The sequence below is a fragment of the Mustela lutreola genome, chromosome 1 (assembly GCF_030435805.1).
Source record: "Mustela lutreola isolate mMusLut2 chromosome 1, mMusLut2.pri, whole genome shotgun sequence".
Classification (NCBI taxonomy): Eukaryota; Metazoa; Chordata; class Mammalia; order Carnivora; family Mustelidae; genus Mustela; species Mustela lutreola.
This window is the reverse complement of record NC_081290.1, coordinates 48,247,201-48,375,964: the sequence shown is the minus strand read 5'-3', so window position 1 is coordinate 48,375,964 and position 128,764 is coordinate 48,247,201. Positions and strand designations below refer to the sequence as shown.

General features: G+C 41.4%; 2 protein-coding genes and 1 long non-coding RNA gene across 10 annotated transcripts; 2 read left to right on the top strand and 1 right to left on the bottom strand.

Moving 5' to 3' along the window:
* The first annotated feature begins 15,676 nt into the window (after positions 1-15,676).
* ZCCHC4 (zinc finger CCHC-type containing 4) lies at positions 15,677-60,936 on the top strand. 6 transcript variants are annotated; one of them, XM_059164401.1, is made up of 14 exons: positions 15,677-15,825; positions 16,623-16,741; positions 17,529-17,611; positions 29,812-30,087; positions 30,578-30,658; positions 38,460-38,532; positions 42,577-42,727; positions 44,382-44,482; positions 49,156-49,215; positions 52,005-52,126; positions 52,356-52,431; positions 54,374-54,425; positions 54,932-55,076; positions 58,726-60,936. In XM_059164401.1, the coding sequence occupies exons 1-14, from the start codon at positions 15,699-15,701 to the stop codon at positions 58,859-58,861; spliced, it is 1,602 nt and encodes a 533-aa protein (XP_059020384.1). In that variant the 5' UTR covers positions 15,677-15,698; the 3' UTR covers positions 58,862-60,936. The 6 variants fall into 6 exon arrangements, 5 of the variants coding, with proteins under 5 accessions (XP_059020384.1, XP_059020376.1, XP_059020393.1 ...); XM_059164393.1 differs by having other exon boundaries at positions 58,711-60,936; XM_059164410.1 differs by lacking the exon at positions 58,726-60,936 and adding an exon at positions 58,104-58,692.
* Positions 60,937-63,002: 2,066 nt separating this feature from the next.
* Positions 63,003-67,172, bottom strand: LOC131825240 (uncharacterized). 2 transcript variants are annotated; one of them, XR_009351167.1, is made up of 3 exons: positions 66,866-67,172; positions 65,422-65,587; positions 63,003-63,355 (listed from the first exon to the last, which is right to left on the bottom strand). It is a non-coding gene; the product is annotated as an uncharacterized LOC131825240 (long non-coding RNA). The 2 variants fall into 2 exon arrangements; XR_009351168.1 differs by having other exon boundaries at positions 65,422-65,562.
* Positions 67,173-67,546: 374 nt separating this feature from the next.
* ANAPC4 (anaphase promoting complex subunit 4) lies at positions 67,547-104,013 on the top strand. 2 transcript variants are annotated; one of them, XM_059164372.1, is made up of 28 exons: positions 67,547-67,678; positions 70,548-70,653; positions 72,345-72,477; positions 74,705-74,779; positions 75,118-75,144; positions 75,237-75,281; positions 75,935-76,019; positions 76,691-76,795; positions 78,902-78,985; positions 80,062-80,148; positions 80,581-80,645; positions 81,366-81,408; positions 81,530-81,606; positions 83,246-83,346; positions 83,427-83,478; positions 89,571-89,626; positions 92,083-92,129; positions 93,371-93,427; positions 93,777-93,833; positions 95,814-95,907; positions 99,329-99,426; positions 100,047-100,108; positions 100,187-100,225; positions 100,325-100,426; positions 101,213-101,287; positions 102,168-102,341; positions 103,029-103,152; positions 103,663-104,013. In XM_059164372.1, the coding sequence occupies exons 1-28, from the start codon at positions 67,550-67,552 to the stop codon at positions 103,885-103,887; spliced, it is 2,424 nt and encodes an 807-aa protein (XP_059020355.1). In that variant the 5' UTR covers positions 67,547-67,549; the 3' UTR covers positions 103,888-104,013. The 2 variants fall into 2 exon arrangements, with proteins under 2 accessions (XP_059020355.1, XP_059020362.1); XM_059164379.1 differs by lacking the exon at positions 103,663-104,013 and having other exon boundaries at positions 102,982-103,113.
* Positions 104,014-128,764: the final 24,751 nt, after the last annotated feature.

Sequence of the window (128,764 nt, the reverse complement as noted above, 5' to 3'; positions counted from 1 at the left end):
TCATACTGTTGAAAAGTCTCAGAGATCTGTATTAGTTTCCTATTGCTGCTGTAATAAATTACCATGAACTTTAGTGACTCAAAACCAATACAGATCAGTTCTGCAGGTTCGAAATCTGATATGTTTCACTGGGCTAGGGCTAAAATCACGGTGTGAGCAGGACTGCGTTCCTTTCTGGAACGCAGGGGAGAATCTGTTTTCCTACCATGGCCAGTTTCTTGAGGCCTCACACATTCTTTGGCTTGTAGCCCTCTTCCTCCCATCCACAAAGGCAGCAACAAGAGGTTGAATTCTTTTCTCATCACATAGCTCTGACACTGAATTCTGCACACCCCCCCTTGCATTTTTAAGGACCCTTGTGATTACATTGGATCCATGCGGATGATCTAGGTTTTTTCCCTATTTTAAGGCCTGCTGATAGACAACCTTAATTCCATCTGCAGCTTTAACTCCCCTCGGCCATATAACGTGTTCACAAGTTCTGAAGAGCAGGACATGGGCATTTTGGGGGAGCTATTCTGCCTTCTATACTTTCCCTCAGAAATCGGTTACGTGACCAGGATGTGACACACACACACACACACACACACATACACACACACACACACACACACACACACACACACACACAGCAAACCTTCACCTTCTCCCCATATATAGACCTAAAAACAAGAGCTGAAACTTGTAGGAGAAAACCTTAGTGACCTTGCATTAATAGAAGACTTCTCAGAGCAGAAATGGCACAAACCATAAAAGAAAAAATTTGAGAAATTGGTCTTCATCAGAAACTTGTACACTTTAACACATACTTAAGAAAATGAAATTTCCGGCCACAAACTGGGAGAAAATACTTGGCAAACATATCCAATAAAAAAGCTGTATCCAGAAATCCAGAATACATAAAGAGATTATACTACTCAAGAAGTAAAATTACCCAATTAAGAAATGAACAAATGATTTAAGCAGACCCTTCACCAAAGAAGGTATATGTCAATGGCCAATGAGCACCTGAAAAGGGGCTCAGGATTGTCATCAGAGAAATGCAAATAAAAACCATGGGTGTAGTTAAACATCTACCTATCGTGCCACCCAGGCTTTATCCTTACTGCACAAACAAAAACAGACAGCCACATAGAAATATTCAGAGCAGCCTTTTTTGTAATACCCCAAACTGGAAATAAAAATTCACCAAAAGGTGATATGCCCAAAAAAAAAAAAAAAAATGTCCATAAAACAAAAGGGAACGGTCTATTGGTACACACAGCACCTTGGATGAATTTCAGAATCATTATGCTAACTGAAAGAAGCTGGAAACAGAGCATACTGTAAGATTCCATTTATATAAAACTTTTCTAAAATGAAAATCAGTCTTGTTAAAACAGAATGGTCTTTCTAACTTCAGAAGAGTTGTGAGGGCTAGGAGAGTCTGGAAGCAGATCTAAAGGGCACCAAACACACGTGAAGTATAAAATTTATTTCTAAATGATCTGAAGCAAATACAGACTGTCCACCTTTGTTAAAATCTGAGTTGTAGGGAATTTTTTTTAATATTCTCTGTTACTTTCCATATGCTTCAATTATTTCATTTTTTTATAAAATAAGCTTTCATATGGGAGCATATTGATCTGAATGCTGTGTTTGCCAGCCTTTATTAATGTGCTCCAGCTACCATGACAAGACTGAGTGGCTTAACCAGTGGAAATTTATTTTCTCATAGTTCTGGAGGCTGGGAGGCCAAGATAAAGGTGCTGGCAGGATTGGAGTCTGGTGAGGCATGCCTCTGGTTATGGAAAGCCTTATGTCCTCACATGGCCTTTTCTCTGTGCACTCATCCTGGGGTTTCTTCTTTATTGATTTATTTGTGAGACAGCACTCACTAACAGGGGTGAGGGGACAGGGGATGAGCAAAGGGAGAGGGAGGAGTAGACTCCCTCCTGAGAGGACCTTGAACCCAGGACTCATAACCTGAGCTGAAGGCAGACACTTAACCCAAATGAGCCACCCAGGTGCTTCTCTTCTTCTTCTTATAAGGACACCAGCCCTGTTGGATTAGGTCCACTCATATGGCCTCCTTTAACCTTAATTACTTCTTTAAAGGCTCTATCTCCAAATATATAGTCATATGCCTAATGGAAGAGGAAGATCATCATAAGATCTTCTGAAGTAAGGTTTGAAAGGCTTTTTTCTTAACATGCGAAACTTTGCAACTGGATTTATAATAATTATTTTGACTACTGAAATACCTTCTTGCTTATTGCTGGGTTCATGGTGAACAATGAGTTGTGAACCAGGACGGCTCACTTCTCAACATTGGCAGATACATGAATTTGCTCTGGCTCTTTTTCATTTCCTAAAACCCCAGCTCCTGGCTGGATAATAGTGTGTATAATAAATATAAATCACTCATTGAATTCAACAAACATTTGTCAGGTACTCTGTATGTGAAATTCTCTAAAAGCTAGTAGGACTACAAAAATCAGTAAAATATATTTTCAACTCTTGGATTCTCACTACAAGGACTGCTCAAAGAGAAAAGAAAAACCCGAAAATGATAATAAGACTAAAATCAAATATTTTCTAGAGAATAACGTTCTAATCTTTGTGTGTCTTACACTTGCACTTTCCTACCTTTGCCTCTTAGCTTGTAAATTCCTTGCATACAAGGGAGAGAGAGTAAATGCTTTGCAAATTAAATGCTTAACTGCCTTTGGCTTGAGCTCTCAACATATTATTTCTAATAGAAGCAAATGTCTAGATTTCTCTTGGACTGTGGAGGTGTGGCTTTTGTTTCCAGCACTTGATGTATTTTTTGGAGGTGGAGAGTAGACTGTCTCCAAAGATGGTTGCCATTAGTTCCTTACCACTTTGTAAGCATGCGCTAGTCCACCCATCAGGAAGTGCTGTTCGCCTCTCCTTTTCAGTCTGAGCTGGCCTTGCAACTGCTTTGAACATCAAAATGGAGTGAAAGTAAAGCTCTACCAGTATGGGGCTTGGCCTCCACCCTCATCCTGGGAAGTCACCCATGTAAGATATCCAACTCCCCAGAGTCCACCACGTTAATTACGTGGAGAGACCATACTGAAGGAGAAAGAGAGTAAAGCCATACTATTTACCACAACACCATCTCTCTGAAGAAAATCAACAAGTGGCTGTTGTCTCTTATACCAACAACATTCAAATATCTTCAATTATTGGCCAAATACAAAATTCTCCAGCTAAATTTCCTTGAGTTGGGATCCAGTCAAGTTTTATTCATTGTCTTTGTTTGTCCCATCTTCTAATACAGAACAGTTCCTTCACTTTCCCCACAACAGTAACTTTTGGAATATCCTCCCTTCTGAATTTATCTCATTATTTCCTCCTACTGTTTGGCTTGATCTCTCCTCTGTATTTTCTATAACCTGAAGGTGAGATCTGAAAGCTTGACTAGGTTCAGGTTAAACATTTTTGACAAGAATATTTCATAGATGACTCTGCACATTTCATATTGCATTTACATCAAGGGTTAGATAAAAGAGATTTCATTTTTATTGAAGAATTCATCATGGTGGGAGAGGAAGTCCCAAAGGATCCGGAGAGCTGTGGCAGCAGGAACTCAGTTCACAAATGAAAAAATATTCTTGTCTATGCAGACGGTGGTTAGATACCCCCCATTTCTTTGAAAACTTAATTTTTGTCCCATCTTCTTTATCAAAGACTTTTTCGAAGTTAGCTCTCCTTTTCAATGATGATGATGATAAAGGATGGATGATAATGATGAGTTGGTTTTCATTAGGCAAATGTACTAATCTATCACAATATCAAAAGAATATTGTCATGAATGATATTCATTAAGCCTAAAATCTCAAGAATAAAATTCTTAGCTTACAACAAAGCTGTATTTCACTTTTGTGAGCTGTCATTCTTTGCTGTGAGCTATTTTGCTATTATTCAGTGCTTTTCATAGGAAGATCCCTAAATATTAAGTGGGCTCATGGATTGAACAGTGAAAGTATATAACAAAAATGAATTTATCTAAGCAAACTGCATTATTAATCAGAATCATTTTATTCAGTAAGTTTTTAGCCTGTTTCAAAATCCATGTAAAGAGTTCTTTGAAAAAGTAAATCCTTAAGCTTTAGAGTTTTTATTCTACCACCAAGTAATGCAATAGATTTGACTTTTGTCATTTCAAAATACTCTAAACTTACTTATGTTCTAATATCGCTTATCTTCAATAAATGGAAAGCATGCCACAATTCTCTTTTGACTAAGAATTTTAAATTGGAATAGACCTGTATCTAAGTCCTGGTTCTTCCCCTTATTATCTCTGTGTCCTTGGATAGAACTTGAAATCTCCCCAAAACAGCCTTCTGGCCACATGTGAAATATATCAGCTAATGGTGACTTCAGAGGTTTGTAACAAGGACATTTAAGATATATTTTGTGTGTGTGTGTGAAAGGTGTGGTACAAATTCTGGTAGTTAGGGGTGCCTGGGTGGTTCAGTCCTTTAAGCATCTGCGTCCAGCTCAGGTCATGATCTCTGGGTCCTGGGATGGAGCCCCACATCAGGCTCCTGGCTCAGCTGGGAGGCTGCTTCTCCCTCTCCTGCTCTTCCTGCTTGCGCGCTCTCTCTGTCAAATAAATACATAAAATATTGAAAAATAAATTCTGGTAGTTATAAATTGGGTTTCTATCCAAGCATCTGTCTGTGTATATTAACAGTATTTCTGGATTTTCTGCTTTAGATGAAATAAAACTATGTCTGTGTTTATGGGTTTGGACTATTGCATAAAGAGAGTATGTGCACATGCAAATATATGGATTTGAAAACATCTTTCTGAGGGCATCAGCCACAGATTTGGAATCAAAAGACTATCTTAAAGCTTTTCATGGTGTGTGACATGGGCTTGACTTGGGGTTGAGAGGAAAACGCACCTGAGGTCACTGGATAGAAGAGATTTATCCAAAACTGATCCTCTGATAAATGAAATGACATCTCAAAAGGTATTTGTTTCTGGGGCGCCTGAATGGCTCAGTGGGTTAAAGCCTTTGCCTTTGGCTCAGGTCATGATCTCAAGGTCCTGGGATTGAGACCCACATCGTGCTCTCGGCTTGGCGGGGAGCCTGCTTCCCGCCCCCCCTCCCGCTTGCCTCTCTGCCTACTTGTGATTTTGTCAAATAAATAAACAAAATCTAAAAAAAAAGGTATTTGTTTCCAATCCTGACGCCAGGTTCCAGCCCGTGAAATGCAAACATGGCCGTCCATAGCTGCTGCTTCATTCAGCCTGTGGGTTTTTTAGCCCTAAAAATTGAAAGCATGTGAAATCAAAAAGCAGCAGCAAGGCTACTTTGTATACAAAGAGATGTGTTCATTTTTCCTTTGACTCCACGAAGCCTGTCTGCGCCTCAGCTCCATTACACAATTCCCACCTGACAGTTCAGGCTTCTGAAACTACAGAGGCTTGAGGGAAGAGCGGAAAAAGCAGGGTAACCCTGCTTCTCCCCGTTGTATAAACATTCAGGGCTGATGCCTTGGCTGCCAGGGAACTGGTTTAACCAGATTCAAAGATGCTTATGCCTGAATGCCTGTCAGGACAAATAAGACTGCCTTTTATCTCGGTGTGGCTTTGGGACCCAACCAGAAAGCTATTCTATCCTTCAAGTGTTTGTTTTAAATTGCACTACTCAAAGGTAATCAGGAACTGTATTTAAACCAAGGTACTGGTTTAAACCAAGGTCACTACCGCCCTTAGAATAGTTTCTTTCCTTTTCCTTTTATATTTTTTTAAAGATTGTATTTATTTATTTGACAGAGAGAGAGAGCAGAAGTAGGGAGAGCAGCAGGCAGTGGGAGAGGGAGAAGCAGACTCCTTGCTGATCAGGGAGCCTGAATGCAGGGCTCAATCCCGGTACCCAGGGATCATGACCTGAGCTGAAGGCGGATGCTTAAAGGACTGAGCCACCCAGGTGCCCCCCGCCCCCTAGCATAGTTTCTAAGCGAGTTAACATCTCTGTGCACAGTTATTATCCGTGCTGCATGTGAGGAGTTGGAAATGCATAGTTCCTGGAATCTCTAGCTAACAGGATGCTTGTTTTTTCTGGACAGCAGACCCCTTGATATGTTTCAAGGACGGATATTATCTTTAAGTTTCAAACGCTGGTGGCTCAGAGAGTTCAAGTTGTCATTGTTGATGCAGAAATTTGGCACAATCTGTAGAAGAATGCATAAAAAAGAAAAAAAAGCCTTTGACTGGGACTTGAAGAGGTTGAAAGGTAGCAGAATAGGCCATTTCCAAATGTGGAGCTTTGGCATAAGGCTGATTTTGAGCTGAAGGCAATGAAAGAATGCAGATTTAAGAAGAGCCCTCTGCATTCCCCCTATATTTGCCTAAAAACAGGACATAATATGTAAAGATGCCACCCCCTCCCCCAACCCACACCTACAAGGAGGGAAGCTAATCACTGCAGACAATTCTAGACCCTTCCTTACCATTAGGTTTCCCATGTACCTTGCCTTTTCCCAGTTTAAGAAGCTCAAAGTCCTTTTCCTTTGTCTTGTCATGTCCTAAAAATACACCGTTCCTTTGTGAAGTTGCCATCTAAGCCCCATTTCCAACCAGCCCTTTGAGATACTTATCTCTGAGCTCCCCAGCCTAAGCTAAACACACCTGCTAATGGACTTCTGCTGGTTTTTTCTCTTGCTAGTGTGCTAGGGTCTTTTGTTAGTCTGATATATGGGACGTGAGCGGGAGCATCCACGATGGTAGAATAAAAAGAGTTTTTTCCCTCCCCTCCAAGATCAGGTAGCTTCAGGTGGAGATTCTATTCATAACTTTGGGAGGTATTTGTGTTTCTCATGCATGTATGTGTGTACGTGTGAGTGTCCCTCTAACAGTACTACCACTTATAAAGTCCTTGTAGTCCACCTACAAAGCTTGCCAGGGGCTGTGTTGAGTGTTTTTCATGCTGGGCATCTTCTCATTGCCCATCCAGGTCTGATTTCCACATTTCCGCTCCAGCGCTACACTCTGGCAGGCCGACTTCCATGGATGCCGTCAACAGGCACCCCGATATCTCAACTCCGGTGGTTTTTGCCAGTAGGAGCCACTGAGAGATGAAAGCTCTAGGGCCCAAAGAAGGAGGGTGAGGTTGGAGTATTTACCCCCCAGCTTCTTCCCTGCAGGCTAGTCATGGTTGACTGAGGTCTTGCGCTGAAGGTCATGGCTCTTGTAAAGCTGCCCCTTACATGTCTCCCCTCTGCCCTAGAGACCTGGGGCAGGAACAGCTCCCTGCTGCTAATAGCTCTAAGAGAATGCACAGTCCCTGGGGAGAGGAAGGGAACTCGGCCCCCAAGCTGGTGAACAGACCCCTTATAAAACTCCCCTCCACCTCCACCTCCCTCCTGGAGTATGTCCTCTGTTTCCCGCCAGGATCCTGACTGTCCCATGCATGATCTCATCCCATTCTTTCTGCAAGCTGGAAGACTTGTATTATTATCCCCATAGTACATCTGAGAAAGCCTCAGAAATGTTAAACAGCCTGCTTGAGCTTATATAATTCATTTGTAGATCATCTGGCAGGATTCGAAGGAAGGTCTTTGTGACTCAGCTGGAGTGTCTGCCCTTCACCCGCCTGGACAATATTGCATCACCTCTGTGGTCCCAACCTTTTCCCTTTGTCCTCTCTCTGTAAGGAAGGCTTCATAGATGTCCCTGGTTCTTGTGAAACAAAATTCATACATAATATAATCTACCTAAGGGCCCACTTTTAAATAAAATATAAATTTTTTTCTTTCTTTTTTTATTTTAAGTAGGCTTCATACCCACTGCAGAGCCCAACATGGAACTTGAACTCACGACCTTGAGATCAAGACCTGAGCTGAGATCAAGAGTCAGACACCTGGGATGCCTGGGTGGCTCAGTCAGTTAAGCATCTGCCTTCAGCTTGGGTTGTGCTCCCCCGGGTCCTGGGATTGAGTCCCAAGTCAAGCTCCTTGCTCAGTGGGGAGCCTGCCTCTCCCCTAGCTTGTGTTCTTTCTCTCTCTGACAAATAAATAAAAATCTTAAAAAGAAAAAAAGAGTCAGACACCTAACTGAATGAGCCACTGAGGCACCTCTGTAAAATATTTTAAAATAAGAGGGGAGTTACTTACAATAAAGCATGTGTTTCCTATGTAAATACTTAGCATGAGTTCCTTGTTACAATATAACAAAGTAGTCAGAGGCATGTGCTCTCTTATAATGAGGACACTTGGATTTAAGAAAAGTAAGGCAAAACTGAATTTTTTACTTATAAGGACATTTTTTTAAAGACTTTATGTGAGGCAGAGACCATGAGAGAGAGAGCATGCACAAGTGGGGATTGAGGGTAGGGACAGAAAGAGAGGGAGAAGCAGACTCCCCACTGAGCAGGGAGCCCAATGTGGAACTCGATCCCAGAACCCTGGGATCAGGGCCCAAGCCGAAGGCAGACACCCAACTAACTGAGCCACCCAGGTGACCCTATACAGGACATTTTAAAATCAGTGCTAAGTTAGGAGATGAGTGTAGGATCACTCCTCTAAGGTGGATTCAATTCTTTTGCCCCAAAATATTCACTCTATCCCTCCACCTCCAGGGCAGAATACTTTTATTTTCCAGCCTTTGATTTTTGGGCTTGCCAACGTGGCCTGCTTTGGCCAACTGGCATAAAAGCAGACAAGACTGAAATAAGGCTTGAAACATGTCATGCAGTGGGACTTGCCCTCTTGTACCTCTGCCCTGGTCATAAAAAGAGCTCCTCCCAGCTATCTGCTGGCCCAGCAGACCGAGTTTGAAGCAGAACCGCCCAGCTGAGCCCAGCCTAGATTGGCCAAACCCCAGCCAACCTGAGATGCATGGGGGAGAATGACTGCTGTTTTCTGCCACTTTGTTTTGGACTGGCTTGTACCCCAGAAATTGCTGGCAGATAGAATATGGTGACTGTGACAGCTATAAAGGCAAATAAAGAGGAGATTTTGGGGGGGCACTCAGATAACATGAGCCGTGTTGCTCTCATGCATTTTTTCCACAATGGTGCACGATTCTTTTTTTCTACCCAGACAAAAGCAAAGTATAATTTCTCCTTTATATGCACAGCAGTTGCATTCCTGGTGTATTCTGGTATGTTAAAATTGTACACAAATATTTTGTGTTTGTGTAAATCAAAGTTAAGAGTCTAGGTTCAAATAAGTAGAAGCAGGTTATTAACCTACATAAGTGTCTTTCCAGATCCTAAAAAAAAAAAAGAAAAAGTTGTGCAAGATTTATTGGAATTCATTCTTCCTGGAATAGGACTGTCCCAGCTGTTACAGATCATTTGGCACCTAACCCTTTCCCACAAATTCTAGTAGGGCACCCCCAAACCCTGTGATAACCAAAACACCTCTGCATATTTCCAAAATGTTCCCTGGGAGGTGGCATTGCCCTTGTTGGAATCACTAGATGAAGTGACTCAATGGTCCCTTCTGTGTCTGATTTTAGTTGTCATTTAATCAATAAATATGTATTAAATGTCTGTTATGTGTCAGCATCGTGGATAGAAGAATCATATACAACCATTGCTGTCAAAGGGCTTACAGCATGGAGGGAAACATAAGCCAGCAATTGGGTCTTACAGAGGACATCTGCTTAGTCTGAGGTTAGAAATGAATGATGGTGAGGTACAGTAGAGCTCCCCTGAAAGGCAACGCTGCAGGGCTGGTCATGCATCAGAGCTCTCTGTGCATAAGGCTGAGGATCAACTCAGACTGCAATGACATCTCTGCCTTGGCTCTACCCCTGCCCTTTCCAGCTCCCCTCACTTCTTTACAGGTTTTTTCTTCCAAAGACCACTTGCAAAAGAATCGGCAACCCAGGGTCCACATGCAGGAATTCTATGTTCCTTTTTAGCTTAAATCGGCCTTCTTATAATCTCACCTGGGTTCTGCTATGTCCAATGATCTGGAATACATAGAATTTTCTTCTTTACAGAGGCTTCCTCAAACCTTGGGGCATAGCCCTAAAGGAAGAGTGTAATAACTAATGTGTACATATCACTGGGCAGTTGACAGAGTCCTCTGTGTTCTTTTGTCATGTCCTCCAACTCGCCTAGTCCTTGATAGCAGTCACGGTTATTTTTACAGTGGAGGACATGGTTATTTTTCAGGAGGATGTTCAGGTAGTGACCTTCCCAAGGCCACTGGGAAGATAAATGGCAGAGCTGGGATTTCTGGGAGGAGGACTTAAAGCACCAGACCAGGTGTGTTAGTTTCCTAGGGCTGCCCTAAAAAAATGCCTCATACTGGGGGACTTACAACAACATGGAAATGTATTTGCTGCCGTGAGCAGCACTATGCTACTCCCAAGGCTCTGGGTTCAATCCCTTCCTGCCTCTTCCTAGATTCTAGCAACCCTAGGGTTCACCTGTCTGGTGGCTGCAGGGCTCCCATCTGTGCCTCCCTCAGTCTTCACCTGGCTTTCTCTGCATGTCTCTCTGTGTCCTCTCCACTCCTCATAAGGACACTCTTGTCAGATTTAGGGCTCCTGGAAGCCAGTAGGACCTCACCTCTGTCCTTAACCCATTACATCCGCAAAGACCCTATTTCGAGGTCACATTCCCAGGTTCTAGGTGGGTGTAAATATTTGGGGGGAGTCCTACTTAACCCACTACCCATGGAACTTTGATTTTCATAGATTTGTTTATTTTTAAGTTTCATTTCTTTCTTTCTTTTTTTTTTTTTTTAAGGGTTTTATGTATTTAAGAGAGAGAGAGGGTGAGCAAAAGAGCACAAGCAGGGGGAGCAGCAGAGGGAGAGGGAGATGCAGACTTCCAGCTGAGCAGGGAGCTGCACACAAGGCTCCATCTCAGGCAGGACCCTGAGATCATGACCTGGGCTCAAGACAGATGCTTAACCAACTGAACCACCCAGGCACACCTTAAGTTTCATTTCTCTGTGTTCCCAGCAACAGTCCCTGTCATGCATATAAACACAGATTCTCTTCTGTCCCTTGTTCTCAGCTCTCATGCTAGAGGGGCAAGCAGAGGCAGGAAGAGACGACTTGGCAAAGCCCCTTCAGAGCCCCTGGAGTGCTTCCCAGGGGCTCCTCTCTGTCTGGCCCCAGGATGCTGGCCAAGCCAGGCACCTCAGAAATGACCAGCAAGTCTCAGTAGCTTACCCAAATGTCCTTACTTTCAGTATGTTCAGTTCAGAGTGTTGCTGTTTTTCAAAGATCCGAGGAAAACCGCGCCAAGTACCTTCGGATCCAGGTCCTTCCCCAGCCAGGTTGTCAGAATGCAGGCTTCTCAGGGGGTGGGGGAGAGGATTGGTGAGCTTTCCCCTCAGAAATCAAAGCTATAGAGGGAAAGTCAAGGGTATGTATGCATGACTGTCTTGGTCAAGGGCAGCCCCAGCAATATCCCAGCTCTGTGGCATAAGTAGCAGCAAGTTATTTCTCACAGTTCTAGAGGATGAGAAGCCCAAGATAAGGTGCCAACAGATTCAGTCCCTGGTGAGAGTCTGCTTCCTGGCCAGTGGGTGATCTGTTCCTTGCTGTGTTCTCACAGGGGCAGAGAAAGAAAGAGAGAGGAGGAGAGGGAGAGAAGAAGAGGGAAGGAGAGAGGTATAGAAGGAGAGGGCGAAGAAACTCTGATGTCTCATCCTTTTCTTGTAAGGAGACCAGTCCTATCTGGGGGCTCACTCTCAGGACTTCATCTAAAACCTAATTATATTCCAAAGGTCCCATATCATAACATTGGTGGTTTAGAGTTCCAACATATCAATTTGGTGGGGGTTTGGCGGTGGGGGGAGAAGGACACAATTCAATCCATAGCACTGACCCTGTGAGCAGGGAAGTTAGGATCCATAACCAGAGAGCAGAGACAGCCAAGGTAAAGTCTGTAGATTTCCTTCATTTTTGGTGGTCTCCCCTGGCAGCTTTCCCTTTAAAAAGAAGTAGGTCCATGGGGCGCCTGGCTGGCTCTGTCGGTGGAGCATGAGACTCTTGATATCAGGGTCCTGAGTTGGTGTAGAGCTTACTTAATAATAATAATAATAACAATAATAAATCAGGCATATGTTCTTGCTTTGGGGAAGCAAGAAGAAGAACAGGTCGGGGACAGGGTTCCATGACAAAGGCTAGAAGAGATAGATAGGGAGAAGGGCAGGCAGACTGACAGGGGGAGTGGCGGGGAGAGAGGAGAGAAGGGTTTGTTGGTCTTGACTGGTAAAGGGTTTCAAGGTGTATTAATACATGATACATTCATCCCACGTTATGGCCGTAGCCATAGAGCCATGGAGTTGGCATTCTTGGGTGTGGTTGATGGAACCAACTGCATCTCAATCTGGCTTAAGGAGACAAAGGAACTTAAGACCCCTATAACTGAAAACTTCAGGCATGGCTGGATCTAGGTGCTCACATGGTATCCTCACACATTCCCATTTCCTAGTTCTGCTCTGGCTTTTCTGCCAAGGCAGGGGCTCCTTGAGTGGTGGGAAACTGCAGCAGCCATAACTACCGCAAATAGAAAAGGCCCGTGGTTGCTGCTGTGGAAAGTGCTTCAGGGATGGATTGTGCTGCCTGCTCCACTTCATCACCCCCTTCTGACCCATGCCCTTTGCGAGGTTCACCAGGCTTGGGCACATGACTCGCCTGACCCAAAAGCATATGGCGGAAGTGACAGGGGCAGCTCCAAGCCTAGGTCTCCAGATGCTTGTCCCTTTCTCTTAACTCTTGTGCTCCAGCCATTCCCATATGAAAACATGTCCAGGCTGGCCCTCTGGTTCCAGGAGGGGGATGAGAGACACATGGGGCCGAGATGAATTACCTCTGCCAAGGCAACCCTAGACAAGCCAGTCTCCTGTCCCAGACAAGGTGGGAAGGCTGAACGTGTGTGACACATGAACAGTCAACATGACAGATGCCACTAAGATGACAAAATGTAACCCTTGTAGTTTCTTTCCCAAGCTTTCCAGCAGCAGCCCCCAGTCATCTGGTCCTTTGCATTTCTCCCACTACATGGGCTAAAATTGGGAAGAGTTGGATTTTCAAAGGGAAACTGAGGGGTTGATTACAGAGAACACAGAGAAGTCACTCAGGCATTACTTAGAAAATGTTCCTCAGGCACGAACCATTTTCTCTGTAGTAGATTTGAGGGTGGAAGTCCTTCTGCCCCATTAACAAAGTAAGGAGCGTGCCTTCCTGGTCCCTGTGGGGGACCTCATCCTCATCCTTCGGTGGGGGAATTGCCGAGTCTGTGCCCATCTTAGTGATGTGGGAGAGTCGGCTGTGTATGAAGTCGTGCACCCAAGTCTGTCTCCACGCTCTGGCCTCAGAGGACCCGTTTCCAGCTCTGCCCCTCGTTTCTTTTGAGCATCCTGCTGACATCCCTCAGCTTCCTTCTGCTCAAGGATTTTCCTGCACACATAGACAATAAAAAGAAACATTCCCAACTTACTGTAGTGAGCCCCTCTCTATGCCCCTCTCAGCAAATATTCAGAGAACATGAATTTTACCATAAATGTCTGAATCTAAGGTGAGGTTTTTTCTTTTTTCCTTCCCAAAATTGAAAAGAGGGAACTGCCTTATTTTTGAAACTGTCAAATTATCTCCCACTAAGGAGTACTCTCTCATTTTCCTTCTTTGGGTCAACTCTTGCCATGCTCTTACTGTTTGGGGAAGGTGACCTGTCAAGGCTGCAATTCCATGCTGGTTTGGTCTGCCTCTCTAAGTCACCCCACAGCATCAGAGTTGTTTAAGACGGGATCAGAAAATATAGATGCAGTGACAATTTTTGGTGGTATGACTTCATGAACTCAACTGCAAATTCTGTAAAGAACTCTTTTAATGATCACAAATCTGTACCTATAAGAAAATTTTTTAAAGATTTTATTTATTTATGTGAGAGAGAGCAAGAGTGAGAAAGATCACAGAGGCAGAGGGAGAAGCAGATTCTTCACTGAGCAGGGAGCCCTATGCAGAGCATGATCTGAGTTGAAGGCACATGCTTAAGACTGAGCCACCCAAGTGCCCCAAGAAATTTTTTAAAATAGAAGTGTTAATGCTAATGAGAATGTGTAGTTAAGTCTTGAGATAAAAATTCCCAAAGTATCAACATAGCTAGATCTAGAGTTTTCTATCCAGATGACGAGCTCGTGCAGATAAGGTGCTCTGGCAACTTGTGCTGGGCAGTTTGAATAGGGCCCTTATTACATCAAAGACCAGATACTACAGGTGAAGGTGAAGGATTTAAGTGAAACTACTAGATGAAATGTGCATGGAAAAATGCAATGTTTCTACATTAAGACACCACAGAGTGTAAGTGTGTGATGTTACCATGGGTGTGTAAATCAATTCTTCAGTACTGTAAGAGACATTTGACTAGTCCATCTACAACTCTGTGTGTGTAGGTGTGTGTATACTATCATGTCTTGAAATTGGTTAGACTGATTCCTCCTACTTTAATATTTTTCAAAGTTCCTGTAGCTATTCTAGTTCCCTTGCTTTTCCTATGAATTTCAGAATATCATTTTTATCCACAAAAATCTGGCTGGGATTCTGATAGAAATTGTGTTAAACTTTTTGTTTCTGAAGATTTTACTTAATTACTTGAGAGAGAGAGAGAAAGAGAGAGAGAATTAGCTGGATGGGGGGGAGGGGCTGAGGGAGAGGAAGAAGCAGGCTTTCTGCAGAGCAGGGGGACCAACGCAGGGCTGGAGCCCAGGACCCTGGAATCAGGATCTGAGCCAAAGGCAGACGCTTAACCAACTAAGTGACCCAGGCACCCCTGAAATTGTATTAAACTTGTATACGCACTAAACCTGGGGAGAACTGATATCTTCACTATGTTGAGTTGTAGTAACGGTCTCTGTGTTTATTCAGAGCGTTGATTTTTTTCATTAGCATTTTTTTGTGTTCTGCATACAAGTCCTGTACATATTTTGTTTGATTTACACCTAAGCATTTCATTTATCTGAGCAGTTGTGTTTTATTTCTAGTTTGGGTGTTCATGGGATCATTCTTAGTACACAGAGGTATGATTGGTTTTTGTGTGTTTGTTTATCTGGTATCTTGCAACCTTGCTGAACTCAATTTCAGCTGGAATTATTTTTGCAGACCCCTTGGCATTTTCTATATAGACAATCGCGTCTTATGCAAAGAGGGACAGTCTTGTTTCTTTCTTTCTGATGTATAAATGTCGATGGATACGCAACTACAACATGCAACGGGAAGCATTGCGCAAGAGGTAGAAGAGGACAGTGTGACTCTGACTTTGGCGGGAAAAAAAAAGAAGAGGATTTTTTCCTCAAACGAGGTTGTGGCAGTCATTTCTGTTGTCAGGTGCTGGTGGTGGTGATGCTGACTTTCGGTCTGAAAACCCCACCAAATCTTTGCTCCAGTAATCTCATCTTCAGGCTGTATTCTTATGAGAGGAGGGTGCTAGAGGTGCTGAGGGTAAAGCAGAAGATAGGTGAACTTATTGCACAGGTCCAGTAAATTGCCGGCAACCCCCCAACCCCCGCCCACTTCTCCCCAAACCCCTACCCCTGCGGGTCCACCAGGGAGGGATCCCTTAGGGGAAGCGTGGGCAGAAGGGACTGCTTTTTCGGGGCTCAGTTCCTCCAAGGCGCATGGGGGCGCTGTGAGTCCTCGCGGGGCACGGCGGCACTCTTTCTCAGCCTCCTCGGTAGGACTGAGACTTTCGGGACGGTGGCGGGAAGATGGCGGCACCCAGGGAGTGGCTGGGAACAGTAGAGGCAGAGGGGATCGCGGGTCGTCAGGGAAGCTCGGGAGTGGAGGTGGTATTTCCTTCCGATCCCGCCACCCCCGCCCCGCTGTGCCCTCACGGTGGGTGTGCGTCTGGGTTCAGCCGAGCGGTCCGGCGCGAAGGGCGGAGGTTAGCCTGAAGATGCTTTGGGCTTCTCAGGGGCCCCACACTGTTTTCCCAGATTTTTACCTTCCTCTCTTTTCACCACAGGTGATGCCGAAAAATGCTCTTTCCCGGGGACGTAGTGTTTTCACTTTCCTTAAGAAACTGTCATAGAAAGTCCTCACTGTGGTGGTTTTGGCTTCGCGGCTGTTACATTTTATTTTTTCCCTCATGGGAAGAGGCGAGCTAGGCAAAGGCGATGCATGTTACTGAGTGAATCCGTTGTCAGGTATTTGGGGGATTTCATTGGTTGTTTTGCTATCCTTTTATTTTAAAAAGTTAGGAAGAAGGATAGCATGAATTGCTCAGAAACCAGACCTAGTTTTTCTGTAATTTGTGTAGAGAGGATGTGTCCAACTCCAAAAGCCCAGATTTTCACCGAAATGATAATTGGGTGGAAGTGGCAAAGTGCTCCGTTCTCTGGATCCCTTCCAGATTTTAGTCTCAATACCGGATCATTCACCACGTAGACAGCAACAACGTAGACAGCAACAACGGCGTTTTCTTTCTGCAGAGACTAGTTTTCAAGAGTTACATCTCAAGTGATCAGTGCCTAAATATAATAGGTTAAAAAAAGTAATTAAATGGAGTGGTGGGCTTAATTATGACATCTTGTGCATAAAGCCAAATCAAGTTTTATTTAAGGGTGGTGAAAACTAGGTACTTGATGTAGATGACTCTAGTTTTACATTTTTCCCCCCCATTCTGGAACTAGGACCCACTCTTCTGTTTGTAAAGGTGAACCAAGGGAAAGAAGAAACACGGAGATTCTATGCCTGCTCAGCCTGTAGAGATAGAAAAGACTGTAATTTTTTTCAGTGGGAAGATGAAAAGGTATATCAACTTCTTAAGCATATTTAAAAAAAAATTTTTGAAGTATGTGACAATTTGAGAACATTGGTCTAAACCAATAAAAACATGCAACTTGAGCATTAAATCAGGTAAATCTCTTTAGATAATTGAAGATACTATTGTTTTTGGTTTGAGAGATTGGAGTTTATGCTTACTCTAAACTTAATCTACTCTGAGTACTGATGTTGTAAACTGTCTCAAATACCATTCGTTTTTAAGACAATGAGGTATCAGTACTGGTTGGGTGATCATTTATTTACTTATTTGCAAATACAGATTTCTCCATATAGAGTTTAGGTTGTGATCATTCTAGGCAGTGTTTTAGAAAAACATTTTTTTTTTAAACATTTGCATTGAACATCCTTTATACAGCTACTGTATAACCAATGAAGGCACTTAGAGATTTGGCTGTGAGCTTGGTATCCTCTTGGACTCAGCTCTAATTAGAGTTTCGGAAAGTTTTGCCTAGAAAAATTTCAGCTGTCTTAGATTTATTGGAAAACAGTCTTGTTTACCACTTCTGCACACCTGTTAAAATCACCATGTGTGAGATAATCTCGCAGTGCTTTAATATGTTAGGTATTGCTTCATAGTACTCTAGAAATTTCCCAGTTTAATGTGTTCTGTTTTTATTTTCCCCTGAAACAGATGCTTGTTTACAACATTGAGCTGCTTTAATTGGCTTTTTAATGTTAGCATGCAAAACCAGTTTTTCTAGGATGGTAGCAAGTTTGATAGTTTATTAAATGGTGTTTTTATTCCTTTTCAGTTGTCAGGAGCCAGACTTGCTGCCCGAGAAGCTCATAACCAAAAATGCCAGCCTCCTCTCTCCCGAACGCAGTGTGTGGAAAGGTGCTGATGTGTTATCATTTTTATTTATTGTTTTTGTTTTCTTTTTCCCTGTATCTTTGCATTTACTTTCATTTAAAAAATTTATTGTGGTAAAATATATATTATGTAAAATTTGTCATTTTAATAATTTTAAGTATACAGTTCAGTGGTGTTAATTATGTCCACAATGTTGTGCAATTTTCACCATTACTTATTTCCAAAACCTTTTCATCACTCCAAACAGAAACTCTGTTATTATTAAGCATTGACTCCTCATTCCAATTCCTCCCAAACCCTGGTAACCTCTTCTATACTCTGTGGATTTGACTATTCTAGCTACCTCATGTAAGTGTAATAAAATATTTGCCCTTTTATGCCTGCCTTATTAACACGTTTTCAGGGTTCTTCCATGTTGTAATATGAGTCAGAACCTCCTCTTTTTATGGCTGAATAATATTCCATTATATACACATACACCACATCTTGTTCTGTTCATCCATCAGTGAACACTTGGGTTGTTTTTCCCCTTTTGGTGGTTGTGAATAATGCTCCAGTGAACACTGTCAGGCAAATATCTGTTTGAGTCTTTGTCTTCAGTTCTTTTGCGTACATATCTAGGAGTGTGATTATTGGATCATATTGTAATTCTGTGTGTAGTTTTTTGGGGAACCACCAAACTCTTTTCCACATTGGCTGCACCATTTTACATGTCCCACCAGCAACGTACCAGGGTTCCACTTTCTCCGTATCCTTGTCAACACTTACTATTTTCTGTTTTTTTTTAAATTATCTTAGTAGTTGTGAAGTGATATGTCATTGTGGTGTTGAATTTTGGGTCCCTGATGAGTAATGATCTTGATTATCTTTGTGTGCTTATTGGCCATTTGTGTATCTTCTTTGGAGAAATGTCTGTTCAAGTCCTTTGTTCATTTTTAATAGGATTGTCATTTTTGTTGTTGAGTCATGGAAGTTCTTTATATGTTAAGGGATTTATGCCCTTAACAGATGGAAGATTTGTAGAAGCTCTCTCCTGTTCTGTAGATTGCCTTTTCACTTTCTTGATGATGTTCTTTGATGCACCGGAGTTTTTAAATTTGATGAAGTCCCAATTTATCAGATTTTTGCTTTTGTTTTCTTTGCTTTTTGGTAATATAGCTAGGAATCCATTGTTATATCCACTGTTAGGAAGATTTACCATACTATTTCTTTTTTGAAATACTCATAAAACTAAAACATTTTTTGAATGCTGTGAACATCACTTTTTAAAAAGCTACATTGTTGAAGTGTTTTATTGGGTGGCTGGGAGTTGAATCCTAGATTTATCTCTTTGGAGACGTGTGAAAAGCCACCTCTTCCTATGTCATAGGCCTTATTTGTGTATGCTGGGAGAGGCTCCTTAAGAAGTCCCGGGTTTGGGTTGCTGGAGGTTTTTCCTCTCAAGGCAACTCCTTTGGTTACCTGGGCTGCCGTGTTCAGAAGGATTCTGAGGTCTTTTCTATGTTAAGTGGAAAGGAGAATTGGGCTCTATTAAAAATACCTTCTTGAACTTTTTACATTTTGAAGTCTTTTGATGGAGTAGGCTGTTTCTTAAGATAACTCGATCACTCCTAACCAGAGTACTTAATCAGTGATAACTACTTAATACATGGAAATCCAGTCAACAACAAAACATATTTACAAGGGAATTGTAAATTTAGCACTACTGTGAGCTGGCTAGTGTGCTGTGTTTGACATGAGAATTACTTAATCTTGCTAAGGTAGTTTACTTAGATGAGAAAATTGAGGCCTGGAGAAGTTGAGTGACTTCATTAAGCTCTTACTGCTAAAATGACTTAGCAGTGACTCCGACTTATGCCTCTGATTCTAAAATGTTATTTTTAAACATAAAAGCAGATAGTAATTAACATATGATGTGTAATGATTTAAGGAGAGTTAAGAAGTTAAAATGTGAGTTATATAGAGATATAATGAGATTATCATAATGACATAAAATGGAATATCAAAGATGCAGAAAGTAGAAAGCAGAAAAACGTCACCGGTGGTTTCTCCTTTTGAACCCATTACTTTGTTCATTTTGTAGTATTTTCTCCTGATTTTTTTTTTTTACCTGTACCAAAGTTTATTTGTTTGACAAGGTCATTGCCTTAATGCATGCATAGTCTCCTGTACTCTGTGTTATGGATTTTATCTGATAAGCCTGTTTCTATGTTATGACTTAAGGATATTGATGATTTAATTAAACTCTATAAGAAATCTAGGTGATCTTGTTTCCTTGTGTAACCAAATTTTAGTCTGGAGTTAAACCACTGTTCTGTCTTTGTAGTGCCAGGGTGTGTTTTTTTGGAATAATTTTGGAAATTCATATTTCATGTTAATTAGAAAAAAAAACTTGCTAAAATGTGAAATATTAAAGAATTTTCAAAAGTTTATTTCTTGGAGGTCATACTCTCATCTCTAATCTAGTCTTGATCTTGAGAGCATATCTTAATATTTTAAATCATCATTTTAAATCATCTGTAACCCATTAACCTTGGATTTTGTTACCCAGGCTTGCTTGCTTGCTTCCTTCCTTCCTTCCTCCCTCCCTTCCTTCCATCCATGTATTCATTCTTTGAGGACTCAAAAAGAACTTAAACTGCTAGTAGTGGACTTGAGATATGTAAAGATAATGCAGTGCTAAGAAGAATATGCTAAACATAGAAAATAGTTCTAAGAAAAACCGAGTGCTCTAGAAGGTCAGCAACGATGCTGCTACCTTGTGCCATCGCTGATCAGTACAGTTTAGCGACACGAGACTTGAACAGGTCTTGGAGGATTGGGAGAAGTTGAAGGTTTTTGACAGGTAGTATCACTGATTTTGCTGCCCCCCCCCCTTTGTGATTGATGCTGTCATGCTTGCTTAGGGGCTTTCTGTGGAGTAAAACATTTGAAATCAGTCATTCCTCTAAAAATTTAAACTTTTGGCTTTTTAACGGACTTACTCCATGTTATTAAGTTACCTAACGAACTTACTCCATGTTATTAAGTTACCTATTCTCTTAGATGAGAGAATTGAGATTAGCTGTTCATCCTTGTGTGTAAAGGAACCTAAGAATGGTGTACTGTTACTGTACTGTTTTCAAAGTTAACTTTCTACAACTCATTTATAAATTATATTATGAAATAAGTAGTCCATTTGAAAGTATTAAAATGCATTTAAACATGATTTCTCTTCTATAATGCAAGCCTTCATCTGTCACTGTGGAGTCACAATAGCTTTTCACTGATAATTTCTCTTCCAAATTGTTAGAAAGGAATTATGGTAGTGAGCAAGATTAATGGGCCCGTGTTACTTGATTTTTATGACAGAGCTGGGACTGCTCCACAGATGTCTAGGTGCTACAGAACAGGATTTGATAATTCGTTTTTTTAATCTCACTCTTTGAACCATGCTTTATATTACATGTGTTCAGTTGACAGATTTACCTTTTGTGTCTGAGATTTGACTTTCCTTATAGATGTTAGCTGCCTGTTATGCCCTGGAATGTTATTCTATTATGTAGTATGTTGGCACCTTATTGTGACCGATGAAGTCTTAGAGAAGATCTATTTTATTGCTAAAATAAGTATTAATTTATGTGCATCTATAGAGTTTTGTTTAGTTGATATTTCATTTGGTTATGTGTTTTCAGAGCTCATTTAAACTCAGATTTTCAAGGTCTGCTATTAGGGAAATGCCATAAACATAATTCGTCTACTCTAGGAAAGGCAAATGGAACATCAAATGGAGATCAATAAAAATGACATTTCAAAATGCTAGCCTGCAAATTGTGAATCATGCTGAGCCCTGCGGCAGACTGGATTTCTTCTGCCCACCCTGGGTCTGTGCAGAAAGGACAGTGAGGAGGTGACGCTGAGTAAGCCTCAGCCTTCCACTCGCATGTTCTTCCTCCCATACTTCGAAAAAGGCTTGTTTCTGAGTGCAAAATGTAAAGCAGTGTACTTGAATGATTGTGATGTGATTTTGAATAGAAGTACGCACGAGATCTCTATTTATCTTTTGTCAGGAAAAGGTTAATAAACTAGCAGGAAAGCTTTCTGAGGAACAGTTTTGACAAGGCACAAAGATATATAAGTGGAGGTTCATTTAACAGTATTTTTCCCCCTTTGTTTAAAAGCGATTAAACTTGGAGAACTAAGCGCTGTCAGACAGTCCTGCATATGAGCAAATTATACCCCGGTCCTTCATGGTTTCAAACTGTCTTTCATCTCTTCCTGAGATGAAAGCTTCTCCTGCCCTCAGTGGGTATCACGAGGTGAGGGCTAGGCAGTCCTTCTGATTGTGTTTAAGTAACAGAACCTGACACAGTTCTGTCTATGGGGATCTTCCCTCTCTTTTTTCCTGTAAAGCCCTTGATTGTTGTCATTCTTTCAAGGATGAGTATTTGCTTCCCTAATATCAAACGTACACTCTGTTGCTCAATTGTGGTTCCTGACTGCATGTATGATACCTTTGTGTTTTGGGACTGAAATTGTAGGTGATGGCAGTGACCCTCGCTTGTAGTTCCAACAGTCTGCTGTGCTGAGTTGAAGAGATGACAGCATGAAGGGCTGGGACAGGTTTGCCATTGGGGGACCATCCCACCTACCTCATGACCTCAGTCTGGCTGATGGCTTTATATATCCTATCTCTGTGTTGTGGATGCTAAAATGTGAAAACGTGGGGCGCCTGGGTGGGTCAGTGGGTTAAGCCACTGCCTTCGGCTCAGGTCATGATCTCAGGGTCCTGGGATCGAGCCCCTGCATCAGGCTCTCTGCTCAGCGGGGGGCCTGCTTCCCTCCCTTTCTCTCTGCCTGCCTTTCTGCCTACTTGTGATCTCTCTCTGTCAAATAAATAAATAAAATCTTTAAAACTTAAAATAAATAAATAAATAAATAAAATAAAATGTGAAAACGTGCGTCTTAGAAGTGATGAAATGGTATGGTTGGATTTTGCTTTGTGATCTGGTCCATCAGGGTTCCTTTTCATGGGTAGATTTAGCTCATTCATAGACTGGATATAACAGATGTGCTTGATCTTGGTTTTGTTGTATTATTTTATGCTTTCTGGTTTCCTTGCTTCTCTTTGCTCTTTCACTATGTGGTGTATGTTTTCTTTTTTTAGTATTTGTTTCTTTTTTTCTTTGTTTTTGTTTTTGTTCTTATAATTGCCTTTGTAGCTTTTTATGCTATATTTAAATGTTTTGTTTTTTAGATTGTCTTCATACATCTAAAAATGAGAAATGATAAACTTATATTTCATCTTCTGATCTCTTTCTCTACAATGACTATCCAGTTTTGGTTATTTCTTTTTAAGGATAACCTTTATGCCTTTGAATATTGCTTACAGCTTTTACTTGATTTTTCTGTTTTAAATATCTTTTGGCCTTTGACTCTGACACATGAGAAAATCAGTATACTTACAGCATCTCCCACTTTCTCCGGGACTTCCCCCACCTCTTATATTTGGATTTATATTATTTATATTTTATATTGTAACTATAATACCCATATTGTTCTGTTTTCATTCTGTGGCTAAATGGATTTGGTACTTACTGATGGCCCCATTGCTGTAGTTCCTTCATTGATCTCCTATTTGGCTAAAATTCATCCTCTAGTGGTTTTTGCTTTTTAAATAAAAGTCCTATATTAACCAAAAATTTTAAATCAAAATCCTGTGTGGCTATCATATGGTTCCACTTACATGAAATATCCAAAACAGGCAAATCTATTGAGACAGAAAATAGATTAGTGGTTGTTAGAGGCTGGGGGTCAGGGAAAGGGGAGTGACTGCTGATGGGTACAGGGTTTCTTTTTGAGGTGATGAGATTGTTCTGGAATGAGATTGTGATGATGGTTACCCAACTTCATGAACATTCTAAAAATCACTAAATTGTATACTTTAAAAGGGTGATTATATGGTTCATGAATTAAATTTCAGTAAAAAAAACCCCCGAAATCTGTATGTGGCAGTGGAATCAAATAGTTCAAAACCAAATAGAAGCTTTGCAGAGAACAATCAATACCCCTGTCTCCACCTGTGCATTTCCCCCTCCCCAGAAGCAACTATAGTCAGCTATTCTGGCTAATTAGTTTAGAATTTTACCTTCCTGTCTATGAAATACAAAACATGCTTATATTGCTACTTCTTGATTAATCAAGTTGTGAATTATCTATGTCCTGTGGAAGTTGCGGGTTTATCTTTCTTTCTCTCTTCTCCTGCCCTCTCCCCTCCACCTCCACCTCCCCATAATCCATGCCTTTTTCCTACCCCATTTGTATATGGTTATATCATAATTTTAGTTAGATTCATATTTTATTGTTTGCATTATTATAACCCTTACATGCTGCTCAGAGCTAAACTGTGTAATACATCAAAGTAAGTTTTTTTCTTTCCAACACAACTTCTTGGGTTTTTTGGAGTTAATAATAGACTGGGATTTTTTATTATTGTAGCTGCTGTTTGCTTATTTATGTACATATCACTACTTCAACTGCAAACTCAGATGTCTGAGTCCTTTAAGAACATTCAGATGAAGCATAATCCATTGGTTTCATCATCATAGAGAAATCCGTCCCAGGGCTTTCAGAAATGCTCCTGTCTGGAATGGCTCTTTTACCTGGTACCCAGCTATCCTGAAGGTTTTTCATTAAGGACCCAGATTCTATGACTACATAAACCTGAGTTCTCCCAAGTCCCCAAATATTTATTTCCTTCCTTTATTCTTGAATGACACTGATCCAGCTATAAAATTATTCAGATTACATATTTTCCTTGGAATAAATGCAGGATTGCTTCAAGGCCTCCACAGTAGTATTTCTTAAATGATCTCTGTGAAAGGATCAGTCTTTTGTTTGCTTGTATTATGGTCTTGTTTTTATTCCCTACCCATTAAGATCAGATACTTCTGTAAATATAATGAAAATAAATTACTAGGAAATTAAATGAAAGAAAAAAGAAACATACAAACTACAAGCCCACATTTTTTATTAGTTTGAATATGCATAAAAATGCTCTGATTGGTATAAAAATTTCTAAACGTAGACTCTTAATATCTGTCTTTGTCTCATCAGGAACTGGTAACAGTTAACTGCCAGCACTAGTGCATGGCCACTCTGTGAGGAACACTGTTCTAGAGTTAAATTTGGTATTGTAGAAATCTGAGGCCAAACTGATTTTTACCACCCAACAATTTTGAAATCTGTGTTTCTGAAAAAACTTCTCTTTGCTGATACTTGGTTGATCCCTGTACAGATGGATGGAATTCTGGGTTGGAAATATTTCTCCCTCAGAATTTGGAAGGCAGGGTTCCATTTACTTTTGTATTCATTGTAGCTATTGAGAAGTTTAAGTTCAGAAGGTTCATTCCTGATCTCATAAATGAGCTGTGACCTGTTTGATCCCTTTGTCTTTTTTTTTTTTTTTAAGAATCTTAACTATTCCTATGGGTCTGACATTTCATGATTACCTATCTTGATGTGAGTCTTTTAAATTCTCTTTTGCTGGGTATTGAGTAAATCCTTTCAAACTGGAAACTCATGTTCTTTAATTCTGAGAAATTTCCCAGATTATATTCCTGTTGCCAAAGAATGAAAAACCAAATTGCATGTGATTTTGGGCTGAATACAACCAATTTCTTGCTTAGTATTTTCTGGGGTCATCTTTGCTTGTTTTCTTTGAACTGAATTCTTGCCTTTTCTTTAAAGCACTTTTAAAAATCAATTATTCTGGAAAATTTCAGGCATACACAAAAGCAGAGAGAACAGTATAAAGAATCTCCTACACCCACACCCAGCTTTATCAGTCATCACTATGTGGCTAATTTTATTTCACCTATACCTTCTATCCTGACTTCCAGTATAGATATGTATAATTTTACCCATAAATGTGTTTCTATGTATCTCAAGAAATAAGGCCTTCTAAAAAAACACAATTACAATATTATTAAAAATACCTGAAAAATGAACAATTCCTTAATATATAAATGTGATTAGTATTCACATTTCTCTGATTACCCTATAAATGCCATTTTATAATTGGTTTTTCAAATCAGATCCATACAGGGTTTATGCATTGTAATCGGTTGGTATCTTTAATCATTTGTTGAAGAAGCAGAGTAATTTGTCCTATAGAATTCCTCACATTCTGGGTTTTTTGATTATATGCTGTAATGTTTAACATTTATTCCATCCCTGTATTTCTTGTAGCAGTATGATCAGACTTGTGTTCAGTTTTAGGGGAGAGTATTCTTTTATAAGTAATGGGGTATATTTCCTTTTGTATTACATAGATAATGTCTGGTTATTCATTTTGTGTGATTTTTAAGATTGATGATGTGCAAATTAGCCAGTCTCTAAGCAATACAGTTGATTTTGTATATTAATCTTTTATCTTGTAATCTTGATGAGCTTACTTTCTAGTTGTAGCAACTACTTAAAAATATTTCTTCAGGACTTCCTACATATAAGATCATGTTGTCTGTGGATAAAATTTTTTTTTAAGATTTTATTTATTTATTTGACTGAGAGAGACACAGGAAAAGAGGGAACACAAGCAGAGGGAGTGGAAGAGAGAGAAGTAGGCCTCCCACTGATCAGGAAGCCCGATGTGGGTCTTGATCCCAAGATCTTGGAGTCATGACCTGAGCTGAAGACAGATGCTTAATGACTAAGCCAGCCAGATAACCCTGTGGATAAAATTTTTATGTTTCCTTTCCAATCTGTGCCTTTTATTTCTTTTTCTTGTCTTATCAAAGTGTCTGGAATCCCCCGTCAGTGTTGAATAGAAATGGTAAAAGTAGACATCTTTGCTTGTGTCCCAGTCTTGGGAGGAATGTGTTCAGTCTTTTACCAGTATGGTGTTAAACTATAGGTTTTTCTCAGATGCTCTTTATGAGGTTGTAGAAGTTCTCTTCTGTTCCTAGTTTTCTGAGAATCTTTCTCGTGAATGAGTGATTTTTGTCAAGTTCTTTTTTTCTGCACTTGATGAGGTGATTTTTTTTTTTTTATGATTGTTAATATGGTGGCTCGTGTTGATCGAATGCAAACATTGAAGCAGCTTGGCATTCCTGGGCTAACCTACACTTGGTCATGATCTGTTACCTTCTTTATATACTGTGGTTTTGATTGTTAAAACTCTATTAGTTTCTGAGTTTGTGTTTATGAGGTTTATTCATCTTTGTTTTTCTTATAATTTTTTTTTTTTTTCTGGTTTGGTAGTGGGGTCATGCTGGCCTGATGAAAGGAATTGGGAACTGTACTTTCCTCTTTAGTGTATTGGAAGGGTTTGTGTGGAATTGGTATTGCCCCTCTGTCTTCTTTTTTGCATTGTTTCCAGTGAGAAATCTGGTATTGTTCTTAATCTTTGTTTCTGTACATATCTTTTTTTCTTCTGATTTTAAGATTTTCTCTTTTTCACTGATTTTGAACAACTTTATTATGAGGCATTTTGTAGTTTTCTTCATGTTTCTTGTGCTTGAGGTTCTCTGAGCTTCTTCAATCTTTTGATGTAATTTTTGGAAAATTTCAGCCATAATTTTTTCAAAAATTTTTCTGCCTGCCCCTCTTGGGAGTGCATTTTCATGTATTTTGGTCCCTTGGTGTTTCATTTTGGATAATTTCTAAGGCTGCGTGCCTTCATACACACTGATCTTTACTCTGTAATATCTAAGTTGCTATTAATCCCATCTAGAGTATTTTTCAGTTCAGACAATTAAAAAAAACTTTTAAGTTCGATTTGGGTCTTTTTAATATTTTCTGTGTTTTTAGTTAACAGGCTCGTCTTTTTTCTACCACTGGAACATACAGAGTATAGTTACAGTAGATGGCTCTGATGTCTCTGTCTACTGATCATAGCATCTCTGTCATTTTGGACTCAGTTTGAATTGATTGTTGGTGTTTTGCCCCTAGCCATGGGTCATGTGTTCTGTTTCTTACATACCTGATAATACTTTGATTCAGTGCTAGCAGTGTCCATTTTACCTTCTTGTATCCTGGGGAGTTTTTAATTCCTTTTCCATATTTTTGAGCTTTGTTCCTGGAATGCCGTTGTTACTTGACTGTAGTTTGATACTGTGGAGCAGGATTCAGGAAACTGCAGGGCGAGGGCCAGCTGTGGTCAGGCCTGTTCAGTAACACTGGGTTTTGTGCTACAGTCACAGAGTGGATGAGACTGAGAAACCAGATGGCCTGCCAAGCTTGAGATTTATTACCTGATCCTATACAGAAAAGGTTTGTTATTCCTTACTTTTAAAGGCTTATCTTTAAGCTTTTTGGCAAGACTGGGGCACCTTGGAGGGTAGGGCTAGTTGCTCCCCACTCTGAGGCAATTACCCTCCTTAGCACTGTACCTGATGCTTGTGTCTTAGAAGATTTCTTCATTCGGCCTTGTTAGTTGGAACCTTTCTGTGTCCTGTTGGGTATCCGGTGATTGTTCCGCCTGCTCCTTTCAGCGGTTCTCTCCCTCGCTCTGAGATCTTTCTTCACATGCACGTGCTGCTCACTGCTCAGTACTCAGCAACAGACTTGAGGGGAATCACGGCAAACCGTGGAGCTCCCTCTCAGCGGCCTGCTTTCTGGCCTGTGGACTCCAAATGTATCTTCTCCAGTACTCGGCCTTGTGGATTCCAGCTGCCTTCGCCTCCAGCACTTCTTAACTCTGCCTGGTCAAGTCATTGAGCTGTGTTTGGGTTCTCTGTGCCCGTGTCACTAGCTCTCCACAGGCAGTAAACTGGGCAGGTGTAGCAGTCCCTCATGTGTTCCCTTTTCCTCTTCACCATTGGGGCTGCTTGTCATCCATGATGTTATAACTGTACTTTCATGTATTTTGTCTGTTTAAAAAATTTTTGAGGGCCAGGATGGGTAAATCTGGTCTCTGACTCCATCATGGCTGGATGTGGAAGCCTTCAACTCTTTACCTTTAATAATGAAAGGTAGTAGTCGTAAATTCAGTGTTTCTGTTGCTGGAGAATGTGTTGGTTCTTTCTACTGCATTTCCTGTCTTAGGGACCCTTTTCTCTACTGACATTCTTACTTTGAATTACTAGAAAAGTTTCCCCTAATACCGCTCTCCTTTTTCTTTCCAGCCATAGATAAAGCTGTCAGAAGCACAGTTATCATGGAAATAGAAACATTTAAATTACTGGCACGATAAGCTTATTTCTTGCTGTAGCCATTCAGAGTATCGATTTGTCACTGCCTTGGGTGCTTTCAAGTGAAGCTGTGCTTAGATATAAAAAGTTTTAAAGCCCACTTTGATTCTATGTGAAGCTCACAGTTTTTCCAGTGCAGTTCTAGCGGTTAGTCAGTTGAAACTGTGGGCTTCTCGAACTCTAAGAACCCTTTCGTGCAGTATTCGACATGCTTAGATTTGGACATTGCCGACCTGCTGTGGGCCTTGATACTGGTGTTTGTTTTTCTTTGGTTTTCTTACTCTGATTTCATAGCTGCTACTGCATGTACAAAATCAGCAGTTTTAAAATAATGTGCTGTAATTATTTTCTCTAATTATCTCTAATAAAATGAAAGGGGGGAAAAACCCCAAAGTGGTAACTTTGAAATAAGATAGGAGGATGACTTGAAAGGGATCAAATGGGATATCAGTACGGGTTTTTTGTTTTTTGTTTTTTGTTTTTTTTTAAGGCTTTGGATATTGTCTTACATTTGGGGGGGATGAGCTTTTTCAGAATTGCTTTCCTTGGTGCTGCTAAGAATAGAGGAACTTTGTAGCAACGTTTTTTCTCCTAGGAGGTAATTTTTCTTGCTAAGTATGCCATAAAAAATTGAAGAATGATCTTAATTTCTCATTTTAAAATGACTGTCATACTGAGCCAGACTATTTAACACTTCAGAGTTAGAACACATGGATTTGTCAATAAATTTAAACGTGATGGTAGTCTCCATTACTACTAAGTTGTTTGAGTAATATATTATATTCACATTTTAAATGGATATTGATCCTCATTCAGTGACTGAATTAGAGCATCTCAATTCTTATAAAATTGCTGATTCTTTTCTACTTTGTAGGTATGCAGCTGGACATCAATTCCAGCCAACATTCCATAGATTTTTCTTACCTTTGCTTCTTTACACAGTACTCTTTAGGAGGTAATAGTACTTTGTGCCTCCCAAAAAGAGCAAACAGAAATTGTCTTTAAAACATCAAACTTAAAATCTGTGATTTTGTGTTGACTTATGTCTTGAAGGTACGTGAAGTTCATTGGGTTGCCCTTGTCTCAGAGGAAGTTTTGTCAGAGATGTCAGCAGCTGCTGTTGCCAGATGACTGGGAGAAGCATCAAGAGCACCGGGTGGTAGGTGATATTTCTATCACCCAGTTGAAAAGGCCCAGTCAGCTTCTTTATCCACTGGAAAACAAGAAGACAAATGCCCAGTATCTGTTTGCTGATCGGAGCTGTCAGTTCTTGGTAGACCTACTTTCTACCCTTGGATTCACAAGAGTCCTGTGTGTTGGAACACCGAGGTATGCTATATGATTTTTTGAAGATTTCTACTATCCCCACTATTTAAGCTGTAAGAAGAAATGATCACATAGTTATTTACTATGTTCTGGGAAATCGCATGCAGTTTCAAATAAGCAAGAGAAGTATAAAGCACAGTCCCTCTCTTGAGGAGTTTGTAATCTACATTACATTTCAGAGAAATCTTTGTAGATTTCTGATATATGACAGGAGATTCCTTCTGATTTTATTTTTTAATTGCTTATCATTTTAGATTCCTCTTTTTCAGATAAGTTCTACCTTTTAAAAAAAATGTTTGAAAAACCGAAACCTTGGTTATATCTGCCAAATTCTCTTCAGTGTTTTATTGAAATATTAGAAATACCAGGAGAACATTGGTGGGGTTGTTTTGGTTTATTTGCTTATTATCTGTGGCATTTGTGATTCCTCATTAAGGAATCACATTCCTTATGTGGAATGATTCCTCATTCATGCTTTCATGAATTGTTTTAGGTTGCATGAGCTGATCAGATTGAAAGCATCAGGTGAAAAGAAGTCTAACATTAAAAGCCTTTTATTGGATATTGATTTTAGGTAGGTTTATAAAGTCTGATATTTATTCTCGTTTACTGTCTCCTGTTTCTGTTTAATGTTTTTCTCTTATTTGTTGTTTATTACCTGTTGCAGTCCTTTACTGTTCAGAAGTAGTAATTGGTTAGAAGCCACCTTTTTAGTCATATAAACTCCCCTTGTAATCTTCCATATTTCAAACAGAAAGGCAGTGGATTTCTTTTGTTGTTGTTGGGTGTGCTTCCTAAATTTTTTCAGTGAATGTGTCTCATTGACCTGGGCTTGTATTGTAGAGGTAAATTCGTACTGACTGAAATTTCCTCTCATACACTTATTTTTCAAAAATAAATCTGAACTTCTCCCAGGATTTTGTTTCATCATGATGTTTTAATATATTTATTTAATGCATATGTATATTTATTTATTTTAATTCATTTTATTCTAATTCTTTTACTGTATTTTACTTTAACACATTTTATTCATCTGGTAAAACACATTTTACCAGATGATGTGCATATTGGCTTTTATTGGATATAGCTTTCACTGGATATAGACAGGTCTTAAAGCATAAGATTAGCAGACAGCTGGAATCTGTGGGAGAAGGTCAGAATTAAATAGCATCTGATGTGTTGGGACAAACAAAGAGGAGCACACGTGGCCCTTAGGTGATAATTTAGAAGCAGATGTGTCCACCCACAGTCTCTGGGATCCTGTAAACTTGAAGTACTTTTCCAACTTCAGTTGTTTGAAGTTTTAAATTGAGACACAGTGCACTGAAAACCCACCAAGTTAAGGTGTATGTGCCAGTGGTTTGGGGTATATTCATTATGTCTTGCAGTAATCACCCCCATCCAATTCTGGAACATTTCCATTCTTTTCCATTCCGAAAAGAAACCCTCTCCCCACTTGCTGTGATGGTCAGTGATCTGGCTTCTGTCCCTGTGGGTCTGTTGGTTCTGTGTGTGTCCTGTAAATGGCAATCCCCATATGTGACCTGGGCTTGCGGCCTCTTCCATGTGCCGCTGTGTTCATCCAGCTCACGGAATGGAACAGTACTTTACTCCTTTCGAGGCTGTATTGATGTTCCACTCCATAGATGTATCAGATTCTTGTTTTAAATACCACATTCCTTTCCTAAAGAATGACTGTTAAATTATTGTCAGTGTATTATTTTAAGGGTAGAAGTTTAACTCTGGGGTTCTTATAACAGTGCAAACAGTAGCTGGTGTTTGCATTGGGTGTTCGCACTGAGTGCTTGTCCTGGGTGAAACCCTGCTCTCCCTCAGTCAGTCCTCACAAGAGTCTCCGCTGTACAGTACGTGCTGTTATCCTCCTTGCTTTCCAGATGTGAAAAACCAAGGTACGAAGAGGTGAAATAACTTGACCTAACAGTGATGAGTGGCCAAGTCAGGATTCAAACCCAGTCATTGTGGCTCCAAAATTGATACCCTCTGGGAGTAACTTGCTTTTAAATTTGTACAGAAGCTTTTTTTATATGGCCCATTTCTCTCTTGTCCCAATGTCTCTCTCTTTCCCCATTTTCCTTCGTGCCTGTTCCACGAAGGTTCACATGAGTCAGCAGTGGGTTTACAGGTTATTCATATATTTGGAATATGGCCCTCCTTCATCAGGCACCTTTCCTTGGAGCCTGGAGATCTATTTATGTCAGACAGGACGTATTGGCTCACATGACTGGAGCCTAGGATCTAGCAGGCCTCCCTGCAGGCGAGGTCCTGGGCCTTGCCTGGTGTAGTTCGGGCTTCATCTTTCTCTTTCCGCCTCTCGTTCTTTCTTGGGATTGGCTTTTACTTCCTGCTCATTGCCAGGGATTTTGGTGACAGCAGATTTCAGCTTAACTGTCTAGGAGACAGCTCTCTTTCCTGAGAACCCTAGCAGCATAGCTCCAGGGAGGGACTGGCTTGGCTGGAACTGTATGCCTATTCCAGAACCTTCTCTGTGGCCTCGCAGGTAGAATTCCCTGGCAGCCCTGACCAAACACATTGAGTGGGTTCACCAAAGGAAACCCTCTCTGACCATAGGTGCAGGGGAGACACACACACACACACACACACACACACACACACACACACGTCACGCGTCTCGTGTCCAAAATTGAATTAGTTAACATAATGTGTATCAGTTGTCAGCAGCACTCATCTTCTCACCTTTGGGACTTTTACCTCAGTGAAAATGGTACAGGGTTGTTTTTCTAATAGTACAGTTCTTTGAAGTTACCATACAGTTTGTTTTTTATTTCATTCAAGTCAAGCTTTTTCCAAGCTAGTTGTGGTGGACTGGTTTCTACACAAACTAGAAAAAAAAATCAGTGATTCATCTTGACTTGTTCAAATTTCAAGGATCTCCAGTTTACTTTTTTTTTTTTAATAGCAGCTTTTTAAAGAGACATGGTCTTTAATTCTGTCACCTAAAACCTTATGGATTTTGGCTTTTTAGAACTTTTTTATGCATATAATCATTTTAAAAAGTAAGAATTAGTCTTTTTTCCCCCACCAAATATCAGGCATATTTTTGTCTTTTAAATTGAGATGTATTTCACATAGAGGAAAGAGGTTTTTAGTATTCTTCACAAGGTTGTGCAGCCATCACCGCTACATAATTCCAAACATTTCCATCATCTTTGATGATGTCTCCATCATGGTCCCCATGAGTGACCTTGCCTCTTTTCCCCCTCCCCCAGCCCTTGGCCATCACTAATTTACTTTCTGTCTCTAGATTTGCTTATTCTGGATATTTCATAAAAATGCATTCATACAATATGTGGCCTTTAGTATCTAGCTTCTTTCATTTAATGTTGTATTTTCAAGGTTCATCAAGTTATACCTTCTTATGGCTGAATAACAACTCCATTATAAGGATATACCAAATTGTGTTTATCCATTCATCAGTTTACGGACATTTGTGTCACTTACGCATTTGGCTCTTTTGACTAATGCTGCTGTGAACGTTTGTGTGCAAATTTTGTGTGAATATAGGTTTTATTATCTCTTGGGTATTGTGCGAATTTTTTAGGGCTGCGATAACAAAATAACCATAGATAGGGTGGCTTTAACAACAAAAATTTATTGTCTCAGTTCTGGTGGCTAGAAATTCAAGATCAAGGTATCAGTAGGTTTGGTGACTTCTGAGGTCTTTCTCCTTTGGTTGCAGGTGACCTTCTTCTCACTGTATTCTAACATGGTCTGTCCTGTGTGTGTGTACATCTCCAGTTTCTCTTTGTGGGTCCAGATTTCCTCTTTCATAAGGACTCCAGTTATCCTGCATCACAGACAACCCTAATAACCTCATTTTATTTTAATTGACTTTTTAAAAGGTCTTCAAATACAGTCATAGTCTGAGATACTGGGGATTAGGGGCTCAGTAGATTAATGTTGAAGAGTTACAGTTCAACACACAACAGGTATTTATCTTAGGAGTAGAATTGCTGGGTCACATGGTAGCTCTACTTTGAACTTCTTGAGGAACTGCTAAACTATTTTTTAAGGTGACTACCATTTTGCATTTCCACCAGCAATATATGCAGATTCCAATTTCTCCACATTCTTGTCAGCTCTTGTTATTGTCTATCTGTATTTTTAAATAAATTAATTACTTGTTTTTTTGAGAGAGATAATGGACACAGGCAGGCAGAGGGAGGGGCAGAGGGTGATGGAAAGAAAGAATCTTAAGCAGGCTCCATGCACAGCATGGAGCCCAATGCAGGGCTTGATCTCAGGGCCCTGAGATCATGACCTGAGCTGAAATCAAGCTCAGCTTGGTGAGCATAACCAGCTGAACCTCCTAGGTGCCCCTGTTGTTTGTCTTTCTAATGTGGTATCTCATTGTGATTTTGTTTTGCATTTTATTAATGGCTCATGATGCTGAACATCTTTTCATGTGCTTATAGGCCATTTGTTTATCTTTTTGGAGAAATGTCTATTCAACTGTCCAATTTTTAATTGGTTATTTGTCTTTGTTTTTGTTAAGTTGAAAAGTAAATATATTCTGGATACTAGACTATTAAAAATTAATTTTTTAAAAAAATTTCATTTTGTATTGTTCATTCCTAGCGTCCTAATTTATTTTTTAAAAAACAGTATAAAACACACATTGGTTAAAATTTACCACGTTAGTTATTTATGTGTACAGCTCAGTAGTGTTAAGTAAGTTGAATATCTTCACGTTGTTCTACAGCCAGTCACCAGAACTATCCATCATAGCTGAATTACTTTTAATTTGAAAGATTTACATGGACCCTTAACTCTTAATTTAAGCTATATGTCTTTTAGTTTTATCTTTCTTGAGCCTGTATATTAAAATTTCCTGGACAGAGTAGGGGGTTGTGGTTAAAGTTATTTTGTAACTTATTGAATATACTGATACTTTTTTCTTTTTGTATCTATAAGCTTCTGTGTATGTGTTGGAAACAAAAACTGAAGGTATTGTAATAGTTAGCTTAGCTTCTTTTATAAGGAGTCAGTTCTGTAAAAGGTTGACATTGGGTATTAAGAGAGAGCTCGTTGGGGTACATGGGTGGCTCATTTGGTTGAGTGTCTGACTCTTGGTTTCGGCTCAGGTCATAATCTCAGGGTTATGAGACTGAACCACACACTGGGCTGGTATGGAGCCTGCTTGGTATTCTCTCTCCCTCTCCCTATGTCTCCCCCCAGTAAATTAAAAAGAGAAAGAGAGAGATTTTATTTTACTGAAACATGTTAGTGGCCAGAGTGAACAGTCTGTTGCCTGTACTGACGATATTGTGGGGTATGAAGTAGCTTCAGATTTTTCACAAGGACCACAATTAAATCAGGAACAAATTCCTATGTGATATAGAGTGACAGCAAGTTGTTACTTTGGGCACTTTGACTTTAGTTTGTCGTCAGCCTACAAAAGGTCTGTCCAAGGCTTCAGAGAATTACCCCAACTCCAATGTTACATATGCTATAAATATCCTCTTCAGGGGGTCTAAGATACGAAGTTAACATTTGCTAAGATGGATTTTTATATGCTCCAATTTTAGCATGAAAGATGTGAAACTCTATTTGGCAAACTATCATCCAAATAAAGTTATATCAAAAAAATGGATTTCTTAGGTTCATTTCATGGACTAATTTTATTCAGCTCTTGATTACATTTCCTGTGTATAGAGCATGTTTCACACTTGGTAACTGACTCTCATTTAAAGAGAATGAATGGCCAAATTAAATGAATGTCCTTTTGCAGTTTTCAAGTGCATGCATTTCTGATTGGTTTTGTTTGCCTTATTCAATACAGAGAATAATTCTTCGAGGCCAATTTCATTTTAAGAGGGTAATGTTCAGTGATTTTTCATAATTTAAAATATGAAAAATTATGCTCCCTTGTTTGTATTTGATGGAAACTCGGAGCTGAAATCTTGGCTTTTTTCTCTCTCTGACTCTGCCTACTGCTGCCCAGAATGTTTTGGACAAGTGTGCTGTGCTGAATTTTATGTAAATAAAATTTTCTTTTTTAATTTTTAGAAAAAAACTATTGTATCTTTGAGAAGCAATACAAAAAATGGAGAGGGGGTAGAAATATATTTTAAAAGGAATTCTATTTTCCTTTGTTCACACTTAACAACAATGCAAGAAAGAAGAAAATCCTCAAATGATAGTCAGTCCACAATAGTACTGGTATTGAGATATACTTATATATAAAATAACTGATATATCTATATTATCCATTATTTGGAATTTAGTTAATTAGGAAGACATTTGTTTATTGATGGCAATTGACATTTTTTTTTAAAATATTTTATTTATTTATTTGACAGACAGAGATCACAAGTAGGCAGAGAGGCAGGCAGAGAGAGGAGGGAGCAGGCTCCCTGCTGAGCAGAGAGCCCAACGTGGGGCTTGATCCCAGGACCCTGGGATCATGACCTGAGCCGAAGGCAGAGGCTTTAACCCACTGAGCCACCCAGGCGCCCCGGCAATTGACATTTTCCCAGCATTTTGGAATGTTCATCAGGTTACAGTCTATTTCAAATGTTTTTTCAGTTATCCAAACCTTTTGTTTATTTCTTCAGTGCAAATTTATGTTTTATGAAATCCGCAGATGTACTGACAGTATCTCAAATGATATTAGGGGACATTGTACTTAGAATGAACAGCTGTTCTTCTGTCTCTACAGAACAAGAGAAATGGGTTTAGATTATAGGAGGAGAAATTTTGCTTGGACATAAATGTAATTCCCTAACATGAGGGGCGTTAAGACGTAAATCTTTACAGCCGGTACTTACTAAAGTAGTGATGCCTAGCATTTCAATAAATGCTATGTAGCTGCTTTGTATTAAACACTTTACATATATTTTCTCATTTATACTTACCAAGTCCAATGAAGTAAGACACTATTATTTTTTTCCATTTTGTAGATGAAGAAACTGAGGCTCTGGTAGGATAACTAACTCACTAAGTTTACATAGGTAATAGTGACACACCTAGTGTTTTGTTTTGTTTTAAGATTTTATTTGAGAGAGAGTGTGTGTGAGAGAGAATACAGGAAGGAGTAGAAGGGGAGGGAGAGGGACAAGCTGAGTGCAGATCCCTGTGTGGGGCTTAATCCCACAGCCCCAAGATCATGACCTGAGCCAAAATCAAGAGCTGAATGCCTAACTGACTGAGCCACCCAGGCCCCCCAAGACCCAGTGTTTGAAACCATACTGTCTGACTACAGAACCTGTATAACTTTTAACCATAGTGTAATATGAAAGGGATAAAGCAGGTCTGTGCATTAGACTACATGCTCATCATGGGCGGCAAGTCAGTTATGGACAGTAAGGGAGGAGTAGAAGTAGAAGCAAAGTGTCACTCTCACGATTTGGTTAAAGAAGTTGTATAAATAAGCATGTGCCCCTGGATTTTTTTCACTAGGTTATGGATTCTGTACAAGGATAGTGTGGTTTGTATGTGAATTGTTTATAGCAAAATTTTGGAGGTTCGCAATGCTATCCTGATATTATACAAAAAATTCAGAATTCAGCAAGAGCTAACAAGACCCATATATATATAAAGGGGGAAGATGCAGAGACAGACAATACAAATACAATTAAGGTGTAAAGAAAACTCAGTCTTGTAAGAAATCAAGTAAATGCAAATTTAAACCATAATATGCTATGAATTTTTAGTAAATTAGCAAAAATTTATGAAATGTTAATGCCCAAAGCTGGTACTTTCATTCATTACTGATTGCATTTTAAAGTAGTATCTTAGAAGAATAAAATTGTTCAATCAGTAAATAAATATCTCTCTTTCCTGACACTAATTCAGTAAATATGAAATGCACATGCTTATTTTTCTTATATATTGAGAAGCATATTTTACTGAGCTAATCTGCAATAGACAAGAAATGCTTTGTATTAAATATTTTTTTTTGTTAACCACAGAAGAAAATAATTAACAGCTGTTGAGCCAAAATGTTGATTCAGTGTTTTTCTTGAAATTATTAAGTATGAGAGATGCATTTTAATTGCCATCCCATCTCAAACTTAAATTATATAACAATCTATCAGTAATATCATTGTTTCTGTATAATTCTGTAGTTTGAAGGAACATGTGAATTTTGTATGTGAGTCTTCTGTAGTTTTCTCACTGGCTTATTAACTTGGGAACATAATTTAAGTTTGATATTCATTCATTGTTACTGACTCCCTGAGAGTTTGGGAAAATATTCTTTATTTCAAGAAACTAAGGAATGATGAAGTTGCTTTTATTAAGGGTATGATTTTATAGTTTTAAAACTTAGTTTGTATTTACTTACTATATAGCCATAACTAAGCAAATAACTACAGTAATAAATTATTTTACAGGTATTCACAGTTTTATATGGAAGATAGCTTTTGCCATTATAACATGTTTAACCATCACTTCTTTGATGGAAAGGTAAGAATTACAACCGTTATCCTTGTCACTGTGGAAGAACAAGTTCCAGAGTACCTCGTTTCTTATTTTTTAGAATCCCTCAAGATCAAATCGTGGCTGTTGCACCATTTATTGATTGGCTATTAACCCCCTTCATCCACTGAGTGTGTATCGAGTATCTAGAAGTGATTGTGTATTCTTCTTTTGTGACTTTTCACTGCTTTTTGGATATAGACACACTTTCTTACCATGGCCTCCAGGGCTTTGCCCGATCTGACACCTGCCACCTTCCAGTCTCTCTTCTCGTTACTGCTCTGGGGTTTGTATTTGTGTTCTGCATGTATGACTCATCTGGGACTGTCTTTTCCACCACACAGGCTTTTGCCCATGCTGTTCCCTCTGCCTTCTAGTTTTTGTTAACTTCACCTCGTCCTTCAAAGCTCTGTTCCAAGTCGCTTTCTCTAGGCTGCCCTTAAACCCAGACGAGGTCGGGCTGTCTTCTCTAGCTATATGATACTGTAATTAAATAACTGGTTAGTTGTTTGATGTCTGCCTCCCTGGTAAATTTCATGTCCCGATTAAGGGGACTCATAGTTTTATTAAACTAATTCTTAAAAATTAGACAAGTTTGAGAGTGACCCCTTATCTGTGAGCTCTGGGTGATAGTGATGGTGATAATGGCAGAGGCCCTCAATGGGTAGCAGGGGGTAGCTTCTTTCAATAATACGATGTTAGTAATGTCACTATGAATAAGCAGCATAGCAGAGCTGATACTTTTACTCCTCGATTGAGCTCTTTGTGAGTCATATTACAAGATAAAAGCTATACCCAACCAAGTAATCACAGCGGACAGGAAGTTGGCCACAACTGTTTGAAATGATCAAGACTACCTGAAGCACATATCCATATATGCATGTAAATCAATTTTTCAAAAATTGTGAACCCTGTATAAATATATATTGTTTCTTAAAATGTTAATTAATGATAGAAGAAAAACCAAGCAAAACTAAAAAAAAAAAAAACTAGTATCTAGGAAATGAAAACAAATTCTAAATTGTTGGTTGGGATTAAAAAACGAGTCTTCTGATTCAGTCTAGCCAGTCTCCTTCCATGAGACTCAGTCAGCATTGGGGTATATATATTTTTAGCTGTGATCACCATGAAAACCAAGTATTGAAATAAATAGCAGTTAGAAATAGACATAGGTCAGTTTCCCAAAGGGCTTATGTGGTCGATAATCTCTAGGATTTGAGAACTGATTAGATGAGTGTGAAGAAGAGAGAAGAATTGCAGACTCACTTGGCAACAGATGATGATGGACTTCTCAGCTAGGCCAGTGGTGGTGGGGAAAAGAGAGGTGGGTTCCGTGGGCGTTTCACAGATGGAAGCCAGAAGGCTTGGTGGTAAGTGTACTGGGGTAGAAGTCACAGGTGACTTGGTTGTCTGGCCTGACTTTGTATTTCATTCTTCAAAACAGAGGAGGGAAAGTTGGAAGTGGAAGTTGGAAATGTTGGGTTTGTGAGGCAGGTGGAATATTGCTATAGAGGTATTCAATATGACTTCTTGGAACTCTGGGACCTCAGGCTCCAGGGTGTGGTCAGGGGCATGTGTGTCAGGGCCAGCATCAGAGGAGGTGAAATAACTGAGTGTCTCTTATTGCTAGATGCTGGTTTGTGTATGTGCGTCTTGTTTTTCTTACCATGACTTTGCTTTCTATCTTGAATGGTAATGGTGAGATAAGAGTGAAATGACATTTGAATACCTAATAGTTGCCTAACCATTACTTATATTTTAAGAATAACATGTAGGGGCAGCTGGGTGGCTCAGTGTGTTGGGCATCTGCCTTCAGCTCAGGTCATGATCCCAGGTTCTGGGATTGAGCCCTGCTGAGGGAGCCTGCTTCTCCCCTGCCTGCCATTTCCCCTGCTTGTGCTTGCTCTTTTTCTCTCTCTCTCTCTCTCTGTGTCAAATAAATAAATAAAATATTTTTAAAAATGTAATATGTAATTAGCCTTTTCCTAGAAAATTCTTTTTAACTTTTATTGAAAGCTTATGGAATTATCTTTTAAGTTTCTAAAATAATGGTTGGAATAAGCTGCCAAGACTGAGCTCCACTTTATTTTTCCCAGAAGAAAACAATTGTGTAGCCCAGGCTTTCCTTTCTCTATATTTTAGGAGCAGCCTTTACATAGCACTGCAACTGTAGAGATTGATCTCCAGAAAACTATTGTCTTGGATGATTTTATGATGGGCCCTTTTTCTGCCTACTTCCTGAGTCAAGGTTTTCTGTGGAAGCTTACCATCTACTAATCAATCGCTGAGTATTTAAGTATTGGCCAGGTGCCTGTGAAGGTGTGCAGGGTGCTTTGGGGGATATAAGCCCCTTCACAGCCCACTGGATTAAAAAGCAGGAGTTACCTGTGCAGGATTTTCTCATAGAAAATCATATAGTCTTTCAGGTAATAGAAAATATCATATGCCTTAATGGGCAAGGAGTTTGAAGTATGTACAGGGGATCATTACTTAAAGTACCAAACACCTTGGGGGCACCTGGGTGGCTCAGTAGATTAAGTGTCTGCCTTTGGCTCAGGTCATGATCCCAGGGTCCTGGGATCAAGCCCTGCTTTGGACTCCCTGCTCAGCTCCCTGCTCTCTCTCCTTCTCCATCTGCCCCTCCCCCTGCTCATGTGCACACATTTGCACTCTCTCTCAAACAAGTAAGTAAATAAATCTTTAAAAAAAATAATGAAGTACCAAGCTCTTTTTTAGTGATGATTGAGATGAAAGACAGAGTTAAGACACTGTCAGCATTGGTGGTATAAGCAAGCATCTGGTTTCCACGGGTGGCCAACATTAGGACCCTCAGCAGGTCATGATGGGACATCATACCATTGATTCTTACCTGGAAACAAATGTACTCTATTGGTTTTTTAATTTGGCTAAGACTTTAGGTTTCATTTACTTGTTTATTTTCTTTTCCTACTTTTAAGTCTAAGGAACTGGAAGGTTTTTCAATAACATCATCTGTACTTTAAGTCCTTGTTCATGTAGGCAGGTTAAGGAAGTGCCAGGCAGCACTTGAAAAATGATTAACCTTCCTGACACGCCATCCCTCGCTCCAGGACTTCCAGTGGGAAGTTAATAAAGACTGTCCCCAGGAAAGGGGATTAGGATGTTGTCGTTTTTCCTCTCATCAATTGAATCTTCTAAATTGATTTAGTAGTAAAACAATATATTTTTTATTATAAAGTACATATGGGTTTATTAAAGTTTAAAATGCCATTAAACTTTAAAGTCTTAGGCTATTCTGTATACTGTTGATTTGCTTTTATAGGTGAGTGCTTGAAAATGACTGCAAAATCAGTAGACTGGGGTTAGTGTTACAGGTATATCTCTTATTATCTGTTCTCCTGAAGCAGAAAATAATAAATATGCTAGACAGTGCATAATGTTAATTTTACAGTGGCTAAAAACACTTCGTTAATAGCCTGGTTTCGTGGCTTGGCTAAGCTTTGTTGTTTGTGGACTTTCATTCATTTACTTAGTGTGTGTGTCCAAACATGTCTATCCAACACCTGCTGCCCAGCGACGTGTGCGAGGTGACTGGTAACGCGTAGCTCTTATTAAACTGAACTTGTGGTGGACAAACCAGACAGGAAAAAAATAGGTCTTATTCGTCTTTGTGTCTCCAGTGTTTAAGCTCAGTCCCCGCTTCTGTTTGTGGGATTGAATTTAGCGTTTTAGATAGTCTTCATGGGTAATGAGTTTTTCTCTCTTGGGTTACTAAATTTAGTTTTTTAATTTAACCATTTGAAATGTGTAGTCCTCTGATAGTGATGGTGCTTGAATTTGCAATTTTAAAAACCTGCTTATCAAGGAAGCCAAAAGATAAAATCTCCTGGGGGCTGAATGAGAGAGGCTTCTGGATGTCACTGAGGGACTCTGGGGTGGCAGGATGGGTGAAGTTTCAGGACAAACAGTGGGACTGAGCCTAATGCATTCTCTGAATAGGATGGAGTGCCTCCCTCTAGTCCTCATTTAGAAATGAATTTTTATTTGTTCCAGGCTGCCCTTGAAGTATGCAGAACATTTTTACAGGAAGATAAAGGTGAGGGAGTCATTATGGTGACAGATCCTCCTTTTGGTGGCTTGGTTGAACCTCTGGCTGTTACATTCAAGAAGTTAATTGCTATGTGGAAAGAAGGTCAAAGCCAAGGTGTGTAATTTATTACTTACTGCAAAATAAACATGTATCTGTGTATCTGCTCTTTCTGTCAAATATTAGCAGAGCTCAGTGAATCAGAGCTCTGATAAAATATACATGTCTTGAGTTGTGTGTGTGTGTGTGTGTGTGTGTGTGTGTGCGTTTTTTAAACAGGTTTATTTGAGAATGTGGGAGACTTCATTATCATGATACACTTCGTATTATCCTAATCACGTGTTCTCAACATGACTTGTAGGTGAACATAAGGGGACCTTATAAAGAATAGGAATAAACTGTTGTCATTTATTCAATAAATACTTACTGAGTGGCCCCTATGTACAGGTACTGTTTAGGTGCTAGAAATAGAGACTGAACCAGACAGATACATATTCCTGCCCGCATGGATCTTACATTACATGTTCCTGAAGTCTTGCCCACAGCTCTAAGAGGGGGCCCAGTCTCTGGCTCAGAGCTCTAAACTGTGCCAAGATTTGGGTAGGAAGATGGGATATGGACGAACCATACAGTGGTTATCAGTGACAAAAAGATACCCACATGGACAGATACCCACGTGGGTTAATGGCTGGGGGTTATTATTCCGTTTAAAGTGCCTTAGGCCTTCAAAATAGTTTATTTAATTAACTGTCTAATTGGTATGATCATTTTTTTAGTTTCCAGTTAGCAAATTGATAAACTGAAAGAGTGTCAGGAATTTGTGATCAGGTTTCTCCTTTAATTATGCTACATAAATAATGTGCTTTGGAGACAGAATGCAAAAGAAATCTGAAACATGACTCATAGTGTTAAGTATTCCACTTATTTTCAGTTCTTAAGTCCACTGATCAGAATGGATAAAGTAAGTCAGTGTTATTGAAGAAGCAATGAAGAGATCTTCTTTGAATTTCAATGGGCTTGAATTTTAGTTCTGCCACTTATTAGCTGCATGAACTTGAAAAAATGACGTAAATCTTATGGCTTCAGTTGCCCTTCTATGAAATGGGATTATTAATATCTAACTCCAGGGGTTACTATAAGGAGGTAATATATAGAAAATACCTGGCATTGGGCTCAGCCTGTACGAGGTGCTCTGTAAATAATAGCTATGTCCCCTGTCATTGAAGTTAATTTTAATCGTTTTTAAGAATCTCCCATGCTTCAGGAAAGATTGATTCATCCCTGAAAACAGACATAATGAGCTGTGGCAGAGCTGGGATGCTGACCTGAGGCCTTCTACCTTCTGGCCCAATGCTTCCTGCCACCATATCGCAATGATCTTGGGACTTCTTTGGGATATCTTTGCTTTGAGCTAGAATATAGAGATTGTGTGTGTAAGGACTACTCTTACATACCATTTATACCTGCATTTAATGTAAATGTAATATTTCCTTTAATGAATTTAATTAATTAATCAATTCATAAATAAATAAATAAAATGAATATTTCATTTAATATAAAATGTAATGTATGGTAAAATAATATTTCCATTGACTTTTGGGAAAGGTCAAGTTGTAAATGGCACTCTGGTAAACATTCTTTTCTTTAGTATGATTTAAGTGCATTGAACAATTGTAATTTCTCCCAATATTAGAGGTCTTTCAGTTACAGCTCTTTTTTTTTTTTTTCAATATCAGTTTCTTATTTTCTTTTCCTTTTTGTGACCTATTAGATAGCAGTCAAAAAGAACTACCCATATTCTGGATTTTCCCCTATTTTTTTGAATTCCGAATTCGTCAGTTTTTTCCAAGCTTCTGCATGCTGGATTACCAGGTATAGTAAATATTCTGTTTTCTGGCATGGTTGATAAATGGGCATTCTGCTTAAGTAAATATTCTGATGAGACAATCCATCGATTTTAGTAAAGGAAAATATCATAAGCTGTATTAAACACTAAAATTGAAACATACATCGCTTAGTCCAGAGGTTCCTAAATGTAATTCTTAGGGTGCTGAAATCTATATTAAAAATATAGATTCTTAGGTGCCAAAATACACATATGAAGTCAAAATTAGAGGGTACAGCCCCAAGAAACCACATTTTACCAAACTTCCAAGGTGCCTACAGCGCAGCCAGGTTTTAGACCAGCTGACCTCACTGGCCCCAAAGTCATTGTTATGAACAGGACTTTTGTCTGTTCAGAGGTTGTAGAGAAGTCAGTTGCTTTTTCTGGTCGGTGGAATGTCAACTACACTTTACTGTGCCACTCAGAGGATGCCAGGAGCTCTGAAGGGAGGTGTGTCTGAGGTGGCAGGTGTCAGAGAAGCAGAGAGGCTGAGGTCTGTGTGTGTGGGCGAGTGTGCTGATTTCAGGGTGGAGTTGACTGGCCCTTCTTCCCACCTCTGCCCTCAACTCTTGCTGCTTCAATGTCCACTTTCCTGTCTTCATTTCCTTGGGTTCTGAAGTTAACCCCCTTGTCACCATCATCATGTGGGGTCACCAGGTGGCCACTGCTTCTTCTTTTGTAATGAGATCTTTCTATTTGAGCTTTCTGAGCAATGGACTACCTTGATGAAGGCTTTTTCTGCCCTGGAACTAAAAATGAACATGTCTTCACTACCCATTCCAAGCTAGCACTTGGGTCTCATCTTTCTAATCTTAAAGGCATTTACTATTATGAAAATTATTTAGAAATTCTTAAAGAAACAATGTTACCAAAAATGAGAGGGCAGACCCTACCTGTGATTCCATCCCAAGTAGCAAATATAATAATTTGACACGTTTTACGGGTTTGTAATCATAGCAGATGAATCTGAATTCTGCATTCTTCACTGTGTCTTATGTAAGTATACATTTTAAAATGTAGCTCCATAGTCTTTATGCTATTAATCACTTTATTTTCTTTTAAAGATTTTATTTATTCATTTGACAGCATGCACAAGCAGGGAGGAGCAGCATGCAGAGGGAGAGGAAGAAGCAGGCTCCCCACTGAGCAGGGAGCCCAATGTGAGGCGTGATCTCAGGACCCCAAGATCATGACCTGAGCTGAAGGCAGATCTTCACCAACCGAGCCTTCCAGGCACCTGCTTTTAATCACTTTAAATTATTTCATTAGCAGGTTATATTATCAATTGTTAGCTTTTTTTTTTTTTTTTTTTTTTTTTAGACATACAGGTTGCTCTCACCTTTATGGTACCATAAATAACACTGCCTTAAACATCTCTGATGCACATAATTTTTTCCATATTTTACATAACTTCTTTAAAATTTCCAAAACTGAAATAGTGTTCCAAAAATTATGTTATCAAATTTAATGGACATTTTTATGGCTACTGAACTGTGTAACAGTTCCTTTCCAAAGTTTATAGCACAAGCTGTTTTAACCTTGATTTCTTGAGCTCTGCATTAGGCAAAGTCCACATCCTTTCTTCCCAAATCTGGTTTACTTTCCTTTTCTGGAGCACATAGTTTTGTTTCTTGTCTGAGGGGTACTTCTAGTATTGACATTTGCAGTACAGAGATAGCGGGCATATCCTAAAGACGTTAACTAAATAAACTATTTTCAGTTGTTAGGAACACCTGCTGCCTTTGACAGTGAATAATCATCTAGTACATCTAATACAATGTCTGGCACAGAGTAATTGAATTTTTGAAAAACAACGTGAACTCCAGAATTGAGAAGGACCTGAGTTTTAATCCTGGTTCTGCCACTTACTTGTGAGGCCTACACATTTTATCTTGTGACTTGTTAAATGAGCAGAGTAATAATATATCTGCCTAATAAGGTTTTAGGAATTATTTGAGATAATACATGAAGAGGCTTAGTGTTGTCCCTAACACACAGCAAATGTAGACCAATGGTTATTGCTCTCAGCATTGTCAAGACCAATCAGGTAGTCTCTGGGTGCAGGTAAAACTCTTCTTTGGGGATTTTTTTTTTTTTTTTTTTTGTACAGTATATGAAACATAGGTCCCTCAGAAAACTGTTCCATGCACATTTAGAAATGAGTTTTCACTGTAGGCAAGAGTTTGAAATGGCAAAGAAGCCAAAGAAGGCAGATCCAGAGTAGAGTGCACAAGAGAGGTTCATGTGGAGAAACCAGCCATGGCTTGTTTCAACGGTCTGTGTTACTAGAAAGGAACTTGTGGAAATTCTGGAGTCTCAGTTTTGAGAAACAGTTCCAAGGTCCAAGTTTATTAAAAATAATTACACAATTCAGTGTATGGGTGAGAAAAGTTTCTCTAACTTGGCCATTTCAGACTGGGTATCAGACAAAGTGAAAAAAGCAGCCTTTAGAAAGGAGAAAGCCAAACTTTGAAAAGAAAAACTAGAATAAGGTCTGTGAAACAAAACAAATCTTCGTTTGCCCATCGCATGCTCAGTTGGAGAAACTGATTTTACCATATCTCCTGTTGTGTTTAGAAGCCTTTATTTGTCATACCTCACCTTGATGTTCCGTCTTTCATTCTTTTCTTGATTTCTTTCTTTCTTTTTTGAAAATTTCTCTGGAGTTACTATTATCCTTTCTGAAACTTTTGCTTTCTTTCTTTTCTTTTGTTATTTTAACCTTATTTTATAGTAATTTCTTTTCTGGTGTATATTAGCTGCCTTCATCAAATGAAAAATTTGGAAGTCTCTTGTCTCCTTCACAGGTCTTCTGCCATAGACCTTGATTAGACTTCTTTCTCACATTGCCCAAGATGATTATAAGCCAGCAAACCACAATGCAGTAAAAAAACCAAAATCACTAAATCTCTTTTGTTTGAAATACTTTTCAGGTAAGAGGGAGGCAGAAATGCTGCAGATCTTCATAAAATGTAAATTATGTAGACTCTTCAGTGATAAAGCACTTGATGAGTACAGAATAAAATAGTAACCAAAAGGGCACCGGGGTGGCTCAGTCGGTCAAGTGTCTGCCTTCGCCTCAAGTCATGATCCCAGGGTCCTGGGATCGAGTCCCATATCAGGCTTCCTGCTCACTGGGGAATCTGCTTCTCCCTCTCCCTCTGCCTGCCATTCTGCCTACTTGTGCAGAATCTCTCTGTCAAATAAACAATATCTCATCTCTCTGTCAAATAAACAATATCTTTAATAAAGAAAATAGTCACCAAAGACTTAGAAAAGCAAGAGTTTTATTAAGGGTAGATTAGAAAGGAAGAATGTAATAATGAAAAGAAATTTTGACCCAGAGTCAGAAGTGTGAGTCCTAGCACACTGCCTTTTAAAGGCTCTTTAATTTGAAGAGGGAAAAGTCAGTTTATCTTTCCTGGCCTCTGTTTCCTTACCTATAAAATAAAATGATTGAATGAGGAAAGAGATGGCAGATAAGTTTCACTTTTAGTGCTAAGCCTGATGAATTCGTAGTGACTTTCTGGAGAATTTGTTGAGAATACCAGGCTCAGTGGCAGGGAGTAGTGTGTGATTGATTAGTGATGTCTGCCGCAGGGGCCCGGTTGCGGGGAGGTGACATTCAGATCCTGTGTTTAGCATATCTGAACTAGATCACCTCACTTCCCTTCCACCAGGAACATGCTACATCCATCTCTTGTTTCTCCTTAATCCGGGACATTTGTCTGGATTGTTAAAAGTAGAGCTTTGTTTTGTTTTGTTTTAAAGCTATCCTTAAAAAATCACCCTATGCAGAAAACTGTTTTTCAAGGTTAGTTTCGTGTTCAGAAGTTAAGATATTTTGACAGGAATTTCTGACAAGTGATTGCAAATTATAAGATGACAACTGAAATTCTCAAACCTGATGTGTAATAAATATAAACTTTTAATGGGTTTGGAGTGACAAGGGGAATAAAATATATACTATATATAGATAGCTATTATTTTATTTATTTTTTAAAGATTTTATTTATTTGACAGAGACACAGTGAGAGAGGAAACACAAGCAGGGGTAGTTGGAGAGGGAGAAGCAGGCTACCTGCTGAGCAGGGAGCCCGATGCAGGGCTCAATCCCAGGACCCTGGGATCATGACCTGAGTGAAGGCAGACACTTTACGACTGAGCCACCCAGGCATTCCTAAATAAGAGGTATGTGGGATATGGGGAATATGACTAAAAGACCTTTTTGCTCTGGTGGAAGTTGGCTGATGGCGATCTTTTGATGCAGTGAAATTAAGTAGGTCACAGTCCCGAAGAAGTTAGGAAAATACAAGTACTCTGTCTTATTTCATTCATCTTTGTTTCCCTGCTGGATGCCTAGACCATAGTAGGTGCAAAATAAATGTCTGTTGACTTGAACGTCTTGGTTTCAGTCTCATGTCACAGAAGAAATTTGCGTATAGATAAAATTAAAAGTTTAGAATTGCAGAGATTCTGTGCTTTCCCTCATTTCTATACAGTACTTCATCACATTAATCAGTTCCATGGGAGAAATTTTCTATTTGAAAATGCCTCTCATCATCATTGTGAGTGAAATGTCAGAGATAATGATGGGAAAATGGTGTATCAGCTCTACCACTAGTGATATGCAATTTGCAAAATTGTGTTTGCTTTACAGCGCTTCCATAGGACGTTTATTTGTGTGGATGAAGCTATGAAATATGGATGTATGTTAGAGGTACATTAATTTACCCTAGCAGCATGCGTTTTACATACCATATGTTTATAGTTAATTAGCACAACAAACCCGCATTTAAAAATAATAATAATCTCAATTAGGTTATGCAAAATCAAGCAATCAACCACCTTCCTGACACATACATTCTCTGACTCTTGGGAAACCATAAAGAGATTGTTCTTTCTTTCCTTCTTTTACATCTGCTATGTATTGTATTGCATGGAATATTCCATTTACTAGAAATCTTTCTAAGGCCCTCCTTTCCAGCATTTGAAAATCTTGGAAAGGTTCTCTTGGGAAGAATTTTTTTTTTCCTTAGGACACTCACAAGTGTTCAAAATATCTTTGTTGAATTTAATAAAGTGTCATATATTTATTTAATACATAGAGTAGTGCTTAGGGGAAATTATGAATTGAAATCATTTAAAAAAACTACTTGTGGTAATATTTTAAGGTGATTTTGAAGTAAAATCTGCTTTGTATCTTAGCCTCTAATAGGTGACATATATTCATGAAATTTAAAGTTGGAAAGAACCATTAGGGGTGTAACATAGGCTAACTTCCCACCGTAATAATCCTCTCCACTAAATTCATGACAAGCCATCACCCGGCCTCACTTGAATGCTTTCAGTGAGCAAAGTCCTGCAGCCTTACAAGGCAACTCAATTTATTTAATAGCTCTAATCGTTAGAAAATTTTCTCATATTGAGATAAAATATGCTCCCTATTAACTTCTAACCATTGGTCCTACTTCTGTTCTCCAAAGCAATAAAGGCTGAGTCTCATTTCAATTCCACTGACACCCCTTCAGTTATAAAATAGCTATCAGATCCTCCTAGTTTGCACTTTTCTTAATAAACACCCCAACACATTAAATGACAAATCCTCTTCGTTCCCATTACTTTTGGTAGAAACGAACTGATTTTATCAGCATCTCCCTTCACATGCAGTGACTGAATGTAGCGCTTCATGTGACCTAACCTCATCCTTTGCTTGTTAGGATATCGTACTTCCGTACAGGGTGGCTATGAGCCCACGCCAGCTTTCACACAGTTAGTTAGACTATGGACTCTTGCTGTTGACAGTTAACCGGAACTCCCAGGGTTTGTTGTTTTGTTTTGTTTCCCCACACTGTCTCCTGTCTAGCTGGGTCTCCTATGGCACTTCCCCCTACCCCATTGCTATAACTTGTTGATCTCTCTTCCTGAACTCGCTCACCTGCTAATGTGGTGGCTATGGGCAAGGCCGTACGGAGAGCTTAGGAATTTCTCATTAAAGCCCTCTCTTTCCATTGTCAGTTAGTCCTTAAATTTTTGTGCTTTGCTTATTAAATAGAGCTAGCTTGCAAGCCATTTCTTTTGAACAACTCTTAAGTGTATTCTTGTTTAGAATCTGAACAGTTCATTTTAACATATTTGAAAGTGGGGCTGTACCTTTACCGACTTCATAAATATCTCACAGTATTCTTGTGGATAATCTAGAACAATGGTGCTCAAACTTTAGTATGCCAGGAGGGCTTGTTAAGAATACAGATTGGGGGGGAGGTGCCTGGGTGGCTCCGTGGGTTAAAGCCTCTGCCTTCGGCTCAGGTCATGATCCCAGGGTCCTGGGATCGAGCCCCGCATTGGGCTTTCTGCTCAGCGGGGAGCCTGCTTCCCCCTCACTCTCTGCCTACTTGTGATCTCTCTCTCTCTCAAATAAATAAATAAAATCTTTAAAAGAAAAAATAAGAATACAGATTGTGGGGCTTGACCCCCAGGGGCTTCTCTTTTAGGAGGTCCTTCAATGGGGCAAGAATGTGCTTTTCTAACAAGATCTCAGAGGCGACGCTGATGTGGCTGATCCAGACTCCGCACTTGGAGAATTACTGATCTAAAGAAAGATGAACCTAGTGACTAGGTGGATTCTGAGCAGGTTTGAATCCAAAGTGAGAACGTGTATGGATAGCAGAGAAGCTGGAGGAGATGAGAGCAAGAAGCTAATAAACATTGAGCCTGTTAGCTCCAGCTTCAGATGCTCTGCCAAGGCTGAAAGCTGAGGTAGGGTTCTTGAGGAGAGGTAATGTTTGAAATAGTCACAACCATTGTTGTGAATCTCTCTCTTCATCTGCATCTTTCTGTCTCTACCATATATATGCCAGGGCCCCGAACTAGGCATTTTATGCACATTGTCTCATGTACCCTTCCCAGCATCTCTGAGGCAGGGCTCAGTAACCTCCTTTTCTAGGTGAGAATTATGTAAATTTACCTCGAGGCACCAACAGGTGAGTGGCATTGCTGCTCTGTAGTCCCCAGCCCTGTGTTTGGCCAGGGCATAAAAGGTCAAATGGTGAACGCTGGGGGGTCGAAGTAAGGCTGTACTGGGACTTGGTGACCTGCAAACTGAGAAGCAGCCGATTTCGCACGCAAAAATGAAAAGCTCCAGCCAAGTCATCACACATCTTCACGGTTGGAATTCTTTAGCACCAAAAGCTGAATTTATAATTCCTTAATAGACCTTCTTGTCAAGTCTGTTGTTTTTGGATAAAAGATTATAGTTGTTCTCTTAAGATCAGGCTGTATGAATTTATCATAACAAAGTTTACCTTTTCCATAATGGAATTTCACCGCCACCGAGGCCCCTCAGAGTCTGTCGATTAAGAAGTAAACTTTTGCTTTTAAGAATTTTGTCTTAAATACTTTGGTTTAACTCCTCTCTTGGCACCAGCTTGTTCTTTATTGGTTAAAGAATCTTTGTAGATGTGATTCCTTTGAGTAAATCTTCTTTTTCAATTTTTTTAAACTTTCTAGGTAGATTATGATAATCATGCACTTTATAAACATGGGAAGACAGGTCGAAAACAGTCTCCTGTGCGTATTTTCACCAATATTCCACCCAACAAAATAATCCTTCCTAGCGAGGAAGGGTACAGGTAAGATCTTAGTGAGGCCTTGTAATACATGAGTTACTGAGAATCAAGTTCCATATGTCCCTCAAAATGCTTTTAATAGTGACTCATATAGTTCTTCCACTACCTTTAAATTTGGTCTATAATTTTGCATTGAATTTGGATTACACTTAATTTTTTGTAACAAGTGCCATTTACCTGCTCTGTGAATCTTCTTGAAAATATGCAGCTGATTTAAGTCTTTCTTCCTTAGATTTTGCCCTTTGTGTCAACGGTATGTTTCCCTAGAGAATCAACACTGTGAGCACTGTAATTCTTGCACCTCCAAGGTATAGTTTCTCTAGAATGCATTCTTATTCGTATGTATTTGTTTTATTTTAACTTACTCATTTCATTACATTTGCTTAATGTTATTTTTTTTTTCAATTTTATTTACTTGAGAGAGAGAGAGAGTGAGCATAAGCTGGGGGGAGGAGAAAAGGAAGAAACAGAAGGATACTCCCTGCTGAGCAGGGAGCCCAAAGTGAAGTGCAGGGCTCAGTCCTAGGACCTGGGGATCGTGACCCAAGCTGAATGCAGACGCTTAAACGACTGAGCCACCGAGGGACCCCAATGCTATTTTAATAACATTACAATTTGTATTACTGTATTATTTATTATTGTATATCATTTATTATACTTTAATACAATGTTTCTAATTTTAAAGTATGACAGGCTTTAAAAAATAAGTGCATTTAAAAAAAATAAATGCCTTCATTGTTATTAGCAGTTAATTGAGTTCACTTTTTTTTTTTTTAAGATTTTATTTATTGGGGCAAGAGAGAGCACAAGGCGGGGGGACACGAGGGCAGAGGTAGACTGAGAAGTAGCCTTCCCCACTCCCCCCACTCCCCACCCCACCACGCAGGGTTCAATCCCAGGACACCAGGATCATGACTTGGGCCAAAGGCAGATACTTAACCGACTGAGCCACCCAGATCCCCCTAAATTCACTTTATGTGAAGTACTGTATGATTACTAAAATTAGGAGTGTCTCAAGGCATGAGGTGAGTGCTGAACTTAGTTGAGGATAAAATTAAGATGTTTCAAATAAGGAACTGAACCATAAGATACCATCCCTATTTTGATGAAACAGTAAGAACATACACTGTGCACTTTTTATGTACCAGGGCCTTCCCTGAGGGCTGTCCATGGATTAACTCAGTTACCACACAAAGCCCTAGTGGAGAAGTACTCTCTAATTTTTACAGGTCAGGAGGGACTACAGGAATATACCTCCTACTCATTGTCTTAAGGAGGTAGGGTAGCCCTTTAGGTGGCCTTAAATCCAGTCAGAAAGAACAGGTGAAGTTTAGATTGGCTAATATGTACAAATGATTCACCAAGGGAAAGGCTGTATTTTTTATAACCATCATAAAGTACATTTTGCATAACCTTATCATTTTGTTATTGGTTATACTTGTTTTTAACTGTGGTAGCACATCTAATTACATGTATTTTCAGTCAGCGGAGATAATATCTGTGTCCCTTATTTTAAAAAAATTATGCTCAGGTTATTTTCATGAAGCTCAAAATGAGGAAAACAAAATTTTATTATTTAGAGATACACACATAAGTGGTAAAAATAAACAAAGGCAAGGAAGTGACCATCACAGAAATCAGAGTACGTGTTACTTGGTGGGGCAGAGGAATGCTGGATTGGGAAGGGTACCTGGGGGAGTGTCTAGGGGGTCAGCAGTATTCTCTTGACCTATTGGGATTCATCAGTGTGTACTTCATAACTCTTATTAAACTGGACATGTAAGAGTCTTACATACTTTTCTAGGTAGTTTTAGTTCACAGATTTAACATTACCCAAACATTACCCTGTAATCTCTGTCTTTTTAGATGATCTAAAGTTCTCAAATTCGAATTTCATTAAGGATTATGCTGTATAGGCACGTAAAAGTTATGAATCATTAATTCTCTTGAAATTTTCATTGAATCCTTCTTTGTGCAGTTTGGGTTGCTTGAACTGGAGTGGACTTTCAAGTTCATGTAGATAAATACCCTAGTTTTCCAGTTAAGGAAATTGGGGCCCATCAAGGAGGTGTTTGAGTTGAGTGGAGAAATGCATAGATTAAAATCAAAGTATTTAATTGTGAAGCCCAGGAAAGTGAGAAATAAGGAATGAATAATTTACACAGATTTTAATAAGACATTTTAATTTTTAATTGTGGAACTTGATTTTTTAATGATACATTAAACATAATTTAAAAATTATTTTTGTAGGATGGCAGGAAATGGAACCATTGCTTTCTCTGCAAAAAGTGTGTAAAACCTTGTAAGTATTTAGACTTAGTGTTTGAGATCCTATGAAAACATTTTAGGGTTTTTCTTTACCTGAATGGGATTTTTATTTAATTATATTTATAAGAGAAAAAAATTAATATAGAGATACATTGATTTACTTTTTAATTTTTGCAGTTGCCAAAACACACACTCTCCTTCCTGGGGAGACATGACTTTGTAACCTGCTTCAGTGTGGCATTTGGTTTGGCTCATTTTAATAAGGCTTTGTGTCACTCATCCAGTCCCCATTGTGTCAGTGGCCTGCTGCTCATGACTCATTGAAGAAGGGCTGCCCTGGCTGCCATGTATCAGAAAGAAGTTAGTTGCTTTATGTGGGATTCTGATCTCTTAACCTTGGCGTCTTTAACCATATTATAACCAGTTACACAGATCGGTCACGATGTTTGAAGTAAACACTGTTCATGCTGCCCCATCATAAAGGTTGATCAAATGAAAAATTAAATGAACTTCTTCTAAAACTCAATTTTTATTTTATAGCCTGGATCCACTGTAGCATTTGTAGTCACTGTGCTCTTCCAGATCATTCTTGCGGGGGCCCTAAAGATGGCTGCTTTATTTGTGGTGAATTAGACCACAAACGTAGTACTTGTCCTAAGATCACTACATCTAAGAAAGTGAACAAGTAAGTTGAATTCTTTTATTGCCTAGAAAAAAATTTTCTTTGTGTGATTTGTGTAAAGCAGTCCTCCACAAAAGTATGCAATAGAGGATTCAGAAGTGCTGAATTATTTCCTGTTTTTACTGTTACTTATTGTTTGCATAGATGGGAGGAGGGAGGGCACAAAGATAAGTGAAAGAGTTTAACATTTTACAGGTAAGACATGAAAATCACCAAAGTATAAGGTAGAAACTGGTTAACTTTTTATCTCCTGTGGTTCATATGAAATTATAATTTGTGGGGAGGGAGTCCAGCCTTTATTGACAGACATGATATTTAAGTCAGGACAGATCAGATACAGACGTATGACAGCAGGTGAGTCTGGAGAAGGCATTTCAGGTGGAATATAGTATGTAATCCCACAGTGAACACATCGGAAAATGAATTTATCTCTGAATTATATCAGACTTCAAAAAAACATTAACTATTTTAGTATATAAAATTTTAATTTTTACCATTTTTTTTCCTATGCTTATTTTCACTTTCTCCACCAGTATTTGGTGTTGGTTATCACTCAGAGCAAAGTTATACCAGTGACAACAGCATATTTTAAAAAACCATTGCTATTTCAACTGGGCACAGTTGAATGATTACACTTAAAAAAAACTAAAAGGGATGATAGTTATTGAGTCTTCTTGTTTTGTTGTTATGAAAACTAGATAGACAAATTAACATTATGTGAGAATTGGGATCAGCATAAAATTTCTGAGCCATCTTATGACTTGTGACTTAAAAAAATTCTTCATATTTGAAATATCTGATGTTATTGTAACTATTTATGGTTGTATTAGAATTATTTTCCAGTTGTTCATTTTTTTTGGTCAGTGGCAATTAGTTTTTCCCATTAAGACCCAGCCATTTGAATTCTGCCTACTGTTTTATTTTTCCATTACTTTTCACCAAATTTACTCTAAACAGTTATTTCTATTAAGTAATCCAGAGTAGAAATGGAAGTTTCTAAATTAAGAAATGTATTGAAGAATCTTCTAAAAGATTTTTTCTTAAAAACCTTTTAAGAATAGAGACCCCCTAATAAACTATTGGTCTGGGTTTGTTGTACCATGTACAGGGTAAATCTGGTTGCAAATCAAGTTAGTGACATGCTCAGACTTTGAGTCTGTGATTTTACGATACAGAGGAACTGAATTTGCATTTTGGTAATGTATTGTAGGCTCTATGTTGGTCCTCCGTAGCCTGCGCTAGTTGGCTTGGTGGTATTGTACTGTTTCCATCGAAGGAAACCATTTAGTATCTTTCAATATTAGATTTTATCAAGTTCAATTCAAGTAGCAAATCCTTTATGATGTGGTGTACCTGAAAAGTCTTAAATAGTATTACTTTTTTCTCTCAGAAAAGACTACTAAACTCCTATGAACAGTTATCTTCAGGTATTGCTTTCAAAAAAATTTCCTAATGAAATTGACAAGGCAAAATAGTTTTTTTTTTCTTTACAATAGTAAAAAATAATTCTAATCATCTTTTAAGCATATATGGCATAAAAGATATCTCATAGCTGTCTTATATTAACTTGTTTTTCTTTAATTTGCCTTTGCTTCTGAACTGGAATGGTGCTGGCTCCCTCTTGTGGTTAATCGTTTTTATCATTACATAAATACCTTTAATTTAGAGGACAAACACTAGGTCAATTCAATTTTAAGGCAAAACAAAATAATGAATTGATTTATACTCAAGCAGTTCAATTTATACTGCGTTGAAAGACTTTCTCTCTGGAAAGTTTGTTTATTCATATTAAAATGAATATTTTTTTTCTGCTTTTGTTTACTGTGTCCTCTAGTGAGGTCTGGTTCATGTTTAGTTCTTCTTATAAGTGGAAAAGCCAAAGAAAATGTCTGTAAATTTTGTATACAGGCACATACAGCTTCACTGACTATGCCGTCAAGAAATTATACTTCATTAAATTTGCTAAATCACTTATCAGGACATTAGGCTTCTTAAAATAATGGCTGGAGGGAAAAGAGATTTATGTAACATACACAGAAAAGTATAAAGAAGGCTGTGGTATTTGTTTTATTTATGAACCAATAGGTTATTCCAGTCTATGATCCAAAATCTAAATATGGAAAAATGGAAGTTGTCAAGCAAAATTCTGAAGAATAGTCATGTGGTACTACTAATAGTAGGTAATATTTGTTTAGTGATTACGATATGCTTAGCACATTATATATCTGAATAATTTATAGCAGAGTATATAGTACAAGGTAATTAAGAGCACAGGTTCTAGAATCAAGCTGGTTCTGCTACTTCCTCAGTGGAGGATTTCATAGCCTCAGTTTCTTCCCCAAAAAAAGAGTTGGGGGAAGAATAATGAAAGGCGACTTCTAGCTTGTCTCAGTCTCCCAGATCCTTAGAGTCAAAGATGATACCCACTCATTTTTGTATTTCCAGCACTTAATATGTATGTTGTGTGAACCAAAAGTGAGGCCAGAGTTTGCTCCATGGAGTGATTCTATTCTATTTGTGAATTGAAGATTTGGGTCCTGGGAAGATCAAGAGTAAGCTTTTCCCCAGGACTTCTGGTTTAGGAGAAGGGAATCTAATGATTGATATGGCTAGGTACCTGAGGGGATTTCCCAGGTTTGAAGGAGCTGGCAGCCCCAGCCTTTCCTCGGTTCACTATATGATGAATGGCGTGATTCTGCTAGCTTGGAGAAAGTGAATGAACAGACCAGTAATCTTTCTCAGCTATAGGTAGTCTGTAACTCAGTGCAGAGAGCACCAGAAACTAAGTATCTGTTTTGTTCTGGTGTGGTTTAGTGTCCTCACAGCGTGAGTTGAACTTGTTCGATGTGAAGCTAGTCTTTCTGGAAGACAAAGACCACAAAGTGTGGGCATCCTGTATGGCACTTGTTAAGACTTTTAGGCCCACTGAGGAAAGGAGAATTAGCTGTAGAACTTATAAGATGGGCGTCTGTAAGCATTGTCTATTTTTCCATTGTGTTATTTCATTTCTCTGCCTCTGCTAACTGGCAGATGTGTTGGTCCTTTTCCTGAAAAATGTCATTCAAGGATTTGGAGATTGAAGTGCTCAGCTGAGCAGGACGGATGTACCAAAACCAAAACTGTAGCCCCAAATAAATAAATAAATAAATAAACCTTCCTAACTTACTGGCTTTATGATTTTTAAAATTTAAGTAATATGTATCCCAAATGTTATTTGAACAGTCAACATAAAAACTATTGACAAGATATTTTGCATTCTTTCTTCAATATCCAGTGTGCATTTTACATTTAGACACTTTTAACTTGCTCTCACCACGTCCTAGGTTTCCTGGTTGCCCCACGCTGGCTAGAGGCTACCGTGCAGCTCAGCACAGCAGGGGCTTTTCCTGCCTTGACTCTGTGCTGGGTTTGTCGCAAATAAATCTGTGGTAACCGTCTTTCAAAGAAATTTCTTTACTCAAGCGTTTTGCTTAGTCAGGCCTCTGTCTGTCTCCTTGTTATTATGGTTAGGATCCTGAGGATTTATGCTTATGATACAGTAAATTCGTTTCCTTCTGTTTTCTTATTTGGTCAGCTGGTTAATTAAATTCCAACATAATTACATAATTCACTATGCTTATTCTACAAAATAATTTAGCACCTTGTTTTTCAGAGCTGTCAGAAAGCAGAAGCAAAGAAAAAGTAATAAGATGAAAATGGGGACCACTAAAGGACAATCCATGAATCATACATCTGTTACAAGGAAGAAGCGCAGGAGAGAAAGAGCCCATCAATATCTTTGCTCTTAAATGTCCAGTGACTTGAGAATAAGAAAGATTTATAGTCCAACCTTTGATGCCATTTTCTGAAAGTGCCACACTGGACTTAAATTCTTTCACTTTCAAAGGTATGCACCTTTCTAAGGCAGATAATGGGCAGGTGGTATTTGCTGGTTTATGGACCCCTCTGCAGCCCCTCTGGAGACCTGGGGGAGGTGTTCCATCCTGAGCTAGTTGACCAGATCTCTCTGTATGCCTTTTTTTTTTTTTCTCTCTCTCTTTTAATTCTCTCGGAATCATATGATTTTGGCCTCTTTTGAAAAAACGGGCATGCAGTGTTCTTTTGTAGAAAGTGTCAGAAGAAAAATGAAAGTGAAAACTTGAGCTCTTGTTTACATTGAATGCGGGTATGTTAAATTAGGTCCAGAAATCTTTTAAGTTAAATATCAAAACATTGTATGATGACTTAAACCCCACTTGCGAAGTAAAGTACAATGAACAATTATTTTTAGGCAAAGATGATGGGAAGAATTTTGACAAAACTAAAGATATAAAGATTATAATTATGATTTTATTATTAAATATTTGTCTCTCAAGTACTTTTATAGTGTCCTTTGATATAATAGAATCATTTAAATGTTGTAGGATAAATGAGACATCTAGAATTATGACTTGCTCTGTCATCTCAGTGTCTTTTAACTTAAGCAGTAAGGTTATTTCTCTGTAAAAGTAATAGAAGGCAGGAGAGTTTGGGGATTAAAACCTCTCATTCCTATTCTGACGAATGCTTCTTGACTGTAAATCATTGGCCAGGTCGTTCACTTGCAGCCCATTTCTTATTATTATATAATTATTTGATTATGTAACAGTAGTTATACCACAGGCTTGTTTCCGTGATGACGTTAAATGGGGCACAAGTGCCTGGCTCTCAGTTCTATTGGTGAGAAATGTTACCATGTGCAGATGGCTGGAGCCCTAGTGGTAATCATCTGGTGGTCCAGGATCATAGTGGTGAAGGAACTGGGCTTGAACTCTGAGAACAGTCTCCCCGTGTCTCTACTATGTACCTGACATGATCTTTGGAAGACTGCCTACTTTGGAACTGCTTGCATTTGCATAATGACTTTTCTCTTCTTCCCAAACAGCTGCTTTAGAGCAGGTTTGGAGGCATGCTTGCTTGGGCTTAGCTAGAGTGCTTGAGTGAAGGTACAAGAGCTGCTCCCCATCTGGCCTGGAAAATCCGTCTGGTCTTTAAGTTAGGACTGTTTGATGCCTGATGGGGAAGCACAAGCATGGCTCTGATCCATGGTTTAGGGTGTATATTCAGTGACATCAAAAGATGAGCTAAGCCCCCTGGATTTAGCAAGCATCATAAAACTCTTCCCTCACCCCCTTTTCCACGTGGGTTGCTATGGTGATCAGAGGGGTGGATTCAGAGGTGACTGGGTGAGATATGAACCTTTTGCAGAATCATTGTGAGTGTTCCCCCCCATCCCCTGATTCAGCCATAGGCGTGGACTTTACTTGACCTTCATGGTGCCCCGCAAACCATGGTAAAGTCTCAAAATCTCCCCTGAAATTCAAGACACCTGAGGGGACCGTGATTCCTGAAGAACTAGGTCCTGCTGATAAGTGGGTTATTATCATGACCCCATTTCCTTAGTTTTAAGGTACCATCAATTGAAAAATGCACTATTGATGTGATTGTGGCTTTTCTGGGAGAGAAACCCCATAGCTCATTAATTGTGTATATTAAATTTTAGATGTATCTTATTTTGGAGATACTGAAATGTTAAAAAAAAAAAAGTACACCTTAGAATTGAGGAAGTAGGCTATTACTTACAATCAGAAATTATGTACTCTAAAACTTTAACTGCTTAGGAAGTTAAAAATAAGAAATTTGGTAATTCTGGGGGCACCCTGGGTGGCTCAGTTGGTTAAGTGTACAACTCTTATTTTTGCTCAGGACATGGTGTCAGGGTTGTGAGATTGAACCCTGTGTTGGGTTCCACACTTCGCGGGGAGTCCACTTGAGATTCTCTCCTTCTTCCCTACCCCCTCCAACCCCTGTTGCCAATAAATCTTTAAAAAAAAAAAAAAGGAAATTTGGCGATTGTATTCCTTGTTTAATTAATACTAATTTTAAGGACCTTCTTCTCTCAGGGAATAAACTAATAGGATGTAAAAATGTCTCTGGAAGGTAAAGTGTGATGCGAGATGAGGTCATTTGTTCTAATTAGGAACCTGCGTATCTGAACATTAAGATACCTCCTCAAAACAGCCATAGAGGAAAATCCCTAAATTTGACACATAAAACTTTCTAAGCTTTTTAAAAGGATGTTTTTTCTTAAATTATTACAGTTAAATTTTACTGTAGTTCTTGCTTATATTACAAAATTTAAGGAAATCCAGAGTTGCTTTGTAGGCCCTGAATGATCAGATTTCAGGCTTTTCTTACATTTAGTTTGATATTTAGACTAATTTATTTCTTCAGGATGCCCCACTGTTTTCATCTCATCCTCTTCTTTCTGTTTGGACTATTTCAAGTCTCACTCGCTTTGGGAAGTCTTGCCTGGGTCCCTGCCACCAGCTGGTGCCTTCCTCTGAAGCCTGGGTGTTCTGCAACCCATTTGAGGCACTTTTAATATATTATTCTGTGATTAAATTTGTAGATTCTATTTCCCCCAAAAGATTTTAGTTTCTTAATATCAGTACCCATTTTATACCATCTTATATCTCTCATGCATTGTAGGTGCTCAATAAAAATTTGATGAAAGCACGAAATTTTGTAGGTGTTTTCACATGGTGGGTGCATTAGTTTGTTAGGGCTGCCGTAACAAAATACCAGGGTCTGGTGGCTTAAATAGCAGTAACTTATTTTCTCACAGTCCTGGAGGCTGGAAGTCCAAGATCGAGGTGTTGGCAAGTTTGGATTTTCTGCCTCTCTCCTTAGCCTACCTTCTTGCTCCTCCTGTGGTATTTCTTCTGTGTGTATGCTTCCCTGGTATCTCTGATATCTCTTTGTGACCAAATTCCCTCTGCTTATAAGCATACCAGTCAGGTTGGATTAGGGCCCACTCTCATAGCCTCATTTTACCTTAATTTCCATTTTAAAGGCCCATCTCCAAATATAGCCCCATTCTGAAGTACTGGGGGCTAGGGCTTCAGCATCTGGATTTAGAGGATGTGATTCAGTTCCTAACAGTAGACATACCTAAGATATGGAGAGGACTTGGTCTTTTTCTTGTATTTATTTTTAATTTTTATTCATTTATTTTTGTTAAGTATGTGGGACTTGAACTCATGACCCCTAGATCAAGAACTGAGCTGAGATCAAGAGCTGGATGACCAACCGACTGAGCCACCCAGGCTCCCCTTGGTCTTTTCTCTTTCCTATAAGGACTGAAAAAAGGAGAACAGGCGTAAACAATATTGGGGGTTATTTAGAGTCAGGAGGAAGACCATCTTGATATTCAGGGTTTAGATGTGTAGTTAAGGTTGGCATGTGCTGTGTGAGCAAGACTGACAGCCTTGAAGCTTAGAATAATTCAGCTTCCAAGGTTATTTTAAGAAAAACACTTAGGTTGTTGTCTGGCCCCTTCAAAGTCATTTACAAAATACTAGGCATCTAGGAGAAGTTTGACTAATTTTTTAAAAGAAAATCACAGCCCACAGAAGGTTCTGGTGTGTTGCTTCCTCCTTCACAATGTCATTGTTGGGGTCTCCACTACATGTCTTGCCAGTGAAATAAAAATGTGTTTGTGTGTCCTTTCATTTCTAATTCTTTTAAGGTACTTAATGTATGCCTTGTATTAGATCGACTTTTTTGTACTTATTTCTCCTGTATAGATTAGAAGCTCATTGGTGGCAGGGGCCTGTGGACACCGTGGTGTGTGTTCTCTAGCTCCTAGAGCTGTGCCCTGTGCACAGGGAGGCAACCAGCTGCTGCCCATGTGACTTCACTAACCCACGCCCCCCCCTCCAACCCCAGAAAGTGGGTGGCCAGGCTGACACGTTTCCTCACCCACCAAATGGTAGCTGCTCGTAAGTCAGGACTGAGTGAATGGAAATGCCGTGTCATATACTGCATGAGGTCTCAGCACCCTAACTGGGTTACATGGGGAAGAAGCTAATACGCTTAGAGCTGCCTTGGTAAGGAAGGCTTGCACAGACTGCAAAGGAAAATCCAATTTCACTTATTTGATGCGATTTTAATTGGAACATTAGGACAGGGTTACATTAGTCAAGGGTCAGCCAAGAAGGTCATTGCAATCAAGTGTTGATAAGATCTCGACAATTTGATTTCAAGCGATTTAGTATAAATGTTAACTCAGCAAGACTGAGGGAAGAAAGCTCCCCACAGTGAGCAAGCAGATCTCAGAGCTCGGAGAGGTGAGTTTTATCCCATTAGCTGGACAGTCACAAGATTCTCACTGTTTAGTTGCTTAGTACCACTGCAGATGAGAAGCGTGACAGTTGCTGTTCTGAGAAATGGAACCCGAGGAGATGGGTCAGTTTCTTTGCCTGTGAATATAAGGGTGAGGAGTAGGAGAAACCAGAAAAATCAGACTGAACGTTATATATGCCTAATGAGGACAAAAAGAGAAAAAGGGCTTGCCTGTTAGCTTAACAGTTAATGCATGAGCCAGGTAAATAAAAGAAGATGAAAAGTTTCTCCAATCTTTCCATCCAGAGAGAACCACAGTCAGAACTTGTATGTGTGTTCTTCAAAGGTAAATTTTTGTATAAATAGCCATATAAATAGACACTCTAAAATTTCCCCACAGAAATGGAATTAGGAGTACATACTGTTTTATAATCTTCTTTTTCATAAACATCTGAACATCAGTTTATATTTACAACAGTAATACTCTTCAGTATGGGTACATTTTTTAAATCAGTATCTGATGTTTGGACTTCTCATTTGTTTGCATTTTTTCCCTCTTGTAAACTACCCTATGCTGAACATACTTATGACCAAATCTTTTATTTCCTTAGAATAAATTTCTAGACATGAATACCGGTCTGCAGCTCTTATTAGAACCTCTTTCTTCAGATTGGAATCGCATGAGTTGGTCTCTGAATTTCTTTTGCAGAGAAAAAACACCCTGGATTTAGACTCTCTGCTGGGATGGACAATCTCCCAAATGCCTTTTGTACTTAAAAACTTGGGTGGTTGTGATTGATGGTCATACTGAACAGTGTTGATTGGTTGTGTCAGTAGGATCTTTCCCATTCTCTCCATCGTGTGCCTATTGTGGGGTTTGGGAGAGAGATGACGGATATCCTCTCCAACTCTTGGGGAGGACTTTTTATTGGGCATAATTCCATACCCTTCTGATTTTGGGTGGGTTCATGCTAGGGGTTGGTCTAATTACAGGAAAACTCAAGACTTCAGTCTTGTGATGGGTGAAGAGGTGTTTGTTCTCTCTCTGAATGCAGGTGCATGTAGATTAGTTGCTGTTGGTAGCTTTCCAGTAACCACATGGGGAGCTAGACTTATGATGTACACCATGAGCTTGGTCAGGGTTGATGACTGAGTTTGCTGGATCTAGCCTGACCTGAACTTGAGCCTATTTTTGGACTTGTAATTTACATGAGCCAGTACATTCCAGTTACTACTTCTGCCACTTTAAGTTGGGATTTGTTACCTAATAAATGCAACCATGGTAGGACAAGAGATTCTAACACCAATCTTCTACATTTATCTCTTGCCAGCAAATTCGGTCAAGTTCTTATTTTGTATGTTTCACCCATTTTAGGACTTGGAAATAGACCTCTCAAAATAACAGCCTTTCACATGGCCTAGATTAGACACATCCCACATAGTTCTATCTTCCATTCTTGTATACAGTGTTTCCCCCATCTTTGCTCAGGCCCTGACTTTTCCCCTTCAAACCTGCCATTCCAGGTTCCTGTAGGTCATCGTAGGTTCACACACATACCTCCACCTGAACATAGTCTTCACTCAGCTCCTTTCCTCTGGTCTGCTTTCCCTCCCTTCCCCTTCACACCTCCTTCATTACCTCTGCCCTAAACCAGCAATAACCATTTCTCTGCCCCCTGGTATATCTGCATACCCAAATATCCCAGTCTTGACTAGTCCCTTGCTTTCATTCCCTCAGTCTAATCAATAATCAGTTCTTTGTATTCTCCTTCAGAAACCTCTGGAATTGCGCCTCCCCCATCCCCACCTAACTAGTCTTCCTGCCCATCTTTACTCCTCCAGTCATCACCCCATCACATGAGTTAAGGTCCTGAATAATCAATGAACCAGTGTGATGCAACCAATGATACAACTCCCCCCGCCCTGCTGCCCGCAATAAATCTGTTGACAGCAGCCTTGCCCTTCAAAATCCAGCCTTATACCATTACAACACATGGAATGATGCCTTCAGCTTGAGCTAGCCCAAGGGGTGCAGTGATCAAATAAACAGCCTAGCTACCAAAATGTTATTTCACGAAAGCTAGTTCTTGCATCCCCCCCCACCCCAAGCACTAGGAAGAGCATGGAAATTCTTCAGGGTATTCTCCATTTCTCTCAAACCCTTCCGCTCCTACCCCTATACATTTCTGTCTCCTATCCTTACCTCCTTAAAAAGCACCTGGGCATTCTTCCCTTTTCCTCTTGATTCTGTGCCACAGAAGTGCAGGTAAACCAATTTGCCAGAGCAATGTTTTCCATGGAGAATGGGCAAGGCAAAGAAAAGGAGTAAGGTCCAAAATCTCTTCTGGGTCAGTGGGAAAAAGAAGAAGCTGGAAACACTGTGTTAGTGGCTACTTTGTCCTATGGCTACTTTAGACAATTTACAGTGTCCCCCAGTCCCACCAATATGCATGAGGCACTTGGCTACATAAAATCATTTGCTCTTTCCTGGCCACATCCTGGCCACACGTGGAACTACACCGCTATACTGTTTCCTGGGCAATTCTCGCCTGTGAATGCAATACTCTCCTGTTCAGTAGCACCTTTTTTTTTTTTTTTTTTTTTTTTTTTTTTTTTTAAGATTTTATTGAGAGAGAGAGCAGGAGCAAAGGTATAGAGAGAGAAGGAGAAGCAGGCTCCCCACTGAGCCTGGAGCCCGATGCGGGACTTGATTCCAGGACCCTGGGATCATGACTTGAGCCGAAGGCAGCTGCTTAACAAACTGAGCCACCCAGGCACCCCTAGGTAGTACCTATTAACAGTCTTCCTGTGTTATATGAGGAAATGGGCATTCCATTTCTGTAAGAATGTTAGGTGGGTGGATATTGCCTCCCCCAACTCCAGCATCCAGATTATCCATTACTGCCACCCCAAAACATTAAATAATGCCTGAAAATGCATTTCATGAATAACAAGGGTAAGTGCATTCTCACCTTAGAAATATTGCCTCTGGAAGAATTTGGGAGTCATGCTAAATTGTTTGCAGCAAAGGCAAGGGGAAAAGCCTATCTCTAAAGAGGGGAGCAGGGTAGGCATCAGGTAAGAACACTGCCACAAAATAGTGCCTCGAATATATGCTTGTGAATGAATGGGTCTACCTCTGACACCTACTTCCCCGGGGCTAGATCCAGATAGAGTGCAAGAAGATGGGTTTTGTTAAACTCGAAGATTCTACCATTTATTTCTCCTTTAAATAAGTGAAAGGTAGATGGTTTTCTACCATAGATTTTAAGTTCAAGAATCACAGGATATGGTCACGTTCTCTTAACCGGGGTCATAACTTGTGTGAACTTTTGCACCTGCTAACATTTTAAATTTGTCCGTATAAAGCAGTATCTTGCTTGTTGGTAGGCCGAATTGTAAGCCTTTTAGGGCAGAGCCCATGCCCTGTGCCTTTGTGTAGCCCAAATTCTTTCAGATTCTTTTTCCTGGTAGATCTCAGACAGCTGTAGGATAAGCCCTGCGGGAGCCCACAGCCCTCATTTATTAAGGGGGGCGGGGACTACTACCACCAATGAGTTGTTGAGGCTTAATGGGATAATCAAGGTATTTGACTACTCAGGGGTTTTAGGTAGAGCCCTTCCACCTTGGCTGCCAACCAGACTCACCTAGAAGAGTTGGTACTGGGTCGCATTCCTTATCAGTTATCTTTTCATTGATCTACGGTGCTGCCTGGGTTAGGGTTAGGGTTTAGAAAATAAATGTCTTCAGGTGATTCTACTGAGCGCCTTGGGACTGTTAACTACCTGTTTAGAGACTGTCCAGGGACGCTCCAGCCGATCAGGACCTAATGTTTCCCTTCCTTTTCCTCCTCGCGGTCTCTGAGGACTCACCCTCAACCCTATGCCCGCCCACCGACCCTCTAGCAGCTTTCCGGGACAACGGACCCGGCCAACGAACGCGCGAACACACGTGGGGAACACGCCTCACCTGCAGGCGTTCCTGCGGCCCCGGGAACACCCGCGCGCCCCCGCCCCGCGCGCCCCCGCCCCGCGCGCCCCCGCCCCGCGCGCCCCCGCCCCGCGCGCCCCCGCCCCGCGCGCCCCCGCCGCCAGGTCCTCTCGCGAGGAAGTCCGGGCGCCGGAAGTGCCTGCAGCGCGCGGCGGCGGGGCAGCGCTGAGGCTCCGGCGCGAAGGAGGTGGAGGGTGGGTGAGGCCGCTGGGATTGCGTGGACCGCGGAGAGGGGTCTCACAGGTACCGCCGGGGGCCGAGCTCTCCGGGGAGGGCCGGGGGCAGGGCGGTCTCCGGCCCCTGCCGGTCTCCGACTGTGGTGTCATTGCAGGGTCGCCCCCATGTTGCGTTTTCCGACCTGTTTCCCGTCCTTCCGGGTGGTGGGAGAGAAGCAGCTGCCGCAGGAGATAATTTTCCTGGTCTGGTCACCCAAGCGGGATCTCATCGCTTTGGCCAACACGGCGGGCGAGGTGAGTGAGCCCGACCCGACAGCAAGCGCGTTGCAGCCTGGCCCAGCCTCAGTTTCCCTTTTTGTGGACTTGCTGGGCCGCCTGTGGACCCCGCCCCCTTCCTCTCCAAGCAGCTGTAAACCTTAGGTGAAAGTAGAAGGGAGCATCTACGGGAAGGATCATCTGTGTGCCCATTTTCCCTATTTCATGGCGAAAACAATAGTTTTCACACAGCACACTCAGTTCTGCATTCCCCGGTCTCCTTTAGTCATTTGTTAGATGGGCTTTTTAAAAGCCCATAATGTGTCACTCATCAACTAGACATCGTAGATCCACAGACCCTGCCCTGAATTTGCTTAGGGTTCCGTAGCAGAAGGAAGCTGAGTTCCTCTCAGACCTGAGCTGCGAATGTGCATACAAGCAGCTGCCACAGAGAACGGGTTAAAAAATCGAGAATCTCTTGTCCAAGTTCCCCACTGTGGAGGGGATCACCACCTCCTCCTGAAAATACCTTTAAATTTAGGAAGGGAGTGATGCTTCCTTGGGTTCCTGATGGAGTGTACATGAGTGGTGTCACTTAGGGGTTCCAGTTCGTACCACACTAGGCTTCATCAAGTATACCCGCTGCATCTACTTTTCTCTGGAGAGTCCCTGGTTACCTGGCAACCATTTTTGTGAGGAAACCTTCAGCTCTGCATCTTTCCCCCTTTGGCCTTCGGGCAGGTTTCCTAGGAATTACCTGGCCAGGTGAGAGTGGTGTTGTGTACAGACAGGCTTGGACACCAGGTGGTAAGCAATACTTAGCATCCGCAAAGCTGCGTCGCTGTGCTGACTACTAATAGCTTCTCACCAGGCACTGAGGTCTCCTTTTTCGAGGCCCTCTCGGATGTCTCCTGTCCCTCACCTTTGCCATTGGGCCTTGGAACTCTTCATGCTCTGGAGAGGAGAGCCGCAGCAGCAGGATGGAAGGGAGAGAATGGGGCATCGGTGCAACTAGATGTGTAGATGTAATAGGCACTTGTTTCTGTTTCCTCAGTGAAGAAGAAAGAGTGGTGTCCAGGAGTGAGGATGGAGAAGAAAATACTGGAAGTTTGAGGAGAAAGGAGGGGTATGAGAAGCTGACGAGGCAGGCAGACTAGGGAAACTTGTAGTGAGATTGCTGGTCGGTGTTAAGAGCCATGGGAGGTTAGTGGTCTTGTACTTTGAGAGACTGTAGTGAGCACAGTTGTGTCTCTGTTGTTCTGTTTGACTGGGTGAGTGTAGACATGGTTGGGTTTCACTAGGGTTGTTATTTTGCAAATGAGACATGGCCAGAGAGATCCAAGGGAGTTAAAGTTACATGTCAGAGGCGCGATGGTAATGATCCTTGGATTCTAATATGATTACGTATGGAAATGGGGGTATGTGTCAGTGAGGGACAGTGAATAGGTGGAATCCTTGGATTGTAGGACTTGGTGAGGTTGAAGAGTGAAGTCAGGCATTAGTAGGGATGAGCTAGAAGGGTAGAGGCACTGATGGAAGGTGGGAGGTTTGAGACATGGCAGTGCTTGTAACTAGAAGGATGAGGTCAGAGCATGACTCTGGGATTGGCTGAGGTGAGTAAAAGACATGGTTGTTGGAAGAAAGGTAATTGAGAACTGAAAAGTCAGGACATTGTGGGTCTTGAAATCCTCAAGAATGGTGACGAATAGTGTTGGAAAGCATGAGTGAACAGGACAGGCGTCTTTATCTTCCAGGAATGAGGGGAATGCCTAGGGGTCTTTAGGGAATGGCAATTAGGGGGAGTGGGTGGAATGGTGTGATTGGATATAATTCAGAGTTAGAGGATTTTAGAGAAGAAAAGTTATCCAGAAATGGCATCAGGGATCAGGGAGGAAACTTACTTTATCTCCTGGCCCAGTAGAATGGAGAACATGGGACGCAGAACGGCTATCAGCTGAGAATTCTCTGGAAAGTGGTGTCCTAGGGTGAGAAGCAGATTTCAGAGGAGAGAAGGAAGATACGAGCATCATGATGATACCTGACCATGAATTTCAGAGGGCGCAGAGGAAAGGTTTTGGAAGTAAGAAATGGCAGAGACGGGCTCAGAAAAGAGCAGTGTGTCTAGGGAATGAAGGAATCCGTGGGATTCCTGGCTTCCTGTGGGGTCTGATGGACCAGGAGTGAAGAGTGCTGTGAGCTAAGGGCAGGAGAGGTGAAGCTGTGAGTGTGGGGACCTGAGAAGGTGTGGAGGCTCTGTCGGGGTACATACCATTTCTTATTTTCCATGGTTGTATAGAGGATGAAGTAGGCACAGTTTTTGTTTTGAGTCAGAAAGAGCTCTGGGGGCAAGAAAGAGCTCTGGGAATTTTCCCTTGTGGAAGTGGAAATTTAGAATGACTAAGTGACTTGTCCAAGATCTATAGCCAGCTGAATTCCATCCCAGGGTGTCTGATTTCAAGTTTGGTGTTATTTGACTATTACAGCTAGTTTTCTAGTGCTGTTTATGTTCCTTGTTTCTTTCTCTGTTGTGATCTTCTTCGACAACCTCATTTCTTTCTAAGAACTATGTCTCTTGTTGACATTGAAGATAGAAAAGTGTATAGAGTACAGAGTTAAATAGGTCTTGTTTCACCCATCACTTTGAATATACCTTCAGTTCATTCAGACCTTGTTGTCTTCTCATTTCTTCTGATAGCTAAATATTATGCTTTGAGATTATTTATTTATTTTTAGTAACATATAATGTGTTATTTGTTTCAGGGGTACAGGTCTGTGAATCATCAGTCTTAAAGAATTCTCAGCATTATGCTTGCGATTATTTTTAAAGATCTTATTGTGATGATCTAGGTTTATTTCAGTTTTGGAAATGGGTTTTTTATTTTTTGCCGTTGTATCTGTTTTGTCTTAGGTTTTACTTCATCGACTTGCAAGTTTTCATCGAGTTTGGAGTTTTCCACCCAATGAAAATACAGGAAAGGAAGTTACCTGTCTGGCATGGAGACCAGATGGCAAACGTAATATAAGAATCTTTGAAAATACGTTGTTGTTATTATTATTCTCCCAAAAAGTCTTTTGTAAAGAAAGCTTATTTCCAGAAAGAATGTATTGTTCTTACTATATTCTTATTACTTACTAAATATAGTTTATTTATTACTAAATATCTTAGTAAGTATACTAAATACACTTACTAAACATCAGTTTGGAAACTTTGCTTTTTGGAAGCTTTAAAGTGTTTTCATAGAGATGAGGTTAATTTTGCTGTGTTGTTCTCTAAAATGAAATTTGACTTCTTGGCAAAGGTAAAGCTAAAATCAAATCTGATGGAATGTGCAAAATACTTAGGCTTTGCTCTTGACGCTATCTTGTCCTTCCATGATAGCCCAAGCTCCAGCTACATTCACTAGTCCGTTCAGTACCATTGTGGTCTTTTCTCCCCAAAATGTACGTTAGCATTAAATGTGTGGCTCATAAATATTCTCTTAGCATGACTGCTTAGCTCACCTGAAGGACTATCAGCTCTGACCCCATCCCTTCCTCCTTCTCCTCTAATGTTTATTTTGTAGCTTCTTACAGCTTTGACGACTGAACTCTGCTTCCACCTGTTGTTTTTACAATGGCAGTCATAATTTGAGCTGCTGTACACATAGAGTCAGTACAGTAAAATGCTATAAATTACACAGGTTGAAATTCATCTCTTATCATTGGTGCTTTGAGAAAAAAAGCTGAATCATTTTTGTAAAATGATATGTACTCCTTATTGCCTGTTTTTTTCCTGGTAAATATAAATGAGTAGGGAAAAACATGCTGAAAGCCTCAACTACCTGTTCATATTCATTTTGTTCAGCTCTCGTTCTTTTAGTAAAAAAAAGGGGGAGCATATGTGTAAAATTAGAGGACTTTTATAAGTAACATCATGAGATCTTGCACTATTCATCCCTAACCAGATGAAGTTTTTAATCATTAAAAAATATGCCTTGTGTTTTTGGACAGTGAAATAAGGTTTTTTAAGCAATGATTATTTCAAGATTGCCTTAAATTGTTTGAGGAAGAGGAGATGTGGATTGCCTCACATCTTGTAAAACTGTGTGTCTTGATGTACTGTGAAATGCATATCTCCCTACTTAGAAATTCTTAAATTTGATGTGTTAGGAAGATATTAGTGACATATGTGGAGAAACTATACTAGATAATTCAGCCACAGTGAAAGGAGGAAGCCTCATCAGCATTTGATAGTCTCGTTTCCCATTAAGGGTTAGAGACAGAAGGGGACACTAAGCCTTCTAAGAACCAAGCAGATGGAATCGCTTCTTAACATTTTAGGCTTGTTCACTAGACCAGCGTCTCTTGGTGATAGGATATTGTTGTTTGTCTGTTGAGACCTATTCTGTGTCTTCTGGGAAGCAGGGCTCCAATCCAGAGGCTTTGATGTGTGAGATGCATAAGACATTAAGTACAGTACACTAGGAAGTAGTAGGTCACTCACAAGACTTTAAGCCTTTGAAAATAAGCTTGGATAACAGCGTAAGTACATGTAAAGGTATCTTTCTGTATTTAAAAATGTTATTGGAAGGAAGGATTTTTAGGTTAAGTAATTTCTGTGATTATGATGCATTTAAAATAGTAAAACCGGGCAAGAAGTGAAATAGCCATTTTGTTTTCTCGAATGTTTACAGTAATTTGTCCTGATCGTCTCTTCTTGTTTCAGTTTTGGCGTTTGCTCTTGCTGACACCAAGAAAATTGTTCTGTGCGATGTAGAGAAACCTGAAAGCTTGCACTCCTTCTCTGTGGAGGCCCCAGTGTCTTGTATGCATTGGATGGAAGTGACTGCAGAAAGCAGGTAAAGGAGTAGAAGGAGGAACTCCAGCAGCCACAGTGGACAGTTGTGCACTTGGCGGGACTAAAACAGACCCTTGGGAGGATCTGAGTATTGAGCCTGGGCACACTGCATTTCACTTTGGATTTTCAGTTTATCAAGATAAGATTTTGTAATGCTTTGTTAGGTTTTTTTTTTCTTCTGAAAAAAAAAAAAAATTATTTTTTTCTTTATTGGAGCAATAATGCCTGAAAAGCTAAGATTTTTCTTTACTTTTAGTAGTTATGTCAGTGATTTGTACTTTATTATTTATTTATTTTTCCTTAACTTAAATTTTAGGTAGTTAGCAGTGCAATATTGGTTTCTGGAGTAGAATTCAGTGGTTCGTCACTTAAATACAGTGCCCAGTGCTCATCACAAGTGGCCACCTTCATGCCCGTCACCCATTTAGCCCATCCCCTGTCTGCCTCCCTCCATCAGCCCTCGGTTTATTCTCTATTGTTTAGAGTTTTTTATTGCTTATTTCTCTCCTTTTTTTCTTTTCCTCCCTTCCTGTGCATTTTTTTTTTTTTTTTTTAATTCTACATGAGTGAGATCCTATGGTAGTGATTTGTACTTTCAAGTAATAGAAATTAAAATCATTGATTAACAAGTTGAGGTTCTTTTTGCCGCCAGTTTGTTTTGGAGCTCGGGGTTTTTTTGCATCTTAGTAAATATCCTCAGAATATAGAAAGTGCTAAGTTAAGCACTCTGGGGGTTTTGTTTTGTTTTTTTGTCTTAAGATTTCATTTATTTGAGAAAGAGAGTGAGTGAGCACGAGTAGGGGGAAGGGCTGAGGGAGATGGAGAAGGAGACCCCCCCACTGATGTTTGACTCCATCCTAAGACCCTGATCGTGACCTGAACTGAAGGCAGATGGACCACCCAGGCACCCCTGAGCGCTTTGTTTTGATGCTGAATGAGCTCTTTCTGTGTCTGTGGTCCTGATAGCTTGCTGGTCTCATGAAAATAACTGCCTTAGTCTGCATTCAAGTCATATACCAGGTTTGCAGTCAAGATGGCTTAAAGGATGAGTTTGTTTAGCTAATACTGAAAATAAAAGGTTTTCTTGTTTGTTTGTTTTTAGGAAGTGTGATAATTTTCTTACCAATAGTTTTTCCTTTCTAATAAAGTGTTAAGTTAATTTCAAATTAACTAAGGAGGAGTCTATAATAAGAATACTAAGGATCTCACCTGGTGTTTGAAATTCACTATAGATAAAACATTTATCTATAATTGATGTATCATCAGATAATCCAGGGTTGCAAGTAGCCATGTGAATTTATCAATGCTTAGAGGAGCAGAGTATACCGTCATTTCTGTCCCATTCCAGGTACCTGCTAAGTGTATTCCTAATACACTTTCTGCCAATAGTTGAGAAATAAAATGTGGAGATTCCAGGATCTCTCAGGACACCTAGTTTGTGTTTTAAATGGGAAAAAAATGCATGCCAAGTTGCCACTTTTTCACCTTTTCACTCATTACCACCCTTATTTGGAAGTAGAATTGAGAAACAGGAACAAGCAAGACTATTTCAGAATGCGTGGTGCTGTCTTAGATACCTGTCAGGTTGTCAAATCCCAAATGCGTGTAAGCCATAGAACCCACAGTTAAATGAGGTAATAACTGCAGTATTCTTTAAAATCCATTCATCCTTGGTACTCATATATGTTAGTGTTGGTTCTCAGAGTTAAAAAAATCATAAATTCTTGGGGCACCTGGGTGGCCCAGTTGGGTAAATGTCTGCCTTCAGCTCAGGTCCAGGGATCAAGCCCCATGTTGGCCTCCTTGCTCATTGACAAGTCTGTTACCCCCTTTTCCTCTGCCCTCCCCCCACCACCTCCTGCTCATGTGTTCTCTCTCTCTCATTTTCTGTCTCTCAAAATCTTAAAAAGGAAAAATTCTAAATTCTTAGTATCTCATACTGAATACATAGAGAAAATTGTTTATTAGTATTTTTCCTCTAAGTAAAGTGGCTGGGTTTTTTTCCCCCCGGAAACAAAGCCCCTCATAAAGGAAGAATTTCCTATTTTTCTCTTTGTTGTTTGTGATTGTTACAATGACTGTTTTATAATAGTAAAATAAGTGTGGCATCTGTTTACTTGATAATGTATATATAATATATAAAACTGGGCAATTTTTTAAAAAGTACTTTTTAATGGAAAGACAAAATCTTTGGTATTTTTGTAATGCCTCTTTGTTTTTCTTTTCAGTGTTCTAACATCCTTTTATAATGCTGAGGATGAATCAAATCTTCTCTTACCTAAACTGCCCACCCTGCCAAAAAAGTATGTATCAGTTTAATTTTATTGGAATCCATCTTGCAGATTTCTCTTTCCTTTAGCTTTATTTTTTTAAAAAAAGATTTATTTGATAGAGCGAGCGAGCACAAGTAGGCAGAGAGGCAGGCGGGGAGGGGGGAGCAGGCTCCCTGCTGAGCAGAGAGCCCCATGGGGGACTGGATCCCAGGACCCTGAGATTATGACCTGAGCCAAAGGCAGAGACTTAACCCACTGAGCCACCCAAGTGCCCCTTTCCTTTACCTTTAAACATTGCGATGATTTTCTCATGTGTTTTGAAAAATATATTGTTACTGCTTTTTACACTAGTCTCTGTTTTTCTCTAGTTACAGCAACACCTCAAAAATTTTTAGGTAAGATATGTCTTTTTTGTTTTCAGGTAAAAGAATCTTTTATTAGTTGAAAGATGTAGTTGAAAGGTAACCCAGTTGTTTTTATATTTTAGTGAAGAAAACTCTGATGAAATTATTAAGCTTTTGGGAGACGTCAGGTAAATCTTGCCAATATCTTAAATAACAAATCTAATATCTTAACATTGATGTTTGGTATTTGAGACAGAGTTCAGAGTTTCAAGGGCAGTTCCTTTATGTGTTATGTTATTTCCCTGCTGACAAACACCACTGAATAATATACAGACATTAGTGTCTATTATTTACTTGTTTTTATTGTATGGTCTTTTAAATATGAAGTATTTACTTGTTTTTGTTGTATAGTCTTTTAAATATGAAGTAAAGGAAGACAGATGTTACTAGAATTTCTAAAATTTAAATTTAAATATTCCAGATTTTTTAAGCCCTTTTAATGCATTTAGCATCAGAGCCATGATATCACTCATGGCGCTTTGCTCAGCTGGAAAAAAGATTGTGTTATTTAGAGTATATAAATACAGTAGTTGTTAAAATACTGTATTCTTATTTTACTATAAACTGATGTTTTTTAGGTGACAGCAAATTTATGTTTCTTTGAGAAAAAGAAGCAGCCCAGTGTGATTGAATATTGAGTATTTGTGAATTTGTTTGGGGCTTGTTTCCCTGCAGGGGAGCCTTAGCATGCAGATTATCTGAGAGCAAGAATAATTTATATCTTAGTTTAAGAATTTGGTCTTTTCTGTTGTCCTCAGCTTGTTACATTCCTTTTAATTAGGCTTAATATTCTTGTCCTCGGAGGAAGCTCTGGATTTATTGAGCTTTATGCATATGGAATGTTCAAAATTGCTCGAGTCACAGGGGTACGTTTTCCTTTAAAATTTTCACATCATTTCTCTTAGACTATACCACCTAGAATATACCAGCTAACTGATTTATAGGGGGGTGGAAAAAGCACTAGTTTTTTTTTTTTCTCACTTTCAATTTATGGAGTTATTCATTTTTAAAAAGTTAGGATAATTTTCTTACTAAGATAAAATAGTGGTGATAATGATATCTGTGAAGCTCAGGTACTATTAGTGGAAATAGTCAACTTTTTCTTAACAAAAAGATTGATACAGGATACACTTGATTCTGACTCAGTGTCTTTCTAGCCTGTAGTCAGGGCGAGAGCTGCAGTTTGTGACTGGAACGTGAAGGAACATCATGAGAAGCACTCTTCTACTCAGCACCAGATCTGTGCTGGTTGCTTAGTTTTGGTCTTCACAGCTTTTCGGTCCTATTCTCACCATTTCTGAGGGGGGAGAAATATTGTGGGCTCTCCAGCACTTGATTTGGTTCCCCTTATGGAGGGGTGTGTGTCCATGAGGGGTGTGGACTGGGGGGACACACATCTTCCCTCTCTTGAACGTGTGGAATGCGTCAGGCTTGTGTTTTGCTTCAGAGAGTTCCATTAGTTTCTGTTGCCTGTATCGTAAGCACGTGCAGACTAGCAGTGATACTAAATGGACCAGAGGATTTGATTGTCTTACAGATCGTTGGTACTTGCCTTGCATTGTGTTTATCCAGTGATTTGAAGTCATTATCAGTGGTCACAGAGGTTTCTGCTGGCGCTGCTTCAGAGGTCTCATACTTCCAGGTAAGTGTGAAAACCTGGTAGCTGCAGACAGTAAAGATCTATATATTTTTTAAAGATTTTATTTATTTATTTGACCGACAGAGATCACAGTAGGCAGAGAGGCAGGCAGTTGGGGGTGAGGCAGGGTCTCTGCTGAGCAGAGAGCCAGATAGGGGGCTCGATCCCAGGATCCTGGGATCATGACCTGACCTTAAGGCAGAAACTTTAACACACTGAGCCACCCGGGTGCCTCAGTAAATATATTTTTTTAAGGTTTTATAGTTTTTATTATTCTTATCTTTGGATTCTAATGGTTATTAAAACAAAGCAAAAAAACAAACTTGGAGCTTCTAAATCTCATGTATAGAATCTTACTCTAGTGAACACTTCATTATTCCCAGAGTCCAGTATAGTTTTCATAAAAACAATGTTTTGATAGTTTATTAATGACCATGATAATTGGTTGCTATATCAGTCTGTCTTTGTATCAAGTATTTTTTTTTTTTTTTTTAAGATTTATTTATTTGAAAGAGATAGTATGAGCAGGGGGAGAGGGAGAGGGAGAGAGACTCCCAAGCAGATTCTGTGCGGAGCGCAAAGCCTGTCATGGGACCCCATCTCACCACCCAGGAGATCATGACCTGAGCTGAAACCAAGGTTCAGACATGTAACCGACCAAGCCACCTAGGCACCCCTGTATCAAGTGTGTTCTTTGGACTCTGATCCTAGGGGCACCTGGGTGGATCTTTTGGTTAAGCATCTGCCTTCAGCTTAAGTCCTTCAGGGTCCTGAGATTGAGCCCTGCATCAGGCTCCCTGCTCAGGGGAGAGCCTGCTTTTCCCTCTCCCTGCTATTTCCCTGGTTGTGTCCCCTCTCTCTGTCAAATAAATAAATTATTCTAAAAAAAAAAAAGAAAAGGGACTCTCATCCTAATACAAATAAAAACTAATACAGATCAGTTGTTTAATATGTGCGAAGTACTGAGTAGTTTAGTATAATTCATTTGAATCTTATTATCCCCATTTTATAGATAAGTAGAAACTGCAGAACTTGCTCGACATCACTCACATGGAAGTGATGCTGGGCAGTATGGCTCCAGAGTCCGTGCTCATCACCAGCATGTTGCCTCTTGTGTCAGATGATCATTTAACGTTGGGAAAAGCTTTGTACTCTGTGCTGTTTATATGGAAGCCATGTGGGCTCCTATAGACTATTTAGGTTATAGCCTTGACTTTAAGAAAGTCTTCCCTAGATAGGTGTGTGTGTGTTTCTTTTTTTTTTTTTAAAGATTTTATTTTTAAGTAACCTCTATACCCAACAGAGGGCTCAAACTCACAACCCCAAGATCGAGTTGCGCTCTACCAACTGAGCCAGGTGCCCCTTCCCTAGATTTTCATGCCAGATAACCCTGCTGCTTAGCCTAAGGATGCACAAATTCTAAGCAAAAATAGAACAAAAAGATGCATTGTGCACTCTATCTGATGATTTCCAGTATTTGTTGTTGTATTCAGAGCACCAGGGAGCTCTTAACTTCCTAATTGCCCAGAATAGTTGGTCACATTTGCGCTTCAGCTTTGGGTTCTGTGAAAATATGATTTCTAGAATTGCATTTTGTGCTGTAATAAAAAGATTTGCTATTTCTTTGAAGTTTGGCATGGATATTTTGTTAAATAATAGCTTTTTAAAGATACGATTTTTATTTCATTGTAATGGATAATGTAACTTGTGTTTATCAGTAGCATATAGTTCTTTAAAAACTTTTTATGTATATTTGTAATCATTTCTTAATTTTAGCATAATAGTGTTGCAAAATAGATTGTATTTATCTAGCTTTGGAGATGGCACTGCAAACCTAGAGAGGGTTGATCTGTGCACAGGTGAACATGTCAGATTAGAAAATCCTAAAGTTCTGTTCTGTTAGTCTTCAAAGTAGTAGGCTCAAAGATAGCAGAATTCAGACATGGTCTTTCTGACACATACTTAGACCTTGACTTTAACTCTTTAAATTGTAGGATTTCTTTTTTTTAGAGCTGGGACTGATTTATCTTTAAAAGAAGTGTGTGTGTGTGTGTGTGTGTGTGTGTGTGTGTGTGTGTGATTGTAACTCACTTTATTTTGATTTTACAGCTTGAAACCAATCTACTGTACTCTTTCTTACCTGAAGTAACTAGGATGGCTAGAAAGTTTACTCACATTTCTGCACTTTTACAGGTATTTCTTTGTTTTATGTGAATATTTACTCTTAAGTTTCTCACAGTCTATAAATAAAAGACTTACAAATTTCATTCTGTAAAGCTGTCTGTGGTATAAATGTCTGTTCCGATAATCTTATAATGTCTGTTAACAAGAAAAAGGAATTTGATTGAAAATCTATTCCCACCAGAAAAGAAAAAAGTAGTTCAGATCTTTTAAAAATACTTCCCTAAGTGAAATAACATTTTGGAATTTTAAAAGTCTTACTGCAAATCAAGCATTATGGAAAACAGCCATTATGTCAGTTCACTCATATGTGTAAAAACCCACCCCAAATTAGCTGATTCCGCAAGTCTGAGTTTGGGCTGGGTTCAGCTAGAAGGTTCTGTCGATCCGGGCCAGGTTCAGCTCATCTCAGCCGAGCCTGGTCAAGCATCATTGGCTAGCTGGCTGTTCTGAGTGTCCCTCAGCAGTGGTGGCTCCCCACGTGACATGTCCCAGCAGGCTAGCCCAGGCTTGTTCGTGAAGTGGCAGCCACAGCAGGGGTGTCAGGAGTGCAAGTGGGAACATGCAGAACCTTTGGAGGCCTTGGACTCGGTGTCCCTTCTGCTGTGTGTTGGTCACAGCACGATATAAGACCAGCCCAGATTCAGGGACTGGGGAGGCCGAGTTTGCATCCGGATAGAGGAGCTACAAAGAACTGTGGCTTTTCTCTTTCAGTCTGCCACAGTCCCTGACATGTCAAAGATTTCTGGATGGTGTCTTTTTAAGGATTTTGTTTGAAAATTGAATAGCTGACTCAACCAGCATTTTGACAGTCAGTGTACATGAAACATATATATATATATAAGCTGGAGGATGTCTGTTTTACCAGATAAAAACTTAATTTCAGAATGTTTGCTGGTTAAGTGGTTATCAAGCATTAGCTGTGGTCTTCTCTTTCATAGGCTGAGTGGAAAATGATTGAAAGTGAATTCTGGATTTCTTTGAGATAGTTGGCAGGAAGAAGCATATATTACTTAGCACATTGATTTAACATAGGTTTTTTTGTTTGTTTTTACTATTCTGATATTTTGTTTCCTTCTTGTTAATAGTATATAAATTTGTCACTAACATGTATGTGTGAAGCATGGGAAGAAATACTGATGCAGATGGATTCTCGTCTCACCAAGTTTGTGCAGGTAATGTTTGTGAAGTTTCCCCTGGATGGAGTGAAAGCAGGCATGCTGTGCTGCTTTCATTTCATTTCATTGACTTCATGAGCTCCCTGGTGGATACTGGTCGGGTTTGTAAAAGGTGAAGGTTAAGCTTTCAGATGGCTCGATCTGACCTCGCACTGTTTCCCCAGAGAGAAAAGGCTCTCCTCGCATCGGGACAACCTAGGTGGGGACAGGTCTGTGAAGTGGAGCTGGTGGGGAGTGGGGAGTCAGGACAGGTACTAGAAGAGCTGACTGGCTACTTGCCATGAACTGATAGTCAGATAATCAGTTTAAATAAGGATTTGAAAGAAGGTTAAGGAAAAGCAAGGGATTCATGCTCCTGTAGTTTTAATTTTGAATTGTACATGTAGTTATAATTTTAAAAATACATATGATGTTATCCATTTTTTCTAGGAGAAGAGCACAACCACTTCCGTGCAGGATGAATTCATGCACTTGCTGTTATGGGGGAAAGCAAGGTAGTGAAGTCATACTAGGTGCTCTTGTGTTTTCTTCCTTTTTTACAGTGTTTTTTTTTTTTTTTTTTTTTTTTTTTTAATAATTCATGTTTGTTGTAAAAAAAATAGAAAATTCTGGTACATAAGAATAAAAAATAGTATTGATTTTCCTATTCATCTTTTGTAAATGTAATCATTTACTGTGGCTATAATATATGTATGTATTTCTGCATGTGTAAAAAAATTTCCAATTTTTTATGGTCCCATCAGTTTTCTCCTTTATGGTATCTGCCTTAGTGTTATTCTTAAAAAGACCTTTCCCATCTTAAGTGTATTCAAAGATTGATCTGTATTTTCTTTGAGAGTTTTTGTTATAGTTTATGTTTTATTCCATCTGCATGTTCCAGATGTGATTTATTTGGTTATATGCTATGGAAGATTTAACTTCTTCTTTTCTGAAGGTTTAGATAATTGCCCAGCATAATTTATTGACTATTACACTTTCTCCTTATGGATTTGAAATGCCATTTTAGCATTTGGTATGTCTTAAGTATACTTTAGTCTATTTCTGGACTTTATTGTTTTCTGTTTTCTGTCTGTTCCTTAAGTCTTAATTTTTGTTGGAGTTTCTTTTTGTTTGTTTAAAAATGTTTTTTTTTTACTTTTAAAATGTAAAAGTTTTAAGTGATGGATTTACATTTTGAATAGGAAAGACTAAAAATACTTTCTTTTTCATTGTAGTGCTGAACTTCAGACCCTCTTAATGAACCAGTTAACAGTAAAGGTACAGTTAAATTATTTTTGTTTTTAAATGGCTATGTGCACTTTCTTGAATTTTTTTTTTTTTTTAGAGCAGCACGCAGTGTCTTACTTATATGCTAAATATATTTTTTTCTCTTACTTAGGGCTTAAAGAAACTTGGTCAGTCTATAGAGTCATCATATTCCAGTATACAAAAATTGGTTATAAGTCACTTACAGAGGTATGAAGGTGATGTTGAGTTTTTGGTGTTGTGTCTGTATGTACTTGGTGTCGGTGTTCTTCATCAGCTGTCATTCTCTTTTAGCCTTTTCTAGCTAAAATTGTTGCATTGGCACTTGAAGGGAATCTTGGAGTGCCCGAGATATAAAGAGTCAATAATGGTACATTTTGAAATAATTTTCAAACATCTTTTCACTGGAGTAGGCTCTCTGGGTTTTTTTTTTCCTCAGCCAGACAGCCAGTATATGTCTTTTGAAAAGACATATACCCTTTTTTTTTTCTTTTAAAGATTTTACTTATTTGTCAGAGAGCGCACAAGCAGGGGGAGCTGCAGGCAGAGGGAGAAGCAGGCTCCCCACGGAACAAGGAGCCCAATGCAGAGCTCGATCCCAGGACACTGGGATCATGACCTGGGCTAAAAGCAGACACTTAACCCACTGAGCCACCCAGGCATCCCCATATACCCTTTTTTGATCAAGGAAATTATGTTTATCATTTTACAGTTTATAAAACATGATACGTATTTTTACATTTAACACTTTTGCAAGGAGTTGATTATGATTATCCTCCTTTCACGCAAAAAGAAACTGAAATCCAAACTGGCCTGAACTTACTAAGTGTCACAGCCAGACTCTGATCTTCAGGTCTCATGCTACTTCTATCCACAGCTCCCTCGTGAAGCAGTTTGCATGTGGCTGCTCAGTGTTTGACTTAAATTTCGATATATCCCTTTATGCTGAGTTCCCTAGCCCCTACTGCATCACCTCAGCCTTGGATCACTGCAGTAGCCTTTGGCCTGGCTTCCAGGCCACAAATAGATTTGTGCCCCTCAAATAAATTCCCAGAACAGATCTGATCATGTTACTCTTCCTTAAAAACTTCCAGCGCCTTCCTATTGCTCTCAGGACCAAGACGTTTTCATGGTCTTTAACACACCTGCCTCTCTGCTTCATGCACACTGGTGGACTTACCAGACTTGACATTTTTTCTTCCTACCCAGGGCTTTTGTGCATTCATCTTGCCTTCTGGAACACTCCTACCCTGCTCTTCACTTGAACCCCTTAACTCAAATCTCACTTGTTCCAAGAGGCTTTCCCTAATTCCTCAGATTAGGTCAGGTTATTCCATTACACCTATACTGGTGTGCATTTCCTTCCAGGCACTTATGATAGTGGGAATGATATTTTGTCCGATTGTGGTCGTGAGTGTCCTTTCCCCATGACACTGTCAGTGCTGTAAGGATCCTTTTGTTTTGGTCACTGCTGTGTCTCCAGTATGTAGCACAGTGCTGACTTAAAGTTAGAGATTATACATGTTTGTTGAATGTTAAATACATATCTTTTGGGTGAATAGGATGACCATCCGACTGTCTTCAGGGTGCCAGGTCTAACTGTAGAACATAATGTGATCTCGTAAGATTAAATCTTGCAGTTGTGTATTCATCTCCATCGTCAGAATGGCCAGATGGTTCTGTTAGAGTTTTTAGAGAAAAGTTTGAGAAATGATCATTTCTCATGGAAAGAAAATTGTTACTTTCAGTTTTTATTTCTGAAAATTTGGAAATGTTTAGGTGAGGTCATAGCTATCTGCCACCTTGATGATGGTAATGATAATAACTTATTTCTGCTCTGTTTTGATAGCGGTTCCGAGTCTTTATTATACCATTTGAGTGAACTGAAAGGAATGGCTTCATGGAAGCAAAAATATGAACCTCTTGGACTAGATGCTGCAGGAATTGAAGGTAGTAATTTAGTTTTTTGGTAGAGTACATTAAACACACTTTACTTAATGGACAAATGATACTTATGTATTTCTCTTTAGATGCTATTACTGCTGTGGGTTCTTTCATACTCAAGGCAAATGAACTTCTTCAGTAAGTATTGGGGATACCTGGAATCATTGACGTGAGAATATTTTATTCTTAGAAGCAAGAACACAGCAAATTGTCATGATTTTTTTTAAATTGGTTTTATAAGTTTTTATCAAAGTTATCACCTTTACATGATTAAAACAAGCCAATAACATAGCTGTCTTATCAGTTAAAGCGGTACCGTATTCTCCCGCCTGTCCTCATTCCAGTCCCTTCTCCAGGGGGACTCCGTGAACTCCTGTAACTGTTTCTGTTTTTAGTTCTTACCTCCATACTCTAAATTGTATAACTATACTGCGATTATTTTATTTATCCAGTTTTAGAAATTCTTTGTTTCATTTTTCCTAGACGTTGTTTTCTCTTTTCTTGTGTTGTTTGCCTTTTTTATATCCTTAGATTCTTCCCCTGTCTCCAAGGCAGGATCACACCCTGGAACCCCCTCCCTCCCTGACATTTCTCCTCCAGCCTTCCCTCCCTCACGCTGGTCTGGATGCGCTGTTGTAGCTGCCGCAACAGCCTGCCAGGCAGGCATTTCGGTGCTTTCTTGGGTTATAGGTCCAGACATCACGATCGCCTTTGCTTCTTGCTTCCTTTCATCACTTTGTTGGGAAACATCTCCAGTAACTTGCTCAGGAAGTAGTTATGCAATGATAAACTCTATGTCTTTTCTCCTACCTTCACGCTTTATTATTGATGGTTTCCAATGGGTATAGGATGATGAAGGGGAAATCATTTTCTCAGAGAACTTTGAAAGTATTGCTGTATGATATGCTGGTCTTTCTGTCGCTGTTGGAAGGTCTGGTGCTTCTGATTCTCATCCCTCTATAGGGTTTTTTTTGTTTGTTTTTCATCTCTCAAAGCTTCATTCTTTATCCTTGATATGTTGAAATTTCACAGTAGTGTTTTTAGATGTGAGTCTTTTCATTGTGCTGGTAATAAGAAAATATTTGAACCTGAATTCTACTGTGTTACTATTTTAGTAATCTCCTTTTCTCTTTCTCCTCCTCTTGTTTTTTGTTTTGTTTTGTTTTTTTAATTAGATTTTTTTGTTCTAGAAACTTGGTTGGTCAGATACTAGGCCGTGAACTGACCTGTATCTTCTGTTTTTCTTCACGTAATTCTCAAAACTGTTTCTTTTCTATTTCCTGAGAAATTTTCTTGACTGAATTATGCAACATTGTCATTCATCGTGGACCTTTATTGAGTACTTAACTATATTTTAAACATTATTCTAGATGCTGAGGGTATAGCAGTGAACAAAACTGATAAAATCTATATGGATCTTATATTCTAATGTGGTGAGATAGACAATAAAGAAATGAATGATGAAAATACCTAGCAAGACAGATAAGTGTCAGGAGTGGTGAGAAAAATCAAGCACGGAAGGGAGACTTTTGAGATGCGATTTATATAGGGCAGACCTCACCAAGATGATGATGTTGGAAGGAGTGAGTCATCGATATTTGGTAAAAGAGATAGCAAGTATGAAGGCGCTGAGTTTGGAGCATACCTCAGGAGCCACTCTAGCTAAAGTGAATGGAACAGAGTGTGAGAGAGGATGAGCTGAGAGAGCTCATGGAGGATAGGCCACGTTGTGTAGCGCCTATAGGCAGTTGGAAGGACTTTGGCTTTTACTCTGGATGTAAGAAGAAGCAATTAAGGTTATGAAGTGACAGGATATGACTTAGGTTTTTAAAAGATCCTCTTGTTCATTGCTTAGTTTTGAGAATAAATTAAAAGAGGGCAAGGACAGAAGCCAAGAGAGAAATGGTGGTTACAATCCGAAGAGGTCAGAATCTGGGTGCATTTTCAAAGTAGAAATAACAGGATTTGCTAAATGAGTGTGTGAATGGTAAAATAAAAGAGTTATTGATAATTATGAATTTAGGGTCTGAGCACCTGGAAAAGTAGGATTGACATTTACTAAAATGTGGAAAACTAGGGAGAGAATATATAAATTATATATATGTATCTTGTGTTCCTCAATTTGGGTTTATCTGGTATTTTTACAATTAGACTTAGGTTATACATCCCTGGCCAGAATATACATAGCTGGTAGAATGTCCTTCTCAAGAAGTCACATCCAGAGGCAAATGATGTCTGTCTGCTTCTCCTTAGTGGCGTGAATTTTGATGACCTGATGAATGTGTCAGCTGTATTAAATTTGAAATGTCTGTTAGATACCCTCATGGGTATCTGTCCAAGAAATTGTTGATCATATTAGATTAATATTCAAGGGAAGGATCCAGGCTGGAGATGGTAGTTTGAGAGCCATCAACACATTGGTGTTATCTTGAGCCATGAGGCTAGATGAGGTAGTCTGTGTGCTTAGAGAAGAGGACAGATCTGAAGACAGCGATGAGCATTCCAACATTTAGAAAGGGTATTGATGGGGAGCTAGCAAAGGAAACTAAAGAGGTGGAAAGACCAGGAGAGTGGGTGGGTGTCCTATAGGCTAAGCAATGGAAACATCGTAAAAAGGAACGAGGGATCAGTTGTCAGATGCTGCTAAGTCAGGTAAGATGAAGACCAAGAATAGAACAGATAATCAGAGTATTACTAGAAATGATTATTGGTGACCTTGATCAGAGCCATGTCATGGAGTCATGGAGCCATTGGGATGAAGAATGAGAGCAGATGCAAAGAAAACAGCAAGTATCCTCTCTTGAGTAGTTTTGTTGTGAACAGAATGCCCAGTGGTTGCAAACAGTTGGGTTTTTCTGTCTTACGACGGGAGTTAGAGCATATTTATATGTGATGGGGTATTCTGGAAGGGAAACAGTTGATGATGGCAGAGAGAGGAGAGGATTGATGGAGTAAGAGTATGGGAGGGGAGGGCCATGTGGTGCATGTGGGGAATGGTCTGGAAAGATAGAGGGCCATGTGCACATGTGGGGGAATGGTCTGGAAAGATAGCATATCTATAATTACAGGAGAGAAGGCTGTGTAAAGGGTCACAGACGCTAGTATCTGGGCACATGGAGGCTTGGGGAGGTTCACTTCCAACTGTTCTTACTGTCTTAATGAGATAGGTAATGTTCTGTCAGCTGGAGGTAAGAGTGGGGAGGTGGTTTAAGAATAAAGGAAAAGGGGGCGCCTGGGTGGCTCAGTGGGTTAAAGCCTCTGCCTTCGGCTCAGGTCATGATTTCAGGGTCCTGGGATCGGGCCCTGCATCGGGCTCTCTGCTCAGCCGGGAGCCTGCTTCCTCCTCTTTCTCTCTGCCTGCCTCTCTGCCTACTTATGATCTCTGTCTGTCAAATAAATAAATCTTTAAAAAAAAAAAAAAAAAGATAAAGGAAAAGGTGTGAGCTAGTTGCCTTCAGGGAAGTGGGAGAAAGAACGAGTAGGTGAAACAGGCAGATGCTGCTGGTGCTGAGGGTCACTTGGGGAGCCCTTGTGAGAATGTAGAAGTGCCCCAGGTCAGCGTGGCTGCTGGCTTTTCTCCAGCCGGGGTCAGCCAAGTGTGCTGGGGCACAGGGCAGGTGAGCACTTAGATTTGCTATGCTTGGTGACCAAAGCGAAGCCAAAGTGGGGCCAGGGAATTAAAGCGAGGGCACGATTCAAATGAACCTTGAATTGGAGCTGTTTTGGGGGGGAAAGTGGGAACACAGTGTGAGTAAGAAACAGGGAGGAGAGGTGGGGGAACCAGTAGGTGGTAGTTAGGGAGACAAAAGCTGGGGTGCTGAAGAGAGGTCCCTGGGAAGACCGGTGGTTGTTGGTGAGTGGCATGCTTGATGTTGAGAGTCAGAGGGTTCAAGTTGGTAGTGAAGGGGTGTGGGCTGTCAGCTTTGGAATTAGTAGTCAGGATGAGTGGAGGACTTGACCGTTACCTGAACTGTCGCATTGAATTCTTTATCACAGCAGTCCTTGTCTTTCAATTTCCAAACGTGTTTTCTTATTTCTTTAATCATTTTTCAAATCTTTGTAGATGACATCTTCTTAAATCTCTGAGGACGTTAATTAGATATTTTTATAAGCCTGCCGTTCCCTGAATGATCTCCACTTCCCGGGTCACTTATCTGTTTGTTTTGGTCTTGTTGCCAGCTTTCTTCAGATACCCGATGCTCCAGTGTTTACTCATGTTTCTTCGTGAGGTGATTTGAAGCTGCTTGGAATCTCTGTGGACAGGGCAGCAGAAAGCTGGCTTTGGCACTCGGGCAGGCATGTAGAGCTGTTTGGTGGGCCGCCAGCACCCGCATGGGACCACCTCAGCTCTTCCCAGTTTATGCGCTTTCTTGGGAAAACCCTGTTCATTTCTGTTTGGGGCATAGACCCATAGGCATTCATGTTTAGGAGGAAAGAACATATTGACTGCTCTGTATTTTGGTTTGTCCTCCTGTGTCCAGCCCCGTGTGTGATCCTGAGGGCTGCTGTCGAGCCTGACATTTGCAAGGTCCAGAGTATCCCTGGGATTCTGCATGCCGGAAGTGTCCTTGTTGTCCTCTCCATGTTCTGCGTGTGACTGCCTCTGTTGAGCTTCATCAGCCACGCGTCCTTTCTGACATTTCTGAAATTAATGTCTTTTCTACCATCCTTTTTGTTTTTGTGAGTTTATTGTACACCCCTCCCCTCCACCCCATTATCATTTTAATGGGGTTTTAGAAGGTAGAGGTTGGAGACATTTGTGTTCAGAAGACAAAATGAGAGAAGAGATGACATTGCTTTTCCTGTATGTTGAATTATTTTTTGGTCCACCGTATTTCCAGAGAGTAGATATAAAATACTAAGCTTTTTGTGATCACTTTTCAATATGAACGGAAGGTAGTTTATTTAACTTTTTTTGCTCCCTGGAAGAAGTTGAATATAGCATTGTTATTTTAGGTTATAGACGAAGAAGGTGAGGCAGTGAGAATTTTGATGTTCACCTCCAGCAGACCAGGGATTGCTTGCTGGGTGTAGGGGCCGGTTAGACTATTGATTGGGAAAGACAGAAAGGAACTTTTCTTTCCTTTTTTGTTTTGCCACAAGAGAGTTTTGATTATATTACTTGGTAATATCAGAAATGTGGCAGTCTTTTTATGTCCGGTGTTTTACTCTAGAGAGCTACGTTAATGATGCTGACCCACCTCTCCAGTAGTATGAAACTTCTTTCTTGGAAGGGGCTTTGAAATTTAGGAAAGAAAGATGCAGGCATCACTTGCTTAGAGTAGTTACCCTGTAGATGTGAGCCTAAAGAGATTTTTTTTTTTTAAGTGATAGCCCTGTCCATATTTAAAGATAGTTTCATCGAAATGAACGTGACTTCCACTTTTAATACTTAAATTTGGGGAGTCCATTTCTGTAAGGCTCAAGGAAATTCAGTTTTTTTTTTTTCCTTTAAAGATTTTATTTATTTATTTGACAAAGAGAGATCACAAGTAGGCAGAGAAGCAGGCAGAGAGAGAGAGAGAGAGAGAGAGAGGAGGAGGCAGGCTCCCTGCTGAGCAGAGAGCCTCATGCAGGGCTCGATCCCAGGACCCTGAGATCATGACCTGAGCCGAAGGCAGAGGCTTAACCCACTGAGCTACCCAGGCGCCCTGGAAATTCAGTTTTTGAGATCAGTTACTATAAGCATCAAAAATCAACTTCCAAAAATAATGTCCACTGATAGCAGAGATAGTGACATAGTACAAATTTATAATCTGGTTTTCTGTTGGCGTTGATGTTTTTTCTTCTTACTGACCAGTATTTTTTTTAACTGAGAAAAATGCTGAAAATGGTTTTTTGCCGACTTCTTTTGTTTTCAAAGTTGAAAAAGGATTTCATACTTTACTGAATGGTGGGAAAGACCATTACACAGTTTGTGGCAAGACTTATAACCAGTTAGAATCTGAGTCATTTGCTTTATTTTTGAGAAGAATCAGGACTTGCTCTTCTGAAGCTTTATTTTTAGGTATGTTTTTGATTTGTAAAATCAAAGGTTTAAATGTCCTTCAGACAGGATAAAAGAGAATGGTAAAGATGATTATATCCCAGAACAATTGAACGATGATATATGAACCACACATTATAATTTTATTTCTGATTTCTTTTATTTTTATCTTTTCAGAGTTATAGATAGTATGAAAAACCTCAAAGCATTTTTTCACTGATTTCTTTTATTTTTGTCTTTTCAGAGTTATAGATAGTAGTATGAAAAACTTCAAAGCATTTTTTCGCTGGCTTTATGTGGGTAAGTTGGTCGAATGAAGGATTCTTGTTACCTTAACCCTTCCTTAAAAACTGTGGGTGTATCAATTTAGAATATTTCAGTTATTCTGGTAAAATTTCGAGTAACTGTAGAAGTAGAGCTCTTTTACCCTTCACGGGAGTCAGTGTTTTCAACATACAGCCCGCCTTCCTCCCTCCATACCACCAGCACCAACTTTCCCAGATGTCACTTGGAGCACCAGTTGTCCCTGTCACTCACTGCTGAAGGGTAACCTTTTTTTTGTTGTTGTTTAAATTTTTTTTGACCTAGTAACTTCTCCTTAGGTTAAAATAACATTTTTGCATCTCTGCTATGTAGGTGTTAGGTTTTTTAAAACAAGACGGTGAAAAAGCGAAGATCTGGCCTCTGCTCTTGAGTAGCTTATTTTCTGTTCTGTTTCTTGATCTTCTGTTTCTAGAGGTATGCCATCCATTAGGGTAGCCAGTAGCCACCTGTGGCTCTTTAAATTAGTTGAAATTACAGGGCTTCTTAGTGGCTCCGTCCACTAAGCAGCTGCCCTTCAGCTCAGGTCATGATACCAGGATCCTGGGATTGAGCCCCCGCATCTGGCTTCCTGTTCAGTGGGAAGCCTGCTTCTCCCTCTCCATCATTCTCTCTCTCTCTTTCAAGCAATAAAGGAATAAAATCTTTAAAATAAATAAATTAGTTGAAATTATGTAAGTTACGTGTTCAGTTTTTTAGTGACGTTATGCACATTTGAAGTCCTCTGTAGCCACACACTGTCAGTGCCTGCCACATTGAACAGCACCAAACAAGAAGTTTCTAGCATCCTTTCCATCAGACACTAGTGTCCTAACTAAGTTGAATGCAGACCACTCATTGCCTTTTTTTGTTCTATATAGCGTCTTTTCATTTGTAGGTAGTTAACCAGGATTAACTGACTTCATAGTCCATGTTCTCATGCTTACTCTGCAGCATGTGCATATTTTATGTAGGTCCATTTGAACTATTTTTGTGATCCCCCCCTTAATATCATTGAAATAATCCAGCATACATTGCCTTCCAACACAGGCAAAAATTTGATTATAAATGAGATTTATTCCTCATTTGTTAAAATTCTAAAGAGTAAATAAAATAGAAGTTAAATTATCTGTAATGTGCTCACATCTTTTAACAAATGTCCAGATCTTCAATTCTGGTATCTTACAAACAGACTTTATATTTGTCAGCCTAATGTAATTGCTTGTGGTAAAAAAAGAATGGGATCCACAGATGTTGGCATTTAAAATTCTTTTTTTTTTTCTCCTCAAAACCGTACCAGTGCTAGCCAGAATGGGGAGCCAGAGTGTTCATCAGGCCAGCCTGTTTAATATCAGAAATGCTGATTAGAATAAATTACAATATTAAAACTCAATGAGATCTTCGAAATAATTTTCTTTTACAGAAGAGGTTTGGTTTTACTTGTAATTACTGGAGTAGTTGAGGCAGTTTATATTCTGCTGCATGTCCTAACTCTAATGAGAAGCCTGATTAGGAGAGAAATGAATTACTGCTCAATCCTTATCATTAGAGCAGGGCAGCAGAAAGCACGCTCGATGGGAGAACCCGAGACCTCATTATAATCCTGGCTCTGCCACTTGTTAGTGGTGTCGCCTGGGTTTGCTCCTTTGGAAAATGTAGCCCCCATGAAGGCAGGAACAACTTTTGTACTGCTATATCCCCAGCACCCATAGTATGCTCAGTGAGTACTTTTTGGATGGATAAATGAATGAATGAGTGCACTAGATCATGGCTTGTTTTTCAGATAATTTAGAAGTTTGAACTAATGAAGAACGGTTTCTAAAGTAATCCATGTTTGCAGAATCACATCCAGCATGCTTATTCCTGACCGAATGCAATTACGAGGGATATTCAAACAGTGCAAAAACACATGCAGCATTCCCCTTGACTTAGGTGGACATAATATAAAAATACAACCATCAGAGAGGACAAAAAGAATTGGCTGCAGATATTAGAGAGTCTGTAAATACATGTATATTTAAGTGTATGTATGTACACAAAAGTCTTAGTGCAAATATCTTTGTGTAGCAAAAGACTCAAGGAAGAGTAACATGTTTGTTTGGTATTCTAAAGCTTTTGAAGGACCAAATTGTTTGCAGATTTTAAGAGAAGAAATGCCATATGTTAGGAGAGGAATGAATCTGGTCTGTGCACGTCATTGAGTTGACGTAGAAAATAAAAAATAATAGTTTAGGATTCTTAGACCAGCCTTTTTGAACCTGAAAATACAAGTCAAATTTACAGTCTTCACACTTTAGTTTTTAAAAGGAAAATAAGTTTTCCTTGGTGAAAAGATTTCTTTGGTTGAATATTGAAGATTTAGTCCAATGAAACACATTTAGTCTTTGAAATGTATCTATATTAAAGTTAGGTTTGTACCTTTCCTTTAAAGATAGTTTTTTGATTTCTGTTTCCAGCAATGTTGAGAATGACAGAAGACCATGTGCTTCCAGAGCTGAATAAGGTAGTATGTGGTAGTACGTTTTCCAGTGTGTTAACTGCTGCTCTGACTGAGCTCAGCTTGGCTGCTTGGCTCAGTATTCATACACCACTGCTAGTTGACAAGGTGTCAGGCTGTAGACCCTAAATGCAGCTTCGTAATTGAGGGTTTTTTTTCCTTTAAGAAATTTTATTTTTTCATCTCACAAAATACCTTTACTATGGTTATCTAATTTTATAATTTTCATGTTTATATAAGATTTTGTAACCTGTATTATGTAGGGTGCTTGTATTCTTTACCTTCCTTAAGTTTTGAATGCATTTTTATTTCCTTGGAAATCTGGTACTTTAAATATTAGTCCCAATGCTGATGTCTGGTAAACAGTAGTTTCCCTGATACAAGGATTGTGACAGTGGCATTGGAATTTCCTTTAAGTAAGAACTTTCAGACTAGGGCAACATTCCCTCCTGATTTCTGTGGTCACTCATCCTCACCCCTGCCCAAACTCTGATTCAGATAGATGAGGTAATCTTGGGCCTGTGAAAGTGGAGAGCATTAGAATTAGCTCCAGTGGACTGGATGAATAAGGGATCGCCATCTGAGACTTTTACAAGAAGCAGATCTTTTGTGCTGTGGATGACTGGCCTCACAAACCAGGGAGGTTCACGTTAGCTGTTTCGCTGAGACCACTCTTTTGTTTGGGGAAGTAAAATGTGTCTGTTAATGGGGGAGACCTCTGGGTGTATTCCCCAGGTATAATTCTGTGAGGACTGAAGAACTGGGGTGGAGTGAATGCAGGGTCACTGCAAGAAGCAGAGACCAACTGCTAAGCAAGCATCACTGTTGAGTTGTAGGTCCTCACTCAAGTCAAGGTGACTTCTCTGGACATAGTCTCTTCTTCCAGAGCAGGGACCCTGTACATAGACTTATTAGCACAAGGCCTAAAATAATAAACAGCTTCAGGCCATGAGGAATTTTGTAGCTCTTGGATTAGGTGTAGCTCTTGGATTAGCTGATTGGAAAAAGGGGTTTAAAATTTTAATTACATGCTTGTCAAAGCTTCAAGATTTCATATTTTCACAGTTGCATAATCTTTTGGATTTCTATTGATGTTTCTTTGAAGGAACTTTGCCTCTTAGTATCATGGCTTTTAGTAGACAGTAAAAAAAAAAAGTCACATTTATTATTACATAATATAAGATCTTTTGGGAAGCTTTCTTTTTCCTTGATTTGTTTTTCCTTTTGTTCCTTTTTGATTTTGATAGATGACTCAGAAAGATATCACATTTGTTGCTGAATTTCTTACTGAACATTTCAATGAGGTACGAAAGTGTTATTTCTATAATGCTGGGATTTTTGTGTTTTTTATTGAAAGAGTTAAACAGTTGCCATAAACCTGGGTAATGGTGAGAAGTAATCACATTTAATCCAGTTTAATTGACATTTTTAGCAGCTGTGCTTTTTAAACTATTGAACTAATTAATGACAATACTTATTTTAGAGCCTTTATAAATCCAACTTTTGTTTGGATGTTTGTCATACAATCCCTAGAAGAAAAAGATAACTGCCACTAACGGCTCTCTTAAAAAATAAACGTTTTCATTAAGCTTAAGAATTTTTTTTTCTTTCTCTTCTGTGAGTTAAGAGCTAAACTATGCTTATTCTTTCTAGGCTCCAGACCTTTATAATCGAAAAGGAAAATACTTCAATGTTGAAAAAGTTGGTCAGGTATGGGCATTTGATTGAATGTGGATATTACTTTTTTTTTAGAAATTATTAAAACTAATGCTAAAACTTTAGCAGTGTTAGTCTTTATTATCCAAAGTTTCTGGAAAATAATACAGTGCTAGCTTACACAGCAGCCCTTTTCTTTTAGTAAAGTAACGAAAAAGGAGCCGTTTTTAAACTTTTGGTCTCAGAACTTGTTTATATTCTTAATAACTATTGAAGACTCTGAAGAGTTTTGCTAATATAGGTTATATTTATCAATGGGAGATGTTAGTAGGCATTAGAAATATAACAGAATACAAAATTAAAAGTAACAGCAATTCCACTTAACTGTTACATGTTACAGAAATATTTATAATAAAAATGACTATATTTCTTTAAACAGTTTAGTGAAGAGTGACATTGTTTTGTAGTTTTGCAAATCTCTGCTGTCTGCCTTAATAGAAGACAGCTTCTCATAGCTGCTGCTTCGTCTCCCATGTTGGGTTTTTATGTTTAATGTATGTAAAGAAAATCTGGCCTCACATAGGTTTTAGAAAGGGAGAAGTATTGTAATGGCTGTTTCCGATAATTGTGGATGTTTTTTGATATTATACTGAGTCTTGATAAGAGATAGTATCTTAAGGTTAGCTTTAATATGGAATCTAAAATTGCATCAGTGAACTTTTCATACTCTGATACATTAAAATCCATTCATCTGTCTTATGCTTTGAATGGATCTTTTACCTGTGCATGATTTTGTAGTATTATGTATTGGTCATTTGGAAAATACTGGCTCACTGAGTTATGCAGATCTTCTGAATGCTGACATCTTTCCCTATGCAGTATCCAAAAGTCAGATTTAAGAATATCTGCAACCGTATCATCAGAAAATCTTCAAGTACCATGGCTGTCAAGTACACAGTGGTAGATACAGATCTTCCAAAATTTTAATTTTTGCTTGAATGTTTAAATTTTACCATTGGCACCAAATACTGTCAGTTGTTTTGCTTAAAGTGACAGGCTTGCTTTATTTTCAAGAAAATATCTACCAAATACCCACGTACGAATAATCATAGCTTATCTGCCAGTCATTCTTTCAAATAAAAATAGAATTCCATTAACAGCAACAAAGTGCCTGGCTTACCCCACAACTACAACAATTTCTTAAATGTTTTTCCTCATGGTCACCATTGTACTTTGGTATTGGCCAAAGTGCTTTATGTTTACTTCTCAACTTTGTCACAGAGAACAGTAAAAAGATTTGTACTCCAGGGTTGAGGTTTAATAAAATTAATTATTAATTAATTAATTATTTTAATAGCTTCATTAAATAAGTGAAACTGTCAGTATGTAACAAAAGGAATACAGTGCCCACTAGTATGGCTTCAGACCACCCGGCGTCAGTTTTCCCCACCTGTGCTTTTGACCCTTAGTGCAGATGTCAACAGAGTTGAAAGGGCAAATAATATTTCAACATTATAAAAATAGTATAATGAAATCTAGAAATACTAAAAACAAAACAAAACAAAAAGATAAATAAAAATAGTATTGACCGCATGGATCCTTGAAGCATCTTTAGGGCTCCACGGGGTCTGTCGACCACACTTTGAGGACTGCTATCCTAGAGTAGATTGACAAGTTGATACTTTTAAAATTAATGTATAACATAGGTGCGGATGCACGATCTCTCTCTCTCTCTCACATACACAGACACACACACAAGATTAAAATGTCCTTCATGAAAATGGAACACAAAATTTAAACTCTGTGTGTGGTCTCTGCATCCATAGCATTCTGATCTTCCAGAAGTTTGCAGCTTGCCAAGTGGCTTGGCATTTAGTGAATTTTGGTCACTTCACTTGGAATAATAGCCGTGCAATTTCAGAGCACTTGTCAGTAAAACAATCACTTTTAAAATAGAATAATGCTAACAATAAGTCTTTGAAGCCTCCTCCTTTGTTTATGACATTTAAAATTTTGATTTGGTATTAATTCTAGTACTTGAAAGATGAAGATGATGATCTTGTGTCACCACCTAACACAGAAGGAAACCAGTGGTATGATTTTCTTCAAAATAGCAACCACCTTAAAGGTATTTAATGAACTTTGTGGATTTGGGCCATGTTTATACTTGCTTTGAGACCAGTTTATTAACTAGGAGTGTTGCTGGACAATTACTGAATATTTATTTCAGGTCTTTAGATCAGTTGTGCCTATTGTTTTTGATTAGAGAAACAGCAAAATAAATAGTATATGACTTTACCGTGATAGAAAACAGTCTGAAATTAACTGTGATAGGGTAAGATTGTTTATTCTCAGATACTCTTGTCTGTTTTTTACCCTATGAAAAAAATAGGATATTAGGAAGAAAATTCCACAGCCTGCTAGTGAGAGAAGTCTTTTGCTGATTCCCATTTGTGAACTCCTGAAAGCATAGTGATGCTTAACTATTCTCCTGAGATTGTAGGTTTTTTTGTGTACTTGTGCTTTTCATTCTCTAGGATCTTGAAATGTTGGTATAGTAAAATGATGCAACATTATTCGGGATGCAACACAAAATAGCAACCACTAAATATATCAGAACTTCAGTATTTTAGATGCAGATATTTTGGAAGCAGTATTTCTTTGCTTGCCTCACAGAGTAATTTGATCATAGCCTGTCATTTCTTAGGTCATTAGGGTAATAGCCCCCAGCATGTAGTTCTTTCCTTCATGCCCCCAGGAACCTAGGCACCTGTTATCCCCATTTCTTAATAACGAAGCTGAAGATCAGAGAAGGCCCAAATCACACAAGCTGGTACGTGATGAAGCTAGGTGTCTGCTGACCTCAAAGCCCAAGTTTTTAACTTGACTCAGTGGTGACCTCTGCCACTCTTCTCTGGTTTCTGTTTATCTGAATGAATGAGGATGGATGGGAGAAGGAGAGAATTCTCTGAAGCCCAAAACTTGGCTTGTTGCCCTTTTATTTTAACCTTAGAAGTTTAAATTCTTTTTCAGAACAGCACATTTGATTCAGTTAGTTATTGAAAGGAGGGAGAATAAAGGTACAGCTGACTCAGCTCATTGCTGTTTAATCAGGATGCATCCCCAGCCTGAGGAGGGCTCATGGCAGTGTGCCAGGAGTGGTGGCACCAGTGCCCTGTCTGAGAGTGGGCTAATACTGGTCCTGGGAACTTGGGTGGGTTAAAAATGGGCCCTACCCTCTTTTTCCTCACATCTATGGCTGAACAGGAAGGCCTAATCTTAGCTAGGAGCATGACGTTTAACCAAGATAACACCTCGTATTATTAACTTCATCTCAAGGTTTTGCTAGTATATGAATTGGGACAAGTTCATTAATTATCGTTTCTTAGTCTAGTGTGAAGAAATACTCTCATTATGGAACTGTTTCTGGTTTTTGTCTTTTTTTGTAAGCTTTATTTATTAGAAAGAGAGTATGTGGTGGGGAGGGATGGAGCAAAGGGAGAGAGAATCTCAGACAGACTCAGGGCTGACCATGAAGCCCAACAGAGCTCAGTCCCATGACCCTGAGCTCAAGACCTGAGCCAAAACCAAGACTTGGATGCCCAATAGACTGTGTCACCCAGACGCCACATCGTTATGGAACTGTTAAGAAAACTTTTGTGAAACTTCTTTCTAGCACTTTGCAAAAATCATGTGCTCAATATTTGCTACATGTACTTTCTCAGGGTACATGAGGGAGTGCTGGGGCTGTAGGATGGGTGAAAGTCGCTGCTCTGAGCTTCGGGGGTTGGAATCTGCTCTGCGACTTCTTGTGATGTGGCTGAGGGCAGACTGTCTAACCTCTCTGTGCCCGTTTTCTCATCAGTAAAATGAGGGCAGTAGTGGTGCCTCCCTCAAAACACCATTGTGAGGATTCTGTAAATGCAGGTGGAGCGCTGGGTGCCCAGTTCATGGCTCCTGAGCAGTAGGGATGCTGTCACGTGAGCTGTGGGTACTCAGAACACTTCTGACACTAAAATGAGAGGGTTTTACTCCTGAGACCAATTCTGAAACCAACTGTGTGTCCTGTGATTCATTTCTGATGCTGACTACCCAGACTCCACAGCTTCCATGGCTCAGTCCCACAAGACCGCCTCTGTGGCTTCAGTCCCGAGGATTAGGTCCCCGGGTGGCCTACATTTCTGTCCCCACCCTCTCTCCCTCCCCCTTTCAGGTTGATTATTTGCTAAAATGGCCCATAAACCCCAAACACTTCACTTAGGTTTACTGCTTTATTATAAAGACACAAGTCAGAACAGCCAAGTGGAAGAGCTGCAGAGTCAGGGTGTGGGGGGAAGGGCTCAGAGCCCCCGCGCCTGCTCTGGGTGTGTCACCCAGCACCCAGAAGCCCTCTGTTCATGGGTTCTTTATGGGGTTTTCATTATGCGGGTGGGATTGATTAAGTGATCGATGACTGGTGATTGGACTCAAGTCCAGCTCTTCTCCCCACCCTGGTAGTTGGGGGATGAAGGCTAGAAAGTCCAGGCTTCTATTAGGGCTTAGTCTCTCTGGTGACCAGTCCTCATTCTGAAACTGTCTAGGGATCTTCCCACAGTCGCATTGTTACACCAAAAGATGTTCCTATCACCCTTATCACTCAGGAAATTCTGAGGGTTTTAGATGCTCTATGCCAGGAACCAGGGACAAAGATCTGATACCTTTCTCTGCTCCCCAGCATCTCTCCCCTGTGGGAAGCTTAAAATGTTAACCTGATTAAAACTCACTTTGTCCAGCATAGCTGGGACATGAGATGCTGGGAGTGAGGGAAGCCTACAGAGCTCAGGAGAAGAGGGTGGGCCTGGGAGTCTGAGGGTTGGATTCAGAGGTGTGAATTCGTTATCATTTTCACCCCAGGCAGATTGCCCAAACCTCCTGGGCCTCATTTTTTAAATCTGTAATTTGAAGGGTGTGATGCTTACTTTGTCCAGCTGTTATAAGCAATAGAAGTAACAGGATGGAATCTCACATAGTCGCTACCCCTGAGTGCTTAATTATGTATTACTCACTACTGGTAAAGTAGCCTTTTGCAAAGTAAAGTGCTTATTTACACCGCACTAGTTTCTTGTGTCTTGTTTCTGTTTTCAGTATTATACTTTTCGAAAACAATACTGGACTACTGTTGTCAGCCCGTTGTGGCAAAGAGTAGAGAATGAACTCTATTTTATTGTGTCTTGTGGTTCCCAGATCACCCCTTCCTTCCTATACCCAGCAGAAGCAAACTGTCAGATTTGGGTAGGGGAAAATAGAATAAAGAGTACGGAGCTGCTAGGCCTCGGCCTGCAGTGGGTGCGGCAGGTTTTAGTGGGCCGGCAGCAGGGGATGGTGAAGAAAAGGCAGGAGGCCACAGTCATTCGTGGTGAGGTTGTGTGAGGGGCTAATGAAGCAGCCAGGGAGATTGCCACTGTCAGGTGAGTGGTGCGGGCTGCCTCTGAGAGATTATTTTCTCCTAATCATTTGGTTTACTCTAACTTTGTGATTTTGTTTTTGTTTCTCTTCTTGTTTGAAACCAGAAAGTCCTTTGCTGTTTCCTTATTATCCTCGAAAATCATTGCATTTTGTGAAAAGGCGGATGGAGAACATTATTGATCTGTGCTTGCAAAAACCAGCAGTAAGTTTGAAAAAGCAATGCATGCCTTTGTGGAGGAGTGAGAATATCTGCAGCATGGGGTTCACTTATGTAAACGGTCATGGTTACTAAGGTGAGCCGTATGAATTGCTGCTTGTTCACCCTTTGGCTGACAAGAATGGCAGGTTCATTGGGTTCACCCTAACATTTCCTCTACCTGTTAGTTTCTTAAATATACTAAGAAGTAAACAGATTAACAAGGTTATTAGGAGTGTTGGTATCCCCATTATTTTATTTGTTCCTAGAACAAACTTCTTATAAACAGTTTCGGCTAGAGAGCTATCATATGTCTAGCTTACTGCTGCAGAAGGGAAGTAAGATGCTGTGAGAGAAAGGGATGATGGGCTGGGTGTTCCTAGTCTTCTATGCATACTTCTTTCTGGTGTATTTTTCAGAATTTCTTCTGAATTTCAGAATTTCAGAAATTCTTCAGAATTTCTTTTCCTTGCTGTTAGAACTGTCATTGAAGTTTCTTGTTTGAAAGCTTGCTGATCTAGATGGTTTTTTACTAGACTTGAATAGTGAAGATCAGGTACTTTCTGTAGAGTACTTGTGTGTATGTAAATGCTTTGATTGTACTTTTAAAAATCTATTTTATTTAGGATGTCATTGGAAAATCGATGAATCAAGCAATCTGTATTCCATTATACAGGGATGCTAGAAGGTAATTCTATTTACTTTTTGGGTGGTAAAATTTAGTGGCCAATTTAATTTTTTCTTACCTTTTTTTCTTTTGTTTTAGTCAGGACTGTACACGCAGATTATTCAAATTTCCTTTTCTGTAAGTGTGTGTTTCTTCTTGTCTCATACGAGCAATACATTTTTGTTTTCTGATGCGATAGCTAAATACTGTGTTTTGACATTAAATTTTTTTCCTTAGGTGGAATAATAAAACCTCAAATCTACATTATCTTCTTTTTACTATTTTAGAAGATTCACTTTATAAAATGTGCATTTTAAGGAGACATACTGATATTTCCCAGTAAGTATTAATCTAAAGTTGAGATAGAGAGTGAGATTTTATTATTTTTAGTAATAAATGTACCGCTTCCCTCCCTTATATTTTGGGATTCAGTTAGCTGCCTTATGAGTTTAGGCTTGCTGGTGCACTGTTCTTAGTCTTACATTTCACATCATTAAGATGATAATGCCAAATCACAAGCTTCATGATCCCTTTTGATTCTAGATTATTAATTTTGTACAGGTGTAGTTGTGACTTGTAGGATTTCTTTAGCATTAAGAAAAATACAACAGCGGAACACTCGGGATTATATCTCACGAACTTGAAGCATTCGGAACTGTGGCTTGGGTTCCTTATGGAAAGGAGTTTAGCCTCGGGTTAGCTATGCCTTTCATTAAACAAGAGGCCTGCCTGTAGAGACTTCTTTTGAGAATCTGAAGTAGAAGTTCTAAAAAATAAATCATGTACAGAATACCATTAATATCGTAGATGGTTTTAATCTGAATTTGAAGGAAATGTTTTGAGATGGGCCGAAGAGAAATAATTTGGTTGTTCCCAATTGTCCTTAATTTTATAAGGTATCAGTGACTAAGATTTTAAACAAGTTGCAATTTTGATGTAGGTTTGTCTATCTAGGGGTTTAAATTAATTGTCAGTTTTGCAGAGTGAGCATAATGGTATTTTGGGCCTGGGACTTGGCTGTTTAGGTAAATATACTAACACTGACAATCATGTTCTTTCAAGCATTTAGATTATTGGCTATCCAAGTTGTTCCACAGTCTTTTTTCCCCCCCTTCTTTCTTCAAGATCTGTAAGTAATGGACTAATTGCTATTAAATTTGGGAGCTTCACATATGCCACAACTGAAAAAGTGAGACGAAGGTAAATCTTGAATCTTGTTTGAATGAGATTATATAAATAAACAAATGATATGTACATATGTTTAATTATAGAAATATGGTCAGACTCAGGTACAGTGATTATGTTACACTTAGGAGGCCTTTGTAACTTGCAGCAGAGTGCACAGGATTGCTTACATAGCTTATACTTCGATTGACTTAACAAGAATAGAACCTTACTTCCCTTCAGGAACTTACATAACTGTGGTTTCCTGTGATAATACTTCTGAGCTCCCCGTCTGTTCAGAAAGCAAGATGGCTTCAGGGGGCATGTGACTGAAGTTGTTGTTACAACCAGCAGTAACATGTAGTGGCCTCATTGTCACTGCTCTGGGATGTTCTTAGAATATAAAAGGGTAACAGTAGCAAAGTCATCCCTGAGGCTGTGGAGTGGACACTCCTCACAGGCCAAACCTTTCCTCACTCTCTTTTCCTTACATAAAAGGAGTTTTTTTATGATAATGTCTTTAAAGTTGTTTGAATTTTCCTCTGTCAATCTTGTTTTTACTTCTCAGTCTAGTTAGCCCTGTTTGTTTAGCCAGTATATCTACAAGTGCCATTCCTGGAATTTCCACAGCCTTAAGGCCTGACTATTGGTATCAGGAGTTTTCTGAAACTGTGAACCAATCTCACCCTCCCAGATTTTTCTTTTTTCATGGTAACCTGTTTTTTAGGGCCTACTTCTGTTTGTGAATAATCACTGCAATTGGTAACTGATTTTAATGCAAACTGATGATGTATTTTCAGTGTATGAGTATAGAATGTCACTTGGTTTTTGTTGTATTAAATTTTTGCATGGTACCATAATACTTTCTCAGTTGTCCCAGTCATCTATGATGTAACAGAACGTCATTCACTTCTAGCGCCTACAGCTGCTTAGATGCACAGTTCTATGATGATGAGACTGTAACAGTAGTTCTGAAAGACACCGTGGGACGTGAAGGGAGAGATAGGCTTCTGGTCCAGTTGCCATTATCTTCAGTGTATAATAGCGAGGATGCCTCAGAGTATCAGTTCACGGGGGCTTACTCCACAAGGTAACTAACTCATCAGTAAGAAACTCTTGCTGACGAAATAGTTCTATGCTTTTGAATATGTATTGTACATTGTGGTTCCTTAGGTATGCTAGGCAGTGCTTACGAGGGATAGTAGGAAAATCAGCTGGACAGAAGTACTATTTTTTTTTTTTTTTAAAATACTGGCTTCAACAGCTCTCCTGCCCTTGTGCTTTGCTAATAAAGCAAGAGTATTTGGTGAAATAAGGTGGGGAATTATTTGGAGTAGCGAATGGGACTTATGTACTGTTTTCAAGGGTAGCTTGAGCCTCAGTGAATAACAGAATTAGTTCTTTTAGATTTGCTTCTATTGGTTTCCTCCCAGTATCAGGACTTCAGTAGTCAGTGGAGTGTACACAGCCAATTCTAGAGATGGCTTTAGTTTTCTTAGATTTAAGTGAGTAGGTCCCTTCTCTAATTAAAAAATTTGTCTGTTTGCTTTCCTTGAGCAGGAATCAGAAACCTTAGTAAGATGCCATTCTAGCTATTTGGAATTGCAGTATTTTCCTAGGATATAGGAAAATGCCTTTTATACAGTGGCTGATAGAATTATTTTGGAACTGGGAATGTTGGTAGAAGTCAAACCCATGGTAGATCCTTATATTACCTCCTTGTAAACCAGAGAGAAGATCGCCTTTTCATTTTGGGGTTGGATTTTCCCTTCTCCAGGCTAGATGAACAGTGCAGTGCTATTCCCACACGTACCATGCATTTTGAAAAGCACTGGCGATTACTGGAAAGTATGAAAGCACAGTATGTTGCTGGGAATGGTTTTCGCAAAGTGTCCTGTGTGGTAAGTATTTACAGGTTGTTTACTGACAGAGTAATGGGAGGAAGTGACTTTGAATCTATAAGGTCCTTTCAGAAAGTGTAAGCATTTCATGGTGTATTGCTTTTATTGATTATGAACATGAACATGTGGCCATAGCTATGTAGCTTTCTCGTTTTTGAGAAAGTTGACTGAGTAATACAGTATTAGATGTTAATTAAATAAATAATTAATTAATTTTTAAAGTGGTCTTGACCCCCAGCCTGGGGCTCAACCTCATGACCCTGGGATCAAGTATCTCATGCATTTGTGACTGAGCCACCAGGCACCCCTTGATTTCAATTATTAGGAAAATTGTCACTATTGTATATAGAGATCCTTTTATAGCAAATGAGGCTAAGTTTAGTGATTTTGTTGTAAATCAATGGGAAATAACTCATACAAAACCATTTTTCAAAATTTTGATTTCTTATATATTATTTATTAGTTCAGTCATGAATTTAAAGATTCTTTATTTGACCTTTTCTTCTCCAGTTAAGCTCAAATCTCCGTCATGTAAGAGTATTTGAAATGGACATAGATGATGAATGGGAGCTTGATGAATCTTCGGATGAAGAGGAGGAAGCCAGTAATAAGCCTGTGAAGATAAAGGAAGAAGTGTTGTCAGAGTCAGAGGTTGAGAACCAGCAGGCCAGTGCTGCCGCATCCGCTCCAGAGATAGTCATCAAAGTGGAAAAACTTGACCCTGAGCTGGACTAGCTTGCCCTGATTTTGTATGTCCTCATTATGTCAGGAAGGATATGGGAGATGGGTGAAGATGTTTTGGATCACTTTTAATTTTCTTTGTATAACAAAGAAATAAACCATACATTTTATTTTTCCTTATTCTGCTTCAGCTTCTCTTAGTAGTAGAATCACTATGATAGACTTTCTTTTTGGTGAGATTTCTTTTTAATACTGTGTGCAGAACTCATGTTTAAAGAAAACATAAATTGAGTGTGAAGAAAATTTCAGTCTTTTCTGTTAAAAGATAGGTATCAGGAATCATTCCTATATCAAGAAGAAATTACATTTAAGTAGTCATTCATCCCTAGAATTTTTGATGCCTTTAGTATTTTAAAAACATAGATACTTATTCCTTTTCCATCTTCCCCCTTCTATTTGATTCTCGGTCTCCAGAATGCTTTCAAAATTATATTTTCAAAATTATACTGCTTTACTGTAATGCTAAATAAGCCAAAAGATGGGTACTGTCTTTATCATCTAAACAGCAAAAACACTGCTTGACACCTACGTAACTACCTTCTCATTTTGTTACTGGATTTGAGCTCTGAATACTTTGAATTGGCAGCGTTTAGATGTGTCTTTTTCCTCTGTTTGGAATTGGCCAAGGACACATGGTGGCTTTGTGTGCAACGTCTTATAAACACAAGAAATGTGGATCAACTAAGCCTAATGTAGCATTAGTGCAAATGAGCTCCTATTGATTTCCTGGAGCTCATTCCTAAAGTTGAGTAGTGTTCTCATGAGACGTTCAAAGAGTTTCTGTTTTATATATGAATTCTAGTATCAGTTCATCGATGAATGAAAGCATTACTTTTTAAAGCTTTTAGTATCTTCAGGCAGGAAAATGCACTATAACCACATGAGTGGCTAACTGCCAGATTCTGTGTCATTTGTCTGTTTCTTTCATAATACCCATTGCACTTGGAATTTAGGTACATCATGCTTTGGATACTCCAGGTACCTCAGTTGGTCTGATCTGTGTTGGTTTCGAAGGGGAAACTGAAGAGAAGCCACTATTGTGTGCATGAGTTTGGCGATGAGAACTATGATCTTCAGGAGCCGGGCTATGTCCGTGTGTGGCCTGGCACATAGCAGCCCTCCAACTTGCTTAATATATGGTTTACATCAGTACTTTGTGGTGGTTGGTCAGTTTCATGGCGTAGTGCAGATGTCTTGAATGAGCTTTTGTGAGCAAGAAAGGTAATCTCTAAGGTGCTACTATAGCTTGTTAGAATGAATTACAATTTTCCAATGAGCCATCAGTTCATTAGACGGTAATCTGTCCCATGTGACTTCAGCATGAAATTTATAAAGATTTTTTGGTTTGTACATGCTTGCTTTCTGCAGTTCCAGGCTAGGGATGAATTGAAACCAATTGCCTTCATCTCAAACCAGGCATCAGTACTAGTTCTACTGATGTACTAACTATCCCTTATCATCAAGTTAAATAATTGTGAATCATTCCTAATTTTAGGAGGAGTGCTTTTCCATTAATGATTTTAATGATTATCATAAATAATAGGAACTGGCTTTGTGTTACACCAAAGCAGAAAATTTGAGCTGATACCTGAATTCCTTCTTAAAGTTTTAATAATTGTAGTGCAGATAATGTTTTATTATATTTTTAGATAGAGGCTATGATTTCCACACCATTAGAAACTTTACTTTTAATATTTAGAAAGAATTTGAGCATTATAGACTATCATTTCTAGTTTATTTAGCAGATGCTGAATTTGAGTTTTGAATTGAGTTAATGACAAGAAAAATGGGACATGTGGGATCCTGATCCCTGACCTTCAGGGGTCAGTGGGGATAAATTGATTACCTATCTCACTGTCTGAGGACTAAATGGGTGTTGTAGAGCATTGTGTTTGGCCCATAGGAGGCCCCTGATAAAGATCAGCATTTACTAAAATTCTGTGCTGCTCTTTTCCAGGATAAAATGTATTGATATTCTAGGAATTCAAATAGAGCCCCCCCATTTTGGGGGGGGGTGCCTGACTTAATGGGACTATGATAATAGTCTTGCTAATTCTCTGGCTTTGTAGGTTTTTTTTTTTTTCTTCCATTTTCTTCTTGACTTTTTTCCAAAAAAAAAATTTTACACTTAGCAAAATGCTAAATAAAACATTTTCTCTTCTTTATTCAGAGCGTTTGAATATAAATGTGAAGAAAACTATTCATTATAGAATAACCTTGGGTTTATGACCCCATAACTAGGAAATGTCTCTTAGATATAGGTACAGATACAGATCTCTGAGTTAATCTAAATACTTGTAATTCTTGAGGAAATCCAGCAAGCAGACGTGCTAAATACTTCTAGAGAATGCTATAATTGAAATCATGGGTTGCATGAATTCTCCAGGGCAAATCAGTTTCTTTGGCATCTCTTGCATTTGTGACAGTTATTGTAGACTGATTGCATTTATTAGAATATGCGTCTGACCAGCATATCATTTTTAGTTCTCACTGAGTAGAGGGAGATGGTACTTAGGATTATACCAAGTCAAGGTCACAAAAACCTGAGTATGAGAATAAGGATTATTTTAGAGCAGGCAATAGTATGTGAACTCTTAGGAATATTCAGTTTAGAAATTCTCACTTATTAAAGGGTTGGTTTTAAGTAAATGATTTATTAATATATAGATAATGTTTTTCACTTTCTGGGGTCACTGGAGCAGGATCTTACATGAAGCACACACCTATCACATCAAAATTTCCTGGGCCTGTGATTAACAATGCAAATTTATAGGCGCCACCCAAGACCATTCAGAATGTGGCGGTAGGGCCCTGGCCTGCATTTTTAACCAACTCATCTGATCTTATGCCCACTAAAGTTGAGAACCTTTGTAGTCTACAGAAGCTACTTTTTAATAATTAGATGTTTATCATTTTTTAATTAGAAGCTGCTCCCTTAGATGCATTGGAAACATATATTTTTTTTTCCCTACGAATGACCCTGATGTGATTAATTTTACATGCAACATGCTCACAGTTCTGTAAATTTGTTTAAACGATGGTGAGCCTAATTATCCCGAGTCTGTGTACTGCAGCATGTAGAACCCAATCCCGGAAGGCCACATTTCAACCCTAAGCTCACGTTCCACAGAATGGTAGATGCCGAGTGGGTCTGTGTGCTGAGATGCCAGGCAGGCCGGCTAATAGGTGATTATGACTCATAAATGACACCCTCGCTCTGGGGTGTGTACTCAGACTGAACACACAGTACCCCAGATGCTAAGTGGACTGTGTGGTTACTGCCATCCAGATGACCAGTCCACCCTGCAGACGTGACTGCCTGACATGTGGCACCAGCTGCATAGATACTTGCAATGTTAAAGCAGGGAGACAAGCTTGTAATTCATGCCTCCTCCCTTCCAACTGCCAGTGTTCCCATATTCCCCCAACCAGGCTGGAAAACTTTAGGAACTATTTCTATTCAGTTCTGTATTCCTAATTCTTGTTCCAGAATGACGATTATAATTTTAAGTTGTATTTTTTTCCCCACTTTTCAGATAGTAGAGTGAGAAGCAGATTTCCTGCTAAGCAGGGAGCCTGATGAGGGACTCCACCTTGGGATCCTAAGATCATGACCTGAGCTGAAGGCAGACGCTTAACCGACTGAGCCATCCAGGCGCCCTTGTAGAACTGGGTATTTAGGAGCCCAACCAGATACTATGAACTGGCACCTGTGACTGTCGGCATGTCAAATGATGCTGTGAAGTGTTCTCATGATGTTAACATGTTTTCCTGTTTTCCCTTCTACCACTTACTTTGCACCACTGTGCCCTGCCTGTCTACTGCAGGAAGAGGTATGAAGGATGAAATTTAATATATATGGTACGGTTTGCTGTCTTAGGCTGTACAGTCAAGATCTCTGAGTCGCAGAGTGGACATGGAAGGGGCAAAGACCATGGCTGTGGGGTCTTATGGGGTGTAGAGCCCATTCTCTCCGCGCTAGGGAAGGAGCCATTGGAGAAGACTTAGGAAGAGTGGTCCCTAGAAGCTGGAGGAGACCCAGGTGACGCCTTTAATTGCGACCCAGTCAGGGGAGCCTTCATTCCTGTCAAATGCTGCCAAGAAGTGGAGGAAGGGAGTGATGAGGATTGGCTAGTATGTCTGAACACTTGAGTCAGTGGTGGTTGCATCTGGAACAAATTACAGTCTTGCGAGCATGTTCCCCAAGGCTCGGCAGCCCCTGCAGTCTTCCCTGGCATCATCTCGGGGCTCATCTTAGTTTTCTTTCTTCTTCTTGGAGGAACCAGATTCTTTCTGCCCCAGAGATTTGGGATGTGCCGTTTGCCAGGAATGCCCTTCCCTTACTCCTGACTCAATTCCTCAGGCTATGTCATTCTCAGAAAACCCACTGAGATTTCAAGAGTCCCTCCTCCCCTCCCCCATCAGGCCAGATGTCAGTTTGCACTTACATCCTAATCAGGTGCTTATGTTATTGCCTAAATTAGATTATAAACCCTGTGACAGAGATCATGCCCATTTTGTTTACCTCTCTATACCCAGTGCCTATCAGAGTACCTAGCACATAGTAGGTGCTCAAGAAATAAGTCCTAACACACAGCGAAGTGGATACTGGTTTGAGATATGAAAGATAAATTATCTTGAAATTTTAACAACAATACAGTGCTTTGAATTTGTTCACAAACAGGTTGGACCTCCAAATTTGCAAACTGATTGACAGATTACCTTCATCTCCTTAAAAACCGCCATGGATGGTCCAGGCTGCACCCACTGAAAGTGACCATTATCGATCTTCCGGGACCCTGCCCTCCAACCAACTACTGGTGACCTTACACCCATATTTCCAAATCAGGATCCCTAGTTTTCAGCCTCCACATAATTTTTAAAGTCTCTGTTTTTGTAAGCTTAAGAAACGATGTATTTAAAAGATGACCTATAGTTAAAAAAAAAAAAATCAGTCATGACAACAACAGGCATGGTTTCTCAGGGTGGCGGAGGCGGTGGCAGCAGCTGGGTGCGAGTGGATGTGGAGCAGAGGTGAGGTGAGAAGCAGAGGCCACCCAGAGGGGCAATGCACAAGAGTCTTGCTGCAAGAGTAGGAGGGGTCATGTATGGCATCAGGAAGCTTCAAAAAAGACCGATGACACGGAGGCATAGCTAGACATCCACAGCAGTGACGTGCTGAAGGGTGAGAGACTGGCCATGTCTGAAGAGAAGGGGAAGTGTGAGAGCGAAATCCTTAAGAAGCCCAAACATTTGAGACCCAGCGACCAGGGGAGATCTCAGCGCTGGGAGGGAGCATGATGTCCCTTGCATCCTAATGGGGGCTGCGTGGGAACACGGGTGGGCAGTCCATACAATTTCCCCAGGGAACTTAGGTGTCAAGGTCTCAGCCTAGAGCCCCGAGCCGTAGCTTCCCCCCGCTTGCTGGGGAGGTGGGAATGTCGAGAGCACCCAGGAGACCTGTGGTGTCCATTTCAAGGGAGTCCAGTTCATGGGATCTTCTCCACTGGGCCGTTGAGTTTCATCCGGGTTGGGGTTTTGTCAACCCATTAGGACCAGACAGAGGGTGAGGGGGTTGGGAAGGTAGTCACACCATGACAGGGGCAGTGGGTTAGAGGGTGGGGAATTGTGGGATTCTGGAATCAGCATTGGGAGGACAAGGAGAGATGGTAGCCAGAGAGGGCCATTTTCAGTGACTGTTCCAGAACTGATGGAGCCCATGTGTTTCCTGCAGGGCAACTGCAGGGCTGGGGGCTTCCTCCGGGAATGAGGGACTCACTGGAGCCAGGTGGGTCAAGAACAGAGGGGCTGGGGTTTCAGGATGGCTATGACAGTCCCGGAGCAGTGACAGCTGCGATGGTGGGGAAAGTAGGAAGGCATGGACCAGAGGTCGCCTGTGAGTGGTGAGGACAGGACTGAGCACAACAGCAGAGACGGGAAGATGTCTGTGCTTCCAGAGGCCTGGAGGGAGTCAGCGACTCATTTACTTGGTAGGTGATGAGGCTGGGATTTGATCCTAGGCAGGGTGAGGCCACGCCAGCTCCCAGGTCCCAGGCCAACTGCCCCAGAGGAGCTGGAAACAGATAACCACGCTGTGTCTAGGGTGGCCGTCTGGCTGAATCCTGCCCTTGGTGTAGGACTGCTTGCGGAAACAGCTGTGTGGCAGAGCACGCAGACCACGAGGGAATTGCTTTGAGCTTGAGGGAACCTGGCTCAAGGGCTGGACAGGGCCCTGGAGGAACTCAAACAGAGCCATCTGCCTGCCCCACTGTGCGGAAGTGCCAGTCAGGGCCTGCTGGCTCTGGGTCAGCAGAACTGGCTCTAGAACCTGCAGGTCTGCAAGGCTGTACGTGAAAATCCCCTGTGCTTGGGGCTACAGGCCTTCTGGGGCCAGGTCTGAGGCCTTCGTCATCCCAGGGTCTTTTCCTGCACCTGCGGACGTCCATCCCCTTCGTCCTTCTCCACCTGTGGCTTGTCCAAGTTCCCTTATGCAGACGTCTGTCCCAGAGGAGGAACAGCAAGAGAAGGACCGCAAGGTCCCCTAGAATCCTCTGATGAGCTCTGCAACCAAGGCACTGCTATCCTTATTTTATAGAAAAGAAAGTAAGTTCAGAGGGCTTTGCTGTGTCTCAGACACACTCGTAGGTGGTGGAGCCCGGAGGCAACACCGATGATCTGAGCCCAGGTAACAACAATTGCTGACCGTGTTCGAGGGCTTAGGAGGCACTATGTGCTGTGCCAGCCACCGCTCATGAGTAATGCACTGATGCCCACCACGGTCCTGCGAGGCAAGTGCTCTTACTGACACCATCCCTAATTCACAGATGAGGAAACCGAGGTGGAGGGCAGTTTTCTAACCTGTCCATGGCAGTGACATGGGCAGCGGGGTGTGTGTGGGGGGGGTTGAGGCCAGGCGGTACAGGGCAGGACCCTTGCATCTGGGATCTGGTTTGTTCCGCAACACCCCTACCCCCCTGCCAGCTGCCTTGCCCACAGTTGTCTCTTGAGCACAGTCTTCCCTCAATGGACTGGTCACCATCTTGTCTGTGCCACGTGGACCAGATGACGACACAGCTTCCGCTCTGGCCGAGCTCCTTCATTCAGGATTGCTGTCAGCTCTGTGAGCAGACAGGCTGCGAGGTGGAGCAATGCTTTTCCTCCTGCAGACAGGGGGGTGGCATGTGGCCCAGCTGGGGTGTGAAGCCCAAGTTCTGACCCCCAAGAGGAGGGTGGTTTCCTCCCAGACAGTACTGCCCACAGCCAACTGCCCATGTCCTTTTCCTTCACCTCCTGGGAAGGTTCTGGAATGTGTGGGTCCATGTGTCAGAGAGAGGGCCATGCTTTCTCCCCAGCAGGGCCCAATTCATCAAGACTGTGCTACGTTTTGTTCGTCTGCAGACTTTCTGTGGGTAAGGACGCCCGCAGCAGATGGACAGCAGATGAGCTTGGGAGAGGCAGGGAACTGATCTTCAGTCTGAAAACATGGGCCGAGCAGAGGGCGAATCTGCGGTCTATGGTGGGCAACCACTGAACCCAGGACGGTCAGCTGTGAACCCTGAGGAAGACGGTGAAACTTCATGAAACCCAAACGAGAACAACACACTCGGGCCATTAATTGTAAGCTAGAAACTGTGATAATGCAGCGTCAGAAAACACCAGGGACATCTTCTGTTTTTGCACAAAGTAGCTCGGAACACCACAGGCCAATGATGCTGCTTACTCATCCAACAGGTAAAGGGGGTATGATGGAGCGAGAGAGACTGCCAGGGGCGGAGGGGTGTGTGTGTGGCAGAGCGGGGCCACATAATAATGCAGCTTCCATCTGAGAAGTGGAAGTTAAAGGAACAGATTTGCAGATTGGCTCAGCAATGCCACTCACTTACGATCCGTGGCCCCTGGGAAGCTCTGCCCCTGAAACTGGTGGGGTCTGAGCCCCCTGAGTCCTTTTTGGGAAGCCACAGCACTGCCTGGGGCCTGAGAAAGCTCACTTGAGCCCCCCGTGGGCCAGTGCCCCAGGCTCTCAGCCTGCAGGGCCAGATCCACAGAGCCAGCCGTCTAAGGTAGGAGGGACTGCTCCCCACGGCCACGGCCATAGCCACATGGGTTTCTGAAGGGAGGGTGCTCTGTGGGAATGCCTCCACCCAGGCAACCCAGGCACAGCATGGGTTATGCTGGTCATCAGGCAGTGCTCTGCCAGGTCGAGGGGCCTGCGATGGACATCCCTGAGGGGGAGATTGTGTGGGAGGCTCCCCATCTGGAAATGGGGTCCCTGAGGTCGTCTTGGCCTGGCAGTTGGAGGAGGTCAGAAATCCCAGCAGAGGGCAGTAGTTCGCTTGTTTGCACATTCCTGTGAGGCTCGGCTGGGCCACCTGTCAGTGGGTCCAGGGCTGCGAGCTCCGAAGGGCTGGGCTTAGGGAGGCTAAATGAGGACCAACCAAGTGAGCAGAAGCAAAGGCTGCTTACCCTGAGCAGGGGTGCCAGCCCCGGTCTCTTGCGTGTTGGTAGAGACTCGAAGGTGGAAGAGCAGTGGGGCAGCTTTGGAGGGCAGAAGAGGGGAGTGTCCAGGCAGGGAAGCGGGAGGCAGGCAACCTGGAAACTGGGCCACCTCTGGGACTGGTGCGGGGTGCAGGCTGGGCGTCCTCTGGGTGGTGCCAAGTGCGAACTGGGAGCAGACACTAAGGAAGCTCTTGCTTATTGATCAAGTCCCGGCCACTTGGGGAGGGTTGTTACAAGCGTTATTGTTTGGTCTTTCGGATTGTCACAGGAGAGAGTAGTGTGACTTCCTGCAGGAATGACAGCGGGCAGGCTGGCCCCCTGGGCTGAGCGTCATGGGTGGGGTGCTGGTGTCCTGGCTGGGCTGCTGCAGGCTGGGGGTCAGAGTCCTCCTTTTATACATGCTCCTGGCAACTGACCATCCATTTGTAGGTTCAGTCTGTCACCCTGCTGTCGCCGCCCGGGGATTCTGGACAGGGGTTTCCATATTTCCACATCATCCCGGGCCCCGCAAAGGCCGTCATTCCCGGGTTCATCTTTGGACTCATGACCAGGCAGGCTTGTGTGTGGTTTTGGATGGAGGCTGATCGAGCTGCAGGTTTCCCAACTTTTACTTAGATTGGGAGATGGTACTGTCCCTAGGAACTGAGGGCCTCCAGTGAGGGGTTGAGGGGGTAGCCCAGGCACCCAGGAGAAAGCCCTCGGGGCCTGGCTGACAAGCCCTTTTCCTTCTCAAGCTGGCAAACCTTCTGGTTTGCTCTTTCCTTCCTGGCATGGCCAGTGTCTTCTGGACCGGGTGAGTTTGCTGTGAGTGCTGGCCGAAACGCTCGTCTACCTCCACTCCAGTCTTACTAATTCGGATCCTACTCATTGGTCTATTTTTGGGAAAAAAAAAAAAAAAAAAAAGATTTTCTAAGCAAATGCACTGTGCAAAAAGTTTGCAGGGAGAAGGGTCATATTTAATCGGTTGCAAAAGCAACATTTTCAAGCATCTCAGCAGTACCGTGTTAATACAAAACCAGTCAATGACCTTACCAGTGTAAAACCCAATTTCAAGGCATTCTTTGCTATTCCTTTGTTGGAAGAGATCCTGAAGAGGATGTGACCTCTGGCTGACCCAGGAGCTGTCTGTCGTCCATCCCCCCCAACCTCACCCCCTAGCCCCGCCTCCACCCCCCCACCCCCGCCCCGCAGCAATCCAGCAATCCTCACCCCCTTCCCCTGGCCTTGGAATGTAGCTCTGCCCATCGTTCCCACAGGGGAAAGCTGTTTCAAGGATGTAGTCTTGGTGTTGAGACCATCTGGATGGTCTAGACATAACTGAACCACGTTAAGGCCTCCACAGAAAGTTTTACAGTTGTGGCAGGCAGGGGTGGGGGCGGGGATCTACGGAGCTTGCAGCTTCATGACGCCTGACACCTACCAGTCTGGAGTGGCCTTTTTCTTCAGAGCCTCCTTGCCCTCCTGTGTATGGGGCCAGTTTGGGATTTCACCTGGGGAACTCCCTAGGTTTGCAAATCCACATTCTTGCAGGGACTCCCCTCACCTACCCTTGTAGCCACGTCAGGGCCCCTGAAATTCTCAGAAGCAAGAAAATGGAAACTTTTTACAATAATTTGCTAATCTGGGCTCACTGCAAAAAAAAGCAACATATGGCTTTTTAAACCCTTATATGGAAGTGTTGAGGCTTCTTTGTCCATATTAGTCGCTGCTCCCCCTGTCATAGTTCTCCCAGGGCCACCCAACTTTCCTCCATCCTCTGCCCACGCCAGGCCCTCTGTGTCAGCACCCTGCACAAAGCCAGCTTCCCCAAGCAGCGGTCCCCCAGCCCCTTCCCCAGCCCTGACAGAGCCTGGGGAGCAGACAGAGCTAGCTCCCAGGCCACACTCTGCCACCTAGTAGCCACGAGGTCTTAACCAAACTACTTAACCTCCCCGAGCCTCAGCTTCCTTGTCTGTGAAATGGGACAATGGTCCTGCACTGCAGGGGCCCACGCCCAGACCCACAGTCTGCAAACCCGCTCGCTTGTGGGCCTAGCTCTAGATCAGCGCCATCACCTCACTGCTGGGGTTCAGGTTTGCTTTCTGGTCAAAAAAATATTCCCATTTCCTATCACCTGGGATATCACAGCTGTGAATGCCCTCCAAACTCTCAAAGGATAACAGTCTTTCTCCATGGAGGCGGTTCAAGAGAATATGCCACAGGGGGCTGTGGGCAGCGGCAGAGGAGGTCCTCCCTGAACTTTGGGAAAAGCAGTAGTTTGGATTGCAGTAGAAAGGTGGCCTCCCCCACTGGCCATCGACAGGGAGCAAGAGCTCATTTGCATGCACAGGACTGAGGGTTATTTTGGAAGAAGCTGCACCACTCTATAGCCTCACCTCCAAAGCAGAGCGTTGGGGGAAGGGCCATGGATACGGTAAATGGCGTGGATTAGTAACCAGCACCGGGCTACTGCCACCTTCCTCCACACCAGGTGTCCCTGGTTCCCCCCGTGACACTATCAGTTTCAAGACTGTTGCATCTGGCTGGTCCCAGTGTGGGTGGCTTGTGGGACAATGCGGTTGTGATGCTTTGCAAACGCCTGGTGCTTACTTTGGTACTGAGTGGCCAGAGAAAGAGAGTCAGTGCTCACTAAACGCCTTACCTGGCCATCGGCACCCTGCCCTGGTTTCTTGGGGACCTCCATCCACACATCCTCCCTCGGTTCTTTGCAGCCTTCACAAAAGTCTCTGGGAAGCCTGAGAGCACCTGAGTCACAGACCAGTAAACAAGATTCAGATGCACTTTCTTTTGATTGAACCAAACCCAAGGGGTTTTGACCCAAGGGTTTTTCATACACAAGTCCCAGGCTTCTTATAATTGACGTGGGAGATGATTGTTAAAAATGTACACAAACCAAGATGAGCTTTTTGTCCTGCTCCGGTCTGCCCAGAGCTGTCTCGGCCGGAGCTGGCACTCTCCCAGCCACCAACAACACCCCAGGATTCCCTTCACCTCTGTTTCCTGGGTCCCTTTCCTCCCTCTTTCTGAGTCAATCCCCCATTTGGGAGGAGCACGTTTTCCAGAAGCTTCCTAAGGAAGGGTATATGAGATTAGCCTTTCTGAGACGTCTTGTTTCTGAAAAAGTCTTTGCTGTGACATCCATTGACACTTTGGTTGGGTGCATGTTTCCAGGTTAGAAACCATTACTGCTCAGGGTTTAGAAGGTGCTGCTCCCTTACCCCCCAGCAGTCCGTGTTGGCCAGGGATCTGTCCTTCCTACGTGATGACCTGGGCTGTGGGTTTATGTCTGTTTTCTCCTCTGGATGCATTTAGCATCATCCATTTCCCCGCCCCAGTATTCTGAGATCTCCATGATGTGTTTCCATGTGGGACTCTTTGCGTTCATTTATTGGGACCTTAATGGGCTTTCATCTGGAAAGCTAGACCCTCCATTTACAAAGAAGAATAAAATATGCAGTAGCCTTTGCTCTAAATTCTACATGGCCAATTGATTCTCAAAGAGTGCTTTCCTTGTTGCTGCTGAACTCTTAAATTGTAACCGACCATTAGCTCCAATTCAGGCATGACTGGACAAAATCAGACTATGGGTTTATTGGCCAGTTCAGCCAAGGGGGCATTTGTGCCATCGATGAACCTGTGTACTTCCGGAAGGGTTGTTGGTTGTTGTTCTGTTCATGTTATAAAGCAAGACAAAGTCAGATAGCACAGATGTTGTATGTTGCAGACACAACAGGTATAAATAACCTCGAAGGTATGGAGAATAATAGTAATTCATAAAATATCGCAAACTAATGAGAAGTAAGGCATTTTGAATGTTCATTACATTTGTTTTTAATACAATTTATTTAATTGTAAGTTTACATATATCTTTTTTTCTTAGTAGTTGTGTTTAGAAAACACCTTGAAAAACTCCTGAAAATTTAAAAAGTGGCTGTCACAGGTCAGAATAAGACCACACCCACTCGCCTCTGCCACCTGTGTCCTTCATCTCTGGGACTTAAAAAAAAAAAAATTATGATTTCTTGACTTTTTTCTTCTCGTCATTTTTCTCTGTTCTCCTGGAATTTGTATGAACTGATTTTCTTATTTCTAAAATCTTTTTTCTCTTTCTTTAAAAAAAAAAAATCTCACTGCTTTTTGGCTTTATTTTCTGAAAGATTTCTTCAACTTCGTCTTCCAATCTTTGAATTAATTTTAACTTTTTCTAGCATATTTTAATTTCCAAGAGCTCTTTCTTTTTCCTCGATTATTAAGATTTTCCTTCTCTACACCCATCCCCTTCTTCTGCAAAATCCTGTTCTTGTCTCCTTGTCTCATGGGTGTCTCCAGCTTGTCTGATGTCCCTGAAAATGTATGTGATTGAGGTGTGTGTGTAGTTTTTATTTCCAAGCATAATCTTTAGCTTGATTTTGGACACATGGTATGGGAGGTGCCTTTGATATATTCAAGTGTGGTTGTTGGCTATCAGGGGTGTTCAGAAGAGTGATTTAAAATTGGGATATAGGGGTACCTGGCTAGCTCAGGTGGTAGGGCATGAGACTCTTGATCTTGGGGTCATGAGTTCAAGCCCCATGTTGGGTCCTGAACTTACTTAAAAAAAAATTTAAAAATGAAGAATGAAAAATAAAAGTTAACTATAACTTCCGAAATTGGCCTGGGAGTGATGAGATGATCTAAGGAGGGAACAGAGAGTAAGATAAGCACAGGGTCTTGGTAGAACCTGTCTGTAGTCCTCCCAGATGTGGAAACTCTGCAAAAAGGAAGGAACTGCAGAGAAACCCAAGAAGGAGCAGTTGGGAAGGTCGGAGGAGCCCGGGCACATAATGTTCAGAGAAGCCAGGTAGGGCTTTCTGGAAGTAGAGATGGTCAAATGTGGATTCTGAGAGGCCTGGTAAGATAGGGAGTGAAGACTCCTCTGGTGAGAAATCCCATGGAGTGGTTTGGGCTCATCATTTATTTGTTTGTTTTTTAAAGGTTATTCATTTGTTTGAAAGAGAGAGAGAGAAGAGGGGGCAGGGGGAGTGGAAGAGAGAGAAAGAGAGAATCTTAAGCAGACTCCCTACTGAGCATGGATCCCAGCTCTGGGCTTGGTCTCATGACCCTGAGACCATTTTGGCTTGAGCCAAAGGCAAAAGTCAGATGCTCAACCAGCTGAGCCACTCAGGCACCCCGTGGCTTGTCATCGAGACCCAAGTGTCTGCCTCTTCTTCATTTCCATTTTGTTCCATGCCTTTCAAGCTCATACTCCCCTAGATGTGATATTTCCACATCAACACCCTCCTTCCTTCTTGGCACCTTCTGCTTTTCCTCTCCATGCGCATTTGCGTCCTTAGCACCTACCACACGTGGCACTGGGACCCATGTCTCTTCCTCACTGTGTTGCCCTTCACAGGAAGCACGGGTGGCCTCCTGGAGACAGTTGCGGCGCTCTGTGGACCGTCTTTAAGTCTTGCAACAATGCCAAGGTCAGCGATTTGCAGGGGAGTCACAGGCTCCGAGGGTAAACTGCCCAGGGTCACCCCAGGGGAGGGGCCCACAGGACCCCCCAGCCTCATCAGAACAACTTCCAAGTGTTCCCAGCTCTTTCCTTTTTCATAGCACATCGCTGTGTCTGGTGGACCCCAAGCCACGATGCTTAGGTCGTCCTGTCCCACTTTCTGAGGAAATGTCACCCCCTTGGAAAGACCCACTTTGACTCCTCAGGGGGTCTGTGACAGGGGTGAGAAGTCTCAGGTCTTTGGTCTCGGGCTAACTTCAGACTGAGCTAAAGAGACATCTTGGACACTTTTTGCCCTTGCGTTCCTCTTCCCACTTACAGACACAAGCCTCATCGTCCCTACTCCCGGAAAATGTGGGGTGAAAACAGAGAGCCCCACGCTTGCTTTTGAAATCCCACCACCTGGATAAATTTTCATCCAAAAGCACGCAGACGTTGGGTGGGCCCGTAGTGGGAGGGGGGCTCCAGGCCTGGACTGGATGGCTGTGAGGAAAGGTGCCCCCTTTCCTCTTAGGAGGCCTTGGCTCACTCATGAAGCCTCCGCTCCTTCAGTGGGGAACTGGGGGCAGACGGGCCCACAGAGGGTGTCAGAGAATTACGTGAGCCAAGGGCTGGAAAGTGTGAAGTTCCCTGTGCTCTTGGAGACGTGCTCAGAGATGTTAGCGGCCCCTGCTGTGGGCAAAAGAAGGAGTGAGAACTGTGGTGGTCCTAGGACCCCCCACCACCCCCGAGATCCACCCCTCCCTCCCCACGCAATGCCTGTTGAGTAACCTTGAGTCAGTCACCGAACTGCTCTGTGCCTCAGTTTCCTTATCTGTAAGTTGAGGATTATCATTTTACCCACAGTAGAAGGCCGTGAATATGTGTGTGTGTGTGTGTGTGTGTGTGTGTGTGTGTGTGTGTGTGTGTGTGTATTTTATTTTTTTATTTGAGAGGAAGAGGGGGAAGAGCAGAGGGAGCGGGACAACCGGACTGTGACCTGGTTTTCAAGGGACTTGAACTTACATGCTCTGAGTCTCTTGTTGATGTTAGAACAAAGTTTTGAGCCTCTTGCTCAGGATTTCTGAAACTTAAGCTATTTACGGTGTCCTTTATAGGAAACATTTTTACAGACCTCTGAGAGTTTTCCATCAGGGAAACTTTCAGGTATCCTGGGGACCTTGTTTGAGAAACAACAGTACATTAGATGGGACTGGCAAACGAAGAGATGGTGAATAAATGGATGGATCTGGGCAGCAGACACCTGCCTTGGCAGAGAGCCACCCGGGGCCTATTAAAAAGGCTTCTGCTGTTGGACGTGTGGGCCTGTGGCCGTGATCCGTGTCTGTAATACAGGCATGGTTCAGACCAACAGCCAACCATGTGCCATTCCTGCTACTTGCCATCCATTCTGTCTTTTGACTCCTGTTCAGACTTCTCTTTGTTCAATTTGTAGCACCCAGGCTACTCCGTCTGTAACTGTCTCCACCTACACATGGCTCTAGTCAGTAACCCACTCCACCAACAGGGAAAGATGTGAGATTGTCTGTATCATTCCAACCCACCACCACTGAAGCCTGTATTTATCCTCTGCCCCTATCAAACTAACAGTCTTAAAAATCCTTCAGGGAAGTATTACCTGCAGTCAGAAAGGTAAGCCCATGATCACCGTGTAGTCTCATGAATTGTCATGACCTGAGAACTTCAGGTTACCAGCCCTTAGATGAAGAAACAGGATGTTGTCAGTATCCTAGAAGCCTCTGCGATGCCCCCTCCCCACAGGAATCGCGTGCTGACCATCCATTACCTTTGCCTGCCCTTGAACTTCATATAAGCAGACCTATATGCAGGCTATATGTATTTTTTTTTTTTTGCGATGTGTTTAATTTCTTTCTCTGAACAGCGTCTTTGTGAGATTCTTCTGTGTTACATGGAGTGACAATCCGATATTCTCATTGGCTGATCATATTGAATTGTCTGAGTATACCAGAATGTATTGCACTGTTCTATTGCTGATAGATATTGAGTAGTTTTCAGTGAAAGGCTCTTCAAAATGAAACAGCCATGACATCCTTGTACATGTATTTCGGGTAACCCTTGTAAGCATTTCTGCTGGCGTATACCTAGGAGTGAGGCACGAGATGTATGCCAGCAGTTTTTCCAATAGTCGTACCAATTTACACTCCCACCAGCAGTGTAGGAATGTTCCAGCAGCACCGTCTCTTCGCCGAGACTTGGCATCACCCCCGTCTTTCTCCTCGTCCTTTCTGTTGGATGTGTGGTGGTTTCACATGCATTTCCATAGCACTTGTGAAGTTGAACACCTTCTCCTGTGGTTATTGGCCATTTATAAGTCATCTTTGGTCCAGAGCTGTTTCAAGGGTCTTACCTCGGGAAGTGGGATGGGAAAGAATCCAGAGATGGGCCGGGGTAAAGCCGTGAGGACTTTGGGGCCGCCATTTTATTGAAATGTAAGGACTGACTCCAAGGTGACTGGGAAACAATACGCCATTATTCTGAGTTGTCCGGAGCTGCAAAATTCTTTTGCATGACATGGTGCCTGCCAGGAGACTCGATCCCTCACGTGAGCTGGGACCCATAAGGCAGATGATAGCTCGTGAGGAGCATGTCCCAGCCTGACTCGTGGAAAGCCTGCTGTGTGTCCTGGGCCATTGGAATATAAATCTCCCACCATCGGCTGGAGAACAGCCTGACTCCGTAACACCCAAGAAGACATCGGCTGTAGTGCTACTGCAGCTAAATGAACCAGCCCTGCCTGGCCCAAGTCATGCATTTGGTCAGAATTGACATAATCCTCTCCGTTCTACTGAGTCTCATTACAGTGTTTCCCCCACCCTGTGATGCTTATTAAAATGATGAAATTTGGGGTGCCTGGGCGGCTCAGTCAGCCAAGTGTCTGCCTTCGGCTCAGGTCATGATCCTGGGGTCCTGGGATGGAGCCCCACGTCGGGCTCCCTGCTCCGCGGGGAACCTGCTTCTCCCTCTCTCTCTCTCTGCCTGCCCTCTCCCTGCTTGTGTTCTTTGTCTCTCTAAAATAAATAAATAATCTAAAATGATGCAATTCAACACCTTTCTGAGTCTTCTCTATAGTTCTATTTTTTCCATTAAAAAAAAAAAAGATTTTTATTTATTTATTTATTTGAGGGAAAGAGTGAGAGAGAGAGAGAGAGAGAGAGAAAGAGAGAGAGAGAATGAGCAGCAGAGAGGAAGGCAGAGGGAGAGGGAGAAGAAGGTTCCCAGACGGAGCAGGAACCACAGCGCGGGATCCCCGAGGCGTGTTGTTCCATCTTGGTTTTGCCACAGGAGGCGCAAGTGTGTCAGTGTGCTGGCCTAGTGCCATCTTCTTCATCATTTTCCCGTGTGAGGTACCATGCTGGCTCCGTAGTTCCTGAGGATTCTGACCTTCTCTGTGCCTTCACAAACCAGGTCTGAGCCCAGGGAGCTTCTTTTCTGTATGTCAGATGAAGCAGATGATCTCCCCTGGTGTGCTGCAGTAGAGACGGAGAAGCACCCGCCTCTGGATCAGACTGTGCATGTCCGTGTCTCTGTGCACTATGTAACCCGCTGTGCAATTTTGAGCGAATCACTGTCCCTTTCTGCTGCTCAGTCTCCTCCCCTGTAACCTCGGTCTCCGCTCCCCACAAGGAGAGGGTTCAATCAGATAATTGATGCAAAAGCAAATCATGAACCTTAGGTATTAGGCAGATGTGAATTATGATTTACATTGGGGTATGGACCTGATACATTTGGTCAAGCAAACCAGTGAGAGGAGACCTTGGCAAAGTGTCAGCCTTGGGGGCCAGAGCCAGGGACCATGGCTAAGGTGGTAAAAGGGACGTGGAGTAGACTTTGGAAAGTTAATGCCTGTAGTTCTTTTAGGAGTGAAAAAAATCGAAAAATCACAACATACAATGGGAAGTACAATTTTCGAACCAACCAGGGACTCGTTTCTGCCAACTGGGACATCATTTTTCTGTAGTAAAATTGTGCAGGATGCCAACTTTTGAGCTGTAAGTTGACTGGCTCACTTGGGTCTACCAGAAGGATGGGCTGCCTTGGAGTGCTGTGTGGGCCTGGCCGCCAAGGGCCTTTGGTGGTAGCATTTGATTTCTGCAGAAGGGGAATCCCAAGGCCATGGTGGGGGTCCAGCTTGAGAAAGAATCTGTTTATTTCCCAAACCAGGAGAAGAAGAAGAAATAGAAAGGCCAAACTTTGAACAAATCCATTTTCCTGATGCTAATGTTAGCAACTTCTCCGGGAAGTTTTAATATGGGCAACCCCAAAGCGATAAGAGAGGAGCATCTGCACATTTTCTCCTGGACTGGGGGGAGGGGAGGGCAGAGGGGGTCACAGGTTTCTTGTAGAGGAGTCAGCTAGACTGCTGTGTCAGCCTCAATCTCCTCACCGAGGGATTTCACTCTCATTTCTACTTGGTATGTGCACGGGGGACCCGGGTAGGCCATGGCCAGGTCCTGGGGCTGTCTCCTTTCCCTGCACCGTCTGGCTCTCTGCCTGGGCTCCCCCAAGCTAGAGAGTAAGTGCTTGGGGTCAGAAGCAGCTCAAGAGAGTCCTGAAAAATTTGGAATTTTACTTTCCCCTGATATGCACACTTGGGTATTTGCACAACTAATTAGCATGGATTACCTTTGTAATTTTAAGAGTGATGTTAAGAGAAATACAACTCAGAAGGTTTGGCTGATTCTTTCTCTTATTCAGTCAACACCCGTTGGGTACATGTGGGTACCAGGCTCTCGGTTGGCTCCTGCAGATTCAAGATGAAGGAGGCCCTGGCCTTGCCCTTAAGTGGCTGGAGGAGGACACAGATGGACAAGCACCTAGGTGAGATAAGAGGTGTAGAGGCTGGAGTATGGGAGGTACCAGACAGAGGGGTGAGAGGGGTAGGTTGGTCCGTGGGAGCCTGGGAAGGCTTTGTCAGGATGTAGAGCTCGAGCTGAACTAGAGCTAGAACCAGAACCAGAACTAGAACTAGAACTAGAGTAAGCTGTCTGCAGACTCAAAAGGGAGGGGAGGGCATTCCAGACTATTAGTACATTCTGAGCAAAGGGCTTAGGTGCATTTAATGACTGGGTCACCTCCCCAGCCCATCAGTGTTCAGTATTGTTGGAGTATTCTTGGAGAGAAGGACAGGACATCTGGCTGGAAAAGTGGGCAGGGGCCAGATCATGGAGATACTGTGTGTCATGCTAAGAAGTTAGGATGTCATTTATTCATTTGACAAACATTTATTGAGCACTTCCTATGTGCTCTCACCACTGTTGGCACTGGTGATAGACATCCATTGACACCCCATCCTTGCCCTATGGTCTTACATGCTAATGGGGGGAGGGATAGATCATGAAGTAAACAAATACATGAGCAGGATTATTTCAGATAATGGCGTTGCTTGTAAAGAACTGTGAAGCAGATTAAGGAGCTCAAGAGGAGGATGGAAGGAAGGAAGGAAGGAAGAGGAAAGAAGTTGCTATTTCAGGTTAGGCAGGGCCTTCTAGCAGAGATCTGAATGAGGTGGGAGAGGAGTCCAGGTGAATATCTGGGATAGATTCATTCCTGATGGAGAAAACAGCACCTGCAGAGGCCCTGTGGTTTGCACATGTGGGCAGGGAGGGGCCAGGCAGAGGTGGTAGAGGCCAGACATAGCAAGGCCTGTGGGTTTTATCCTGACCGAGATGGGACACCACTGGAGGATTTTAATCAGAGGAAGAACACGACCTGATTTCAGTTCCAGAAGAATCATTCGTGCTGCTGTGTTGAGAACAAAGTGTAGGGGAGAGAGGGCAGAGAGAGGGCGACCCATGAGGCTCTTGCAACAGTCCAGCACAAGGTCTCTGGTTGGGCAGAGGAGGGAGCAGTGGAGGGCTGAGAGGTGGTCAAATTTCATCTGCTGTATCCCCCAGGCCAATGGTTCTCGAAGTGGGGTCATGAGGGCATCACCTGGGAATGTGCTAGCAATGCAGATTCTCAGGCTGACCCCAGACCTGCTGGCCCCAGAGATTCAGGGGACGGACCCAGCACTTTGTGGTGCGCACACACTTCAGGTGACAGGCAGAGGGTCCCTGCCTGTCAGAGGGTGTGCACACACTCGGTGACAGGCAGAGGGTCCCTGCCCACACATGATGGGGGCGGTCCTGAGGAGTCTGGGGCCAGAAGCTGGACTGGATGATCTGTTGGCTGGGAAAGGGGGTCTGGGCGCCCCATGGAGGAGGAGTGGGGGACCCACTCTTTGGCAAGAGGTGACGAGGACGCCCTGAGGGCTGGTGACTGAGGTGGACATAGGAGGAGAAAGGATGAAGGCCACCGAATGGTACGCTTGAAAAGGGCTACAAAGGCACATTTTACGTCACATGGGTTATCACAACTTAAAATACTTCTTCAAAGAGAAAACCAGTGTGGCAAACTGAAACCACACAGTTGCATCTGTGGGATACCCTGAATTCAAAGGCAAGCAGAGCGAGCCCAGGCCCTGTCATGAGGTCACGAGGCGGGCCATCTGAAGACTGTTCGTGGCAGGGTACCTGGGGCCGCCTCAGCTGGAGACTGGGGAGAAGGTGAGGGCCGCCAACCATGTCCCTTCAGAGCGCCTCAAGCCCCCACCCCTTCCCGGCTGGGGACCCAGCTCCTCTCTAACTCCTGAGCATCGCGTCCCAGAGAGACCCCTTCTACCTTGAGGCCAGGCGCCAACCCACTGGGTGGCTCAGTGGGTTAAGCAGCTGACTCTTTATTTCAGTTCAATTAATTAACATATAATGCATTATGGGTTGCAGAGGCAGAGTAATTCATCAGTCTTCTATCACACCCGGTGCTCATTACATCACGTGCCCTCCTTAATGACCTTCACCCAGTTACCCCCTCCCCCACCTTTCTCCTCTCCAGCAACCCTTAGTTTGTTTCCTATGAATAAGAGTCTCTTGGGGTTTGTCTCCCTCTCTGATTTCATCTTGTTTTTATTTTTCTCTCCCTTCCCCTTTGATCCTCTGTTGTGTTTCTTAAATGCCACATAAGAGTGAGATCATAATTGTCTTTCTCTAACTGACTTAGAATTTCTAAGTGCCCAACTCTTGATCTCAGCTCTGGTCTTGATTGCAAGGTGGGGTAGTTCAAGCCCCACATTGGGCTCCACCCTAGACATGGAGCCTACTTAAAAAAAAAAGTGTTCATGTTTATTGTATTAATTTTTGTCATTTTATGAACATGTGCCACAGCCCGTGTTCCTGGACCAAAAACCAATGGCTTGTCTTGGATGCTTTCCTTTCACTGATCACTGCACCCTGTCTGGATTATGCTTTTGAAGTTTTTCCTGGGTTTCATGCCCCACTGTCCACCCCCAGTGCCACCGTCTGACGTTGCAGGCCAGAACTTCTATCAGACTCCTCATGGGTCTCCCAGACTCCCTCCCTGCTCTTCTCCACACCCTACTTGTCATCCTACAATTCTGGGGTCATTGTGGACCTCTTTACTCAGAGGCTCACAGCTCTAGTCTGATGATTTTCAGGTCCTAGAGGTGCCGGAGTGAGTCCTCTAACCAACATGCTGATTCTGCTCTTCTCAAAAGCCTCAAACTGTTCCTTTCCGCAGAGTAAAAGACAAAGCCCTCAGGGACCAGCCCCTGAGAGATTTTGCACCCCACTCTGCCCCTGCCACTTTCACACACACTTAACTTTCTTCTTTCCCTATATTGATTCTGCTCCAGCCTGACTGGGCTCCTTATTGCTCTTGGAACCTGCCAGGCACATTTCCCCCTCCAGGCCTTTGTCCTGTGCCCTCTGCCAGAAACACTCTCCCTTCGACCATCAGGATGGCTCCCTCCTTCTCCTGAGCCTGTTGGCTCAATCTGATGCCCTGTTTCAAACTGCACTTCCTTCCCCAGACCCCTGAGCTCCCTTACTCTCTCCCTCCAAGGCTCTCATCGTCTTTGCACAGGGCATTGGAATCCAGGTGTGACTTCCGTCTCCAGTGAGGACGAGGACTTCTGTTATTTCATTCACAGACGTCTCCTAAACCACTGGGACATAGTAGGAGCTCGAGAAACATCTCGAATGGATGAATGAATGAATGAATGTGAATGAATGACTCTTTTCCAATCTCCCAAGGAAAACCTAGGGCCCATCATTTGCTTCTTACCTCTGCGACCATTTGAGCCTCAGAGAATCTTACAGCAGACTCAAGCGAAGGCTGAGTTTCCACCTGACCTAGTGTCGGGACGATGGCCAATGCCTCTTTCCCAAGTCCGGCCCTCCACCCAGTGCCCTCTGCCTCACTCCAGGTCTCGCCTTCCCAAGGGGCTGAGCAGAGGAGAAAGGGGGCTACAGCAGGATGGGGAGGGGGTGCCCACGGACGGGCTTGGAATTGGTTTGTGTTTCTCTGTAGGGATGGGGGCAGGAGGACCAAGGCCGAGGCACTGGGGTGATTTCTCATTTAAAGAAAGATGCTTTGTGATCTCTCCAAACTCAGCCTAACAAGGGCATACTAGGAAGAGTGGAAATGAAAGGTATCCTTGAAAGGTGTCCTTTGGGTAGCTTATTCTGTCACCTGGGGCTTTCCTATCGCCTTCTCTGCCTGCATCCCCCTCTGTGTGCATGTGGCCAGCCGCTGTTTCCCTGGGAGGGAGCTGGTGCCCCGAGCAAGGGGCCGCCTTGACCCTGGGAGAGAGCTGGTGCCTCGAGCAATGGACTGCCTTGACCTCCCTTCCCGTGGTCTGGGCCATGCCAATGTGAGAATGTGGGGGCACCGGGTCCCAGCTTGCTTCCCCACCATTGTCACTTCAGAGGTTATAACACTGCACCCCTGATGCTCTGTGTGGACACCTAAGGGCTCTGAAACCCAAAAGCCATGTACTGATTTTGGTAACTAATTTGGCACCAAACAGGACCTGAATTTGGTCAAACTCACCGGACAGCTATCTTTTGGGCCTCCGCCCTTATTGAGCCCATGGAGTGTGAAGATGAGTCAGTTTTGCTGCCGAAATATGAATGTGTTGAATCGTGTTGAGCTATGCGGCAACGTTCAATGGCGGCATGTTCTTCCGGATCCCCCCACCACCCATACCGGGGTGTCACAGGTCACCTCGTACCTGTAGTGCGGGGACTTTATAAAATCAGTGCCTTCTGGATTTTGAGCCATGGCTGGCCTTGTTTGTGGAGCAGAGATGTGGGTCCGTGTGTGTGGGTTCTGTGGCAGGGACCCAGCGAGGCGTCAGGCCTCTCCAAGTCAGGCAGCCTGACTTCAACTTGCATGTACTGGCTTTGTGGTCTTGGCAAGCCCTGTGACTCCTGGACCCTCTGTTTCTTCTTCTGTAAGATGGTAGCCAGGACCTTGCCAGTGACAAGGGCTGCCCCTGGCTGTCTCGCTCCCTGTGCCTCTTACCAGCTCCTCGCAGGGCCCCTCTTCTTGAACTGTTCCTCCCCCGGATGTCTCCATGCCTGGCTCCCAGCCTGCGTTCAGATGTCTGCTCTGCTCAGAAGTCCCCTCCCTAGAGGGATCTCCCGAACCTTCGGGTGAGGCCCTGAGCTCCCTCCCTCACCTCCTGTCTCAGTCCTGCCTTCGCCCAGGCTCCCACTTTGCTTTTCTACGGAGCATGTGTCCCTGTGTGCCATGATGTTAGCTCATTATTTGTTTCCTTGTAAATCGCCTGTCTCCCTCCTAGAAGGTGAGCTCTGAGGAGGTGGGGAGTCATTGCCAGATTTGCCGCCGCTGGGCCAGCCTGTGCTCGCTATGGGACCACAGAGAGGGTGGAGCAGCACCCTTTGCAAAAGGGGCCTTGTGGAGCCCAGGGAAGAAGGCCAGCAAGGCCTGGACGGACTCGGCCCCCGTCCTGCCCTCCCAGGGTTCTGTCGGGTCCTCCTGGAATGTCACCTGGAATGAGTGAGTTCTCATCTTATCTGTAGCAGGGATTGGGGGACGCCGAGAAATACATGTATGAGCGTGGGGGGTTTCTGAGGTAGGAAACAGAGGAACACTTTGCTTTTTCTTGTCAGGACCCAAGTACAAGCTGGTTAGAAAAGTCCTTAAATGCCTGTTTGCTGTGGATTTGGGGAAATAACTCGGAGGGGCATTCTTTCTGCCTCAAAGTGAAATTCTCCAAACCCTGGGGGTTGGTTTCTGCTTTCGGCAAAGGCGGACAGCAACACCCCAGCCCCCCAAACCTCCCAAGGATGGAGATCCGCTGAGGGCTTGGAGGGGAGCCAGGCCTTCCAGGGGTGACGAGGATAGGAAAAGCCTTCACTTCTGCACAGGAGTCCTCAGGCTTCCCCATACCGGGGCTTTCCAGAGTTAGCTGGGGAGGAAGATGATTTTTCCAGACTCGTTTTGTCATGCTGGAAGCCTCTTGAAGGATCACGCAGAACGAAGTCGAGTGGAGTCAGGCTGCATATGAGATGATGCTTGAAACAAATTGGAGCAAATGCTGGATTGAAGAAAGGTGCGTTCTCCAGGACTCCAGGCTGGGGTGGAGGAGCCCGGGGTGGCTTTGAGGGAGCCCATGGGCAGAGGTTAGTGGAGGTTGCAAGTACTTCGAGACGAGGGAGCCAAGTTAGTTAGTTAAAGGGTGGTTTAAAATATTCAGCCCCAGGGTCCCAGAATGACATTCATGAAATATTAGAGACCTTGAAAATGTATGCAAGATCCCAGTGAGCAGAAGAGCAAGTCTCCTAATGAGCACCCGTGTACCTGCTACCCAGGTTTCTAGAATTTTAATTTTGCCCGATTTTCTTCAGATTTTTTTAAAACAGCAACACAGACACAATCAGAGTCCCCTCCATTCCCTTCCCTGATTTTTCCCTTTCTCCCCTCCCTCTGAGTTTAGTTATTATTCCCAGGTGTGTTTTTACATTATTAATACAAATATTGTCTCCATAAATAATT

Bases quoted from the DNA above. Each gene is read 5' to 3' on its own strand.
- ZCCHC4 (XM_059164393.1), top strand. From the start codon at position 15,699: ATGGCGGCACCCAGGGAGTGGCTGGGAACAGTAGAGGCAGAGGGGATC. The intron at 42,728-44,381 runs GTGTGTAATTTA...GTGACCTATTAG, and splicing joins GAAAGAAGGTCAAAGCCAAG to ATAGCAGTCAAAAAGAACTA. The intron at 52,127-52,355 runs GTAAGATCTTAG...TTTCTTCCTTAG, and splicing joins CCTAGCGAGGAAGGGTACAG to ATTTTGCCCTTTGTGTCAAC.
- ANAPC4 (XM_059164372.1), top strand. From the start codon at position 67,550: ATGTTGCGTTTTCCGACCTGTTTCCCGTCCTTCCGGGTGGTGGGAGAG. The intron at 99,427-100,046 runs GTAAGTTTGAAA...TATTTTATTTAG, and splicing joins TGTGCTTGCAAAAACCAGCA to GATGTCATTGGAAAATCGAT. The intron at 101,288-102,167 runs GTAAATCTTGAA...ATTCACTTCTAG, and splicing joins ACTGAAAAAGTGAGACGAAG to CGCCTACAGCTGCTTAGATG.